The following is a 123962-nucleotide window of genomic DNA, read 5'->3' as shown; positions in this document are numbered from 1 at the left end:
CAGCCCTTTAGGTCCATAGCCATAAGATTTATAGTATCCCTATAGGATCCTCCTAGATCTGTAGGGTAAGATTAGATTTGCAAAATAGGTTGCGAGGATGGCACGGTTGTACATTCTTTTGAGAAATAAAGATGGTAAAGATGGTTGTGTGGTGTCTCATTTCAAATAAAGATGTTTGTGTGGTGTCTTCTTTCAATAAAGATAGAGGTGGTGTTTCGTTGCCTTTATTGCAGTAGCTGCTGCCCTAAAGGGATAGGGCCAAAGGGCTAGAGCTCAGGGCCAAAGGGCTTGGTCTAAAGGGCCCAACGGCTGAAGGGCTCGGGTTAAAAAGCTAGGATTCAAGGGCTAGTCTTAAAGGGCTGGGATTCAAGGGTTTATGGCTGCAGGTCTAGGGCTAAAGAGGTTTGGGCTAAAGTGCTAGTGTTGAGGATTAAAGGGCAACAGTTAAAGGGCCAAGGGCTAAAGGGCTTAAAGGGGTAGAGCTGGATGGCTAGGGCTTCGGGTTAGAGGGCTAGTGATAGCAAGCTGTAGGGCTAAAGGGCAAAGATTAAAGGGCTAGGACTAAAGGGCAGAGGCTAAAGGGAAAAGGCTAAATGCTCCAGGTATAAAAAGCTAGGGCTTAGAGCTAAATGGTTAGGACTAAATGCCTAAAAAGCTATAGGGTTAGACTTAAAAGGGTAGCATTCAATGCTAGCTTTAAATGGCTAGGATTAAAGGGCTAGCACTTGGGACTAAAGGGGTTTAGGGCTAAGGGGCTTAGGGCCAGCGCTAAAGGGCTAGGACTCAGGGTTAAAGGGCTAGGCTTAAAGGGCTAAGGGAGTTAGCACTAAAGGCCTTAGGGCTAAAGTGCGAGGGGTAAAGGGCTTAGGACTAAAGAGCTTATGGTTACGGGGAAAAGGGCTTAGGGCTAAAGGCCTTAGGGCTACAGGGGTAGTGCTTAGGGAGAAAGACCTAGTGGTAAAGGGCTGTAGGGAATGGCTAACAAGATCTTACGGCCAAAGGCCCAGGGCTAAAGGGCTTAGGGCACTAGATCTGTGGCTAAAAGTCCAGGGCAAAAAGGCTGGTGGTAAAAAGCTCTAGTACTAGGGCTAAAGGGCTAGGGCTTAGGCCTAAAGGGCTAGGACAGGACTGAAGGGCAAAAAGGTGGGTATAGCAATATATAGATTAAAGGTTGTTATGGCCAAGGATGAAAACAATTATCTGCTTGCTTGGTGGATAAAGGATTTTCTGAGGCCAATAATTATGGGAATAGCTAGGAGGAAAGGTTAATAAGGATCACCTGGTGGAGGTAAAGAGATGTGGGGATATACAGGTCACCTGTAGAAGAGTAGGGAGTGCCCTTCTCTGGGATTGGTCACTGGGTTATTGGCACCCCAGGTAAGAAGGTTGTATAAATACCCAAACCCTGAAGTTAGAATGGGCTGTTGAGCTGTTCCTGCTCCTCTGTGATTTCCCATGGGATAGAATGGGAGAAGCAGTGGGAAAGGGCTAGGATGAAAGGGCTAGGGCTACAGCTTGGGGCTAAAGAGATAGGAAGAAAGAGTTAGAAATTTAGGCTAAAGGGATAAGACTAAAGGCTCAGGATACAGCCCTAGGGCTTTAGGGCCAAAGGGCCTTGGAATGACGAGCTTACTTGTACTTCCCCATGTTGAATGTCATTTTCTAATCAGAGTGAGGACACTGTGCATAGATGCACAGCACTCCTGTTTGGTGTTAGCTGGGGGTGATGGGAGCCAGTGCTGCTCCGTTTTCTTTCCTTTGCCGGGTGTGTGTGTCTTGTTTTGCTTGGATTTCACTATCCCAGTATTCATAGACAGTCCCAATGCTGTTCCTGCCATATGTCATGTGGCCTCAGCTACCTCCAGCAAACTCTCTTTTTTTTTTCCTTCTCTTCCCTTTCTGGGTCGTCCCTTATGTTTTCTAAATAAAACAACTGGTGTTCTCAAGTTACGCTCTCGTGTTTGTTCCTTCTTGTGGCTATCGGATACAAAAAATCCCTTTTGCTCCTCTGTGTCGAATGAGTGCAGAAAAAGAGCAAAGGGAAGATAGGTGGCCCTGCAAACCTTGACTCACTTTAATCCTGCCAGATCAGTAACCACAGCCATAACCCTAGTGAGTAACTGATGGAGTGATGAGAGCAGTGGGAACATTTCTGGAGCATTTCGAGAAAGGCCCAAGGGTAATTCAATGGCATCTTCCTGCCTCTTGAGTCCTGTGTTAGGGAGAGCACAGCTAAAGGGCATGTGCTTTCTTGTGCTTCAATCCTCCTCTCCTTCCCCTGCACACATTGAGGCATGAGGGTGGCTTTAAGACAGATGCAGTCCCTGTTTTCCTTCCAGCACGTTTTATAGCTAGGGCAGCTTCTCTCTAGCTGAAAGCCAGGTAGGTTTCATACAGAATTGTTTTAAGTCAATGAAATATGGAAGCACTGAAGCTAAAGGTTAAGCTACCCTTAGACAAGTCCCTTAGACATGGTCAGGCGTAACTTTCAGTCCTGCAGTGGGGAGCTGGACTGGCCTTTTGAAACAAAACACAGCAGAGAGCTGTTGTTGCGGAATTGACAGAGGTGCCTTTGGTGGCAAAGCACTTGCTATGGCCGGGAGCAGCCTCCATCCTACTGGAGAGGCCGTTGCTCAGGGATGGCACGTCGCAAAGGCACCACACCGATGGCTCTGTGTTTGTGACATCCAAGGCTCAAAGGGCTGCTTGGCCCCTGCAGCTGGTTGCCAGCGGCTCTGGGGGAATGTTTGCTCTGGAACCTGCAGTCTCCCTGGACAGCGCTTGTGCTTCGACATCGTTTCCTCCCTAAGCTGGAGCATCGCTACTTTGCCCTGCCTTCTTTAAAGGACAACTGCTCCTTTTCCCTCCCATCTCAATTCAGCAAGAGCCTTCCAAGGGACAGGCAGCCTGGCTAAAGCAAGGGCTGAGCAAACGGAGCGCAGCGGCCGAGGTGCAGCAGGCGCCAGCATGCGTGCCTGCCCTGGAGAGCAGGAGCAGGAGCCGGGCGAGAGCTCCTCTGCTCCTCCGCTGACAGCCAGCCAGGCAGCCAGCGGCACCTCCACGCAAGAGCTGCAGCCAGCACCCGCGCCTGCACCTCTCTGTGCTGCCCATGAGGGGCAGCAGCCCAGCTGCAGCTCCACCACAAGGGCTGACCACTGCCTCCAGGTGCCAGCTCCGCAAGAGCCCTGGCATCTGGCGCCCACAGCTAGGCCAGAAGCACCGGGCTCTGCCAAGCACACACATGGCACATTGCCTCCCGAGACGCATCCCAATCCCACAGGCAATGACCCCATGAATATTGTCTTCAACCGCATTGAGGATTTGGAGGAAATTTCTGAAGAAGTAGTAGAAGAGCCCTGGGGTCTGACACCCCCATCTCTTTCAGAAGCACCGGGCTCTCCCAAGCATACAGATGGCACATCGGCTCACGAGACCAATCCCTTTCCAACAGGCATCAAGCCACTGAACATCCCTTCCTACTGCAATGAGGATTTGGAAGACATCTCCAAGGAAGAATTCAAAGACCCCTTGGAAAAGGAGGAGTTTGTGCAAATCTGCTTTACAGATTTGATGCTTGCAACCTCCACCAAGAAGAGACCAAGGCAGATGTATGTCAAGGTGTGTCATGACAAAGAAAGGGCCGCAGAGGTGAAAAACAGCACTCCGCTCCCACCAGAGCACTGCCACCATGTTGAGGCCACGGGTGCAATGGGAGCTGCTGGCATGTCCAAGGCAGAGGCTTTTCACAGGACATTTCCTCCCTCACCACACACTCAGGACAGCGCCTGCAGCACACCCAGTACTGCTGCTCAGCCACACAATGTGCTATGGACCGTGGCCAGCAAAGACACCAGCCACCCTCAGCCTGAGCTGGGAGCAGCAGCAGGCAGCAGCCACAAGCAGAATCCAAGAGGGAATCGCAAGAGGAGCCTCGCTTCCCCCTCCTCCCCTCTCACTCCTACAGAGCAGTCTCCAGAGGAAAGGTGTCCTGAACAGCTCCCGCCGAAGAAGCGCTATCGCTCCTGCTGCCAGGAGGGAAGCAAGGGTTTCCCTCTGCTACGGCCAGCTGCCGCTCTCTTGCAACGTGCCAGCCCCTGAGCATCTGCACCCAGCCTGCCCTTCCCAGCACTGCTGCCTCAGCCGCCTCCAGAAAAGTCTCGTTGTTTTTTTCCCCCTCCCTTTCTAAGTAGTCCGTTATGTTTTCTAAATAAAATGACCGGTGTTGTTCTCAAGTTACACTCTCGTGTGTGTTCCTTCTCTGCTATTGGATACATAAAAACTGCTCCTAAGCAAGCTCTTGGGGGAAGGAGCAGGAGGGTGCAGGGACGTTCTACCACACCTAGAAGAACGGTATTCCAGCTGAATAATTAAGCCATTCTTTACACTATGCTCAAATGACTCTGAGGATTGGAGCAAATAATACAAGAGCATGAATGAGAAGAGAATGCCGTGAAAAGCATTGCACAAAATATTAGTTACTAGTGGAGTGGCTCTTCATTCAACGCAAGTCCATCTCCAGCTCTGCCAAGGACAAAAATGTACTCTTTGTAGAAGAGGTGGAACTGTAATATCAGAATTGTTTTCCAAATGTCAAGATTAAATTAATTAGAATTATATTAATTTTCAAAATTAAGGTTAGAATGATTAAATAACAGCCTTTTTAGATGAAAATAATGCTGTGCAATGATGCTTGGGTGTAGGTAGGATTTATACAAGCTGATGTCAAAAGAGGATCTGAGGATGTTGAAAGAGGATCTGAGTCCCAAAAGGGCCTCATAGAGCTGCCATGAGTCAAGGCACTGGGAATACCATCCAAATGAGAGCTCTAAAATGGTGAAAGGACCTAAATGAGAGGCCTCTCCATTCTGCAGCCTCGCAGCTTTACTGCAGGAAGCCAAGCTTGCGCAGGTCGGGTCTCCTCTTCCTCGTCCCCCTGCCACCACCCACTTCTCTGCTGAGAGCAGGAAAGCTGCCTCCAGCACAGCACGGAGACGGCACCAAGAAAGGCACCGTTCTGCCCTCCCGCGCCTAAATCTCTCACTCCCATGGGCAGCACAAGGACAGCATGCTCTCTATCTGCTTTCCTTTGGTCTGCTCTGCTTTGGACAAAGGTTTTGCAGAAGGTCAAGGTTATTGCCAGCAGGAGGGGCACACAAAGTGATTTTGGCCATGCAGCACGGCTGCCACAGTCAGTGGCAGAGGTTTCTCCCCTTCCTACACTTTGCCAAAACGGCTCTGCCAAAATAGGTCATGATGGGCTGGAGGCTCTTCAAGGCTCTGAACCCAAGGCATAACTGCAGCCCTCCATGTCCCTTGGTATTCCCATATCTTCCACCCCCAATTCACAATACTGATGCAATTAACTCATCCTCTATATTCCCATATTAGTTGGCCTCAGAAAAACCTTTATCCATCAAGCAATCAGGCCACTGTTTTCATCCCTGCCTACAGCTGCCTTTCTTCCTACATATTCCTATACTTGATGGTCCGTATAGATCTGCCCACAGAACTTCCTCAGGCTGCCAAGAGAAGCTGCAGAGGCTCTCAGAACCAGAGCACTGCAGAGGCTCTCAGCTCAGGAGTGCTACATGCCAAGCAACTGCCCTTACCCTCTTTCTTTACAATTTCCTATCTCACAACACAAAGTAAAGCCTAGGAGTGTTCCATGTCCTCAGCAGTGCACCACCTCCCAAGGTAGGAAGGAGAAAAATATGCAGAAACGAGAGCCATTCCATAGCTGTCATGGTCCCCTCATGTTTGTTCTTCTTTTTCACTCCTCAGCCCCAGTGACTGGTGCTATTTCCTGCATTTATAGAGCTCAACGGGACTTCAGCAGCAGCCTCTCCAGTGTTTTTCTTCATGCAGCATCACTGCCATAGCAGTGTTTCTTGCAAGAGAAAGTCTTTTCACATGCAGAGTGGAACTAAGTGCCTCCCACACACACTACAGAAGTCTACAGAAAAGTCCCTCCCAATTCTTGCAAACCCAAGCTGCCCCATATCCAGAGGGACTGCTAGTGAAAGAGGCAAGCACAAGGCAGAAGAAACGCTGGTAGTGCCTGACCCCATTGAAGGCAGAGGAAAGGCTCAAAGGGCTTTTACACCTGCTTGGACTAAGAAGAACAAGTAGATTGAGGCTTGCCAAGGAAGGGCTTTCATGGCCAAAATACAGCATTCCTGTGGTAGCCAGCCATAGGCTTTGCCCTCACCACTTCTTTGGCTTCTCTTCTGTTTTTTCTCTTTCAGACATCTCACCTACCTTTCTTCTCAGAGTGCCTAGGCACTCCACACACACTATACACACCAACAGATACAGAAATCAAAAGCTTATTTGTGGCCAAGGGACATCTGCATCCTATTCCAAGTGCAATGGAAAGAGGTTGCTTTGATGGAGATGCTCCTCTGTCTTTACTGCTCCTTTCACTTTACTCTTTTGACTTTACTCAATAATTTAGAAAGCTTAGACTGGGAAAAAAAAAATCCAAGGGAGAATGTTCCCTTTAGCCCCGCTTCCTGCTAATGGCCCCTAAGGCCTGGAGTTCCTCCCTTAGCCCAGATTCTCTAACACTCCTCTCAGGTACCCCAGTGACCTCCCAATTTTTTGTTGCCACAGACTGGGCGTTCCAGTGAGCAACACCAAGGCCCTTCAGCTGGAAAGCTCTCTAACCCATCTCTCACGCAAGCAGGAAACACTTCAATGGAAAAGGACAGAGGAGAACATGCTGTTTCTTTCAAAATTCTTCTATTTTATATTGCTCTGCGCCTCTCCTGCCATCTCCTTCTTTCTTCCCTTTCCTGCCTTTTTATATCTTCGGCCACTGAAGCCCAGAAGATCTTTTTCTCCTCCTTCAGGCAGTGGGCGCACATTTCCTGCAGGCCACAGGCAAAGGCAAATATCATAGAATATGAGTCTCACCTTTTTCTTTCTTCTCTTTTTTTTCTCTTTTTTTCTTTTCAGAGGAGTAGATTGTGTTCTTCTGTGCCTTCTCTTTGTCCCTTTCTGTCAGCAGCGTTTTGCTTACAAGGCACAGTGCAGAGCCCCATTCCGCATTGAATAGAGATCTAAACAATCACTGGAAATCTACAATCTACAAGGAAACTGCATATTTTCAATCACAGCAAAGTTCACAGTATCACTAGAAGAAAACATTGACCAAAGAAAAAGCTCTGAAGATGTTTCTGAGAATATTTGTAGGAAGAATATGCTCCAAAATTTGGAGCAACTAGCAGGTTAGAAATTCAGAGCCAGAAGAAGCTACTGCATGTTCCAGCGGCCTCATAGCAAGGGCTCACTCCTCAGCAGCCATTCAAGTGTGTTCACAGAGCTGTCTCCAGGCTGACACAAGAATCCCACCACTCCATTCAACCAACCTACCTGTCCTGTGGTTGGACATCCTTCGCAAACAGGCGTTGCTGCCTGGCCTTGTGCTGCAGGGCTTGTCTGCCCTTGGGAGTTGCTAGGACAGGGTGGCAATCTGAAAGCACACGAGGAGGGGAGGACATAAGCGTGTGGGATGAGTTTCTTCCCCTCCTTGCACTCACGGGCTGAACAGCTGCTTCTGCAGCAGGAGGTGCTTCTGCACAAGTGTTTTCCTGAGCAAGAGAAGCCAAAAAGGGAAAGGCAAATGCCCGAGATGTCACACTCAGCTGTGCCCCAACACTGCCCACCTACAGTGCAGGTAGTGTAGGCCTGGGTGCCCTTTTGAACAGACAGGAGAATAAGAGGAGCAGAGTCAGTGCTCAGATACCTGCCCTGTCAAGAAGTTACCAAAAGAACCTTTTGACTTCCTCGCTTGTCATGAGCTGCTTCTAGACCCAGCACGCAGGACAGGTGCTCAAGCCATTCCGGAGCTCATATGGCCTCTAAATGCTGAGGAAGCCTCTCCCTCACACAACAGAAAAGACACAATCTCCCAAAATTGTTTCTCTGGGGGGGTGTTCTCACCTGGAAGAAGGCACTGCTGTCTTGGCCACCTCCCTTGCTTCCTCCTGGATGGTGGGCAGCACAGGAACTTGTGCCCGCTTTTGAGCACAGAGCCTCCTCTGGCTAATAAGGCACCTTGCAGGACTCCCTGAAAGGATGGATCAGGAGAAAGTGCCATTACAGAGCTGAAGACAGTCGCACAGTGCTCCCTGCACCACCAAGGCCCTCTCCTCTGGAGACTGAACAAACCCACACCTCCCAGCTTCTCCTTGAACAGCACATGTGCCTGTCCCCTAGGGACCTTTGTGGCAATGCTCCCTTTTCTGGCAGCTTACTACCTTGCGCTGCTGCAGCGTGGAGGAGGCCAGATTTGGAGCCTGCTCTTTTCAGTGCCCTCTCATCCTCACACCTGCAAAGGGGAGGCATATAAGGATGCATGAGACAGGAGAGTCCCCTGGAAAGCTGCTCTGCACTTGTCTGCCCGCAACCAGGAAAAGCCAGGTCACGGTGACAAGGGGGCAATAATCTTCCAGAGCACAGGGAGACTTTGTGTCCTGGGGAAACATCTCTGCGCCCGTACAAGCACAGCATTGTCCAAGGCTCTCACCTCTCAGGAGACTCTTCTCTATAAGCACTCTTCCCCATTTCGGCAGACACCACCCTCGCTCGCTCTGCCAGTTCCTCAGGCGTAATCCTCTTTCGAGCGAGGAGTCGCTTGCAGGCACGGGTTAGAGGAAGGCTCTCTGACAGGGTGAAAGAAGAACACTCTTCAGAAAGCCAGGCCAGCTTGGACCATGCTTCATGTGCTGCCAAGAGTGCTGTGCCACCAAGGACAGCCATTCCATTGCCTCTCCTGGCAACCCCTTCTAAGGGCTGAAGGATGCCCCCATGAATTTCCTTCCTTTGTGTGCTGCTCCTCCTGAAATCTCTCTCTGTTGCCCCTTCCCCCACCCCAGGGTACACCTGAGAAATCTCTGCCTCCCCTATAATAAACAACACGGTGTGAGGATGTGGTGTGATTGGGCGCCACAGGAAGCATTAAAGCCAGCCTCCCCGGCATTCCCGGCTCCACATGCTACTAACCTAGTAGCTTAAGTGTCTCCCAATAAGTTAGGCGCTTCTCCGTGCCAAGCTTGGTGGCTGCATCCTCCCTTTCTGCTGCCCTTTTCTCATTGGAGGCATTTCTGGGAAGAGTAGAACTTTTCCTGGATAGTCTTGTGGGTGCCATCCAGAGACTCGTCCTGGAAACAAGGAGACAAAAATGAGAACGACATAGCAGTCTCACAAGATACTTTAGATGTTTGCCATGCAGCAAGAAAGCAGAGGGCATGGTGGCAGCAGGTAATAACATTTGCGAGTCAAGAAGGGCTTTACACCCCAGCCACACAAGGATCAGAGAACAGCAGCAACCCTCTTGCCTTCTCAAAGGCTCTCACCTCCTGGGAGATGTGCTCTTCTCTCTCCCTTCTGCTGTCACTGTGAGCCTGCTATGTCTCTGGGAAGAATGGCTCTGATGGGAAAAGATGGTCTTCCCAGAAAGATTCCCTAAAAGGGCATAGGAGACAAAACATCAGCCATACTCTACCATTTCAGTCCTGGCTTGAATACCCTGCTAAGAAGACTAAAAAATCTTGTCAGGTGTTATATTCCCTTTGCTGGAACTGTCCTTACCAGCCTCTACTTCCACCTTCCTTTGGGTGCTAGGAATAACAGGAGCACGGGCCACTGCTGTTACTGCTGCTGGAGGTCGTGGGAAGGGCTTGCATTTGGACCTGGAAGCCAGAAGAGAGAAAGCAGCCTAAGAGGAGAGGCCCGCTGTTTCTGGGTAGATGCTCGTCCTGCAGCAAGCACAGGGCATGGTGGGAGGGGGTAATCAACCTTCTTAACTCAGAAGGACAATGTGTGCAGGAAACACATCCCCGTGCCACAAGTACAAGTGCACAGTATTAGGCCAAGGGCCCTCTCCCAGGTTCTCACCTCACAGGAGCCTTGATCTTCCCCTCTCCTTTGGCTGGTGCTGTGACCCCGCTCAGACTTCCTGAAGAGTAGCTCTGCTGGGGAAGCAGGCTCTTCCCAAGAGGAGAGCTTCCTGAAAGTGGGGATACGAGAGAGCTGAACACCTGTGCTACTCCATGCATGCCTTAGTGCCTTGACTAGAATTTCCCAGCAAGAAGAACAAACCTCTGAACAAGTTCCTACCGGGTCCTACATTACCTTTGCTGATGTTGTCATCGCCAGCCTCTTCTTGCCCACTCTTCTTTGGGCCTGGTCTTCCATGTGAATTGACCGCTCTCAGTGGCGGAGGTCTTGGCAAGAGCTTGGGTGCACCCCTGGAATGAAGAAGAAGAGAGAGAGATGATCCTGACACTGCTACCTGCTGGTTGTGCAGCAAGAAAGCCCAGCGTGGGGTGGGACAGGGCAACCACTCCGAGAGACGCATCTGCCTTCCACAAGTAGCAGAGCACAGGATTTGCTCCATTGCCTCCTCCCAGGCTCTCACCTCGCAGGAGGATTGCTCTTGTCCACTCCTTCTGCTGGCGCTGTGGCCCCCTTTATGCCACATGAAGAACCGCTCGGCTTGGGGACGAGGCACTTGCCAGGAAGCTCTCCTGAAATGGATGATGAGAGGAGAGCTCCTTAGAACTGGAGCTCTGGCAGAGGGAGCTTTCCAGGAGATGACATTTTCTCTTTTTGGGGCCCTACACGTGAGGGGAGCTCATTTTGGCACGTTTCTACAACTCTCACAGACTTTTTTGCAGCATATTCAGTCCTAGCCCCCTCTTCTCATGAAAGGAATATTTGGCACAAGGGCTCCACCCCTTCCACAGCTCTACCACTAAAGGCAGAATTTGTCCCCCAGAAGGCTGATGGGCTCTGCCTACAATTTTCCTCTTTTCTACTACAAACCAGAGGGCAGTTTGCAATGTTTGTGGCTGTGAAGGAAGCCAGGCCCACGCAAAGCATCCTTCAGCCCTGCCAACTGCACTTTGGAGTGCCGGGCATCCTCTGAGCTTGATTTGTATTGCATTTCTTAGATTTGTCACAACATTAGGTGCAGGTGCCGCAGGTGCGTAATCTCGTAAGCCACGCATTTACAAGGTGTCTCAAACGCCATAGCAGGAAGGCCAAGATGGACGTGTCCTAAGCTTGCTTGTGGGTCTGCTCTTACGTTACCTGCTTTTTTATTGTCAGCATCCTCTTCTGCTGCCCGTAGAGCGCTGGGCTTTATGGACACCGTGGCCAGTTTTGTGCCTCTTCTCTTTGGAGGCAGCTCAAGCTCAAACCTGTAACAAGTGGACAGCATGAGTTACATCACAGGGTATTTCATGTCTGTTGGGAAGTCCACAGCAGTCCAAAGCACAATATGCAATCTCTTCGGGGCCTTGTTTGGAAGCTGAGTTGCCCAATACAGAACTCCAGTGCCGGGAGAGGTAGAAACATTATTGTCCCCAAGCTGGAGCGCTTTGGTGGCCTTACTGCAAGAAAGCATACGATAACACCAGAGAGTGCTTTCTTGTGCTTTTAGCCCAGGACTCCCATGTTGTTGCTAAATTCTGGGGAGAACAAGCTCTTCTTGTTCCGTTAGCCCTGCTGAAACTGAAATCTTGCTTCCTGTTTCTGTCACAAGCATGGACTGACGGCTTACATGTGCTGCTACCATTCAGGAGCTGAGAAGCTGCTAGCTTGGGCAGCCACCGACTGCACAAGGCAGCATACTCACTTTGGAAACACGAAGACACCAAGCGAACACATCTGAAACACAGTGGCTTCGGTGCTTCGTATCACAGAATCCTTCGTCCATGGAGTCTGCAATAGAGATGGAGACAGCTTTTCATTAACACAGAGGGTCTCAAAGCCATCGCTTCCCAAAGGTGTGTGTGGGGAAGTGAAAGGCAGAGCTACTTGCATCTTTGCTCTGACCCAAGACACCTCTTCTACCTTGCAAAGACCACAAAATGCTGCAGAGGAAAGCTGCAGTGAGCTTACATTACTGCAGATCATGACAAGCCCCTGTGCCTCACTGGGTTCTGGCTGCCCAATGGCAAACAGATGAATGGAACATTGGCTGGGTTTCAAAGGCAAGGAGCACTGTGGAAATGACCAACTTACAGAGAGCAGGTATTCCAGAAGGTATCCTGTCCTATCCATGGCACGAAGAAACTCCTCATAAAACCTCATTTTTGCTCTTTTTTCTCTGACAACCAGAATGCCGATGTTTTTGAAAACAAAGTCAGCATCCTTCCCGTCGGCTAAGACCCGAGAGAAGAAGCACAGGGTCTCCCGGATACAGGCTTCCACTATATGCCGAGGGTACCGGGTGTCCAAGGTTATCAGAGCCGAGTTCAGAGGAACGGTTCGCAGAAAACCTAGAAAAAAAGCAGCAGAAGGTTGAAGGGAGAGCAGGGAGAGTTCCTTGTACAGAGTGTGGAGGGCCTTAAAGAGCACCAGTTTCCTCTGAATTCACTGCCAGTTGCTAAAGCTGTTCCAAGACAGACAGTCTAACACTGGTGTTTGCACAGAGAGTGAAAACTCTACGTAGGGTGAAAGGCAAAGCAAAGGCTTGAATCTGACTGCTTACCAGGAGTGTCCTCACAGGCAGGTGTGAGGCCTAATGGCCGTGCAAAAGAGGTAGAAAGTAAAAAGAAAGGCCGCCGAACAGCCACAGGAGCACGGTCCTTCATATAGATGTCATCGTTCAGGAGGCAGAATGTCCCTATTTCCATTCGGACAGCCTGAGGACAGAAGAGAAGGGCAGGGAGAAAACAGATTTGTTTAGGCAGGCAAGTTGGCTAATGGCTTGTCAGAATGTGGCCATGGTGCTTGGTGTCCTGCCCACGCCAGGGGTGCAAGGAGGCTCCCTTGATTGGGAGAGCTTAGGAGAAGATCTGCAGCCCGGCCCTCTCTCACCTCTTCCCGCTCCAGCCAACAGCTGGAGTGGCAGAAGCAGAGCAACTGCCCTATGCTAGGTCAGCTGGTCACCTCAAAGGGACATCCCACAAGTGGGGCAGAGCCTGACAAGGGTCCAAGACTGTCTGGGCTTGGTCCTTCCACTCTGTTAGTGGGGTCTGGAGAAGGCCCTGGAAGTGTGCAGCACTTTCTTCTAGTAAAGCTGGCCTTTTTTCTTGCTCTCAACTGGCAGAGAAACTGCTCTGCGCCACACTGGACAAGTGCAGGGAACTGCCAGGAGCTCTTTCCCACTTCAAGGGAGGGGAAGCATGATGGCAGTTGAGGGCACAGGGCTGTGTCAGAGCTACCCGCAGCATCAGAATTTGAGGGGAGAAAGTGGATACCTTGTCTAGAATCAGCTCTCGGAAAATGTAATTCGACACACCACCCCAGATAGCAACGATATCTGGAAAGCAAACGAGAGAAGTATGTGCTCTAAGTCAGCAAGCTCACGATGGTCCTGGCCTCTCCTAAGCAAGGAGACAGGAGACGCAAGGGGAATCAGGCAGCCCCTCACCCTGCCATGCCCTTCCAAAGATCAAAAGCACATGAGACAAGGGCTGAGCAGCCTTGTGTCAGCCTTTCTGGCAGCCTCCCTAGAGTCCGCTCAGAGCCGCAACACATTCAGCCTTCTGGCCAGGAGACACCTTTCCCTCTAGCACATCTCTCCAAGCGCACAGCAAGCCAGCATGAGCCAAGGCCTAGGAAAATTCACCCATGGACTTCCAGCCTGGCACGACATGCAGCTATGCCCACAGGAGCCTCAGAGGCTCCAGGAATGGCCAGGCTTGACCCCGGCAGGGGCGAGGTTTGCCCACATTTGACTCCTATTCATGCACACTCGGCACTCCTGATGTGGCAGCTCCAATCCTTCTCCCAGTAGGGAGCTCGGAGTGTCCACGACTTTCTTCAAGGCAACAGAGCCCAGATTTCAGGCTGTCATCTTAGCTCCCAAGCCAGTGAGGGGCAACACAGACCTCCTGCACGCGCACCAGAGTCTACATAGCAGTTCTCACACACACTCCTCTTCACATACTCATAGGAAATCGCTGCTGAAAGCCTTACCATCAGTGGTGAGGTCGCGGAGAGTTGGGAACATGTTAGGCTTCATGCCTTCCATATTTCCACACGCTCCCTCTAGGTGAGGACTGCACGAAGAGGGCGGAAAGGGAACTTCCTCCTCTCCAACCGTCTCTCACCTACACTTCACCAAACGGCCTTGCGCTGGTAGCCCACTGCCTCCCTTTGCCTTCCCCAACTCTTGGGAAAGCAGCTCCTGAGAAGGGAAAAGCAGCTCAGAGAGCAGCAGCCAGCGACTGGAATCTCACAGGCCTCGCAGTGAAGTGTGCGCCGGGGCCAGGGTCACCGTGATATCAGGGACCTTGCGGCTATGACACGTGAGGGCCCCACTGTGACCCCACACCTTGTCACACACAGAGGGCTACAGGGCCCTGACCACCCTCAGTGACACTCACCCACATCAGAGCCTGCAGCGGACAGGGAGGTGGCACCGCTCTTGTAGGGAGCTGCCCTCCTCCTCCTCTGCCTGTGCCTGGGTCAGGGAATGAAGAAGGAACCTGTGCTCCTTGGGCCATGAGCCAGCAAATGGCACTGGCTGCCCAAGGAGCACAGCCATTTCCTCTCTCTGCCCCTGGAGAAGACTTGCTTCTTTCACCACAGGAATGGTCAAAGACCTTGAAGAAAGTCTTACTATGAACACCTCTTAAACATCTGAAACAGGACTTGGACAGTTGCTTCCTTTCCCTCTGCACAAGCCTTCCCCTGTATGAGGAGCAATGAGAAGGCTTAGGGTGGCAGGGCTTTTTTGGGTAGGCCTTATTACTTTTTGTCTTAAGCGGTCACAAAAACACATGCAGAAGTCCAAGGAAAGCTTGGCCACAGACTGAGACAGTTATGGGGGGCTGAACACCAACTTCTGCTGCTGGGTGCTCCTTTTGTGCAAGCAGGACACGACACTCACTTGCAACCTCCAAGACACCTGTCCCCTGGAGGGCTTTTGGACCCACTCCTAACCCAGACTATGGCAACACAGCACAAGAGACCCAAATGATGCATGGAAAAAAACCTACATGTGTCACATCATCTGATGATGTACAGCTCTCTCTGTGTATCTCTCGGTCACACAGGAGTCTTTGAAAAGTACCAGGTCTCTAGGCCCGGCTGCAGTAAGCAGTTTCCCGCTTGCACACCTCTGCAATGGTCGCATCTCTGGCAGGGAGAAGAAGGGGGAAGTATGAAGAGAAAAGATCGCGTTCTCAGAAGTGTTCAGTTATGTGAACACAAGCATAAGTTTTGCTGACCGTAACTGCAATGACAAGAGCCTGGAGGAGACCAGTTTCCCAGCTGGTGTTTAGCCTTCTCTTTGAATTCTGGTGCCTTAGAAGACAGCGCTGTTGGTTGGTACTTAAGAGAATGGTCCCCCTGACAGCAGTCATGGAAGGTGTTTGAAATAAGAGGAAAAGAACTGTTTATTGCAGTCACCTCCCTCTCAGGCACAAGAAGGAGCTTCCACGCTCAGTGCAGCAATCATGGTCATGAGGTGGGTCAACACCTCCCAGAGATCCAGGTGGTTTTGGAGCTGGACAGGGTGTATCTGCCCACAGCAAGGAAGTGGCTTCAGCACTGGGAAAACCATCTGCTATTCGTACAGAGAAGCCCGAAATCAGGCTGCCCACCTTGGCTGGAAATCTGATTTCCTTCCTAAACTGGCAGCCACTCTTTGCAAAATACGTGTAAGCATAAGCAGATCCCCCACACTGTGTGTGAATAGCTGACACACAAGCTATGTGCTCATTCCACATGCTGGGAAGGAAGTACTAGGTGATCTTGATGTCTCTGTAGGCTCTTTTGGTCCCACTTTCACTGCTGGAACATCCCAGAGGGGCAGTTATCGCCATGGGAACATGGATGCTTCCCAGGGCTCCACCCCACTCTGCCCTCGGGGCTGGCCAGGCAGCAGCAAGGCCACGTGTGGAGCAGGGCCACACAGCACCAGGGACCACCAGTGCAGTGGTGGTGACTCCCAGAGCCTTGAAGGCTCCCCAGAGGCATCCGGCACCCAAGCTCTGGCCAACGCCGCTCTTGTCTGCAGCTGCTGCTGCCGGGAGCCACAAGTGCCTGAGCAGCCGTACAGGGCCAGGGGCAGCTGAGGCAGGTGAGGGAGGGCAGCCCTTGCATCACGCACACACAGCAGCCCTGCTCACTTGTCCCGGGCAGGCACCATCCTTGTGCACCGCTCGCGCAGCCCAATCTGCTGTCTGGGCACACACAAGGGCTCACACTTGCTGCTGGCTGCAGAGCAAGTCCACAGCATGTGCCTATCACTGGGAACACCCAAAGAAGAGCCCTGCTCTCAGGTGTCTGATCATGCAAACATGTATCGTGGTGATGGCCTCCCTCATCTTTTCCCTCACCAGCTTCTCAGAAAGAATGAACAGATGGAGGTTCGCCAGGCATGAGAAGATCACATCAGCCCTCCCTCCGTGCCAGCGGGACCACAAGGCCCAAAGCTCTGGCCGGCCTCTCCAAGGGCTCCAGGCGCTCGGCACCTCCTCTCAGGCAGCCGCAGCGCTGCTGTCTCTGGCTTGTCAGGGCTGCAGCAGGGCAGCCCTTCCTCACGCACTGCTGGTCCCTCGGCCAGCCTTCCTGTGGCCCCTGCACGCGTCCCCCTTGCAGCCGCCTTGCTCTGAGCCTCAACAGCTCTCAGCCTCCTCTGGGGGCCTGGGCTCCACAGTGCCACCTCCTTGCCCTACAGGGCCCCTCACAGCTTGCCCAGCAAGAGGGAAGCAGCCTGAGATGAGCCTGTTCAACAGGCCCCGCAGCGTTTCTCACCGCTTGCCTTCCTCTCTTTTCCCAGGGCCACAGGAAGCCTCTGTGGAGGCCGTCAGGTTTCCAAGGCTCTCCTGAGCTGCACGTGTCGTGCAGTCCCTGCCCAGGGGAAGGCAGGAGGCACGGGGACCTGCCCAGGAACAGCAGCTTGGAGGGAAGCAGCTGGAGCAGCCTCCGAGTTACCGACTGCCCGTGCACGGCCCAGTCAAGCGGCTGGGGGCCTGCAGAGCCCTGCGAGGGCCAGCACCTCCTTTTGCCTTGCAAGCCAAGGCTCTCTTCACGCTGGAGGCTGCAAGGAAGGCCCAGTTCATCAGGGCTCTCAGCACTTACCTACTCTTTGTGCTGTTGTTATTGTTGATATTAGTGTTGCTGTTGCTTTTATTGTTGATATTGTTGATATTACTGTCTTTATTGTTGTTTTCATTGTTGATGTTGCTGTTTAAGTACATATTCCTGTGCCATTCTTTGGGTGTTGTGTGTTGTTTCCCAGGGAGCTCAGGCACAAAAGCATCCCCGCTGCAGCTATGTCTGTGCAGAGCCGTCTTCTCAGGCTCCAGGTACAGGGGAGCACCAGCAAAAAGCTCCCTCTAGGATTTCCCTTGGAAGATGGCTCAGGGGATGCCCAAAGGGGAAGGGGCCACAGCCCTAGTGTGGGGCAGCCCTGACGCTCTCAGAGGCCTGAGACAACAAGTCCCCTCAGTGCCCAGGCCATGGGCAAAGGGCAGCTCTTGGGTGTCCGGGACACGAGGCTGTGAGATGCAGAGCTGAGTGCCCCAGCCCCTGGGTGAGCACAGGGCCCATCAGGGCTGGGACACACTCAGGGATGGCAGGAAGAGGGTGTGTGCAGTCTCCCCTCAGGAGCTGCTGCAGAAATTGCCTCCTGCCAGGAACAGCCCTGTGCTGGGGACCATCATGGAGGCTGCTCTGTCCCTCTGCAGCCCCACGGACAGGGACCACATCACCAAGGCAGGTCCTCCTGCTCCGTGGGCACTCTGGGCTTTCCTGTGCAGGGCCCGTTTGCTCTGCTGCATTTGTGTGACGCCCAAGTCCTCGGGCTGCCAACAGCCTTTCCCAGCCTTTCCCTATCCTGGGCTGCCCGCCATTCCCTCTGCCAGGAGCTCGAGGCAGAGCTCAGCGCTGTGTGTGAGCACTGGGCCAGAGGAGCTGGGCTGGCCAAGGGGCCGCCCCTGTGCGCAGGGTCCAGAGCGCAGCAGAGCAAGCTGCGAGCTCCCTGCCGTGGGGAGAAGGCAGGAGCTGCCCAGAGCAGGGCCCGGCACTGGCCACAGCTGGGAGAGCAGGTGCCACAGCTGCTCTCTGCAATGCACCACTTTGCAGAGGCACCTTTGGCACCAGGGTGCAGCGGGGCCCTGCGTGCAGCAGCCAGGGAGGTGTCCCCATGCTGGGGGAAGGTGTCCTGCCCTCACCACCACAGGGAAGAGCTTGGCCACATCCTCTTTACATTCTCCCTCAGCTATTTGGGCCTGTTGATAAAACTTCCTATCAATCTCTTCTCCACCCTAAAGAGGCCCGGCCTGTTTAGTCTTTCCTCATAACAGGGATATATGTGTCCCTCAATCACAAATGCTCACCATCAAGATGGAAGTTGTCGCTCTGTGCTGCTGGCTCTGGAGAGCCTAGGAGGGGTGAAACGGCCTCTCCTTAAGCAGAACGAGGGCCCCAGGCCCTTGGTGCCTCCTAGGACAGAAGGAGAGAAGCTGATGTTAGGTACGGTTTTCGAATTGACAGAGAAAGAGGCAAACACCATCGATATATTGTGCTTTTTAATAATAGGAGAAAGATAATAAGTATTACCAGCTAGCTGGGGTCTGGGCTTTCCCACGCAGGGGTCACACCACGGACCCCGACTACTTCGGTCTTCCCTCTTTTATACCGTTTTCACCCCAAAAATGTTCCCCCCTGCGGTTCCCTGTTCTACTTTCATGTTAATGTTATCTATATTTTATTGCTAACTAGGACATCTGGACAGGCAACCCCTCCATGTGGAACCTCCTTACTTGCCATTTTTCAGGAGTCGTCCTTGTAGATAGGCAACCCTTCCATGCAGAGCCATCTGCCATGCCATTTATCAAGAGTCCTTGCATTTTGAGACTAAGTATTGACTAGCTTATTAGTACACTCTACATTAACTATTTAATCCCCATTAGTACACTCTACATTAACTATTTAATCCCTACACTGGGTGCAGTATCTTTGGGCTGGAGAGCATTCCCCAGGGCAGCAGGACCTCAGCTCTGCTGCACACCGAGGCGCTCCCGGCTGAATGCCTGCGCTCAGGCAGTGCAAGAGAGGACAAGCTGATCCTCAGGAGAGCACACACTGCTCTCTGCATGGGAAGGGAGCTCCCAAGGCCCTGCCTGAAAAGCAACAACGTCACCAGGGTTTCCTTTGTAGCCAAGTGGATCCATCGCACAGAGGGGCAGTAGAAGGACTCGCTGGGGTCGGGATATGGGAGGGAGCGGGTGCTGCAGGGCAAAAGGGCACAAGCAAGGCAGGAGACCGGGAGGCTGCGGGTAGATGAGCTCTAAGGCAGCACTGCCAGCCCAGCGGCACGTGGCACACAGGGAGCAACTGCGTGCGCGGAGCAGCCTGCGTCACTGCGGGCAACGCTGCAGCGACCACCCCTCGGGAACCAGCTGGCCCCATTCTTGCTGGACTCGTTCAGCCCTCTCTTCAGCTTCCCACAACGAAGCTGCCGTGGTTCTTCGGCCTCTGTGCATGTATCTTGCTTATGGATTCAGGCCCAGAGCGCAGCCTGACATCCTCCAAGAGCCACATTGTCCTGATGAGGGGCAGGATGTTCTCTCCTTCCAGCAGCCTGGAACACAAAAATAAGGAGGTGGGGAAAGGAGACAGAGGAGAGGAGGAGGGCAGCTTTGGCCCAAAGCGCGCTCTCTTGAGATACCCCAGGGCAAGGAAAGGACCCTACGCTCTGCAAAGCTCCAGCCCCAGCTGTGCTTCAGCTGTGAGCGCATTTTGTGCACACTGAGGCCTTGTGCTACTTTGCCCATGAGCCAGGCCACAAAATGTGCTGTGGGAAAGAGGATGGGCTCTGCCCCCATCGCCTGCAGCCCCTGCCCTGGCCTGCTGGCTCCAGGCTCCCTGCTCTTGCAGGCCTGGGCTCCAACCTGGGGTTCTATTTCCTTCCCGGTTAAGAGCTTCCCATCCACAAAGCCATTGTGTGGCACCAGCCCACACAGCATAGGAGCCTACATAGACAACACTTGCTCCATTTTGTGTAGCTAAAACTACTGCTCTTAACTCTCCTGCTTGTGCACTGTCTTCAGCTTCTTCTATTACTTCTTCACCAGTGGTAATATTTAATGCAACAGCCTTTTATAGCTGTTTACCATTTAACCTTTTTGCTGAAGCATCTCTAAATCACATGTTTTCTGTTGGTGTTCCATCAATGACAGATGGTACATTCAGAATTGATGAAGGTTTAAGAGCTTGTCCCAGTGCTAATGGATCTGTTTTTACAGGCATCTGTGATTTGGGAACCTTAGTATGCCCTTCAGTTAGCTGCATATTTTCTGCTACTCCTGTTAGGTAGGCATATCGTTTTGTGGTAGTGGGGTTTGGTTCAATTCCTTCTGGGGGAGCAGTCCCCTTTAGGATTGCTTCTAGTGAATTAAACGGTCCTTTAGTTTGCAAAGGTTGTCCTTGATGTATTTTCTCAACCTGTTTAACTGCTCAGACTAAGGATAAAAGTCTTTTTTCTCCCATTCAGAATATTGTAGTTACCTTTCTTAAATGCAGTCAAGCTAAACAATAAAGAATAAACCATATACTTTTGTTCCATAAGGGACAGCCTGTAAGCAAGTTACACTAAGTAACAGTAAGTTACTGTAACAACAAGTTACAGTAAGTTCATAGCAGTAAGTTACTTGTTGTAACTTACAGTAAGTAGCATGATCAGCAAAACCCCATTCAGCTGTAAGAGTGTCGTGGGGGTGTTCTGGTCCCAGTGACTGAAATGTTTCTAATTCTCCAGTCAGAGTTTTGGCTGACTCTTTGTGTTCTAATTCCCGCTTCCAAGGTTTGCTTTTCCTTAAGAGCAAATATAAAGGAGGGGCAGTGATAGAAAATCCAGGTAGGTATTTTCTCCAATATCCTGAAGTTCCCATCAATTGTTGTAATTCTTTCCTTGATCGGGGCATTTGCAGCTCTTCAATTTTTCTTAAGGTATCTGCAGGAATCCCTGCATTGCCAGCTATCCACCAAGTCCCTAGGAATTTTACCTCTTTGCTTGGTCCCTGGCATTCCTCAGGTGGTACCTCAATGTCAGCTTCAAGTAGGATTTGCCATACTGCTGTGGCTACTTTCCCAACCTTCTTGGGAAAATCACCCCCAATTAAGGATGTCATCTATGTACTCGCATATGCATTGGCATATGTATATGCATTATAAATGTAAATTGTCACATACTACTCTACCAAAACCAATAACTGAAGGAAATATTACGGCAGACAAATTGATGATGGCAGCAGTACTGCCGTGCAGTTTTGAACAAGCCCGATTATCTCACCACTTCTTTCATCAAAATGCCTCTTCCTTACGTAAACAACTTGCTCTGCCCTGAGAACAAGCCACAGAAATTGTCCCTGCATGCCCTGATTGTCAATGTATTACACCAATATCATCATACACAGGAGTGAATCCTCGAGGTTTACGAACTAACGAATTTTGGCAGAGTGATGTCACACATATATCAACATGTGGCCAACTGCGTTACGTGCATGTTAATGTGGATACCTTCCCAGGGTTTCTGGTAGCCACTGCACATATCGCAGAAAAGGCACGGAATGTGAAACACCTCTGCTTAAGATGTTTTGCCACTATGAGCATTCTGAAAGCAATTAAAACTGATACTGGTCCTGCTTATGTTTCACAAACAATTTCTGTCTTCCTACAAGACTGGGGTATACAACACGTTACAGGTATACCGCATTCCCCCACTGGACAAGCCATTACTGAACGTGTCCATGGGACTCTCAAGGCTATGTTAAATAAAAAGAAAAAGAGGAAATCCTATGGACAGTGTTACCCCATAGGAACAGTCAGACAAAGCATTATATGTGCTTAATCTTTTGAATCCTTCTGATCCTCAGGTATTTACACCAGCAGCTGACTGACAATTCAAGATGGTCCTTGCAGTTGTGCCTCCACCAAAGGGATGGTATAAAGAATTTGGAGAACCACCAGGGAGAGGCTCCATAGAACTAATAACATGGGGAAGGGGATATGTGTGTGTTCTCCTTCCCACAGGTGCTCGGTGGTTACCAGCAAAAGATGTAAAGTCTCATTGACAACAGAGCAGTCACAGCCACAGGACAATTTCAGCCAAGTCCAAGAGACAAAAACCATTGAGACGTCGGAATGAATCATGAATCATTTATAAACATTTGGTGCAGCAGGGAACAGAAGTAGTGATGTTTGCAATTCTATGCTTTTATGTATATTGATCTTAACCTATATAATTAAGAGTTTATGTTTCTATGTACTTTGATCTTCACCTATATTCTCCTTATATATAACCTATATATATTCAATTTATTCCTCAATGACCTGGATGAAGGCACAGAGTGCTCCCTCAGGAAGTCTGCTGATGATACCAAACTGGGAAGAGTAGCTGATACCCACAAGGACTGCACTGCCATCCAGAAGGACCTGAACAGACTGGACAACTGGGAGGTGAAAAACCTCATGAAATTCAACAAGTCCAAGTGCAAGGTCCTGCACCTGGGGAGGAATAACCCCATGCATCAGGACAGACTGGGGACTGACCTTCTGGAGAACAGCCCTGCAGAGAGGAACCTGGGCGTCGTGGTAGACGAAAAGTTGACCACAAAGCAGGAGTGTGCCCTTGTGGCCAAGAAGGCCAATGGGATGCTGGGGCGCATTAAGAAGAGCGTCTCCAGCAGGTCGAGGGAGGTGATCCTGCCCCTCTACTCAGCCCTAGTGAGGCAGCATCTAGAGTATTATGTCCTGTTCTGAGCCTCACAGTACAAGAGGAATGTGGAGCTGCTGGAGAGAGTCCAGCGCAGGGCTAGAAGGATGATCAGGGGCCTGGAACATCTTCCCTGTGAGGAGAGGCTGAGGGAGCTGCGCCTGTTCAGCCTGGAGAAGAGAAGGCTGAGAAGGGATCTAACCAGTGTCTATAAGTACCTCAAGGGAGGCAGTGAGGCGGATGCTGCTGGCCTCTTTTCCCTGGTGGCCACCGATAGAGCTAGAGGTAATGGCCAGAAACTGAAATGCCAAAAGTTCCACAGGAACTTAAGGAAAAAATTGTTGACAGTGAGGGTGACAGAGCCCTGGAACAGGCTGCCCAGAGAGGTTGTGGAGCCTCCTTCTCTGGAGATCTTCAAAACCTGCATGGACGCAGTCCTGTGCCACGTGCTCTAGATGACCCTGCGTGTGCAGGGGTTGGACTAGATGACCTCTAGAGGTCCCTTCCAACCTTAAGCATTCTATGATTCTATGTAAGGGTAAAGCTGGGGGGTGGGAGAGGCTTTGCTGACTGCTGCGAGGGGTGGCAAGGGGTCAGGTTATTGGCTGCAGCCTGCTGCAGGGAGCGCGTACCCAACTCCTCTAAGAGGGGGACCCCAATCCCTTCACAACCTGCGTTTTCTACTGCTGGGTTTGCCAAAGAAAAGACACGACACACGGTGAAGAGACAGGATTGTTTCTTTAATGAGGCCTGTGCGCAGAGCAGCCTGGCATCAGGATGTGGCCGAGCGCCAGCAGCAAAGACTGACACCTTGCAGAGGGCAGTGCCGCCTCTCCCACGCTCTCCTTAGGCGGTTGCACAGGCCTTCCTGGGTGCCTGTGGATGCAGCCCCCTTCCCTGCAGCTCTCAGGATCAGCATGGTTTGGGTGGCCAGGGAAGAGATGGATGGGCTGCTGTCCTCCTGCAGGCCTTTCAGGGCTGAGGGGGGAAGCACGAGCTCAGATGAAGCCCCCATATCCCCGCAGGCCCCAGGCCTCTCCTCCTAACACCACCAGTCCCACCCAGCTCTTGCCACAGCCAGGATGGACCCAGGGGCTCTACTGGATCAGCTGGCAGCTGCTGCCCAGGAATGTGCCCAAGGTGCCTGAAATCTCTCTCTACTCTCCCCACACCACCCCTGCTCTGCTCCTCTCGGACAGCAGAGCCCTCCTCACCTACACAGGGATGGGAGCTCCTTGGACAGGATCTCTCTTTGTCCCCCCAGCCCGTGTGACCCCCCGCTTGCCCTCACTCACTCTCACAGATGACCTCCACCGTCTCCTTGCTCTGCTCCCTGGTGTGCTGCCCAGCATGCCCTAGGCACACACACAGCGCCCCATAAATCCTGCTCCTCAAAGCTGTTTCCCCCAGTCCTGCCCACCTGGCCAGGCACCCACCTCCCCTTGGGCAGGGCTCACCCCAGTCCCCTTTCCCCAGTGTAACCTGCAGGGCTCCTGCTGCGAGGGACTCCCACCGGCCCCACCGCTGCGGGCAGAGATGGCTGAGGGTGACACGGAGCCTCCAGGCGCCCAGGCGCTGCCTCAGGCACGCGGGGCTGCAGCAGTCACAGGGCTGCTTTTGCTGCCAGCGCAGCAGCCGGGGCTGAGGCCGAGCTGTCCCAGAACAGAGATGGAGCCCAGGGCTCAGGGCTCACCCAGAAACCTCACGGCCGCCTCGCGCAGGGACTCCTGGCTGCTCTCCAGGTAGGACAGGCTCTGGCGCAGGTATTCGTCCGCCCTCCTCCTGCCCCTCCTCCCGGCCAGCTGGGGAGAGCACAAGGCTCAGCACACAACATCCTCTCGCCATCCTTCCCCCAGGAGCAGCCGGCCTCCCCCTGCCACCACACTCAGGACCCCCCGCAGACGCTGGGCAGCGCCGAGCCAGCGTTGGAGGCAGTAGAGGGATGGCTGCTGCCCCGCGCGCTGAGGGACCCTCCTGCTGCAAGGCCCAGCTGTGCCAGGGGCAGCTTCAGCATCCCAGGGCTCAGCAAAGGCAGAGGAGCCTGCAGAAGAGCCCGCGAGTGCTGCTCCTGCACCCGGAGCCGTCAGCCACACACACTGGGCATGGAGGAGGAAAGAGCTGCTCCGGGCTGTGCTGCAGCCTGGAGACTGTCCTTACCAGGCACTTGCTGATCAGCCAAGTCTGCTGGCTCTGAGCCAAGCGCCTCAGCTCCTTGCACTTGAGGAGCTTGGCGGCACCAAGGAGGGCTTCCTGAGCAGCCTGCACATGGAAAAAATGGGGAGATGCCACCGCAGCCCATGGGACAAGAGCCTGTGTCCCCCCACCACCCTCCTCTTGACAAGACTCAGGGCATTTGCTGGCCCTTCATGGCAAGGGGCAGCAGCAGGGCACTGAATCTGCTTTGGGGTCCTTGGCCCCCCTCGCTGAGCAGAAACATGGAGCAAGCACCACCTGAGCCACTCTGTCCGGAACAGGCAGCACAGCAGAGACTCCCGAGAGCTGCTGAGCTGCAGCCAAGGCCAGCAGGAGGCTGAAGGGCTGCAGCCCCAGGCAGGACTCAGCCAGGACTACCTCCCACGGCTATTCCCAACGTGGCTACTCGGTTCCCCAGCATGTCCCATTGCTCAGCCATACCTCGACCACACTGGGGCTCTCATCCTGAAGATGGAAGAGCAGCGGCAGCATGCTCGTGTGCACATGCTGCTTCATCTGCTCCTTTGCGGTGCCCGCTGCTGTCTCCACGAGCTTGCTGAAGAGCTGCATGGAGAGTTTTCGTGTGTGCTCGCGCTCCTGGTGGCAAGGAAGAGAGAACTGCTCAGCCCTGGCACCGCACGTGGCAGCTTCCTTCACAGGCTGCATTGGTGCAACGCAGCCCTGCAGCCCAGGACAGCATGGGCAGCACAGGACAGTATCCCAAGGGCCCTGGGCAGAAAGGCTCCTGGCAGCCTCCCACACACCAGCCAGCCCCACGGCTCGGCCCCCCGCCTTACATCCTCAAAGAGTGGCAGGAGTTTCTCAGCCAGCTCTGGAGCCATGTCTGTGAGCGTTGGTCTCTCCAGGACACGGACCACATGGCTGAGCACAAGAAGGGCCTGGCTGCTCATGTCCCTGTCCTCGTCCTGCAAGTGTCTCATGACCAGAGGCATCAGGACATGCATTTTTCTGACCTGTATGTGGGAAATACAAGTTCAGTTAAAAAAAAAAAAAAGAAAAGAAAAAAAGAAAAAAAAAGACTATCCTGGCACCTTATTAGACAGCAGCTTCCCTCAGTCTCACACCCTATCAAACATAGCTTGCTAGGTGCTGGGCTGAGATCTGCAGCCCCCTCAGCTCCCGAGGCCCAGCAAAGTCCAAGCTAGTCTGTTCCCTAGCACCCAGCGCCCAGCTCACACAGCTTCCCCCCAGTGATGCCCTGCTCACCATCTCCTGTCTGCTGCACAGCACGAGGAGGCTTCTGAGTCCCAGCTTATGCATTACCCTGCTGTGACTCTTCAGGGACACCACAGAGATTCCCAGGAAGACATCTTCATCCGCCTGAAGGTCACTGCAGGCCAGCAGCTGCAATGCACAGCACAAAGAAGGTGGCAATGGCCGCAGCACTGCCTGTGTCGGACACCACTGGATCCCAGATGTAGCTCAGGGCAAGGGCAGCGGGCTCAGAGGAAGGCTGGCCCAAAGGCAGCAGTGACTGCAGGGAGCCCCTGGGACCTCCCTCCCTGCCTGGGGCCTCAGGGCACAGCGCAGGGCACAGCTTTGGCCTGCTCCTCCCCTCCCTGCACCAGCCTCCTGTCCTCATGCTTTGGAGGAGCCCTTCAACAGAGACGCGACACAAAAGAGACATCAAATACACGTGGGGACAAGAAGGAGCCCACTGCAGAGGGCTGAAGGCTGAGGGGACTCATGGCAGAACACCCACTGCCCCACTTGTGCTCGTTGCCCTCCATCCCGCAGCTGGGGCTTGCAGAGAGCACTGGAGCTAGAAGCACCCCAGAAGGGCAGTGCCCACATGAGGCTCACCTCCACCAGGAAAGCCATGGCAGGGATCTCTGTGCAGGGCTCCTCGCCCAAGAGCAGCACTGCCAGCTGTTGGAACAGCAGAAGGCGCAGCGCTCTTGGGCTCTTCCTCATCTCTCTGGCGGAGGGAAGAAGGCACTGTGAGGCCTGAGCAACCCAGGCAAAGCTCTCCTGAGACTGCACCCTCACTTCCTCCCATCACATCCCTTGGGCCACCATGCACAGAACAAAGCCACCTTTGCGTGGAGAACTGGGCACCCCTGTGGGTTCTGAGAGTCACCCTGTGCGCAGGGGTGAAATGCTGCAGCAGAGCGGGGAGACAGGGGCTCTCACCTGGCCAGCAAACCCACTCCCTGGTGATGGGTCTCAGCGTGCAGGAGCATGTCCCAGCTGCCCTTCCTTGCCATTGCCAGCACCACGTTCTCGTAGCCGGCACGGCACAGCAGTGCTTTCATGGTCTGCACTGCAAGCCTGTGTGCAGAGAAAACACTCGCTCACACTCGCACCCCTGGCCCTGCCTGCAGCCCTGCGTGCCAGGGACAGCGAGGATGTGATGGAGCACCTCACGGGACTGCTGTACGTGGACTCCTCCCTTCTGCATCTCCCCCACAGCGCGTCCGACTGCTCCTGCTCCAGCGCTGCCAGGAAAGAGCTCTGGAAGAGCAGCGCTAGCAGCAGCTGGGGGAAGAATGCCCCTAGCACGTGCAGGCAGTGGGGCTGGTGGAGGATCTCCTGGAGCACACGCGTTGCCTGCAGAAAAAGCCCAGAGACAGCCCTTGCTGCTGACATGTCCCTCCTGTGCTGCTGGAGCTCGGGGGTGAGGCTCCTAGCAGCGCCCTGCGCGTTGGCAGAAGCAGGAGGGGCTGCCTGGCCTGAGCAGAGCCATGGCAGCTCCTGGGGCTCGGCGCCTGGGTGCCACAAAGCCACCACAAGCCTTCCTGGGCAGTGAGGACATCCCCCTGGAGGGCCACATGTAGCCTGGAAGCTACCCTGGTTCCCCTGACTTGGCCCTGATGATGTTTCTGCTGCCTGGAACCCTAACGTGGCCCTGGCCCCTAGTCCTGTCCCCAGAGCAGGTTGAGCACATGCTGCACGAGGCAGGGCCATGCAGAGGCAGAGGGAGACAGCCAGCCGCTCAGGCCAGCTCCATGTGTCTGGGTGTGCAGAGGGCCCAAAGCAGGCCCAGCAGCCCAGCAAGCTGGCGCTGGCCAGGGCCCTGCCAGCTGTAGCCCCCCCTCCCGTGCTGGGCCTGTGCGTCCCGGGGAGCCCCAGCTTGGGGCTGCATGGAGAAGGGCAGCAGGAGCCCTGCCTCTCGCTCGCAGGGGCAAGGGCAGCCCGAGGGGAGAGCGGGGCTTCCTCCACAAACTTACAGCCAGGGAAGAGACAGGCGAGGCTGTTTCCTCGGGCAGCTGCCAGTCCTGCAGCGCAATGAGCAGCTCCGGCAGCACCCGCTCCGCGGCGCCAGGCCTGGACACCAGCACCTTCCACATGGCCCTGGCGGCGCTGCAGGCCCAGAGCGCTTTGTCAGCAGCTGCCGCGGCTGCAGCCCCGTGGCCTGCGAGGCCGCAGCCCTGTCCCTGCCCACTGCCCCTGGCCAGCACAGACCTGTCACATGAGGGGCAGCAGCTCAGCAGGCTGGCAACCACCTTGTCTGGGCATGTGCTGCTCAGCAGGAGAAGAGCTCTGTCCAGGCTGAGCCGTGCAGATGCATCTCGCACGGCCAGGATGTTTTCCCACATGTTCTTCACGAGCCTTGGTGCCTGCAGCCCACATGGCAGAGTGTGAGGCTGCTGCCACACTGCAGCCCTTTGCCCAGCTCCCGCGGAGAAGGTCTGCCCTTGCCACCACTCTGGGCTGGCCACAGAGGCAGTTGGGTGCCTGGTACACGAGCACTCAGGGGAAAAACAAGCCCCCAAAGGGCCTGAACCCCGGCCGTGCCACCCGCAGTCTACTCACATGCTCCAAAAGGCACGCGTCGTCCATGACAAGCTCGTCCAGCATGTGAGCAGCCGCCTGCGTGTCGTAGCTGCTGCAGGCTCTCATGCCCCTGATGGCTACGAGGATGGCCTCTGCCTTCTCATCTGGCTGGAGGTGTTTCCCAAAAATCTAGGGCACAAAAGAAGGCAGCCCTGAGAGAGATGTCACAGCCAGGCTCCCAACTGTGTTGCCTGGCTGAGCAGCGCGTGGCCCTGAAGAGCGACATCGGGCAGCGAGTCCCTCCAAGCCAGGAGCTGGGGCTCTGCTGGCTTGGGTGATGGTGCTGGGATGGGCCTGGGTGCTTGGGGTTAAGGTCCCCACCCACTGCTCCTGCAGGGAAGCAGGGCTTGCAGGATGCAGGAAGGAAGCCCCTGGCTAGTCCTGGCCTAAGGAAAGTGCCAGCCCTCTCTTCAGCCCCACCTGGCAGCCACCTCTTTCTGCGTCCACGTTGCAGGCTGACCCCACAGCTGGAAGTCCCAGGCAGGGAGGTGCTCCTTACCCTGCTCATTTCCCTGGTGTCCCTGGACCGGGAAAGCCTCAAGGTGCCTGCAGTTTCCCACTCCTCTCGGAGCTCTTGCTGCCAGGCACTCTCCTGTGACGGCTCCCTGCCTGCACAGGAAGGGAAACACAGGGCATTCGGCATGAAGGTTGCACAGCTGGACACGGCCCACGGAAGGCATCAGGGACAAATATCCCCTGGCAGGCAAAAAGGCCCTAGAAGGAAAGAGTGCGCAGCAGGACGCCCAGGGAGGCGCTGGGCCTATTGCAAGGGGTGGGCAAGGGGAATTGCTTGCAACCACACAGAAATTCTTACTCTCTCCCTGCAGGAGGAACTCATAGAGGTGCCACAGGGCCTCCGCGGCCTCGTCACTGCTCCCCTCATCCTTGCAGGCACCGCACAGGGTGAGATGTCCCACCAGCTGCCCCAGGACTGGCACGCTCTTCTCCAAGAAGCTGCCACAGCTGGCACCGCCTACTTGGAAGCATTCGCGCACCTGGGGGAGGGAGGCAGTGCTGACACGAGGCCAGAGGGGCAGCGCTCAGGATCAAAGCCCTGGGCCCACGCTCCTAGCAGGCTTGGATCCGACTGAGCCAGAGCCTTGGTGGCTTCCCTTGGAGGCAGCCTGGAGCTACAGGACATGGCTGCATGCTGACAAGGGACAGGCAGTGGCTGCAGCTTGCCTGCACCATAGGCTCCTTACCGACACCAAAGAAGAGCTGGTCAGGAGATCCCCCAGCTTCACAAGGCGTCCCACAGCCCTCTCGTGCACAGCTGCTTGCCGGCACTCAGTGTAGGGCAGTAGGAGCTGCAAAGAGAAAAGCTGCTGCTCTGTCCTGTGTCCCAGAAAATGCCTGGCAGGTTTGTGCCTTGGAGCACCGGCAGAGCCCGGAGAGGGGATCTTGCATCCACAGTCCTTTGTGACTGTGGGGCAAATGTCCCAGACGAGCCTGATGTGACAGCAGGAGCCCATGGGGGTTGTAATGAGTGCAGGAGCGGGTTGAGGAGGAGGGGATGTTGGCTGTAGCCAAGGGACACTGGGCTCACACAGGAGAACTGTGGGGATCCCCAGTCCCATGAGGGAGCTTGTCCCCTCTCAGCACTGGGCTCTCTCCAGCGGCTGCTGGACAACTCCCCCCTGTCCCACCACAGGGCCCTGGAGCTGACAACTCTGCTCCTGGCAAATAGCAGACCTGCAGGATGGTCTTCATGTCCACCACGCTGGAGGAAGGGCTGCCAAGCATCAAGGCCTTCAGCATGCCGTCCATGGCATCCAGCAGCTGCAAGGGGGACAGAGGGTTGAGGCACTTCTTCCTCAGTGCCCCACAGCTGTCAGAGAGGGCTTGGAATTCCTCCTGTGCCAGGGGGACATGTAGAGTAGTGCTGAGGGCAGGAGAGCCCTCAGGACAGGGGAGCTTCTGCTGCTGCTGCACAGGGCGCAGCTTGGTGACACTGCCCATGGCCCTGTCCAGGGCAAGGGGCAGAGGGCATGGGCGAGGGAGAGGCAAGCTGGGAGCCTGCCCTGAGCCTCACTTAAGCAGCCAGCACCCACCTGGGAGTAAAGAGCAGCATCCAGGTGCTCCCGTGGAGGCAGGGAGAAGACGCTGGAGAAGCAGGCTTCCAGCAGGCTCTCCAGCTCGCTCTCCAGAAGCAGCCCAGCTTTGCTGCAAGCACAGAGAGGGGCCTTTCAGTCTCTGGGGCTGAAGCAGCCAGCAACACCCTTCTGTCCTGGGAAGGTGGATGCACCCAGGGCTTGGGAGGCCCGTGAGCGATAGCCACGCCAGGTGGGTGGGGAGCCCCATAGAGAGTCACCTCTTCTCACCAGCATGCTGTCCAGGGACAGAGGACACAGCTGGCAGGTGGGGCCCAATGATCTCCCCACCTCCCGCCTCACCCCTGGGGAAAGGCCCGCACCCACGGGAGAGCTCCAGGGCCCTCTCTGCTCTCCAGGCTCCAACCCTCTCTGTCCCACCAGATGCCAATGGGAGACTCCCTCAGGAGGAGGGAAGGCTCCCTGCCAGGACTGGGGCCCTCTGGGATATCTGCTGGGGAGGCTGTGGCCAAGCCAGGCTCTGGGGCAGCTACCTCATGGCACTGATGCTGAGCATGACTTGCTGCCGCACTGCCGTGCCCAGGTGGTTCCTGGGCTCCTCTTGCAGCAGCACCTGGAGAGCACAAGCGAGAAGGCTCGCAGGGAGCTGCCAGGGCCCCACAAGTGGCTGTGCCCACCAGCCAGCACCCCACACCTCCCTGCACTCTTCTGCCTGCAGAGCTGGGCCGGTGCCCTCTCGAGCAGGCCTCTGGGAGTCCCGCGCGCCCTCACCTCCAGCGCCTCTGCCAGTTGGGATTTGCACTGCCACAGCTCCTGGCGCAGCAGCAGAGCAGGCAGGCTAGGCGAGCAGGACGCTGTGCAGAGGGTGCAGATGCAGGCCAGAAACTGCAGCTTCTCGGCCTCTTCCTGCTGCCAGGAGCAGAAGGACAAAGAGAGAGTCTAAGAGGGGCAGGCACACGGCCAGCAGCACCAGCACACGGCAGGGGCTGCAGCGACACATGGGCACCTGGGAGGGAGCAGCCCCCAGCACCAGCGGCCACGTGGGGCCATCTGAGCGTGAAGCGCCCCGAGGGAGACGGCATGAGATGCCGGTGCAGCCCCGAGCGGGATGGCGACACTCACCTTCCCTCCACGCCTGAGAAAGGCGCGCACGTGCTCCAGGGCTTCCTCTGCCTCCTCTCCAGGCAGATCCACACCGGGAGCTGACAGGGAAAGAGAGCGGGCAGAGCTGCAGGGCTGGCGCGGAGAGGGCAGGAGGCAGCGGAGCGCTCTCCCCCAGCGCACGCTGCTGCCAGCCGCACAGCGAGAGCTCGTGGCCCCCGGCGCGGCCCAGCGCTGCCCCCGCACTCACCCGACAGCACCTCCTCGGGCGCGCGGCTCGAGTGGGGCTCCAGGTCGCACACGCTCGCTGCAACCGCCCCATCCTCCTCCTCCTCAGCAGCCACCGAGCGGTGGCTGGGGAGTCGCTCCGCCATCCTGGCCGCGTGGCCAAACTCTGCGGAGCTGCCCGGGGGCAACGGGGAAATTCCTGGGTGCACTCAGGGGGCTTTTCAGCCAGCACCTTCGCTCCCGTCTTCTCCCGTTGCTGTCGTCCCGAACACTGCGGGCCGAGCCCGCCGGGCCAGGATGTCACAGCAGCGCAGTCACAAAGGGCCCCGCTGTCACCTGAGGCCACCTGTGACCAGCGGGTGTCCCTTCAGGGGCGCACACCTGAGGGGTGGCTGCAGCAGGCTGGAGACCTTCTTGCCCGGGCACATGCTGCTCGGCAGCAGAAAGGTCCGTGCTCGGCCACGCAGACGTGTCCATTGGACGTTTCTGCACCCGCGCTGCACCAGCCTTGGCACCTGCAGCCAGGATGGGCTGCTGAGTGTGGGGCTGCCACCAGGCTGCAGCCATTTGCACAGCTCCCACCGCCAACGGCAGCCCTTGCCACCCCTCTGGGCTGGCCCCGGAGGCTGCTGGGGGCCTGATATTCTGGGCTCCAGCTTGAATGTCAAAGTTTCTGAACAGACAGGTCAAAAAAAAAAAAAAAAAAAAAAAAAAGTAGGGGTGGATTTTCAACCCTGGCAAAATAATCCAAGAAACTGAACACCCACCAGCTGACTCTTCCATGCATGAGTTGACAATGGTATAGAATCACAGAATCATAGAATGCTTAAGGTTGGAAGGGACCTCTAGAGGTCATCTAGTCCAACCCCCCTGCACACACAGGGTCACCTACAGCATGTGGCACAGGGCTGCGTCCAAGCAGGTTTTGAAGATCTCCAGAGAAGGAGACTCCACAACCTCTCTGGGCAGCCTGTTCCAGTGCTCTGTCACCCTCTCTGTTAAGAATTTTTTCTTTAAGTTCCTGTGGAACTTTTGGTGTTTCAGTTTGTGGCCATTATCTCTAGTTCTGTCAGTGGCCACCACTGAAAAGAGGCCAACACCATCCTCCTCACTGTCTCCCTTGAGGTACTTATAGACACTGGTTAGATCCCCTCTCAGCCTTCTCCTCTCCAGGCTGAACAGGCCCAGCTCCCCCAGCCTCTCCTCACAGGGCAGATGTTCCAGGCCCCTGACCATCCTTGTAGCCCTGCGCTGGACTCTCTCCAGCAGCTCCACATCCCTCTTGTACTGTGTGGCCCAGAACTGGACACAATACTCCAGATGTGGCCTCAGCAGGGCTGAGTAGAGGGGCAGGATCACCTCCCTCGACCGGCTGGAGATGCTCTTCTTAAGGCACCCCAGGATCCCATTGGCATTCTTGGCCACGAGGGCACACTGCTGCCTCATGGTCAACTTGTCGTCCACCATGATGTCCAGGTTCCTCTCTGCAGGGCTGCTCTCCAGAAGGTCATTCCCCAGCCTGTACTGGTGTCTGCGGTTATTCCTCCCCAGGTGCAGGACCTTGCACTTGGCCTTGTTGAATTGCATGAGGTTTTTCACTGCCCAGTTGTCCAGTCTGTTCAGGTGCCTCTGGATGGCAGCACAGCCCTCGGGGGTATCACTTACTCCTCCCAGTTTGTTATCATCAGCAAACTTGCTGAGGGAGCATTCTGTGCCTTCATCCAGGTCATTGAGGAATAAATTGAACAGGACTGGACCGAGGACTGACCCCTGGGGGACACCGCTAGCTACAGGCCTCCAACTAGACTCTGCACTGCTGATCACCACCCTCTGAGCTCTGCCATCCAGGCAGTTCCTAATCCACCTCACTGTGCACTCATCTATCGCGCACTGTCGGAGCTTGCCCAGGAGGATGTTGTGAGGGACAGTGTTAAAAGCCTTGGTGAACTCGAGATAGACGACATCCACCGCTCTACCCTCATCTGTCCAGCCTGTCATTCCACCATAGAAGTCTATCAGGTTAGTCAAGCAAGATTTCCCCTTACTGAATCCATGCTGACTACTCTTGAGCACCTTCTTGTCCTCCATGTGCCTGGAGACAACGGCCAGTATGAGCTGTTCCATCACTTTTCTGGGGACGGAGGTGAGGCTCACTGGCCTGTAGCTGCCTGGGTCCTCCTTCTATCCTTTTTTGAAGACTGGTTTGACATTGGCCTTCTTCCAGTCCTCCAGCACCTCCCCTGTTCTCCAGGATCTTTCAAAGATGATGGAGAGTGGCTTAGCTATGACATCCGCCAGCTCCCACAGAACTCTGGGGTGCATCCCATCAGGGCCCATGGATTTGTGGGTATTGAGTTTCCTTAGGTGCTCTCTGACCCCATCTTCCTCTAACCAAGGCAAGACTTCCTCTCTCCAGGCTTCTTGTCTTGTCCCTAGGGCCTGGGACTCTAAAGGGCTGCCCTTGGTAAACACCAAAGCAAAGAACGCATTTGGCAACTCTGCTTTTTCTGTGTTATTTGTAACCAGGGTGCCCATCCCCTTCACCATCGGACCCACCTTTTCCCTAATCTTCTTTTTGCTGTTAATATATTCGAGGAAGTTTTTCTTATTATTTTTAACGTCCCTTGCCAGATTGTGTTCCAAATGTGCCTTAGCTTTCATTGTCACATCTCTGCATTCCCTGACTGCGTTCCGGTATTTCTCCCAGGGCGTCTGACCTTTTTTCCACATTCTGTATACCACCTTCTTCTGCTTGAGCATTGCCACAAGCTCCCTGCTCATCCACAGAGGTCTCCTGCCCCCTCTGCCTGACTTCTTACACACAGGGATGCACTGTTGCTGGGCATGGAGGAAGTGCCGCTTGAAAACCAACCAGCTCTCTTGGGCCCCTCTTCCTTCTAGCTTCCTTAGCTCTAGCCCATGGGATTCTTCCGAGGAGGTCTCTGAAGAGACTTAAGTTGACCCTCCTGAAGTCCATTGTTGCAAGGCTACTTACAGCCCTGCCTCCTCCTCATTGGATCCTTAACTCCACTACCTCATAGTCACTGCAGCTGAGGCTACCCCCCACCTTCACATCTCCTATAAGTCCCTAATGTCAAAATGTCAGTGATGGAGAAGAGCACTGTGGTCTCGACAAGGTTCTGCCTGGAGAAGGTATGAGAAAGGGCTCCTGAGGGCAGGCCCCAGTGCTGACCCCTCAGCAGCGACGGCTTCCCTTGCTGCGGCCAAGCCCAGGAGGGAGCAGGCTGCTGTGGTGCTCTGGCTACAGCAGCCAAGCCAGCTCCCATGCTGAGAAACTTTCCTGCAGCAGGAGGCAAGGCTGTGCCCCTTGCTCTCCCCTGCAGTCTCCCCTCCTGCACTGCGAGAGCAGGAGCCGCTGGGCTCTCCTTTGCACACCAAGGGCTGCGAGTGCCTGTGGCTCAGCACCACAGAACTTGCCCAGAATTTGCAGGCACTTGTGCATCACAGCCTAGAGCTCTGTCCGGGCACTGGAGGCTCCAGTGTCTCCACGGAGGAAACTCTTCACTGCCACTGCCTGCAGAAGCCAAATGTACCAGCAGGAAGATATTGGAGTCCCTCCTTTGCAGTATTTGCCCAGAGATTTGACACCTTTCAGATGAGGTTTTGGCACCTGGTGATTTCTCTCCTACAAGGCCCTTCTTCTTCAAGGCTACACTGTGGTCTCTCCCCACCCCACAGGGCATGACTGATCAGCCAGAATTCAAGCAGGAATCCTTACGTGGCCATGCCTAAAGGAGATCGTGTCACCCCATCCAGGAGGCATCAGGCCTCCAGGACCCTTTTACAGCCAGTGCTTCTCAGTACATCCGTGTCACAGGGAGGAGGCCTCATTGTACCCAAGGGGTCAATGTGAAGGGCTCAGCAGACAGATGTTCAAAGTTCTTCTTGCAGAGAAGTAGATAACATTCTCAACTCATGCACGAAAGAGTCAGGTGGTGGGTCTTCAGTTTCTTGGATTATTTTGCCAGGGTTGAAAATCCACTCCTATCCTTTTATTTATTTATTTACTTATTTTGACCTGTCTCTTCAGAAACTTTGACATTCAAGCTGGTGCCCAGAATATCAGGCCCCCAGCAGCCTCTGAGGCCAGCCCAGAGGGGTGGCAAGGGCTGCCGCTGGCGGTGGGAGCTGTGCAAATGGCTGCAGCCTGGTGGCAGCCCCACACTCAGCAGCCTGGCTGCAGGTGCCAAGGCTGGTGCAGCGTGTGGAGAAACGTCCGCGCTGCCACAGACATGTCTGCGTGGCTGGGCACAGACCTTTCTGCTGCTGAGCAGCATGTGCCCGGGCAAGAAGGTCTCCAGCCTGCTGTAGCCACCCCACAGGTAGCTATTTCCACCTGCAAATATTGAAACATTTTTTTAAAAAAAGATTAAATTCTCAGGGTTCTTTAAAATCACTATAGACTACAAAATAGATGGTATACCAGATTAAGTACATATTGTTTAATGTCGTGTATCCTATTTAAATACTGAGATCATAGTGGATTCTTCTAGCTAAGAATGCTATCAGCTTCTTTATATGCACTAATTACTAGCCCCCCCCCTTTTTTTTTTTTGAATTCTGCATATAAACGAGGACTTTATTTCACCCAAGGACTTTATTTCACCCAAATGTCAAGTTAAACAGTTTTTAATTATTTATTTTAATCATGGGACACAGGAGACTAAAAATCCACTAAAATGGCCAGGCAGACTCTCCCTTTAAATAAATTATCTCTATGTCTTAAGCAAATGATTTCTACTCCTCACAATTAAATAGTCTAAGGTTTTTGGAGGGGGGTTCTGGCTTCAAATCCAAAGCTGAAGAATTTCAGTGGCTGAATGTCAGCCAATATCTTCATGGTCATCTCGGCACTAATCCCTGACTATTGCTCTGTAAACAACTAGTGGCTAACAAAGTTTTCTTAACGCCCTCAGACTATCACAGGAATAGTCATGATTATTCTCTAATTCTCACCCATCTGAAAACTCTTTAAAGCACCATTTAGTGACATGACTAATCAGCAATCAAGTGAAGGACAGATCCCAAGAGAGGTCGGAAAAGAGGTAGGATTTTTATACGAGCAGATGACCTTCTCTGGAAAAGTCACCCCACTTCTAGGGTGCTGACATTAAGGTTAATGTAATCACGGTTCCTTTGTAGCATTTCACCTGCAGATTTAACATAGCACCATTCACTGTATATACTATTACACTTCCTTTTTAAAGGTATTAAATGACTAGACATAGGAAACATAGGAATATATTACCTGGTAAAGTTAAATTCCATCTCAAAGGAAAAGGGTGGAAGCATGTCTGAGGACAACGAGGTATCTGAAAGAGGTGGAATCATTTCTTCCACTGATGATGAAGCATTTTCATTGAGATATTGTCTTAATGAAGGTTCCTAAGAAAAGAAGGACATTCAAATATATTTATCTGAATCATGTAGCTGAGAAGGAATTTCTGCCTGACTGAGGCACTTTGGTTCTAAAATTCTCCTGACTGGTAGAGGGGCAACTAATAGCTGGTAAATGCTGATCCACTTCTGCACCTACAAGCAGCTTTCGGAAAAAACAACACATTAAAAAAAATCTTTCAAAGTTAGTGTTTCCCCCTCAGCTTTTCTTGTAGATGAGGGAAGCATGAAAACCTGTTCAGCTTCAATACAGAGACAGGGAAAAAACTTCTGCACCTCCATAGGGCACCCAGGTTCAAACACGCCTGACAAACTTTCAAACGAGGAGCGACATTTAAAGGAGGGGTTTGTTTATCAGCACACAACCAATGTAAGCAACTAAAACCCCTCTAGTTCTGCTGTGTGGAAACAGGGCTGCACAACAAGCAGGGCTCCAGGGCAGGGCTCCCCGGAAGAGCAGAGTTTGGGTCTGTATCCGATGGGCCCTCCCTCACCCCGGCAGTGTGGAACATCCCGTTGGGAAGAGCCCTGCCTGGGAGGAACGCGGCGGGGTGGCAGATTTTGAAAGATGCATTAAAATCAACGAGATTTTCCACCTGAAATTGTTCACTTAGGAGTGGTAACAGCACTGGGATGTAGACAGCACAGACAGAATTGCGCAAACTGGTGATTCCCAAGGTTTTGCCCTTAGGTTGTTTAAAAAATAATAATAACAAAAAATCTTTAAACATTTTGGGCTATGCAAACGGCTGACGTAATTAAGTACAAAATAATCATGATTTCGAAGCACTGCTTTGCTCTAAAAGCCCCCCAATGGTAACTCTACAATTTTCCCTGGAGCGTGTGTCACACCTAACTCCCATTGCCCACTGGAAAGCAGTTACAGATAAAACACTCCATGTCAAACATTATTTTTGATGTACATAAGCCATTAAAATGATACAAACTCTCCCTGTAAGTGTCACCTTGGTTATCTTAAAAGGTTTCTAAGGTCTTTTCAGGATGATTACTTTTTTTTATTATTTTTTTTCCCCCCCGAGGAATGAAGCTAACCAAAGCAAGCTGTGATCAGGAAGCAAATTACACTGAATTATGGTACTCAGACCCGCTTTGAAGCATTTCCTGCTGCTGCAGGCAGCTCAGGGACTGCCTATCAGCAGGGATCAGTTCAGGCTGCCTGGAGCTGCCCTCCTTGCGCAGCAAAAATGCATCAGTTTGGGTGATGCTGATGCCCCCTGCACCAGGCGGATGCAGAGCAGGGGCTTTTCTAGCTGCAGCCGCTCGAGCCCTGTGGAAACTTCCTTTAAAGCCTTTGCTTTCCCTCACAGGCAGCCCTGCCCCGGGGTACCACAGCCAGAGGGGGCGGGCGAGGGGCTGCCCTGGGGCCGCCACGGCCCCTCTGCGTGCTCTGGGCTGCCCTCCTGCAGCCGCCCGCGCCCTCTGCCGCACTCACCCCCTGCTCCTCCGCTCTCGGCGCCAGCTCCTCCGTGGCACCATCCAAGGCGGCGGCAGCAGCGGGCCCGGGTGGGCCCAGGTGTGAGGGCCGCCGTGCGGCGGGGGGAACTCATGGTTGGCCTCCTCGCCGCGGTCGCCAGGCAGGGGGTCCCCGCGCGGCGCCGTGTCATGTCCAGTGTATGGTGGGACCACAGCACCGCCCCGGACCCGAGCCAGAACCGACACCAGCGTGACCCGAAGCGACAAACCAGGCTGCTTAGCTCCTATGGGGAAAAAGAAATCAAGCTTCAATATGTTAAGGTTTATGTAGCAAAGAACTTTTAACTCTGGGGACTCATCAGGAGGCTTCTCCTGGGACTGCAGGAGCACTGCCATGGGCCTTGTACCCAGACCAAGCACAATGAGCCCCTGCAGCTTGCTTCTTTGAGGCTTTTAATGTGGCGGCCTCTCCTTGAAGGCCAGCACTGTCCCATGCCAGGGGCTGGCACAGCAAATGCTCAACATAGAAGCACACAAAGAGATTGGTCACAAAATACTCGTCCTGTCAGGCAATACTAAATGACTACAGCATGAACCTGTGCGTCCTGAGTGCTCCCTGAGAGTCACTTCTGGATTCATAGGTGAGAGGGACACAAGCATGTCCTGATGTCTCTCCACAAGGAAAACATATCCTTTTTGCCCAAGGCAACATATGGCACCGCACACCTAAAAAGTCACAGAAAGTCCAAAAAAGAGCTGCAGCCCCAACCACTCACAACTCACTCCTTGCCTCCAGAGGCTAAAGCTTTGCAAGTGAGAGCTGGCAACCAGGCACCCATGAGGAAGAGTTTGTTCCACACCCCATTGGCATTACCACTATCTGTGGCTTCAGGTGATGGGTCCTGAGACAGATGCTTGCCCAAGGATTTCCCATTGACTTCACGCTCTGCACCGAGGGCAAGAAGAGCTTGCCCTTTCTAGAGCTGAAAGGCCATTTTTTTTCTCCAGCAAGAGATGCTCCTACAAGAGGGAAGAAGAGCAGTGAGGAGTTTACCACAAGGTTTCCTTTGCCCACAGATGCTCCCTCCAGCATCCTGCACACAGCTCACATGCACTCTTTTCTCTCTACAAGAGAAAGGGCTGCTCCAAGCTTCAACACATTTCCTAGCATGGCGCGGTCCTTTTGTTTTGGGACCAATCCTTGTGGAGCAGGAGTGCAATGAAGAACAAACAGGCGAAGAACAGAACTGCCAGGCAGCAAGACACACAGTCGAAGTCCCCCTTGTAAGTACATTACTCCTATGTTGCTTGGCAGAGGATTTGTTATTGAAGGCTGGAGAGGTTTCTTCTTGTCTGCATGAGATTGCTGTATGACACAGCAATCTGGCCATTTCCTGGCCAAGCAAGGAAATGCTGTATTTTCTGCTTTACTGCTTTGCGCGTGTCCACCAAGCTCATGTGTCCTCCAAGCTCATATGGAGAGGCCCCTTCACCTCTCCTCTCAAGCTGCACTCCCGTCCACAGCAAGAACAGACCAAGTGGCGTGTGAAAGGAGGCAACCTGTTCCTTTGGAGAGCACCTAGGAAATGCCCTGCTCCACCCCAAACACAAGAGACACAACATTCTTTCTTTTCTCCTTTTCTTTCTTTTATTCTTTTGAAGAAAAGCCAGCAGCATTAGTGCTGTGATGCTCTTTTTCCATGCACCTGCACTCGATAGATACAGGTGTAGTCTGGATTTCCCCAGTTGCTCTCCACCTGGATTTTTATGTACTGAAATGCTTTGTGATGATGACTCTGCAACAAGAAAGTAAGCAAAAGAAACAGCATTACTGGGACATAAATAGCAACAAGAGCAAGTAGCATAGATCCTTTTTAAGCCACACTTGTGCTCAGGAAATGACACCAACGCTCTCAAGAGAGGGAGCTTCCTACTCCCTCTTGGCCCTCCTTTCCTCGGGCTCGCAAAGACTCCGCTGCAGCTCAAAAGCAAATTCCTGCTCTCAGGAAGGTGGCAAGAGCACCTGTGGAAACCTGAGGCTCAGTGATGCTGCGCACTGTGTTTGCCTGTCAGGCACCCATGTTTCTGGACAAAGCACAGGCTCCCTGCGGGTGAAGCACCACGGACACCACTGGCTCTGCCAAAAGCGATGGGTGCAGCTGGGGACCTCCGGGGATATCGGTGCCCATGCCTTGGCCCTGTTTGCCATCTGCTTTTACTTATCCTTAACACAGCCGGCCTCTGCTCAGCCTTTGCAGTGGCACGTGTCCCTCTCGTCTGGGACTCAGCATGCTCTGCCCCTACAACCACCCAGTGTGGGCCCTCGCTCTGCCACAGACTTGCCCACACAGCCGCCTTCCTCCCCGGTGTTGTGTGCACACCCTTGCCGTACCATCAGTGGGAAAAGCTGCAGGACCTCCCTTTCAATGTCGTAGACGAAGGTGCCGAGCAGAGTGGCGTGTCCTTCGTCGTCCAGTCCCTGCGAGACAAGCACAAGGGCAGCAGGTGAGGCGCGACGCCAGCAAGGGCAAAGGCGCAGCACGCTCAGGGCCCGGGATGCCCCATCCCTGCCCTCACCCTCGCTTGCAGCAGCAGCCTGCCCATGGGCTGTGATGCAGCTGCCCCTCCCGAGGGCCTTTTCGGCTGCAGCCCTCCCTTCAGAGGCTTGTCCGCAAAGCGCTGCACCCATCCTGAGAGCCCAAAGGCAGGCCAGGGCTTGAAAGGTGCCCTTAGGACAGTGCCAGGCTCAGCAGGGTGCAGTGCGTAGCCTCTCCTAGCAGGGGGGCAGGGACAAGACAGCCCCTGCTCAGCCCTTTCCCCACAGCCAGCTGGTAGGCGGCTCTGCACGACAGGCCCTTACCGAGACAGCGATGTCTTTGGGGGCACTGCTGACACTCCCAGAGGGCGAATGTGCTTTTGCAATGTGCTGCACAGCCAGAGCAGTGGGCCAGACTGGTGCAGGCAGCCTAATGACCACGTGGCCCTGAGAGCCTTGGAAGGGCCAGCACTGTCCTGGAGTGAGGTCCGTCTGAAAGCAGAAGGCAACAGCAATGAATGGTGAAGGAGTGCCGGCAACAGCACCTGCTCCTGCTCCTGCAGGCAGGAAGACGGCAGCCCTTTGTCGCTGGCTCGTATTGCTGCCCCTCAGTGAAGGCGTGGGTGGGAGGCAAGGGGCAGAAGCAGCAGGCCTTTTTCCCCACCTGCTTAAGTGCACTCTCAGTGTTGCTTACAAAAGGAAGCCGGCTAGGGCATGTAAGAGGGGCTAGTGCACAGCTGACTCCAGGCCCGGGCACAGAAACGTCCTCCAAGGCACTGTCAGAGAGCAGGTAGGCAAGTGGGCAATGTAGGGAGAAACGGCTTCCCCCAGCTGCAAGCCAGGGCCACGAGGCTTGTGGGCACGCTGCGGCCACACAGATGAGTTCATGTGAGTCCTGCCACAGAGGGGAGCGCTGCTTTCCAGCAAGTCAGCCTTGAGGTGCCAGGAGCACGAGCAATGGCAGGGAGTCGAGCGAGAGTGCTGTACGGAGGGCCAATGCCCTGGGCCTTGCTCTTCTGCCACTTCAGAGGAAGCAACTCGGGCAGCAAGGATGTGGTTTTTCTGCTACAGTACCTTTAGAATAGTCTCGGGAGGGTTGGTGGTGCAGAGGAGCCAAAATACACTGCAGAGCCAATTCTCTGCCAGCGCGGCATTGCTGGAGGTTCTCTGCACATCAATTGTGGCACCTGAAAGGAGACCCATGTGCTCACCGTGGGGCAGCGCACGCCTGGTGCTCAAGGAGTCTTTGTGAGCCTGCGTGCCAGCTGTGCCTGTCACTGTTGCATGCAGTTACATCCCTTGTGAGGGGCTCTGCTGCCTAGGAGAAGGGAGATTCCTTGAAAGCAGCCTCGGCTTCTCTCCCACAGAGGCAGGAAAAGAGAGCTCTGCAGGTGGGGGCAGACAGCGAGGGCTCACCCCAGTGAGAAGGAGAGCAGAGCAAAGCGCAGGGCCTGCTGTGTGGGCAGCAGAGGACAGGGCAGCCCTTCCCACTTGATCCTCAGGGCAATGCTGTGCAAACCAGGAGAGCCTCTGTCAGCACAGAAATGTGGCAGGGCGGTGCCAGAGGCAGCAGCAAAGGACGCGAAGGTGGCACAGGGCGGCAGTCCGAGAGCCCGTCGTGACCGCCTGTCTCTTGAGCCCCTTACCATGGCTCACGGCATCGGGGTGGTGCTGCTGAGCAGGGCCTGCAGCACAGCGCCCTTTGGCAAGTGCCATACACGAGCACAGCCCCGGCACCCTTGCCTTCGTGGCGCCATACCTGAGGATTGCAGGGCCCAGTCTGCCATCGGCAAGCCATGTCCTGCGGGCTCCACAACCATGGCCTCCCTCATTTGCTGCACTTGCTGACAAAGACACAAGGGAACACAGAAAAGGACCACGTCAGCAGGCAGTGCTGCACGACTCCTGAGTCCTACCACAGATGTGAGGGGAGAGCCTGTGCCCACAAGGCCAATGCAGACCTTGTGGCTAGAGCCCAAAGGCCCAGGGCTTCCTGAGGAGACGCACGAGCTCTCGGCAAACATGTGCCTGTCTGCAAGCCTTGTGCCCCATAAGCCAGGTCCCCCAGCCGTCTCTCCAGCCTCCTCCAAGCTCAGGCTGCAGATGGACTTAGGCCCTGCCAGGGCCAACTGGGCACACAAGTGTCTCCCCACTGCTCCCGGGGCCAGGCCAGAGCTACAAGCTACGAGCGGCCCATTCTTAAAGCAAGCAACAGAGGCAAGGCTGCTTCTGAACAAGGCCACACAGCAGAGCAAAAGGCAAGAGCAGGTGCCGCTGCAGAAAACTTTGCAGCAGCAGGAGGGCCAGGCATAGGTGCAGGAAAGGCAGGCAGGAAATGCTTCTAGAGCACCCCCATGCATTCAGGTAACTTTCAGAGACTAGGTTTCCTTACATTAAACAGAGTCAGCCCAAGCAAGAAGGCGACAAAGTCTGCCCATGCAAGGCTTCAGGCACAAAATGGAACATCACCTGCTTCATATGTCCGAGCTGCCTGGTGAGGAGAGACAGCTCCTCCCTGAGAAGCTGCATCTCCCTGTCTTGCTCCTGCAGCCTATTCAGCAAGTCCCTGCAGACAGGAGCAGCAGCTGTTAGCGAGCTTTCACCCCTGCCAGGAGCACATGCGAGCTCGGAGAAGAGGAGAGGGGCCCGTGCATGGTGCCTTTTGTTTTGTGCCCTTTTGATGTTGTGGTGCTCCCCTCCCTTCTCCCTCCAGCCTAAACAAAAGCCAGAGGCAAGGAAAAGAGAGACGGCCTGGGAGGGCAAGCGGCGCACGCTCCGCTGACACTAGTGCGTGCCACGAGTCCTGCGCCAGCAAGTGTCTCACCCGTTGGCCTTTGTGTCCGGTGCCGGTGTAAACAATTTCAGCATCTCCTGGAAGGCAAAAGGTCTCCATGAACAGAAATCCTGGGAGAGCTGTGGGGCTTCACAGGGAGCCTTCAGGAGGAAGGCCCAGCAGAAGCTGTTGCATGCCTTTGGCAGAAGGAAGCTTGCAGAGCTTCACTCTGCAAGTCTCCGGAGCGCTTGGGCCTTGAGTGGTCTTTGCAGGAGGTGCCTGTCCCGCACTGACTGACCTGCGGCTTGTCTTGTGCCCACGTCGTCCAGTCGTGGAGACTCTCAGGACTCACGGGCCAATAAAGAGCAACTGCAATTCGGAGCACCAAAAAATGGTAATGACCTTGGTCATTATCATTAATGGTAATGGTCTTGGTAATGACCACTAGAGTAATGGTAATGGATTGCTAGAGGCCTGGTGCTTTCTGCCAACCATGGGTGCCAAGAGCTTTGCGGTAGGGAGGCGGTAGGGAAATGCTGCTGTAGAGAGAGGCACAGTGGCACATGGGAGACGTGGCTGCAGCCCTGAAGGGTTGGCACAGTCCCCCCGTGTTGCCTAGCTTTGATTTGGACATTCTGAGGCAGGCGTTGGGCCACGGGAGGTTGCACATGCCAACCAAAGAGGGAAGCTGCACAGGAGGAAGGAGCTCTGTGCCCAAGGGGCTGGCGCTTCCTAATGCCGAGAGCATCTGGAGCACGGCCTAGCGCAAGGGTGAACCCCTGGCCTGTGGACAGCATGCCTGGAGCTCCCTGGAGTGCAGAACAGCAAAGCTGACAGCTCTTTGCTCACAAAGACTCACCAAGAGCCACAGGGATCAGTGCCATGAGGATTCCAAAGAGCTTCCTCTTCTTGCAGATGGAATTTTGCCTAGAAAAGGGGGAGTTGTGTGGGTTAGGCAAGTTTCAAGCTGTGGGCAAGGGCCCACTCCAGCACACCCCTGCTTTCCGTGAGCTGCCTCCATCAGCACAGGCAGAGCTTGCTGGCAGCAAGGGCTCCAGGGAAAGCGTGGAGAGACATGGACAAGCAGATGGATAGCAGACCAGCTTGCCCTTGAAATCAAAGCAGAGGGCTCTTCTGTGCTCCAGAGGCGCAGAAGAGATGATACTCACATGGCCGAAAGACACGCGACAAGCCAGCTCCATAAAACCGTCAGCAGCACGGCCAGGCGCTCTGGAAGGCGGAACATCCTCCCTGAGGCAGCAAAGCAGAGGGAAGTGAGGTCTGGTTGCTACGGTGCCAGGAGCTGGGTCTCCACGTGAAGCCCTGTGCCCTTGGGAGGAATGTCCTGAGCCCCACTCCGGAGCAGCACTTTGGCTGTGCCACCAGACCGCACAAGGACATGCCATTTGTAGGTAGCATATGTGGTGTCTCCAGAATTCCCACTCTGAACATGACTGCATTGTTATTTGAGGGCCGCTTGGCCTGGGCAAGGTGGGATGGGTTGGACAGACGTGGAGCCTCCCAGAGGGGACCCAAAGCAGCGGCGTAGCCAACTTAGCACTGAGGCAGAGTCAAGCCAAAGGGCTCTGTGGCGCACACTTACCAGCGACACTGCTGGTTTGGTGGCTCCTGGTGGCGGGCAGCTCACCCACCGCACTGGCAACAGCCCTGGTCACCTGGGCCCCCAGCAGCAGCGGAGAGTCCCGCTCAGCTGCGGCTGCCCGTGACTTGGAACGGCATGCTCGCCGCGGGGCAGCCCTTCTTGGGCCCATTGCTGGGCACAAATCGGTAGCTGCCAATCACTTGCTCCTTGCTAGGCAGGGCCTCTTTGCCAATTGGGCAAAAAGACAGCACCCAGAATGCAGAGGAGCACGTCCGCTAGGGCCAGCGAGCCGTGAGGCCACAGCCAGGTCCCTGCAGCGGACTGAGGGCGGCTGTGGCCGTGTGGGCTGATAAAGGGCATCTGGCTGTGAGCTCACAGAAGCCCATGAGGTGGCATCAGTCCTGGTGAGATGACAAACTGGGACATACTCACCCCACGCTGCTGCCCGCGGCCCCACGTCCACCACCATGCAAGACGGCCCCTGAAAGCGCATCACTCCTCTGTTGCTTGGCAGAGGACTTGTTATTGAAGGCTGGGGAGGCTTCTTCTTGTCTGCATGAGATTGCTGCATGAGATTGATTATCTCCTGGTCGAGCAAGGAAACGCTGTATTTTCTGCTTTCCTGCTTTGCGTGTGCCCCCCCTTTCCAAGCTCATACGGAGAGGCCCCTTCACCACTTCTTCCTTTATGCTTGCCCTGCTCAAGCCGCGCTCCCGTCTGCAGCTCCTCCCACTCTAGCAAAGTTTTTTAAAGCCCTGTGGGCAAGACGAACTTGGATCTACCAAGTGAAAAGAGTCTCGGAGATGTGCTTGCTTTCCCTTTCACTAGGAAAGCTGACTTGTTCCCCCTTGAAATCAAATATTTTGGCTTTTCTGGACAAGAAGGGAGAACAAGTACTCACAGGGCAGAGATGCTGCTTGTGAAAAAGCTCTAGAACAATATAAAAATGTGTAAAGGGAGCCGCCCGCACCCTCCCCCCACGCTCACCCGCTGCTCCTTGCTCTTGGCGCCGGCTCCTCCGTGGCGCCATCCGAGGCGGCGGCAGCGGCGGGCCCGGGTGGGCCCAGGCGTGAGGGCCGCCGTGCGGCGGGGGGAACTCATGGTTGGCCTCCTCGCCGTGGTCGCCGCGTCGCGTCCAGCGCGCGATGGGACCACAGCACCGCCCGGCCCTGAGCCAGAACCGACACCAGCGCGACCCGAAGCGACAGACCAGGCTGCTTACCTCCTATGGGGAAAAAGAAATCAAGCTTCAATATGTTAAGGTTTACGTAGCAAAGAACTTTTAACTCTGGGGGCTCATCAGGAGGCTTCTGCTGGGACTGCAAGAGCACTGCCATGGGCTTGTACCCAGACCAAGCACAATGAGCCCCTGCAGCTTGCTTCTTTGAGGCTTTTAATGTGGCGGACTCTCCTTGAAGGCCAGCACTGTCCCATGCCAGGGGCTGGCACAGCAAATGTTCAACATAGAAGCACACAAAGAGATTGGTCACAAAATGCTCGTCCTGTCAGGCAATACTGAATGACTACAGCATGAACCTGTACGTCCTGAGTGCTCCCCGAGAGTCACTTCTGGATTCATAGGTGAGAGGGACACGAGCATGTCCTGATGTCCCTCCACAAGGAAAACATATCCTTTTTGCCCAAGGCAACATATGGCACCGCACACCTAAAAAGTCACAGAAAGTCCAAAAAAGAGCTGCAGCCCCAACCACTCACAACTCACTCCTTGCCTCCAGAGGCTAAAGCTTTGCAAGTGAGAGCTGGCAACCAGGCACCTATAGAGGAATGGTTAGAGAGTTGGGGCCATGCTCTCCTGGAGGGCCTGCACAACCCAGGCGTTCAGGTGGAGACTTGCCCCTGATCTTTCCTTGAGGCGGTAACAAGAGGGAGCTAGACTGCCTAGAGAAGTAAACTGAATGCCTAGGCAACTGCAAATTGGGAGGAGCCCTGTTGTAATCCAAAGCACGGAAACATAACGCCAGCCAATCATATGTATACACAAACGTGGGCTGTAGCCAATAGGGAGCTGTTTGAGGCGGGTGCACACCACGTGGGCAAGCTTAAACTGTATAAAAGTGCTGTTATTGCATTAAATAAACGAGCAAGATTCTTAACTTCCATTGAGTGTACATCTTGACTCCGGCTGACTTCCAACATCTGGCGCCCGAGCAGGGACACTGGAACTACGCTTTAATGCAGCTTGCCTAAGCACTGAGAACCCTTGAATCTGCATCCCGAGGACACCGGTCAAGGAGACAGACGAAGGGTCGGAAGTCAGAGGCAGAAGGTCGGCCCAGATAGAGCACGCAAGAGGCAGAGACCTACTGCGGTAAGACTGCTGAGAAAGGAAAAGAGAAGGGCGAGACAATGGACTGAGAGGTGGCACTCACTTTGCTGGGGCAAATTCTTGCTAAGCGAGAGGCCAGCATGAGTATGAAGAAGCTTTATGAGCTGTGCAAATGGGCACAAGACAAGGGACACTTGCAAAGCCCCAAGCTCCTCCAACATATTCTCTCTAAGAGATGAATTAAGCATGATGAACAGATCCTCTGCAAGCTTTCAATCTGGTGCAGAGAGAATGGGTTCAAAGCCAAGCCCCACCTAGTATTCGATGTGGAAACATGGGAAGACGTGGGGCGGCAGCTTTGGGATCGCATCACCAGCGAGGATAAAAATGTGAGAGACCTGACGACTACATGGAAGTTGGTCTTGTCTATCCTATCGAGCACTTCAGGCACAGGGCCACCGTGGCATTGGAAGATGCTGGTGTTTTGAGGAGCAACTTGCGCCTGCTCCATCCGCGCCTCCATTGCCGGACCCTCCACCCGAGAATGAAGAACGGCCTGGCTGGGCCAAAGGCTTACTGGATCATCTTGAGACGCTTAAAAAGGGGACTGAGAGCGGAGGGGAAGCGGATATGGTAAAAGAAACTTGCTTTGATATGGGAGAAACAAGTGAGTGGGGAGTCATACATGTCATTCCTTGATCGCTTAAAGGAAGCCTTAGTGTGTGTCTCCCTGACACCTCAGGCAAGGGAGGCTATATTGATGTAATGAATATGTCATGCTCTTAAAGCAGATTGTTAGTTATACCCAAGTTAAGAGTTGTTGGCTTTGTGGAACAGGAGACCAATGTGACAACTTGTTAAGTGGATGGGGAATTTCAGGATGGTTCCAATTGTTAATCCGAAGTGCAGGGATGGTGGTGTTGATATTGTGTTTTGTTGATGTTGTGTTAATTGTATCTTGCTTGTTGAAATGTATGTCTAATACGATTGAAAAGGCCTTAGGGAAGGGTTGGCTGGCTGAAGAACAAAAAGGGGACAGGGTTACTGTAGGTCATGAGCTGCAGAAAAGAGGAAGCAGCAAGGAACGAAACTGAAAGCAAGTTTGGGGAGGTGTGGCTTATGTACAGGCCAATCAAATAAACGCGTGAGCGGCTAGCAACAACCAATCCCGTGCGTCACATTGCGCAAAGACAGCTGTGTGTAACCAATCACAAGCGGCGGAGCGGCAGGGAGCAGCCTGTGGCCCGTGTCTGCTGGGCCAGGCCAAGGGCTGGGCCTGTGGTCTAGCGGGGATGGCAGAGCAGAGCGGGGGCACTGTGGTGGGGGGAATGGGGCCTTGCTGCCCTTTGGGCTGTGCTCCCAGGGGTCGGGGGCTTGCCTGTGCTGCAGGCCAGGCAGCCGTTGGCCCTGGAGGCTGCAGTGGGTTGGGCTCCTAAGCATGTCGATGTGCGCTCTCTCTCTGTGGCAGTCATCGGCCAGAAGGTGAACTTGGCAGCCCGGCTGATGGAGTGCTATCCTGGGGTAGTGTCGTGCGACACAGCGACCTACGCTGCCTCTCAGCTGCCCCATAGCTGCTTCAAGGAGCTGCCCGAGGTGAAGATGAAGGGCGTTGTTGATCCTGGCCCCATCCATCAATATCTGGGCATCTCGGAGGAGCTGTGAGTGTCCTTGTTGAGCAGGCTGCTTGGGGGCACGTGGAGTCATGGGTCAACTCTTGGTCAGCACAGAGCAGCTGTGCAGAAAGAGAGCAAGCTGGGCCCTGCCTGGGCCTCCGTCCCTGGGGTTGAGAACATGGAAAGCCAGGGCAAGGCTCTGCTTTTGGCCTGCCTACCCATGGGTCTCCTGCTCTTAGGAGACTAGGAGTGATGCCGTAGGGATGGAGAAGGCTGGTGGGTGTCTGTAGGCACACAGGGCCTTGCAGCCCCTCTCCAGGTAGCAGGTGCTTTCCGCCTGTTGTGCTTGCTGCATTTGAATGTTATCCTGGCTTGAACAGATAGTTTTTTTTCTTGTTCGTCTTCACCTTTGCAGCATCTGCTGTAAGGCCCTGCTTCTCCAAGTTGCTCCTTGTGAGCAGAGTCCAGGGAAGCAGTTGGCAGGAACAACTGCAAAGAAGAGTGGGCACCCAAGGGCACACCCACAGCTCCATGCGTGACACTACACCCTCCAGCTTCTGCCTACTGAATTGACTTTATTTTTTCTCTTTCTCCTGCTAGCATGTTTGGCATGGAGCTCAAAAAGGAGAGGCCCAAGAATTCCCCCTTGCTCAGTAGGTAGAGAACACCTTGGTCTCCTGAACGCCCATCTCCTGTCCTTGAGACCAGCTAGTCCCACAGAGGAAATGGGGAGGCAGGGAGGGAGGGCATGTGCCATGGTGGCAAGAGGGAAGGGTGCCAACAGTTCTTTGCTTTTGAGCTTGCTGCAACTGCCTGCTCTCTTGCTTGCCTTTGCAGGCCGGGAGGAGATTGCCCTCTTTCGAAGCTATGTGCAAGGCTACGTGGCTAGGAAGGAAAGCTGAATCCTGGCACTTGAGGGCATGAAAGGCTCTGGAAAGAGCCATTTACTCGCTGACCTTGCCAATTTAAGTCGGGCTGCTGGGCACAGGTGAGTGCTGTTGAGCAGTGTGGGTGCATTGCCTCCCCTGCCTTCCTACTGATACTCACAGGATCCTCAAGGTCCCCTGCCAGTGTGCCTGGCCCTTGGGCTCTAGCAGCCCTCATAAGGCAACGTCTCCATGCGCCTGGGAGCAGAGCAGCCGCGTGCTCCCCTCCTAGGTCTTGAGGCCTTCTGCAGCCCCTGCTGTTGAGCTTTGGGCCAGGCACAAAGCGAAGTAGAGCCTGAGCCCATGGCATTTCCTGCAGCTGCAGATTGAAGGGAAGAAGCCCAAGTGGCCTGCCTGACAAATGCTGCAAGCACTGAGGGGCTGGCCTGGGGCTGTATGTCCAGAGTGCCCTTGTTCTCAGCCCCACATTGTGCCTCTCCCTAAGAGTGTTGCTTTAGAGGTCTGGGACTCTTGGGGGCCTGTCTGAATCTCGGTGCCTTTTGCTTTTGCACGGCAGGGTAGTGGCTGTGGAGCTGACGGAGCTCAGCCTGAAGCAGGACTACTCCGTCGTACGAGTGATGCTGGCCATGGCAATGGGTCTGCAGGCCTGCAAATCCTGCAGCGCCAGGCAACTCGTACTGCAGGAGAACGTGGAAGAGTGGCTGGCTGATCAGGGACATCTTGGGATACACAACCCGTGCCTTGTCAAGTAATGTACAGGGGGGTGGCAATGACCTGTGCTTGACCAAGGTGAAATAAGGAAGCTGCTGTTTCTAAGCAAGCAACTTGCTGAAACTTGCCCGTACCGGTTAAGGAAGGAGGCTTGTGATTGCGCCATGCAAATGCAGCCTAGCAATCTGCTAAGCAACAGCCAACAGCCAATCCTGTGAGCTTGGGAAAGCCCCTGGATACCTGTAGGGTATAAATGTTCACATACCTGGGTTAATAAACGGAGCAAGATGGAAAACTCACACTGAGTCTGTATCTTGTAATCCGGGTCGATCTCCTTCAGGAGAAGCTCAAAGGAGTCCTGGAAGAGAGCAGCTACTGCCTCCTCAATGCCCCTTTCCTGGTGAAGGTGAGAGCGAGAGCCCTCTCTGGCCAGGGCCAAGGTCTGCTTGTGAGACGTCCCACGGCAGTGGTAATTTGGCTGCTCTCCTAGGCAGTGGCCTTAGCTTCTGGTGGAAGAGCCGGGGGATAGCACACAGCTGGTGTAGTCCCAGCGTGCAGCTCCCTGTTTGGAGTGAGTTCAAGTGCCAGGCTGCTGCTGGCAGTTCAGCGGCCTGGAAAGGCCATTGCAGAGAGGTTCTGAGATGGGGCTTATGAGCTACTGCTGAGCTCGCCACTGCCTGAGCGCTCTACCCCATCCCAGAATACCCACTGTGAGGAAACAAGCTCTTCTCCTCTTGCCACCCTCTGCCTTCCTCCCTCACCTCCAACACACTGGCTAGAAGCCCTCTGCCAGAGAGCCTCAGCAGGAGCTCTTCTCTAGGCTCAAGCTGGCGTCCACACTGTCTCCTCCCTATTGTGTGGAGGAGAGCTAAGAGGCTGAGGGCAGCACCGTTTTGTTCGGTTGGGCTTGCGTGCTGGGTTGTCTTGCTGAAATGCCCTGAAAGGCTGTTTCTCTGTGCCTGTGCTTTTTGGCCAGTTCCCCGTCTCAGAGAAGGTTTCACAGATGAGCGGCGCTCAAAGGGCAGTAGAAGAGGAGCTGGCTTTTAAGAAAGTACTGCAGAAGGTGAGCAATTCTCTCCCTCATGGACCAGAGAAGGAAAGCAAGCCAACAGGTTGAGGGTTCTGCAGCAGAGTGCTGGGAGGTGGCAGGAGGATGATGTACTGGAGTCATTGCCCATCAGAGGCTAAACGTCCCGTGCCAACCCCCGGGTAACTTTCCTCCTGTCAAGACAGAGGACTCGTAGTCAGGAGGAGGAATGGAGTCTTTCTGCATCCCCTTGTCCGAGAGACCTTCAAATCCCAGAGAAAGAAAGAGTTGGGGAGATACTGAACTGCTAAGTAGCTAGGGAGAGGAAAGAGGCTGCAGAGCGTTCTCTGTCTGGAGAGGGGCTGGCCAAAGTCCCTCACAGTGAAGATGCATGAGAATTGCTCAGAATCCAGCTCAAATAACCTGTTTGTTTCAGACTTTTGAAGACAACATCCTCTTTCTTGTTGACAACGCACACCACATCGACTCTTCCTCCTGGGCTGTTACGTCACAAGTGCTCAGAGACGTCCCAAGCTTTATGGTCATGGGCTTTGCTCCTGGTCCCTGCAGAGGACAGAGGCTCTGCAAAGCTGCAGCAGACGTCATGAAGTTGCAGCAAACAACCTATATTCATCTGGAGGAGCTGAACCCTGCAGCAGTCGTGCAGAAAGCCTGCCAGTACCTCGGAGTGGTCAGTGTGCCCCATGACCTAGAGATGTAAGTGGCAGGCAGGGCTGCTGAGCTCTGTTTTTCTGTGGCTTTCAGCAAGCGCTGTGTCTTCAGGACAGCTCACGTGCCAAAGGCAGGGGGAGTCGCGGCTGGTGAAGAGGCTGCTCTGAGGAGGGTCCTGCCTTCCTTTGCCTGTGTCACTCCCGGCTGCATCTGCTCCTTTCCAGGTTCCTGATGCAGAGAAGCAGTGGGATGCCCTACTACGGTGAGGAACTGCTGCGCTACCTCCACGAGCACAACATGCTCTTGCTCCATCCACTACGGAAGGATGATGGAACAGAGGCCAAGTGGGAGACCCTCTTCAATAAGCACCTTTGTGGCTGACTGCCTAGTTGGTGTGGTCCATCTTCCACCACCCCTTCTTGTCATTGTGTTCCCCTGTGAGTTTGGCGTGGCCAGATGGAGCAGCAGTCCAGAGCCTGATCTCCATCAGGTGTGGATTCCTGTGTGCCTTGCTGCTGCAATAGGCCAAGCACATGCTGGGGACTGGGGTGGCTTTGTGAGGGCCAGCAGCAATGCAGATTTGGAAGAAAATGACAAACAGGGAGAAGAGGTGCTCCCTGGCACTAAGCTAAGCCCTGCTGTGGTCAGGAATGAGTATGAGCTGAGGTGGTTCATACCTGGAGCAGTGCTGCGAGTCCCGTGGCTGCAGTTTCCCTTGTCTGCAGCCCTGCAGCCAAACATGGCAGGATTCATCCTGCTGCCGTGAGGCCCCAGCTGCTCTAAGCCCTGCTGGGGGTGAATGCGAAAGAGAGGAGGATGGAGGGAGGGAAGATCAGTAATGCTCTCAAGCTCAGGCTGTGGGACGAAGGATCTCCCTAGTGGTAACCGCGTTATCCTGCTGTTTTGCTCTGCTCAGCTTCTGTGATGGAGCCTCCTTGTGTCGGCCCATCCAGAAGGTCCAGCATGCGCCAGGACTGCAGGGTGTGCACCGTCAAAGCTGATGTGAACCTGCAGCACACCGTGCTTCCGCCCACCCTGAAAGGTGAGGGGCTGAGCCCTGCTGTACCTGCAGCATTCGCTCGGGGGTTTCTGCTTTCCCCAGACCCTGCTCCGTGTGATTGCACGGGAGCTGCGCCATGTTCAAGATGTGTGCCCTGCATTGCCCTTGCCCAATGGGTTCGGTCCCAAGGAAGCAAGGCTAAATGCCAGCGCTTCCTGCGTTAAAGAGAATGAGGCCTCGCTGGCCTCAGCCTGGGGAGAGGGCAAGAGACAGATGTGTGTCCTGTTTTTGTCAGGGATTGCACTGACTGAGCTGGACAGCATGAATTTCTCGGAACGGATGGTTCTGAAGTGTGCAGCCATCATTGGGTCGATGTTCACCACAGAGCTGCTGTTCCACATCCTTCCCAAGTGGACCAGGGCCAACATGAACTAGATACTGACCATCTTGGTGAAAAGCAACATCTTGAGGTGGCAGAATGCCAAAACGGTGGCAGAAGACAGCAGTGTTTCCCTCAAGTGGTCTGCCAGAACTCAGGAGGAAGAGAAAGGCAAGTGGTGTTAAGAGGAGCCCGGGAGCACCATGGGCTTCTGCTGCTCTTGGAACTGCTCCTGCTGGTGCTCCCCAGGGCCCTGTGCACTGCCCCTGTGGCCGTGTGTTATGGCCAGGGCAGCCTCACCGTTGGGGGTGGGCTGGGATGGGGAGTGTAGTAGGTAGGGACTGCCCTTCAGAGACTGCAAAGCAGGAGCTGGCTGTGGCTTCCTTGTGCTGCCGGTTGCAGTGCCTCTGACTGCTCTCTTGTTAGGAGGCAGAGCAGAGCAGTCATGCTAGTCTCAGTGAGCCAAGCGGGCCCTTTTGCTCAAGTGCGATGAGGCTCTGAGTGCAGGAGCGCTGCTTTCCTGCCAAGGATCCCCGCCGAGGGCTCCCCATCCTTCATGCTGTGGGATGGCCCTGAGCTGTGATGGCCCCGGCTGTGATGGCTGTGATGGCCCTGAGCTGTGGCCCCAGCTCTGGCTGTTGAAGCGCCCCGTTGCCTTTCAGAGGAGCAGCAGAGCGAGGAGCTGCAGGCCGATGTCCTGGCCTTCCGCGCGCCGCTGCTGCGGGAGGCCGCCTACGAGCTGTGGCCCAAGGCGCAGAGGGCGGCCATGCACCGCAAGTGCGCAGCCTTCCTGGAGGAGCAGGCGCACAAGTGCCAGTGCTGCGGCGGAGGGGACTTTGTGGCCTTCCACCGCTTGGCCGTCAGCAGCACCCAGGAGGGAGAGAGCTGGGACAACGATGCTGGCAAAGGCTGCTCTGCCAGCTGGACAAACACGGAGACCGTGGGGGATGAGCTCCCTGCCACTACGGGTATGCTGCCTGCGTGCTCTGCAGCCTGGGCCTTCCCACGGTGCTTGCACTATTCCTGGGGGTGCTCCTCTGTCTCCAGGCCTGTCTTCAGAAGCAATTCTCTGAAACCCAGGAGCGCTTTCAGTGCAGTGCAGATGCTTTCCCAAGAGAAGCTGAGTCCTCCCCCGAGCACAGCTGCACAGCTTGAGGCATGCTGTGCACAGAGCAGAGAGCATCTGTCCCCTTGAGCACCTTCCTGCCTTTCCCTGGAATCACCAGAGAGAAGCCCCTCTCCCGGCAGTGATGAGAGCCATGGAGTGCACCCTGCAGCCCAGCAGGTCAAGGTGCATTTCCTGGTGGGTGCGCTACCCTTGCCCAAAACATAACACACATGCAGAGAAGGGAGATCTTGGGGAAAAACGGCCAGGAAAAGAGGTGCCGTCCATGCCGTGGCTCTCCTTTCTTGCTGACAGAATATGCAAGATGCAACTTGTGCCCCTTGAGAACTGAGGGGATATTTAACTCATGTGTGGTCGGTTCTATAGATATAGCAATATGGCTTCGTGCTTGACACAAGCTGACTTGGCCTGACTTAGGCTTAGGGCCTGGCGCTCGGAAGATCTCGTGATGTTACGGAAAGCAAAGGGTTAACAGAAATTAAGGCGAGTCAGCTGTCTTACTTTGAAGAATCAGTACCTAGCCATGTGGGGTGGCATTGTTGCTGATTGGTGGCAGAGCAAGCTTCCGCATTCGAAAGGAGTATAAATGTAGCGAGCAGTAAACAATAAATGGCACTCCACTTTAACCATATTGGTGTTACGGGGTTTGTCCCCTAGCGAGGTAGGATGGCCCTGGAGAGCCCGACCTCTGGGTGAACACATTTTGTTGCTGGAGCCCGGAGACAGCGGCCGGCAACACTCATGCTTTGTTTGCAGATCCTGCAGGAGCCCAGCAGAATAAAATGAGCTTCTGGGATGAGACCTCACGGTGAGGAGAGCAGCATTTGATTATTAGTGGAAGTCAGCGGGCTCAGAGTCTCTGGGGGGGCAAGTGGAGTTCCCAGGTTTGCCTACTGGCTGTGACCCCAGCCGAGGAAAGGGCCAGCCTGCTGGGTGGGAGCTGGGATGCGATGGCTTGAGGAAGCCAGGGGGATCACAGTGAGGACTGTCCCGTTGTGGTGCAGCAGCCCTGGCATGCTAGGGCTTTCTGGCTGTAAGAGAGCCCTGCTGCAAACTGGGCATTGCAGTGCTAGAATGCGAGTGCCAGGTGCGCTAGGACGTGCTCTTCCTCAAGGCAGGCAGAGCAGGGCAGGTGATGTTAGCGTGTCTCCTCTTTCTCTGTGATCTTGTCTCCAAACAGAGCCATGGAACAGTTCATGGCCAAGACAGAGAAGACGGTGCCCAACAAGACCAAAGGGATGCCCGGTCCCGCCTGCTCCTGTGAATGCAAGGCCACTGTGGAGTTGGTGCTCGTGCCCTTGGCTCACCACCATCTGGAAATGGGCAATGATGCCAGGGCAATATATTATCTGCTGGAAAGTGCAGCTGGCTACTTGCACGTCTCCAACAACTACCTGGTGAGCCGGCCTGCTTGCCAGAGCCCCCTGCACATGGAGTCCTCCCAGTTGCCTTGCCCTGGGCAAGCCCATTTCCCCCTTGAGAAAGGATAGGCCTCTGTGGCACCTGGGCATGAACAACTGTGCTCAGACCCAGGCTCTTCCTCCTGCTTGCCTCTCCTGTGGCAAGAGAAGCAGAACATTGGCACGAGGTGCACCTGCAAGGAGTGCTGTGCTGTGTGTGAGGGTGGGCGTTGCCGTGGTAGAGGTGACCCATCCTCAGAGAGATGTGGGAGGCAAGCGGGTGGCAGTGGTGGGGCTTCGTGCAGGATCCGCACCGACGCTCACCTGCTCTCCGTGTGCTTGTCCAAAGGCCTTCACCAGCCTGAAGAAAGCCGAGGCCCTGAGGAGCTCCTTGAGTAAGGAAGGCAAGGGGCTGGCCAGCGTTGAAGAAGCCGCCTTCCTCAGCCTGAAAGGGGAGGTAAAGTGACAGGGAGGACCTGAGGGCTCTGCTGGCGGGAGAACTTGCACAGCCTCCTGGGGGCCCTGGGGCGGCTGTGGGGACATTCCTGGCATTTGGAGACACAGGCGGCTGCTCTGCACAGTGTCTTCTGTGAGCCCTTCGCCCTCCAGCCAAAGGCAGTCAAGGCCGTTGGCCCTGAATCAGCCACAGCCTTGAAAGTTGGTGTGTCCTCAGTGGGAGCCCCTTGGGACTGTCCTTACAGCCCTTCTCCCATGCAGGTCTGCTACAATATGGGGTGCATGGACTTGGCAGAGAAGACCATCAGAAAGGCACTGAGCCTGCTGAAGAGGAAATTCCCAGTCACCTCGGCGGGTGTCTTCTTCAAGTCTCTGCTGGAGAAGTCGCCCCATGGCTCTTATAGGAAGAGCAGAGACTCCTCCACCCCTCAAGAAGCAGGGTAAGACCCTGACGGGAAAGGGAAGGCAAGAACAAGCCATTTCCGTGCTGGCCTGAGGCCCTTGACCCACAACTGCCTCAGCTTCACTGCAGAGCGTAGCTCTTAGCATGGGGAAAGGTGCAGAAGGCCCTGGAGGCTGATGGATGGTGGGGTGGCCTGTGCTGGGTGTTCGGGATGGTGTGGGTGAGAGCAGGGAGCTGTTAGCCGGGGTAGAGGCTGCAAAGGCAGCAGCCAGTGACCAGGCTGCCATGCAGCAGCCCTTTTGCTCCCTGCACCGTGGTGCCAGCACGTCCTTGTGAGCAGTCATCTTTCCCCGGTGCTGCTTCTTGCCCCGTCCCACAAGCCCTGCCTGCCTGAGCAGCCTCCTGCGCTCCCCGGCTGTCTCCGGCCCCCTCACTCAGCCCTGTGTGGCTCGTGGCTGGGCCCAGCAGCTTCTCTTGTGCGGCAGGAGGGAGAGGCTCCCCTGGCTGTTCCGGCAGAGCCGCTGCCTTGCCCTCCTGCGGCAGCTCTTCAGCCAGCGGAACACGTCCAGCGGGCAGAGGCTCTCGCGCCTGGCAGCGCGCATGAAGCTCCGCACGGACGTGGAGTCGGAGCACACGAGTCACGTAAGTGCCTGCTCTCTGCAGCAGCAGCAGATGTGTTTCTGACAGAGCTCCTTTGCCCTGCTGGCAAGAAGAGGCCAAATGCCATGGGGATGGCTACATGGTTGAGCTTTTTTTTTGCAAGCCTCTAGGAGGCATGGGTGTTGTTGGTTTGGGTTGCTCCTCCCATGGGACTGGTTTCCTAATTGTAACCAGTTTCTGTACTGTGGGATTTCCTTGTGACCATTTATATAAACCTCTTCTGTTGCAGTTCAAATGGCTGCAGCGACCTGGTTCAGGGACGGCACGGCGACCACCCCCAAACCACTCGGGCTATCAGCTAGTTGACACAAATGTGGTGGACGGCAAATGGCCCCTAATGATGGGAAACAAGGTGTTATATATCTAGGTTTACAACGTCACATCCGTCTGCTTACACCATAGACTAAACACTATTGGCTACTAGGGGCCCTATCTTTCCGTACAGCACGATATCTTCCGGCCGCCGTTCCCTAACTATCTGCAACAACTTCCCCCCTCCCTATGCATAACAAAACTAGCTAAAATACAACTATCTTATTCTTATTACTATCTTATTCTATTCTTATAGTTATACCAATCTTAAAATTACATATCATAAACTTGACATAAAACATAAGGCACAAAGAAGAAGGCGCGTAGAAGGTAGGGGATGACAGGTAATACCAGGGTGTAGGAATAGGGTGTACCTTGGGATAACTTGGGGGTAATACTGAGTGGATATATTCTTAAAGCAGTTGTTGGTGTTCTACTAACATGATGTTAACCTTCTCTAGCTGATTCTTGACAAACGGCATGAGCTTATTCAATATACAGGGTCCAAAGATTAGCGTCATCATGATCATTGTGATCAGCCCTATCAGGGTGGATATCAGGGTGGTTAACCACGGCGAACCGGTGAACAAATTTTTGTACCGGCTGCGTTTGGAACAGGGTTCAATGGGTGCTAGTTGGCAAGGCATGGCACTGAAAACTGGTGGCCCTGTAGTTATTTTTGTACTAATTGCTTGAGATTGTTCGATCTGTTCAAGTACCCCATTTAAAGGGCTGGTGTGACTCTACCTGTCCTATAGTGACAAGCTGCAAAATTAAGATAACGCAAAGGCATCGCGGCGCCCTCTTGCGGAGGCTGTTTTGTTGTTTTCTGGATTCAGTCAGCGTGGAACTCGCAGGCTCGGGCGGGACGCTTGTCACCGGGGTGTACGGGTTACGGGGGTGTCCGATGATCCAGTCCTGTGAACAGAAACTCACAATTTTCATTAGTTTTATTTTGAAGGTAACAGCCACCTGAATTGGGGTCAGATGCTCTTCCTTTGCAACATGCTTAATCATGAATGCTCCCGCCGGTTTTTCTTTAATTCGGATGTTTACCTTCTTTTTCTCCTTCCTTAAGTTTGAATCGGTTGTGAGCTACTCGTCCTGACTAGTGTCTGATCCGTAGTCGGAACTCGACTGACTGGTCACTTCCGGGCTCCGGTCACTCCCATTGGTTTCCGGCGCCTCACTCGCACCGGGGGCACCCTCGCCCCGCCGTTCCCCTTGTGGCTCGGCGCCATTTTTAGGGGCATAGGGTGGTGGCCTGGCCCAGACGTCATTATGCTCTGACCCCTCCCTCGGGTCTTCTCTCCATCCCTCACTCGGACTTGCTCTCGACCCCTCCCTCGGGTCTTCTCTTCGTCCCTCACTCGGACTTGCTCTTTCCAGCGCCTCACTCGCACCGGGGGCACCCTCGCCCCGCCCTTCCGCTTGTGGCTCGGCGCCATTTTGAGGGGCATAGGGTGGTGGCCTGGCCCAGACGTCATTATGCTCTGACCCCTCCCTCGGGTCTTCTCTCCGTCCCTCACTCGGACTTGCTCTCGACCCCTCCCTCGGGTCTTCTCTCCGTCCCTCACTCGGACTTGCTCTCGACCCCTCCCTCGGGTCTTCTCTTCGTCCCTCACTCGGACTTGCTCTTTCCGGCGCCTCACTCGCACCGGGGGCACCCTCGCCCCGCCCTTCCCCTTGTGGCTCGGCGCCATTTTGAGGGGCAGAGGGTGGTGGCCTGGCCCAGACGTCATTATGCTCTGACTTCTTTTCAATGTTCCTAGCTTCCTCGGCTACCTCGCTCCAAACAGATTTCGGCTGTTTCTGCTCCTCTGTAAGCGGGGCGGGGCTCGGGGATGGAGGGGATGTTTCATCCTCTTGCTGACCTTTAGGCTCAGCAGAATTGCCATCATCTGGGGGGTCCAAAGTCTGCGCAGTTGTCCCGATTCCCACTTTGAACGTGGCCAATAAACAGTCTTTTACTGCTACCCAAGTCTCCTGCTCTTTCATAGCTTTCTGTAAGGCTTGTACAACTTTTCCCCAAGCCTTAAGGTTTTTCCCACAACCTGAGAACATTGTCTCCTCAGCTAATGCCTTAGTACATTTGTCCCACAGTTCAGGGTGGAGAATATTCACCGGCTGGTCTATAGCCTTAATTTTCAAAAGCCTTGTAACTGCAAGAGTAAAATCTTTTGGCTTACAATCAATCCCCCAGTACTTATGTAATTGCGATACGACCTTTATGAGGGCTTCCATCCTCCTTGTTGATTCAGTAGTGTCCCCTTCGCCGGGGTGGTCCACTTGCTCTGGCTGCTGCTCACGCTGCTCGCTCATCCAGGCGATGACGTTCCCGGGTTTCGGCACCACTTGTTGCAGTTCAAATGGCTGCAGCGACCTGGTTCAGGGACGGCACGGCGACCACCCCCAAACCACTCGGGCTATCAGCTAGTTGACACAAATGTGGTGGACGGCAAATGGCCCCTAATGATGGGAAACAAGGTGTTATATATCTAGGTTTACAACGTCACATCCGTCTGCTTACACCATAGACTAAACACTATTGGCTACTAGGGGCCCTATCTTTCCGTACAGCACGATATCTTCCGGCCGCCGTTCCCTAACTATCTGCAACACTCTTCTTTAGAAGCGCCCTGTGGCCCTTGTCGTGACATGGCCACAATCAGAAGAGCATAAGAAGAGTTGGTCATCTGAGACCAACTCTTGGGTGAGAGGCTTGCCAGTAAAAGAGAAGAGGGAAAGTGCCCATTGGGTTCATGGCCTGTGTTCCCTAGGCCAGAGAATCCCCTTGGGGAGATTTAGTGTTTTGCACACTCGCCCCTTTGGACCATTTCAGATCCTGCAGTCCTACATGGAGCATGCGCAGCACTGCCAGGAGCTGGGCAGCCTGGATGAGTGGCTGCAGTTCGGGTGGCGGCCGTGCGGCTCAGCGCTGACGTGGAGCCTTTTGAAGGAGGGGTGCTCAGTGCTGCGGAAAGGGCCCAGGCCCTGTCCCATCTGAACCTCAGCCTGGGAAATCTGCTCCTCTCTGTCACCGTCGGTAGGTAGTGCCCGCACTCCCTGTGAGAAGAGCTCTCTGCAGAGAGAGCCTGTGCGAGTCTGCTTCTGTCTTGCCAGGCTATTGCGCCATGAGCCTGAGCATGGAGCTGGAGAAGCCCGACCTGGACTCCAAGGTCCTCAACCCGCTCTTCACCGCGCTCTTTCTGCAGATGAGGTAATCCTGCTGCTGCACACCCTGCCCTTGCGCGGTGTCAGGGTGTCACTGCAAAGGCCAATGGAGTTCGCAGAAAGAGCAAAGGAGGGAAAGGGCAGGAAGATGGGAAGGGGAGTGGGAAGCATTTGGAGGTGCTGTCTTGGATGCCACACCAAGGAGGTGCTCCATGGAGTCTCGTTGTGTTCCTCCGCAGGTACCCAGAGTGTGCAGAAGTGCTCTCCAGGCTAGAGAAGCAGGTGGCTGGAGAGCACAGGATCGCTGGGCAGGCCTGCTTCTTCTCCTGCTGCCTCGACCTCCTGCTTTATGCTGGTAAGTGCTCAGTGAGGAGGTCTGCAGAGAGGCAGGAGGCTTGCAGAAATGGCTTTTCTCCTGATACAACACTGAGCCCAGAGGCTCCAAGCAATCCTTTGGCTCCTTCAGCAGCGTGCTTGCCCATTTGTCTCTGTGGGTGTCTCTCTCTCCTTCCCTCTCCTGCCTCCTCTCTCTTTTTCTGCATTGTCTACAGGTGATCTCAGAATAAGCTCAAAATGCTTGCAATTCCCATCTTTGCTTGGTGTGTTTCGGGAGGTTCCCCCTTCTGAAAGCTCATCTCAGGCTCCCTCTGCTCTGGCTCCTGGGGAAGCGGGCACAGTTGTGCTGATGTGTGCCTGACCAGGAGGTCCCTTGGAGCCCATGCACTGCAGTCACTCTCGTTTGCTGATCAATGGCAGCAGCTCTTGGTTGGTGCTAGCAAGCTGCTCCTTAAACGGACACTGATGTGAAGATTGAATAGCCCTGAGGAGCTGGGGGAGAGCTCCAGGCCTTGCATCGCTCCTCTTTTAGTTTTTGCTTGCCCTCTGAGTGCTTCCCAGTCCTAAAATGGGCCAGCTGTGCTTGAGCTTTCTCTTGCTGTGAATGCCTGAGGAAAAGCAAGACAGCAGAGGGCAGTGCTGCTTCTCACACAGGCTGGGAGTACAAGTCCTTTGAGGAGTGCTGGAGATTCATAGAGGAGAATGAAGGCAACTGCACCCTCAAGTCTCAGAATAGCATCCTGCTGCGGCTGTACTCGTCCCTGGCTCTTTGGTACATTACACACTTGCTCTGAGTGGAGTGGCAAGAGGCCCCCAGCAGTGAGTGATTCTCGTGGGGGAGGTGGGAGCTGTGGGTTTTTCATGGCCCTTGTCCTGTGTCCAACAAGGCGGCTGTCCCTGGAGATGAAAAGGACTAGTGGGGAGAGGCTGTGCACTGGGAGCAAGATGGCCGGGAGAGAGCCCAGAAGAGAGCCCAATTCCTGCTTGTCTCTACACAATGTGTGCCTGTTTCTCTGTAGGTTTGCGAGGCTTGGGCAGTGGGACAGCTTCCAGCAGCCCTTTGAAAAGGCCAAGCGGCTGCTGAAGAGAGCCGACAGCTCCTTTTTGGCTACCCAAGCCCGCACGCGGATGCTGGAGTGCTACACCCTGGTGCTGAAGAATGACCTGGAGCACAGCTTGTCGAGGGCCCGTGAGAGCAGCCGAGGGGCTCTAAGGGTGAGGGACAAGGAGGAAGGGCATGTGCTGTGAGGGGGTGCAGGGAAAGCTGCCGTGGCCTAACAAGGCCGGGTGGAAGCAGCTGTGATGGGATGGAGCCAGGGCAGAGGCAGAGTGTAGTGGCCTAGAGAAGACCATGGCAAAAGCCTCCTGCTGTCACGCCTGCTCCAAAGAAGGGCTTGTGGCTCCGCAGAGCTTTGTGCACTTTGCCAGCCTTGTCAGCTGTGCACTCCTGGTTGCTTTGTGGCTGCTTTTCTCCTTGGGGAACAGGTGCTGCAGTGGAGCTCGTTGCCTTATCCTGACGTGCTTCTCCCTTGTTCTCTTGGTAGCTTGCAGAAGAGGTTCTCTGTCGCTGCTTTGCATGTCCCATCTTCTACCCCAGAGTCCAACACCTGAGAGCCTACCTTTTCCATGTGCTGGGGAACAAAGCAGAGAGCCTTGCATGCCTCAACCAGGCCCTCCAAGCCTCTAAGGTGCATGGCAACCTTCTGGAGAAGACATGGCTGGAGATGAGCACCGTAAGTTGATGTTCCTTGCCTTTGAGTTGCTTCCTGGGCAGAGGAGCAGCATGCCCTAGGAGAATGTGGCACCAAGAGCACTGCAGCAGGTGGATGTAGGGCCGGCCCCCAGAGAGCCTCAAGAGCAGGCTCTGACAGCCCTTGGGGAGCCCCTCAGCAGGAGGGCAGCGGCAGCTGCGCTGTGTCTCACGCAGGCAGGGCCGGAAGGGCACCTGAGGAAGCAGCAGGCACTGCAGCTGCTCCTCTGCAGCATCTCTGCTGCGCTGAGGAGAGGTGAAGCTGAATCTTTGCCTCTCCCTTAAGGCAGCTGTGGGAGCCCAGCAGTCTTCATTTGCTTTCCCTCTCCTTGTCCTCCCTCTTGGGCTTTTGCAGTATGGCAAGAGGGTTGGGGGATGGAACAAGCTCCCGCGAGAGGCTGTGCTTCCTTTTCCAGACAGCAATTAGAGCTCCGGGGTTCTCCTCGGCTATCACTTTTTTTATTTTTCCTTAGGAGTTGTGGTTCAGTGAACAGGGCCCCGTGGAAGATCTGTGGCTGAAGACAGCACCCCATTTTCCGCATCTACTTGAAGCAGAGCCAGAAGAGTGCAGCTGCAGGTACCTGCTGAAGCTGCCCACACTGCAGCATGAGGATGCGTTCTGAAAAAATAAATAATTAAACCATGCCGTTGTCTCTGTGGTCTGTGGCTCCAGGCAGAACACTGAAAGAGGACACTGAAGGTGTGCAAGGAGCGTCTGGGGCCTGGGTGGTTTATGGAGAAAGCTAGGTGGTGGGGAAGCCATCACTGAAACTTGGAGTCTTTAAGAGAACCAAGAACGGCTGTAAAGCAGTTCAAAGTATTTTCCCCCCCCGTCACTGCCTCTGTCCAAATGAGCATTGGGAAAAAGGCACCACAAAGCGGGTGGGCTCTGAGGGCTGCCTGCCTGTGTGGTGTGGATGCTCACACATCAAAGACATCCATACATCATTGCACGGAAGGCCCCCATGGAAGGCTCCAAATAGCCTGCAGCCGTGGGGTTTTGTACTCTAAGCATGAGGCTACTGCCTGGGATGGTGGACTTCAAGGTGACACCCTGGAGAGCTGGCTTTTTCAGACTTTCTTTTGGGCAAGAAATCTCTAATAAACTGCTCCCAAGTAGAGGAATGCTGCTCCAAGAAGAAACAGGGAAGCCTTCCGAGTGTGGGCACAATCCTATGTGTTGTACTCCACGTAACCTAGCTGTGAAGTGGAGAAGCCGCTGGCTTTCTATGCTAAAGAAGGATGGCCAAGAAGCAGGAAAAAAGGGCACAGTCCTGCAGCAAATGATGTGCATGGTGTTGCAGATAGGGTCCGGCGGCCGGAAGATATCGTGCTGTACAGAAAGATAGGGCCCCTAATAGCCAATAGCATTTAGTTTATGATGTAAGCAGACGGATGTGACGTTGTAAACCTTAGCTACGTAACACCTTGTTACCCATCAATAAACGCCATTTGCCGTCCACCACATTGGTGTTAGTGAGCTGATGGTCAGAGCGGCCTGGGGGTGGTCGCCGTGCTGTTCCTGAACCAGGTCGCCACGCCGTTTGAACGGCAACAAGTGGTGCAAAAACCCCGGAAGTCATCGCCTGGACGGGTGAACGGCGGCCGGAGCGGCTGGACCAGCCCGGTGGAGAGGAGGCTACCAGAGCAACAAGGAGGATGGAGGCCCTCATGAAGGTCGTATCGCAATTACATAAGCATTGGGGTATTGATTGTAAGCCAAAAGATTTTACTCTCGCTGTTGCGAGGCTTTTAAAAATTAAGGTTATAGACCGGCCGGTGGATATTCTGAAGTCCCTGAAGTGTGTCCCTAAAGTGTGGGACAAATGTACTAAGGCGTTAGCAGAGGAGATGATGTCTTTGGGTTGTGGGAAAAACCTTAAGGCTTGGGGAAAAGTTGTACAGGCTTTGCAGAAAGCTATAAAAGAGCAGGAGACCTGGGTGGCAGTGAGGGACTGTTTGTTGGCCACCCCAAAACTGGGAGTCGGGGCAGCCGCACAGACTTTGCACCCCCCAGATGATGGCAATTCTGCTGAGCCCAAAGGTCTGCAAGAGGGTGATACATCCCCTCCATCCCCGAACCCCGTCCCGCTTACAGAGGAGCAGAAACAGCCGAAATCTGTTTGGGAAGAGCTAGCCAAGGAAGCTAGGAACATCGAAAAGAAGTCAGAGCATGGTGACTTCTGGGCCAGGCCACCACCCTATGCCCCTCAAAATGGCGACCAGCCGCAAGGGGAAGGGCGGGGCAAGGGTGCCCCCGGCGCGAGCGAGGCGCCGAGAACCAATGGGAGTGACCGGACAGGTGAGGGAGGCCCGAGTGAGGGGTCAAGAACCAATCAGAGAAGCCCGAGTGAGGGGCCGAGAACCAATCAGAGAAGCCCGAGTGAGGGGCCGAGAGGAAGCCCGAGTGAGGGGCCAAGGACCGGTCAGAGCGGCCATTTCACAAAAGGCGCCTCTGCGGGTAGAAGGCGGGGCGAGCCAAGAGGGGGGGAACAGCCTGCCCGCAACGGAAGAAGGCGGGACGGAAGTAGGCGGGGCCGGAGCCCAACGGAAAAGGGCCGGAGCCCGGAAGTAACTGGTCAGTCGAGTTCCGACTCCGGATCAGACACTAGCCAGGACGAGTGGGTCACAACTGATTCAAACTTAAGGAAGGGGAAAAAGAAGGTAAACAGAACTAAGAGCCAAAATATTCCCATCCGAATAAACAGATTGAGAAAATGCATCAGGGACAACCTGTGCATCCTAGAGGACTGTTTCATTTACTAGAAGCAATCCTAAAGGGGACTGCTCCCCCAGAAAGAATTGCACCAAACCACACTACCACAAAATGCTATGCCTTCCTAACAGGTGTTGCAAAAAATATGCAGTTAACTGAAGGGTATACTAAGGTTTCCAAACTGCAGATGCCTGTAAAAACAGACCCATTAGCATTGGGACAACCTCTTAAACCTTCAGCAATTCTGAACATACCACTCCTCTTCAATGGAACCCCAACAGAAACATGTGGTTTAGAGATGCTTTAGCAGAAAGGCTAAATGGTAAATAGCTATAAAAGGGTGTTGCATTAAATATTACCACTGGTGAAGAAGTAACAGAAGAAGGTGAAGGCAATGCACAAGCAGGAGAGTTAAGAGCAGTAGTTTTAGCTACACAAAATGGAGCAAGGGTTGTCTATGTAGGCTCCTCTGCTGTGTGGGCTGGTGCCACACAATGGCTTTGTGGATGGGAAGCTCTTAACTGGGAAGTAGTTCTCTCCAGTTTGGAGAGAACAGGATTGGCAGCTATTGCTAGTTATAGCAAGAAAAACACCATTTAAATGGGATGGGCAAAAGCTCCTGTTAAGGATAATCAACCAGCCACAACGTGGAATCAAAAGGTAATGAGTTGACTAAAATGAGAAAAATCACCCTAGATCCAGAGTGGTATCCGTTGGGAGAATGGTTACATCAAAACCCAGGTCACACGCATAAGGAAGTGCTTCATTTGCTGCACAGACTAGGGGATGAGCCCTAAACGGGAAAACTTGTGCAACTATTCTCATAGAATGTCCCCAGTGCACATTAAGGTTGCAAGCAGATCATCCTGCTAAAGTTCCAGCTCTGCATATCAAAGAGGGGAAAACTCTGTGGTCTACATGGCAGATTGGTTATATGGGGCCATTCAGATCCTCTGCAGGATATCAGTACATCCTCACAGGAGCGGAAGGGGTCTCTGCCTTGCTTGGGACAACTAAGTGTAGGAAAGCCAAGGGGCGAAGTGTAGTGCAAGGACTGTTGTTTTGGTTCTCACATCTACCTACTCCTGTTATTATCCAGAATGATAACGGCTCACATTTCTCATGTAAAAAAGTGCAAGACTGGGCAAAGAAAGAAGGAATCCAGTGGGTATTCCACATCCCATACTATCCCAAATCAAATGAGGAATGGGATGATGAAAGAGCTATTCGCTTGTTAAAAAAGAGCTCAACCCACACAAGGGTCAATGGGACAGACAACTTCCCAAAGTACTCCCTCAATTAAATAATAGTTATGGGCCTACTGAAAGGCCTGTAAGCCCAGCATTCTTTGTGAAAGCTGAGCTTAATGCTCAACCTACAGGTAAAAAAGGATGTCCAACAACATTACAGCTGGACAGCCTGTGGTGGTCAATTTACCATCCATCGGCACTGTGTCTAAGACTCTAAGTAAAGCTCATGGCCCAGTTGCCTGGGAAGCTACTGATAGCAGTGGTGCAAAACACAGAGAATTAGGGCACGATGGATTTTTCTTCATTTTAAATGGGTTAACCTGTTCCGCCTCACCCCACCGAAACAAGTTTATTTTCTCTTGCAGCAGCGTGCAGGACGACTGATGGAAATGCTGTATTCATTTTACTAACTCTAGTGCTATTAGGTTTATTACTTATAATCTATAAGCTGTATTACATATATTTTGTATATAAAAGTGCGGGATATGACAAAACAAATAACCCTAATTCAACCACCCAAAAGGTACAAATTTGTACATAATAGCAATACTTTGTTAAAAATGTTTACTTGCCATGGACCTGTAAGTGCAAAAATTATCAATACTCTATTTATGGCACGGAGCCAAGAGGTGACTGTAGCACCACTCTGTGACTATAAGATGACTTGACTATAGTCATGGGGCAGAGAGCAACCAGTGTGCTCCTTCCCCAGCTCAACCTGACTGTTCACATGTAGCCCTATTCAGGTGTTAACCACCAGTGACATACCTGATCCTGGTGGGTAGCTCCCTGATTTCTTCCCCCACTCAGGTATTAACCATTAATAAGAGTCCTGATGGCTGCATTCTCAGGGGGAGGTAAGGCTGACTGTGCATACACCAGCCAGAAGTGCTCTGAAATGAAAGAATGACTCTCAGTCAACCATCTTCCTTGGCCAACATATGGCAGTCTCGTTGTCTGCCATGGGCACGGGAGCTTGCTTGGCCCACAGCAGCCCCACAAGCAGATTTTTCAAAGCCCTGCGGTTGCATCTGGGGGCTGGTGGAGACTGGCCCTCAAGCCCTGCCTGCCTCAGTGAGCAGCAGCCATTCTGCGGGGGAGAAGGCAAGAAGAACAGTCAGGCCTGTCTCATAGAAGCACCATGGCCACCCCACCAAGGTCAGGAGTGGGCAATGGCCTGGCATGGGCCAGTCATTGCTACAACCAATCGGTGGAGAATGGGAAAGAAGTTAACCTGCAGGGCTTTATATATACAGCGGAATTTCCATTGGGAATTTCCCTTTGAGGAGGCCCCCACCTAGAGCTGGAATACTGAGAAGATCATCTTATACAGAAGCACATTATATCTTTGGGATAAAGCAGAAAGCTGGAGGTGAACCCTGTTAAGGAAAATGACATGAAGATTTTTCCTAACACCTTCCAGCTTTTCCTTCAGCCTACTTTCTCTGGCTTGTCACTCTTGGAGTGGTCTCCCTTGCTTGAGCAGTGCTCTTTGCAAGAGTGTTGAGAGTCATCACACATGCGGAGCACAAAAACAGTTCGGAATGGCAGATGGTGCGAGACAGGCAGCCTTGAGCTCCTGTGGCAAAGGGCTGATTCCTGGGCATTTTCTTTTCAGCAGAGCTGCCTCAGTGGATGCCCCAAGCTCTTGCTCTTGCCTCCCTTCATCTTGGCTGCTACTCCCAATGGTTGCTGTGTGCAGTGCCCTGCAGTTCATGTGGCAGGATAAGGATGAATCACCTTCTTTAAAAGTAAGTAAAACACAAGTCCCCTGCATCTTGGTAGTACAGGAGGAAACATCATTAGACCAAGCAGAACAGACCATGATCATTCTTTATCCTTGAACTGCTCAGTACAGTATTTTTATATATATCTACTTTGCATACATGGCAAGAAAACTCAAGGTTTATGCTGACTTATGTAGAGCGCCTTCCTTTTAATCCTTTGAGTTGAATGTGGCAGGGGTTGTCAGGGACAGCCAGAAGGGCTCCTGTCTGGAAGGGGGCGCTGTACACAGGAACTGCTGCGGGCTCCATCCTGGCATCTCCCATAGCTTTCCTCTTCTGGCAGGCATTTATTGTTGTGCAGCCATGGACGGGCACCTTCTTGAGTGCAAGCTCAAGGTACTGGGTCCTGGCCCGAGGCATGAAGAAGCGCCTGCACCAGGGCAACCTGGGAGTTGACCTGCTGCTGGAGAGAAGCTCTGCAGAGAAGGGTCTGGGAGTCCTGCAGGACAACAAGGTAAGTATGGGCCATCAGTGATGCGGCAGCCATCAGTGTGGCCCTACACAACCCGGGGGAGGCAACTTCTGGAGCAGTGTGCCCAGTTCTGAGACCTCCCCAGTACAAGAGAGACACTGCACTGCTGCAGGGAGACCAGTGGAGAGTCCTGGAGCATCTCTCTTACAAGGAAAGGCTGGGAGAATTGGGCCTCCTTAGCCAAGGGCAGGTGTCAAGAGGATGGGGACAGACTGTTCTTCACTGGTGTCCAACCACAGCACACGGGGCAGTAGGCACAAAATAAAACACAGGAAGTTCATTTGCGTAAGGAAAAAAGCTTGTTAACTGTGTGCAAATGGGTGTGCACACAATCGTGTGCAACCTGCTCTAGGGGACTACGCTTGTATGGTGTGCGTGTGCACGTGTGTGTGTGGAATAGCTGATCCTTGGAGGTCCCTACCACCCTGACTCTTTTGGTGAAGGGAACCACGCAAAGACTCTACCAATAAAGAGAGAAGCAATGTGCGATTTTAAATAACACAGGAAATATTTTTTTTTTTTTCCCTTTTAAAAGTGTGATCCTAACTTGTCTCTTATCTTTTTCTTCCTTGGTCAGTCCCCCATGCTGGGGACAGCAAATGTCCAACAACAGCTCCCTGAATGAGTTCCTCCTCCTGCCATTCGCAGTCACGCGGGAGCTGCAGCTCTTGCACTTCTTGCTCTTCCTGGGCATCTACCTGGCTGACCCCCGGACAGCGGCCTCCTCATCACAGCCTCATATCACACTATTCTCTTTCTCATACAGTAATGGGTAGGTCATTACCTTGCTTATTTTGTCTGTTGCTAAAACCAAGTGTGTAGCAAGGTTAATGTTTTGTTAAATGTACCATTTCATTTCTGTATTGTCTTAATATTAACAGTGAAATAAGACCATTCTTTCCATTGATGCCTGGTTCTGTCCGTTGGCTCCTGCCCCGTCAATTGGCAGAACATGTCTGGCAATTGCATGCAAAGCCTGGCAAACCGAGGGAAAAGCAATGCTGCAAACAGAAATTCCTCCTTGTCAAAGACACTGCAGTCTTTTTCCCCTTCCTTCTTGCTGTGACAGGTCCCACAGCAAGTCTTTTCCCCTCTGAGTCCCTGAGGTGAGATGCTGCGTGTTGTGCAGCCCTGCTTTTCCTTCTGCTTGCCAGGCTTTGCATGCAATTGGCAGTCACTGGCTTGGCAGCTTGTGACCTGATGCCATCAGGTTCTGGGTGCTAGCGAGGCTTCCCAGGCAGCCGAATGACCTGGACTTGTGTGAGCAGAGGCCTGAGCAGCTCCTGGGTTCTTTCTGCTAGAGCGATTGCCCCTGTGCAATGGCAAGGGACAGTCACCACTCAGAAGGGCTGGGGGCCAAGGAGCAACTGTGAGTGCTGGAGCCTGGGGCAGTGCCATGTTTAGGGAACAGGAGGCCCCAGTGTCTGTCACTCCATCCCTACCCATGCCCACGTTGCCAGCAGCCCTCTGTGAGGCGTCACAGCGGTCCCCACAGGTCACAATGGCCCCCGCGGGTGACCTATCCCTCCCGGCACTGCTGCTGCGTCAGTGGCTTGTGATTCCCGTGGGAGGAGGTGCTGCTGGAGCAGTGCATCCGCAGAGGGAGTCGTGCCGCGATGGGGGTGCTGCGAGCGCTCCGAGGTGGGGGCGTCCCCGCTCTCAGTGTCTCACGGGGGCGACGGAACCTGCCAGCGCCCACGTTCCAGGCTTGGGCAGAGCGTGCCTGAGCCCTTGGGGCCGGCCCCGAGCTGCCGCAGCCTCCTCTTCCCCAGCCTGAGCAGGGCTGGCGCCAGCAGCCTCTCCTGTCGCCCCGTGCTCCAGCTGTGCAGGCTCTTGCCCTGAGCTGGGCTCTGTCCCTACGGCTGCTGGAGTGACACAAAGCCGGTGCTGCTTTCCTTCCAGGTTGCTTCACTTGTGCAGGTGCCCGGTCGAGACCTGCACGCGGTGAGGATGGCGGGAGTGTGGCCGGCTCTGTTCCTGTGGCCATTACTACCTTTGCCGCCATCGTGACCTCGCTGTTGGACCGCCTGCAAGACGCCGAGGTGAGCAGGGGTGTCTTGATGGGCTCTGTGGGGTTCGAGGGCTCCCTGCAGCACCCTGACTTCCCTGGGTGCCGCAGACTGATCTCCTGCAATGCTGCCTCTCCCCTCGGGCTGCACCTCGTTCCAAAACGTGGATGCTGTGTGGACAATCCCTCGCGCCCTCCTTGATGGCAGGAGGTGGCAGCATCTCTGGGCTTGGGTGTCCACATTAGGATTTGGGTTCGCACGAGGAGGTCACAGAGCAGGGCTTCTCTCCCGCTGCCGACGGCTGTGCTGAGCAGTGCCAGCAGCTGCTCCCTGGCATCGGCGTGGCTGAGCTGCTGTGTGTGGGGCAGCACATCCCATGGCTGCTGTGTCCCTGTGCCCCCAGGATGGCAGAGCGGAGGAGACCTACCGCGAGCTGGAGGGCGTCTTATGGGGCGAGGAGAGCCACCTGCAGAGCTCTGTTGTGGACAGAGCCATAGCGGTGGCATTGAAGGACCTGCGAGCGGCGCAGGTGAGCTCGTTCTCTCTGAGGGTGACCTCAGGTGCTGGTCCCTGTCCCGGCTGTCCCGTGCAGGAGCTTCGCGACGCGTTCTGGTGTGGGGTCAGGGAATGTGCAAAGAGGAGCTGTGGGGCTGTGTGTGCGCAAGGCATAGCGGGAGCCCCACTAGCGCCTGTGTGTCCTGCCTGGAGACCGAGCCCTGGCAGAGGGTCAGTCCCGCTCCTGCCACATGCAAAATGCTTCTTCCAGGATGCGCCACTTGCTGTGAGGACGGCCGCTAGCGACGTCCTGGTGGCGCTGGCCCGCAGCCATCTGCGAGATGTGGTGTCGGCGCTGCAGGGCCACCTGCAAACCCTGCAGGAGATGTCGGAGGAGTTCGTCCTCATCACGCTGCGCAACGTGGCTGCCCACTATGGTAGGGCCCCCTAGCTGGGTGCCAGCGGGTGCCAAGCAGGAGAACGGACTCCTAGCCCTGCCCCAAAGACCTGGGGCTGCACCAGAGGGAAACCAGCAAAGAGCCAACACACCAGGCTGTGCCCCACGCTGTCCTCCCCAGTTTAGGGCTTCCCCACTCCCGTGCCCCTCAGGGAAGGTGGTTGGCACACAAGTGGGCTGGCAGGAGCCTCCCTGCAGCGGGCTCTCCCCCTGGCCCAGCGCTGTCCTGGCAGCGGTGCCGGGAGATGGAGCCCGTTGGCCGCCGCGGCTCTGGGTGGCCGGGCTGCCCACACGCTGCTCTCTCTGCAGCCCTGCAGTGCGTGCCCTTTGCGGGGAGCACGCTGTCGGCCCTGCAGCACGTGCTGAGCGCGGCGGGGAGCGGCCGCACGCTGCGTCTCGTCTGCGACGGTGAGTGTCGGTGCTGCGGCGCTGCCGCCAGCGGCTCTGCGGCCGGAGCCGACGGTACTGGGTGCCGCTGGCCGGAGGAGCTCCTGGCTCCCTGCCCGGCCTCTGCTGCCACGTGTGCCTCCCGGTTCAGCTGCCTTTGGCCAAGCTCTGCCCAGCCTGGGCTCCCCCGTTCCCTTCCCTTCCCTTTCATTGAGCACAGCCTGCTTTGCTGTTTGTGGGCTTAAAGGCAGAGCCCGGGAAAGAAGGGCCAAAACCACGAAGGTTGTGCTGAGGGGCAAACGCTCGGGGCAGGAAGAGGCCGGGGCTGCAGCGGGCAGTGTTGGAGGGGAGCTAAGCCTTGGGGAGGAGAAGGTGTGCGGGGGTGGAAGAAGGGAGAAGCAAGGCAGCGTTTCCACCCGGCCGTCTCGTGCCATGGCATGGGGTGTCTCTGAAGCCAGATCTCCATGCCACCCTTGCAAGGCCACAGTGGGCGGAAGGAGGCCTGGGGGCCACTGCAATGTGTGGTGCTGGTCAGGGGTTTTGAGGCGATCCTGTTTCCCTCCCTGTGCTGCAGTTCTGGAGCAGTGGTGCAGCGGGATAGCCGGGTACCTGAACGAGTGGGACAAACAGGTCTTCCCTCGCCTGGAGGCCACCCAGCTCTGTGCCCCGGTTTACCTGCTCTTCTGCTACGTGGGCAGACACTGGCAGCGGTGCAAGGATGAAGAGGTGAGTCTTGCTGCCCTCGCAGCCATGGGCAGCCACGGGGACGTCCGCAGGGGCCAGCGGGGCTGTGCACGGGGCCGAGTGAGGGCTTGGAGGGAGCAGGCTGGTTGGAAAGCATCCCGAGCCGGGAGCCTTCAGGGAGTGCCGACGTGAGTGGTGCTGACAGGCAGGAGGGGACATCCGTGCAGCAGCCCTGGGCCAAGCGCTTGGGGCAGGCAAGAGGCGAATGCTGGGGCCTTCTGGCAGGGCAGCTGGGGTGGTGGGAGGAAACGCTCCCTGTGCCGGCGAGCGAGGCCTTCTTGCCGGGACTGAGAGGAAAAGGAGAGCCCTGTGCGGGAAGTGCAGGCTGGGTGTCTCGCGGGGAGGCGGGTGCTGGAGAGAGCCTCATCCCTGCATGTGGCGGCGTCTTGCTTTCCCTCGGCAGGCCAAGCAGGCCGTGCTCAGGGCAGTGGGTGCCATGATGGCCGTCCTGCTGCACGCGGAGCAGTACTGCCAGCGCGTCTGGGAGCAGCTGCTCTGGCTGCTGCACCAATACCGAGAGGTCCGAGAGCCCCTTGGTGTGACCATGGTGAGGCACTGTGCGGGGCACGGCGCGGCCGGGGCCTGCGGGGGAGCAATGAGGTGTCGGGGGTTTGCAGGGCGCCAACAGGAGCTGAGTCCCTTGGAGATGGGAAGAGGGAACGGGGCCCTGCGGCTCCCCGGGCTCCTGCTGGCAGAAAGCAGCAGGGCAGAAGGGCTGGGAGGGCGCGTTGAGTGGCTGGGGCACATGGCTCTGCAGGGGACCCTGCAGTACCTCCCAGGGCCGCGGGTGTGTGAAGAGCTCTGTGAGTGCGTTCAGGCCGTGGTTTTCCCAGCGATGCCTGTTTCTGCCTTCCTGGGGGCTCGTGGTAACTGCTGCCCTCTCCCTGCCGCGCTCCCTTGCAGAACCTGGGCCATTTCCTGGCAGCTGTGGCTGCCATTCAGAGCCGCGGGCCACGGGCCCACCTGCAGGCCGTCAGGGCTGCTGTGCACGAGCAGGTAAGGCCTGGCGGCGCCTCCCTGGCCTGGGGCTCCTGGGCAGCCTCGGCTGCTGCCCAGCCCTGCGTGTGCCCAGGGCGCTGCGCTTGGCGCGCTGCTCCGCACCCAGAGATGCCCGCGAGAGGTTTCCTTTCTGTCCCCCTCTCTACCAATGCAACCTGCTCTGAAAGACACTTTGTTCACACAGCTCTGTGACGAGATCGATCCGCCCCAGCCCGAGCACAGGGCAGAGCTGTGCCGCTGCATGGTGCTGCAGGGTAAGGAGAGGAGAGCCGGGGCCGCATTGCAGCATCACCGCAGCTCTCGCAAAGCTGCACACGTGGGAAGACGCTGGGCTCTCCTGACCAGCAGGATTTCTTTCTTCCCCACAGCCCAAATCTGCCCCGAGGAGACAATCGTCTTCCTTTATTTCAAACTGAGGAACGGGAGCAAGGCCGATCGTGTAGCAGCTGTGGGAGTGCTGCAAGCTCTGGTCTGCTCTGATGGTCAGTAGGCCAGGCAACAAAAAGATCAGCATCCCCCCGGGAATGTGCTGCTTCCTTTGAGGCACAGGCTGGCACCCCTTTTCTGCCCTGCTTGTGCGTGGGAAGCCATGGAGCTGTGTGAAATCCCTGCGGAAACGGGGGCTTGGCTTCAGCACCGCCTCTCTGTGTCTCTTGCAGTGCCTGCCGTGCGGGAGAACTTGGCCCTGTTTGCCAAACTCGCGGAGTCCGTGTGCCACGACCCCATGTGCCAGGTGAGCTGGTCTGGACAGAGCCATTGCAGGGCAGAGCAGGGCTGTTCCAAGGCAGAGCCTGGCCAGGCCTTTGCCATAGGCGGAGGCAGGCTCTGGGGCAGGAGGCTGGCGGCAGCAGCAGCAGCAGAGCAAGGGCTGCTGTTGTTGCCTCCTTGTCCCGGCCTGGGCAGAGGGGCTGCAGCACAGCGCAGGCAGCTCCCCTGGGGCTTGGGGCCGGCTCGTGACGGCAGCCTGCCCTGCCTGCAGGTGAGGATGGCCGTCCTGCACTTCATCGGGGAGCTGCTGCGCTCCAGCGGCCTGGGCTGCTCATCGTGGGACGTGGTGGGGCATCTCTTCAGTGAGTTCTGCCGTGCCTCAGACAGGCTGGTAAGGTAGAGCGCAGCGCCACGGCTGCACCTCGTGGCTGTGCCGCACTGTCATGGGTCTCCCTGAAGGAGCGGAGCCCAGCGCAGCCGGGCTGCCAGTACTGGTGCTGTGGTGGGGGGCATCCCCATTGCCAGGCACCGTGGGGCCTGGGAAGGGGCAGTGACAAATATTTGCTACCCTGTCCCGCAGGCTACAGGGAATCTTTGTGCTGTGGAAGCACATGAAGAACGGGCCATTCGGCGCCTGTGCTGGCACATGGTCAGCACGCTGGATGTCTCCAACGGAGCGGTAGCCCAAGTGAGTTGTTCTCGCCATGTGCACCGGGACGCCCACCTTAGGCATGAAAGCAATCAGGGAGAGCTGGGTGTGAGCTCTGTGTGGCCAGACTCGCTCATCCTGTGCGTGCTGCAGTGCATGAGCGCCGCTGGGCACGCGCCTTGGCTGTGTCCCGTAGCCCATAGAGATCTTGGGAGGGGCTGGCAAGGCCGAGTGGCTTCCACATCCCTTTGCCACAGGGAAGGGAGCTGCCCCGGGGGCAGAGGTGTGCCAGCCGCTCTCAGCAGGCAGCCAGAGCGAGGGAGAGGGAAAGGGGTGCGAAGCGCGGCAGGGAGAGGAGCAGGAGGGGGAGGAGGAGGGCAGAGCAGGAGCAGAGCTCCTGAGCTCGTGAAGGAGCGAGGCCAAGGGCCCAGGCCAGGGCTGGAGACATGGAAATGATGCAGGGACTGGGACGGAGAGGCAGGAATGCCCTCGTGCCAAATGGCCTGGTTCTTGTCCGCAGCTCCTGTGGCCGAAGCTGCTGCGCTACGTGGTGCCAGTGCAGTACACGGGCTTGCTTGTGCCACTGTGCCGCTGCCTGCGCGCCCTGGCCGAGAAGCACCCGGAGACTGAGCGCGGGGAGCCCAAGGCCCTGGAGCCTGAGGAGCAAGGTGGGGAGCAGCAGGTGCCGGGCAGCAGTGCCGGGCTGGTGGCGCGGGACAGCGCGTGTCCCTGCAGCCCTGCCAGGCCCTTGCGGGAGGCGCGGGGCTGCAGAGGACAGAGCAGTGTCCGCTGCCAGGCGTGAGGGCTCTTTCCATGTGTCCCTTCCCGGCGGAGGCGCTGGGCACTGCTGCTCGCAGCTCTCCTGGGGCCCTGGGGCTGGTTCCTGCCATACCAGGGCTGTCCTTGTCCCTGTGTGCACAGCGCCAGGAACCCAGCAGTGCCGCTGTGCAGGCGCTGTGGCCGGGGTGCCCTTTAGTCCTGCGTGGCAGCATGGGAAGCGGCACGGGCAGGGCGCAGAGGGGCTGGGAATCTCACGCTGCCTTCCTTTGTGCCCATAGCGGCTCTGCCGGCTCCCCAGGCACTGCTGGCTCGCCTGCTGGTGAGTACGAGGAGCGGGGAAGGAGCTTTCGTGGCCGGGCAGAGGGCAGAGGGTGGGAGAGATGGTGCCGAGGCCGGTGCAGGCACCTCGGGAGGAGGCAGGAGTGTGCGAGAGGCGCCTGGGGCTCCCTGCCTGCCTGCCTGGCTGCCTGCGGCGCAGCCGCGGCTTCCGAGGCGGGTGCGAGCCCCCCGTCTCTCTCGCGCTCTGCTAGGTGACGGCGGCGGTGGCTCCGCATGCGGGCGGTGGCCGTGGCGCTGCGGCCCTGCAGCTGCTGCAGGTGCTCCCTGGCATGATCCACAGAGCCGTGGGAATGAGCTGGGCTGTAGAGATCCCCCTGCTACTGCAGCACCTGGCAGGTAAAGTGTCGCTGCCAGGGACAGGCTGGCGGCAGAGGACGCAGCAAAACGCCGTCAGCTCCCAGCTTGGCACTGGGAAATGGTGCCAGGTTTAGGGATGCTTGTCAGCCCCCTGGGCTGAGCCTTTGGGCTGCTGGATTGCAAAGGAGACCCTGGGGCTCTGCTGGGGGCTCAGGGGGCTGAGAGCACAGGGTCTGCCTCCTTGGGCTTTGCAGGAACAACCGCCAATTCCCTGGATGTGGCCGAGTGGGAGAGCCTTGTGCTGAAGGTACAGCATGTGTGTGGGGGCCACAGCTGGATCGGGCGCCCAGGGTGTGGAAGAGTGTTGCGAGGAACCTGGGGGCTCCCTTTTTGGACACTGAGCAGCACAAGCTCCTGCCAATTCCCCAGGCTCAAGCATCGTGTTGGGGGAGAGCCAGAGGCAGATTTTAGAGGGCCGGTTAGGGAGCTCTGCCCATTAGATGTGCAAAAGGGCCCAGGCAAGGGCAGGGAGTCTTTGCTTCATGTCCCCCTCTGCCCTAGTTCCTGAAAACATCGCTGGAAGCCATCGCGAGCGACGCCTGGATCGTGGGCCTGAGCCAGGAGCTGAGCCAGCAGCTGGGCAGCTCTCCCCGCCTGTCCTGGGAGAAGGTTTGTTCCCTGCGCGGTGTCGCTGCCGCTTCTGGGGCGCCCTGAGGGCTGCGGCACCAGCAGAGCCCTGGGAGGCCGGGGCCCACGCACGGGCTGGCGGCGCTGCTCTGCCCGGCGGGCTCCTGTCCCTGCTGCTCTCGCTGCCCAGGAAGGCGCTTGCTCTCCCCTCCGCGCTGGGCTGGTGGCTGTGCCGGGCTGGCCAGCGCGTGCAGTTGGGGCTGCTGCCGCAGGCGCCTGGGCGGCTCTCGGCACGGTGGCATCGCTGCGGCCTGGCCCTGTCCCGCCGGGCAGGGCTGTCCCTGCAGCTGGGGCCTGGCCTCTCCTCTTGCAGCGCTTCCTGTACAAGGCTCTCGGCACGGCCCTGGCAGCTTGCGGGTGTCTGCGCCACGTGCGAGAGCAGACCCTGAAGCACCTGCAAGCAGCCAACTTCCTGGAGCTGTGGGAGGCACAGGTGAGGGTTCCTCGCACTGCCTGCTGTGCGGCAGGGTGTCTCCTGCGTGTGCCTGGGGCGCAGGGGCTCTGTGCGGCCCTGCTCCGGCACAGCTGGTGTCCTGTTTGTGGCCCTTTCCCTGGGGAAGGGTCCTGCCTGACCACTGGAGCTGGTCACGGCTGGGCGCTGGGCTGGGAGCGACTCCCTGCTTCTGCTGCCTTGCAGGGAATGGTCTCAGTTGTGTCGCGCTGTGCCGAGAGCCACTTCTCGCTTGCCTTGGCCTGCGTGAAGGAGTTCCTGGCAACTTTGAAAACCCAGAAGGTAAAGGGCCCAGGGTGCCCCTGCCGGGAGGTGCCGCTGTTGGGGCAGGGGCAGCTCCTGCCTTAGGAGCACACGGAGTCTCGGGGCAGAGCAGGGCAGCGGGCTGATGTCTCAGTGTTTCTCTGGTGATCCCCCGGCAGGGCGACACGGTGAGGACACGCGCTGCTCGCGCCACGCTCATGGTCACCTACGGGCGGATGTCGCTGCGCGCCCCCAGGGAGCAGCTGCTGGCCCACGTTGAGAGAGACGTCGTGGGCAACGTGCTGGGGCTCTACAGAGAGGGCTGCCAGGTGGGAGCTCGCGGCGTGGGGCAGAGGCGTGTGGGTGCTGCCAGCTGCAGCCCCTCCTGCTCCTCCCGTCACGCATCTCTGCTGCTGCAGCCAGGCGAGCGCTGCTCAGCCTGCTGCCCGTGTCCGCGATGCACGGGGTCTTCCCAGGCAGCACCTGGAGCAGCAGCTTCCCCTCCCATGGGAGGCTCCTTGCCAGCAAGGGAGAGGGAGGGGACGTTTCCGTGTTGGGGGGCAGGTACCCAGGGTGCCGCAGGGCCCCCAGAGGGCACCATGTCCTCCCTGCGCTGCTCTTAGAGGCAGATTAGCCCCAGCCCCGCTGCCCTTCCCACCCTGGGGCCCTGGCTGAAAGCCTCTTTGTCTCCTGTGGCATCAGGACGCGCAGCTGAGGCTCTCCCTGGTGCAGAGCATCACGGAGATCAGCCTTGCCCTGCAGGCTGCAGGCGGCAGCCCCAGGTTTGAGCTCTGCCGCAAGCGGGAGCTGCTGCAGACCCTGGTGGTGAGTGCAGTGCAGGGGAGCCAAGGGCTGTGCCATGGGGTGGGTTTGCACAGGGGTGTGATGCTCTTGCAGGGTGATATGCAAGCTCCTGACGGCCACGAGCTGCATCCCCAGCTGGCAGGGCGCGTGGGGGCTGGCGCTGGGGCTGCAGCAGGGGAGCAGAGTGCGTCCCGGCGCTGCAGAGCTGCTGCCTTTTCCTGTAGAGCCTCTGTGGGAGTTGTGAGGCGGTGACAGGGCTGGTGTCTGTGGGCTCGGGCAGCTCAGCCCGTGGCTCGGCCTGGCAGGAGCTCCCTCCCGCTCTCCTGCCCCCTGCCCACCCTGTGCCTGTCTGTCTGTGCCTTGCAGGAGGTGATTCAGGAGGAGCCGCGGGAGTCCCCAGTGCAGCCCCGGGCCCTCGTGGCCATGGAGCAGTTGAGGTAGGGTCTGTTCCTGGCACTGTGTCCCAGCACAGCTGGCTGGTCTGGCTGGGGCTGCGGGCGCTGGGTTTGGGGTTGTGGATTGGGCCAAAGGCAGTTGTCCTCTGCCTCACTCTAGTGCGCTAGTAAGCACCCTCTCTGTGTTCTCTGCCCTTTTCTCCTTTCAGCAAGCTGAAACCCTGTCTGAGCAGGGGGGAAAAGTGCAGGCTCCTGGCTCAATGCTGCCAGGCCATCCTGTGCCATCATTATCCAGAGCAGCTGCACATGAGAGGGGAGACCGTGGCGGCTGCTTCACACATAGTGGTAGGTGCTGGCCTGCTGGGTCACCCCTGAGCAGGGAGCCAGCACCAGGCACCCCAAACAAGCAATGGGAATCCCACTGGCAGCTGTGGCATCTTTGTGGGGTACATGGCCTCTCCCCTGCTTTCTGGTGACAGGCCCCATCCCTGCGAGCCCTGGGACAGCTCATGGCAGCCCTCCAGCAGGCAGAGCCGGTCCCCATCTGCTTGGGGGACGTGGTGCAGGTGAGTGCCCTGGGGCAGCGGGGAAGGTGTTGCTGCTGCCAGAACACGGCAGAGCTGCGGGAATCACACCTGCGGGCCTGGTCTGTGGAGGGGAGCTCTTCTCTAACTTGATGCCATCTGTGCACATCAGTGGGAAGTGAAATGGTCCTAGCTTCAGGCCCCCTCACCCTAGGCTTGCATCCACGCTTTTCCCATCTGCAGCAATGTTCTTGCAGGCAGCTTGCAGTGTCCTGCAGCCCCCTAGATGAGCAGAGCTTCTCCCACTTGTGCAGCTGTGAGCAAGGGCTGATGCACAAATGAAGGCTGCCCGTGGCGAGAACCTGGAGTGGGAAGGTGGCCACAGCAAGGGCTCCTCACGCGGGGCTGCAGTGCCCAGGGAAAGCAGGGTCACAAAAGCAGCAGGACCCCTGGGGAGGGCTGAAGGGCGAAATTCAGGCCATGGTGAGACAGGCGCTGTTGTGGCAGGTCCTGCGGCGCTGGCTCACCTCGGCCCACCTGTGTGAGCGTGATGGAGCGCTGCAAGTGTGTGTCCAGGTGCTGAGCACCTGCAAAGAGAGACACGAGCAGAGGGTGAGCGGGGACCCTGTGCCGGGAGCCCTGCGTGGGCGGGCGGCGGCTTCTGGGTGTCCCAGGGCTGCAGGGTGGCCCCTTGTTCCCGCCCGGCTCCGCCAGTGCTCGGGGCGCTGCAGTCGGGAGAGGGCCAGCGGCCGTGGCGATGTCGGTGACCTTCGTGCCTGTGTCTTGCTCCCGCAGCGAGGCGGTGCCTGCCAAGAGTTTGGCTCCTTGGTGGGACTGCTGGGGCCTCTGACATGCGAGGAGACAGCCGCATCCCGTCGGCGGGCAGCGACCTGCCTCTGCCTCCTTCTCCAGAGAGTTGGTGAGAGGAATAGAGAGGGCTGCCCCTGCTGCTCCCTGCGGGAAGGAGCCCAGCACCAGGCCCCATCCCCCTGCGCCGTAGCACCTTGTCCAGCTTGCAAAGCCACTGTGTTGCCTCGGGGGACCCTGGCTTTGTGCAGCCTTTGCTGGCCTCCCCCATGTCCTTGCTCAGTGCCCAGGGATCTGGAGGTTGGCTCCCCATGAACATCACTGCCCTTTCTGATAGCTCCCCATCAACGTCACTCCCCTTTCTGATAGTTCCAGATGAAAATATGGAAGTGGCGCCGTGGACCCAGGTCTCGTCTCTGTCCGAGAGGCTCAGTGCCGTCACCTTTGGGTCTGTGCTGGCAGCTTCCACCAACATTGCCAAGGTACCTGGCCCTCGAAAAGCCCAAGGGGGCCATGACATGTTTGTGTGCTCGTGTGTGTGGGAGCGCTGCTCTCAGGACACGTGTTTTGCATCTGAGCAACTCCTGTGACACGCTCGCTTGTGTTTCTGATTTCTCCCCAGCTTGTCTGCAAATATTTTCCCCGAGGCCAGAGCACAGGCTTCATGAGCAGCATCACGGAGAGCCTGCTGTGCTCCAGGCCCATGTGCATGTGGGCTGCGGGTCAGTGGACACTGACCTTCCTAGGGGATTGTGTTGGCAGCATATTCCAGGAGGAGGTGAGGGAGGCATTTTTTAGGATGCCTTTGGCTGTTTTCTGCAGTAGTGTGTTGGCCCCGAGGCACAATGGGGAAAGGACACACCGAGCCTTTCTTTCTCGCCCACCTCCTTTCAGGTGCCCGAGCTGGTGTCCATCCTGTGCACATGCCTGCGGAGCACCCAGCTGAGCACTCCCCGGCGCGTGGTGCTGCGGGCCATGGTCCAGCTGTGCCGCTCTCACCAAGAGCCGGTGCTGGGCAGCCTCCTGCAGACACCGCTGCCCATGGACAGGTCTGTGCAGCTGCCCTTCCCACTGCCGTCAGAGCCAGCCGCGGGGCTCGCCTGCATGGGCGGCCCTCTCGGCAGCCAGTGCTTTTGCCCCGCGCAAGGCTGAGCGCTGCAGCTCGTGTCCCTGCCGGGACCTGGGCACCGGCAGTCCCATGGGCACAAGGAGGGTGTATGGCTTCTCCTGGGGTACCTTGGGTAGCCGGGGATGGCAGCTCACGTGCTGGCGTGTGTTCCTTTGCAGCAACACAGCAGAGGTGTGGAGGAGCCTCGGAAGAAGCGTCATGGGCTCCCCAGTCCTCATCAACTTAACAGAGAAGCTGGGGGCAGCCGGAAAGAGCAGAGGGACCAACTGCTGTGCTGCGGAGCTGGGCAGCAGTCAGGCAGCCCTGGAGCCTCGCATGGTACGGCCAGCAGCCCCGGCGGCCGTGCCGCTTTGCACGTGCTTTCCAAGCGGTGCTTGAGTGCGAGCGGGATTCCTGCCCTTTGTGAGGGCCCGTGGAGCCTTTTGGCGTGCTGAGCTGGTGTGGTAGCAGTGTGGGGACCTGGGACATCTTGCAGCTGCCAGGCTGAAAGGCTCTCCCTGCAGTGAGAACTAGAGAGAGTAAAAGCCCCGGGGCTGTCAGGGGGATGTGGTCTGTGGGCAATGGCCTTGTTTTACCAGGTGGTTCTTGGTTGAATTTCCCTGTAGATCACTCGCACCCTCCGGGAGGTGGTGTCAACACTGAGGAGTCACACCCTGGTTCGGCGCCTGCTTCCCTGGCTGCTTCCAAGCCTCCTGGAGCAGCTCAGCGAGACACTGGGGGAGGACATGGACCTGCCCCTTGGAGAGCTTAGGAGGAGTGACCCACCGGGCAGGTGAGGAGCAGCAGGGGCAGGGGCAGGATCCGTGTGTGCGGCCCATGGCTTTGCAGGAGCCACCTGCCTGTTACCCTGGTGCTGGGCTGCCTCCGTGGTAGCTGGGACTGGGCTCTCTAGGGCAGGGCATGGGGCATTGGGCCGTTTCTGCACCTCAGCTGGGTGTTGCTGCTGGGATCCATCGTGGGGCTGTGCTAAAGAGCAGCTTTCCACAAAAGTGCTGTGCCTGGAGCTTTCTTTGGCTTCTCTCTGCAGCCTGTTTGTGGAGGTCCTGGAGCTGGTGCTGTCCAAGAGCCTGGAGCACCAGTGGCTGCGGCTGCTGTGGGAGCAGGGAGTGTGGGCATCCTTGGCAGCACCCCAGACTCACACGGCCGGCGTGTGTCTCCTGGCGAGGTGAGAGCCCCTGGCAGGGGCCCTGCTGGAGGAAGGGCTGCCGGGAGCTGGGGCCTGCCCCGAGCTCTGCTCCAGTGCGAGCGGCGTCTGCACCGGGGTGGGCGCAGCTGGGAGCAGTGCCGGGGGGCCGTGCTGTGTGAGCACGTGCTACAAGGCTGTTGTGCTCTGTGTGCAGTGTGCTGCTGCGCGCGGAGCAGGTCCCGCAGCGCTTGGTGCAGCGGCTCTTCCGCTGGCTGCATTCCCGCTCGGCGAACCTGCGGCTCACAGCCACCGCGTTCTGTGCCGAGGTGAGGCAGCCGCGGGGCGAGGGGGCTCGCAGGGCTTCCTGCGTCTCACCCAGGTGAGGGGTGCTCCATGCTAGTGCTCATGTGTCTCGATTGCAGCTCATGAAGGACCGGCTGGTGGGGGAGAGGAACATCGTGACACCCCTCCTAGAGGCGCTGGCAGAGAGGTCGCGCGACCCTGTCAGCAGCGTAAGACAAATGGCCATGAGGGGCCTGGGGAACGTGGCCACAGGAGCACCCACAAAGGTGAGGCAGCCTCTGGTGGGCTTTGAGCACAAGCTGAGCTGGGGAGGAGCGTGGAGGTGCTCGAGGAGCCGAGGCAGGTGCAGGGCTGCACGGAGGCAATGCCCTGGCATCGGGGCTCTCCCCTGGGCTTGCTCTGGAAAGCACTGCCACTGGTGCCGCTGTGGGGAGCAGCACTGAGAGGCAAGAACTCATGTGCGTGTCGCTCTGCAGCTGCGGAGGCACTGGGCCACAGCGGTGAGAGCGCTGCTCGGGGGCCTGGAGGACGTGGGCAGCCCCGAGGTGGCTGCGGAGAGCCTGGCGGCTCTGACCAAGGTGCTGGGATGGCTGGAGGCGAGGGCCATGGGCTCTACCTTTGAAGAGGTGGCCAGGAGCTGCCGGGCACTCTGGGGGGCGGTAAGTGGAGCCGCTGTCTCTCCGTGGGCAGGCGGGAGCCCACGCGGGTTGCCGTCCCCTGCGGGCTGCTGTTGGCAGGGGGCAGCTGTCGCCGGTCGCCAGCCCTGTGGGCAGCGCCGCGCGGTGCCGAGCAGTGTGTGCTAGCAGCCTGCCCGACGGTCTTTCTCGTCACAGGAGGAAGAGGAAGTGCGCTGCTCGGCCTTCGGCCTCTATGGCACCCTGGCCTCCTCTGCGTCGGGGAGGAGGTCGTTTTTCAGCAGGGAGGTGGAGAAGGCCTTTCCCAGCCTGGTGCTGCACCTTCGGGACCCATCCCCAGCAGTGTGCAATGTAAGAGCCCCAGGCGCCCCCACAGAAAGCCCCGTGGAGCTGGCTGAGCCATGGGGGCACTCACTCCCTTCCGCATGGGGCTGCAGGAGTCTCCACGGGCCCTGGGTGATGCTGCCCTGCCGGCAAGGTTCCTTCCTCAGTGCCCGGGCAGGTGCAGAGCATCCCCATGACAGGGCCCGGGGCTCTTTTGCAGGCCTGCAAGGTGACCCTGCACCTGTGTGCCCCATTTCTGGGGTCAAAGAGGCTGCGGAGGCGCCTCAACATGAGCATTGGGCTGAGTGCAGAGGAGACACAGGACGAGGTCTGCAGACACCTGGTGAGTGAGCTGTGCACTGGGGCTGTGTCCCTGTGCTGGCTGCCCATCCCGTGACTCCCTCGTCATGGGGTCGCCCCCGTACTGGCCATGGGTGGTCAGGCGATTGGGCAGAGGGGAGCAAAGGGGGCTGTTGGAGATGGGGATGAGCTCCCACTGCCTGCACTGTGTGTTGTCACAGGCCCAAGACTGCCCCGCGCTGTTCGAGCGGCTCCTGAGTGCATCTTGGAGCTGCTGCGTGGGAAGCCACCAGGCACCGCAGGCGGCAGCCGTCCACGTCCTGGGTGAGCAGCAGTGGGGGCTGAGGCGCTGCTCCTGGCCGAGGGCCCAGGTTGGGTTCAAGGTCGGGCTCTGGGGCAGGTCGGGGCTGTGGCCATGCCCGTGCCCTGGTGGCCATGTCCCCGTGCCAGGCCTGCTCCAGGCACCAGCCACGTGGCTACAGCAGTGGGGCCTGGCTAGTGAGGCGCCCAGAGGTTCTGTGGGTGCCAAAAGCCAGGGGGCTTGGGGATGCGTGGCCCTAGGGGTGCATCAGGGAAGACACCCCAGCCGGGCACCATGGGGCATCAGGGGCCTTGTGCCCATGCTGCTCCCCTCAACATCGGTGTCTTTGCAGCTCACCTTAGGCCGGAGCACGTCGAGGAGCCCCGTGCTCGACGGGCGGTAGCTGCAGAGCTCTGCACCGGGGGAGGCCAGCAGCACACAGCAGGAGGGAAATAAAGCCATGTCCCTGTGGAGAGGCACTGTCCGTGTGGGGCTGTGTGCGGTGCGGCAACGGCCCTGGCCCTGCCGCCCTGGGGATGTGGGCCCTGCGTGGAGCTGCTGGGGACAGTGGAGAGCAGAGGGACTGGAGGGAGGGGGTTTGCAGGCACTGAGCTTAGGGGGCCACTGCCAGGTGCTTTGGGGCACCAGGGTCACTGGGAGCACTGGGAAGAACCTGGGGACCCTAGTGAAGGATCCCAAAGCAAAGCCAGCTCCGCTCTCCATCGGCAGCAGCCCGTGGCAGCGGATGAGCAGATCTGCTGCCCCGCAGCCCTGCTCTGCTGCACTGCTGGCCTGGCACAGCTGCAGGCGCCAGGGAGAACCCCCTGCCGCACGGTTTGTTGGTGCCAGCAGCGCGCGGGCAGAGCTGCACAGCCCCTCTGCGGCACCAGGAGGCTCCATCCTCACCAGAAATGGGAACAAACCCACCCAGCCTGCCCCAGCTTCCCCCAAAGCACCCGCCAAGGACATTCTCTGCCAGCAGTTCCCTCCAGCCCCTTTCCCTCTCAGCGCCCAGCAGCTCCCACAACCCACGGTGGGGCTGGAAGGCCCAGCAGCCACCAGCTGTTGTTGCTCATGTGCCATTACACAGCAGTCAGAGGTGGCCCATCCACAGGCAGGCCCATCACTCCAGAGCACAGGGTGAAATAAAGCCCCCAGGCCACCAGCAGGCACTTCCAAACGCTGCTTTTAAACTTGCATCGACAAGTCCCCTGCTTGGGAATGGGAGGCTGCCACAGAAGCGCTTCCAAAAGGAAACTGCTCAGGTGCTTCCTCTTTCTCATTTGTGTTTTGGGGAAACAGGCACTGCCACAGCAAAATATGTGTCTTTTAAAAGTAAGAGAGTCTAGTGCAGCTTTCCTCTTCCTTGCCCCGCTTGCTTGCAGACGACAGGCAGAGCAGGCAGAGCCCTGGCAAGAGCCCTGCAGCCGCGCTGCCCTGTTCCTGTGCCCGGGACACAGCGTTGCCGAGAGCAGCCCAGCCCAGTGTGGAGGGGCTGCAGAGTTTCCCCGTCACAGGGCTGCTGGGAACTGAGCCACACATCTGCTGTCCCCCATGCACAGAGCTTTGGACATGCTTCTCTTTGGCACTCACTTCTTTTGCATCCTCCTGTCTGCTGGAAAGTTGAGAAGAAGATGATGGAGAAATTCAAAGAGGAGCAGAAAAGAGAATAAAGCAAAAGCCGTCACAAGGTAGAACCTGATCGACTCCAGAGTATTTCTGTGTCTCAAAGTAGCTTTTCCCATGCAGAGCAGATCAGACAGCTATGGGTAGAGAAGTTTGCTCTGAATCAAGAGCTTCTCCTTTGAGCTGCTCTTCAGCTCAGCTGCAAGAAGGTGTGGAAACATCATCAGGAATGATGTTCCTTTTTCAAGAAGATGGAGCACAAAAGCACTGTTGGGGATCCTTCCAGTGCAGCTGGTACCTTCTCACTGGCCTTGAGGAGAGAGCAGTAAGGACGGGCAATGATAGAATATCCAGGTAGGCGCTTCTCCAATATCCTAAAGTTCCCATCAATCCTTGTAATTCTTTCCTAGATGGGGGCATTTGTAGCTCTTCATTTTTTCTTAAGGTATCTGCAGGAATCCCTGCACTGCCAGCTATCCACCAAGGAAGGACAAGCTGCTGTGCTCTTAAGAGATGTGAAGCCAGAACTGTTCCCCCATTCTCCATTTACCTATACTGAACATGAACACACTTTCAACCCCTCACTGAGATTTATAAATGACATTTTAGGAATGACACTTAATCAGTTAATCTCTTATATCTAGCCCTTAGCAAAGCCATATCAGCATTGAAGTATAGGAGAATAGAGCTTACATCTTCAAAATACAGGCCAGGCTTTTTTTTAAAAAAAAAAAAAAAAACGAAATATTTACCCTTCCAGCAGGTTTTTCTACTATATGATGGAGGAGTGATCTCCAACACAAGACATTTTTAAAGTGCCAGATTGAATTCCTCAAGAAGAGTGTGTTTGGAAAGAAATGTGTCATCTGCTAAGCCTGCAGAAGGAGGTCTGTCGTGCTGCTCAAGAGTTTCTTATACAAGTGCTGGAGACTTCTGACCAAGCTGATTTGTTACTGAAAATATTAGGTACGTGGAAAACTCGGTAAGAGAGATAAAAGAGAATGGATGGGGAATGTAAGAGGAGCAGTGAGAACAGTTGTAGGGAAAAGGATTCTAAAGTGAATATACTGCTGTGAACAGAATAACTGCCCTAAATGCCTGCAGTTTGTCTGTGTGAAGGGGTCTCTGCAAAGTCAAACTGAATTATCTAGCATAGGGAAGAAAAACAAGTAAACCTCTGTTATGCACCCACCTGAGGACCAAAAGAAACCCAAGTTTAGTATCAAGGAATCTCTTCTAGTTTTGTAGCTTTTTAGTTCATTTTACTTAAGTTGCCTAAGTGTCCTTGTATAAGAGCTAAAAGGTAATTGGGATAGGTTCACAGAAGCTAATTTAAATTGTCCTGGCTTCCTCATCTTCAGTGGAAAGAACTAAGATCATTTTCTTTGCCTGGTATTTGGGACCTCTGCCAGCCATGTGCTGTTACTTTTGATAGCAGTTGATTGGTAATTATTTTGTGCGTAGTGGTAAACAAAATACTTTGGGCACAGAAGACATGCCTTATTTGTCATCATGGTCAATTAGTTTTACACTGTGCAGGGCAAGCAGTCTGATATCAAAAGCACTTTTCATTGTTTAAGACCTTGACCTTTTCCAGGCAAAATCTGTAAATTATTTCACACTCTTTGCCTGTAGTTCGATTAGACTGCTCTTATTAGCAGTGAAATTTAAGTAATAAAAGTGGAGCGCCTTTGAAATTATAGGTCAGAGTCAAGCCTGAATTTCACATGTGAGTATAGAAAATGATTTCTTCTAATTGTCTTACATGAGCTGCAATAAGGAGCCCAGCTGCTCTCTTTATTCAGGTGCAGTTTCCTTGACTTCTGGGGTCTCTGTTAGAAAAATCTGCAATTTTTTTGCTTCACAGGATGTTTTCCTCCAGACATCCTGATGTGTTTCCATGGGCTCACCCTGCAAGTCAGGCACACTTATCTCCCAGTACCTTATCAGGCCATTCCATGTATTTGGTTCTTGTTAACTAGAGAATAATTTACAGACTGTTATTATATGCAGAGAGAGAGATGTTGGAGTGAAGTGAAAACAGACTTCAAACTAACCAAGTATGAACTAGTTGTTTATATAAGGACATTTTCATAGATGTGGAGCTTTCTGAAGCTGTATCATTGCCCATGCTAGCTATGGTTTCCTTGTAGCATTCTCAAAACTTGTTCTAGACAGGGCAGGCTAGATCTCAAACACGAACCTGCTCAGCTGGGTGAGCTGCAAGCTGAAGTTTTGCCTTGCATTCACTCTTACCTGTCCTCCAATGCCAGCAGTTGCCAGTCGGCATTTTATGATATTACGCCTGGAAATGCTATTGCGTGACTGCTGCCCTGGTAATATTCTTGCTGACAAGAAATTTCAGTTAACGTAGCTGAGGATATGATTTCAGATTCAATTTCTTGTCCAAATATAGTCAGCTAGTATTAACTAATCTGGGCATCTTCAGGGCTTTTCCAAAGACATTGTATGAACAAACATGTAGTGGGAGAAAAAAAAATGTTTTCTATGCTTTGTTGAATATTAGGTTTCACTCTGGCACAGGAATGACATGATTCTCTTATAGCATCCAAAGTTCATAACACTTTTAATTAAGTGGCACTAGCTTTGAATTCCAGATCTGAACAGGAGTATAAAATTAGAAGCAAACATTGGTCTGCCCTGATACCAGAAGATTCTGCTCTGAGGAGTGACAATCTCCGGAGGAACTTTCAGATAAGATACTTTGGCTTTTAACTTTCTTGAGATAGTCTTGATCCATGGTTCTGTGTGTGTAAAATTTGAGACAAGATTCCCTTTTCTCTCTGCTTTTACTAGATCCGTGTCTAAGTGCCTGAGATCAATCTCAGTGTCCGGCCAAAATTGCCTGGATCTAAATCTTTGTGCTGATCTCTGCACTCAAATAACGTCGGAGGTTGCTAATGGCTGCTTGCCATTGGAAGTACATTACAACATCCTCATGTTGTAATTGTGTTTAAATTCAGGTTACTTGCATAAGGTGTGGAAGACTGAAAAATCATGAAGTTTCTCTGGAAGCAGAACACTTCGTATTCTTCCCCTAGAGAGTTTGTGGAGGGTGGAATATGGAGGGAATATGCCTTGAAATGCTGGTCAGCAAATCTAGGTATTTAAAGTAACAGTGTTTAATAAGGAACCAGAATGACTTTGTGAAGACAGGACGAGAAAGCATGTTGTTGTTTTCTCAAGAGTTTCCAACATCAGGCTTCAGGCTAAGCTTTGATTTATTTTTTTCACTTGTGTCACTCTATGATATAAATATATTAGCATACTGCCTTCAGGTCTTCAGTAGGCATGTTCAGGAAAAGATATTTGTTAAAGAGCCCAATATTTGACAGGGAGCACTTGCCACCTGCAGATCCTCACCCTGCTAAGAGCAAAAGCAGCTCCACCAGTGAAACACTGTCTGGGCTGATTTCTCTGCCATCTCCAGGCTCTCCTGTCCTGTGGAAATGGAGCACTGATGAGCCAAGTCCATTCTTTCCTTCTTGATAGCTACGGGGAAATGATTGATTTTAAAGTGCTTTCTTCCAGCAGGGTTATTCATAGACATATGAAAATTTCTGAACAAACAGGGTATAAAAAAGGGGCTATTAAAAAAACCAAAACATTATTTTAGGTGAGGGCAGAGAGTTGACACTAAAAAATCTGCTTTGTCCCTGAAGTCATCTTTGGTGCACAGAACTGCAGTAGAAATTCTGTGTTGTTTCTTTCTTTTGGCTATTGAAGTGTCATAAAAGAAGCACAGACCATGTCAGAAAATGATAGCAAAACAAGAAATGCCCTGTCAGAGCAACAACTCTATCTAGGTGGAATTACTGATTTGAGCAAAAGTCGCTGTATCCACAGCCCTGGGGCTATAATTTCCTCTCTGCAGTATATTGTTGCCATGGTAGATGAAGCCCAAACCTCATTTTTCAGTTCTCCAAAGTCAGTGTTAGTGGCCCCTGTGAGGTAAAAGCGCACAATAAAATCTGGGGTTTGGTTCCACAAACGTGCATATCCTAATTGCCCACCCAAGGAACAAAATAGAGTTCCAGTGGGATGGATCATATGTGTCAAACTATCCATCTGTACAGATTCATATGTGCAGGTATCCATATGTTCAGATTCAGGGCTGTATGCTGTTGCAGTAGACAGGAAACCACTTCAGAGAAGAATAAAATGGTTGCTGAAAGCACAAATAAAATACATATTTGTTTAAATTAATAGGGAGACATTTTTTTAATAAACCATTGGGAAAACTTTCAGTTTTCTTAGGAATATCAAAACATTGCTAAAGTATTAGCAAATCTTGTAACATTCCTGGTATGTAGGTAAACATATTTATCCATTTCACAAAAGTCTCATTTATGGGATGGAATGGACAAGCAATTTTTCAAGAGTACAGGGTCACAAATCAGTGTCGTAGGTGGAGGCCTGATTCACCAGATCATACTCCTATGGGAATATATTTCCATGTTCAAAAGAACAGAGAGATTGGGGTGGGAGGGGAAACTCTTGCACATTTATATTCCTTTCCAATAACCATTTCTGATCACAGAGAGGCTTTGTGCTCAGCAGCACACAATTCAAGCCTGCTCTTTTGAATCTCCTAACTAATACAGTACAAAATCATAGCTCTACTATTTTGTGATGCTGAAGTGATGCATATACCATTTCCATGCATATACCATTTCCATGCACCATATCTTTATTGATGCGGTACCCCTTCATCGTCACCTTTTGCACTGTTTTCATTTCTGCTCTTGTACTAGTTTCTGATACTTTATTAGGAGAACAGTATTTTACAGTAGTGTTACACTCAGCTGAGGTGAATATTTAAACCCTTTACAAATATAGCTATTATCTGTGTGTGTCCGCATAGTTATATCCATTCCTTCAAAACTATGTGAATGATATAACTATAGGTCTCCTTTTTTCTTTTTTTCTTTTCTTTTCTTTTCTTTTCTTTTCTTTTCTTTTCTTTTCTTTTCTTTTCTTTTCTTTTCTTTTCTTTTCTTTTCTTTTCTTTTCTTTTCTTTTCTTTTCTTTTCTTTTCTTTTCTTTTCTGAAAAAAAACCAGTGTAGCAGTGTATACATGTAGCAAATACTACTCTTTTGGCTTTCATCATTTGTATGGTTTTACTGCCACATAATGTTGGTGGTATTTGTGTAGTGTGTGGGCTTAAAGTGCAGAATTTGGGTTGAGTTGATTCATCACAGAGTACATTTGCACAGTGCTTTACTGAAATGCTGCACAAGCTCAGCGTGAGGATCTGTGTGTGCACAAAGAGTCAGTCGAAGAGGTGGCACTGCCCTGGTCTAGCAGGGACAGACATGTAGCTTCAGGGGTAGGGAAGAGCAGCAGCAACTTATACTTGCCATTTTGCTTGTCTGTCAGAGATGTGAATGTGGTCTGGAAGAGATCCTCTAGGCACTAGAAAGCAGGGAGCTGGCTCTTTGTTCAAGGCTTTGAAAGATTTTGATCTTTTTATTTGTTTTAGGCTGACAGGACACGTCCTTGGTTCTAGGTGTAGATTCATCTGTTTAATGTCCTCCAGGATGAAAGTGGTGGTTATCAGGTAAAACAGGGAATAAGGCAAGGGGTACTTCAAGGAGACAGGAGTGTGTCCTTGAAGACTTTCTGCCTTCCACAGAACTCTTGTTAACCTTTGCTTTGGAGGGATGGGAAGCTGCTATTTTTTTTTAGCAGTGCTTTACTAGTGTCTCTACAGTCATACAAAGGAATTTCTACATTTCTGTAAAGTACCTTATTCTGATATTGTACATTCATGAGTAACAGCTTAGGTTTCAGCTTCTGTTGCGTAGAAGTGCTGAATGTTTGGTGCAAACTCCATATGTTTGTGTGTGTTTCAGATTCTAAAAGTCTGCAAGTCTCAGAAGTCTTAGTCTTTGACATGATATTCCCTCTTTTTCATAAGACACTCTGAGGAAAGTATATCTAGACTGTATGGACACTTAAATTTCATCTTCCTCATGAAGTATCGCTCCCATCACTACAGGAGCTTTCATGGCATTGAGTCAAGTCACTTGGAAAGTCCTTTTTCAGCATAATTATGTTTTGGTTGCTGCTGTAGCAGATGCCAACAGCCATGCTTCTCGTGTTGGCCTGCCTAACAGCATGATTCCAATTAATTTGGCACATTCAGTCTGATGCTTTTTTCTGTACTGCAGCCCTGGACTTGCAGTCTTGGAGATGGAGTTTTGGGAGGCTCCTGCTGGGAGAACCGCTCTTACCTGCCTCCCCACCCACAGAGTGGAAGCCCCTAAATCCATCATTGATCTGATTGGAGCTGCTCCTTCCTGTTCTGATTCTCGTCTGTGGATTGTTGCCTCCAAGTTCAGCTCAGCTCTGGAAGGAAGCAGGGTAGAAGTGGACTAGGAAATATCAGGCCCTCTGCTAGATGGGAAAGGGGAGATAGTGACAAAGGACTTGGGAAGGGACAAGATGCTTAGTGCCTTTTTTGCCTCTGTATTCCCTGGCAAGACTGGCCTTCAGCAATCTCACCTTCAAATCTCCAGCCAGTCTTTCTTTGCTAGTATAAAGCCCAGCAGAACACCAGTGCCTCTCCTCTGCCCACAAAATCTCTTGCCTCCAGCTAAACTTTGTGCCCCCGAGTACAACCCTTAGCTCTGCCTTCTGCCAAGTAAAGGAGATAGTGTCCAAAGTGCTGCAGAAGACGAGGTAGACCACATGCTCTGCCCTCCCCTCCTCTGCCCAGACATCATGCAGGGCTCTCAATAGTGGTTAAGCATGGTTTCCCCTTGCGGATGCGTGTCACTACTCTGAGCTCCTTCTTCCCAGGCTGGAGCTGGCATGCCCACGGAGCTGCCGGGTGCCCCGGGGCTTCTGCGGGGCTGCAGGTGAGGCTGCTGGACCTGCTGTTGCCAATGGCGGTGCCTTGCCTGGCAGGAGCTGGTCCCGCAGCCAGAGCATCTGCACAGGCAGTGCGGGGCAGAGTGCTCAGGGAGGCATCACTGCTGCCATGAGCAGGGCCAGGAGCAGGGGGCCTTCCTGCCGCTCCATCCCAGTGTCCCCTGTCTGTGCGACTATTGAGATCAAGGGGCGGGTGAGATTGGGGAAGAAGAATCTCTCGACTCCTGCTATACAGCACACAAGTGTTTATTGCACATTTACTGCACTGAGCCCCAGTGAGAGGGACACCGGGCTCAGCACGGGGCTGGTTAGCGGTGTCTCTGACCCGTGTTGAGCTCTCCGGTGTCCCGCAGCGGCTCCTCCTGGCCTGGCAGCTCCATCAACTTCAACAGGACCAAGGCCAGGAGGAGCCGGGGAGGCCCCCACGAGCTCCGGGCCTCCCCCAAGTCTCTGTGTCCTGAGCTCAATTCTGAGCTCGGCTGTTCAGCCACTTCTCAGGCCATCTTCTGGCTGCTCGTCTCGCCCGCGCTTCCTGAGGTGGCCGAGGATCCTTGTTATGGGAGACCGTGTGCAGGGAGGGGTCACTGTTGGCAGGGCCAGGAGCAGGGGGGCTTCCTGTGGCTCTGTGCTGGTGCTCCCTGCCTGGCTGTCTGGCGAAGGCGAGAAGTTTTGTGGGCAGAGGAGAGGCCCCGGGAGAGGCACTGGTGTCCTGGGCCTCTCCCTGATGACGAGGGCCTCGTGTTCTCCATCGCGGTGCACAGATGTTTTTTGCACCGCCCAAGGGGACAGGGCACCAGGAGGCCCAGGGAGAGGCACTGATGGGCTGCGCCTCTCCCAGATGACAAGGGCCTCGGGTACCCTGTTGCGGGGCACAGATGTTTTTTGCACCGCCCAAGGGGACAGGGCACCAGGAGGCCCAGGGAGAGGCACTGATGGACTGCGCCTCTCCCAGATGACAAGGGCCTCGGGTACCCTGTTGCGGGGCACAGATGTTTTTTGCACCGCCCAAGGGGACAGGGCACCAGGAGGCCCAGGGAGAGGCACTGATGGGCTGCGCCTCTCCCAGATGACACGGGCCTCAGGTACCCTGTTGCGGGGCACAGATGTTCACCCCAGGGGAACAGGGACGCCGGGCCGGTGGGCGCTGCTCAGCACAGCCTCTGTACAGGGGCTGTGCTTCACAGCGTCCCACTGGTGTCATGGGCGGCCCGGCGGTCCCTGTGCCCTCTCCTCCTCCTCAGGGCGGCGACGCGGCGGCGGAGCCCCCTGCCCAGCGCCCGCCAGCCCCCGCAGGAGCAGCCGGGGCAGAGCAGGGAGCGAAGCGCCGCTCGCCAGCCGGAGCCGGCTGCAGGAGGGGAGGGAGCCTCCGTGTCCCCGGAGTCCACCGTTTCCCAGCGCTGCGGCGCTGGGACAGTGGAGGGCTCCTCGCTCTTGGAGCTGCTGGAAGGCTCGGGCTGGGGTGGAGACCCAGATGGGCTGGTCTCCACCACCAGGATGGGTGCCCAGAGGCGCTGCAGGATGGATTTGCGCGCCGCAGTTGGGGGCCAATCCAGGTGGGGGTCCCTGGGGATGAAGCCAAGGAGTTCCTTGCCCGGCCCCAGGAACACCACCTGGATGGCCCCCAACTGCACACGGCGGCGAGGTGGGGAAGGGCCATGAGGCTCCCCGGTCACCCCGCCGCCCGTGCCTGGGCACCTGGGAGGGAGAAGGCAGGTCAGGAGGGGGCCGGGGCTGCCCAGTGTCCCCAGCAGGAGGCCCTGGCACTGGCGGGTGCAAGGGAACCTGGCCCAACTCTTGGCCTCCTGGTCCACCCTGCTCCTGCTCGTGGGACCAAGCCAGCGCCTCAGGGCAGCCCCGGCAGGGCTGGGCTCCACTTACCCTTCCAGCCCCCTCCCAGCAGGCTCCTCCGGGAGCTCAAAGGGGAACACGGAGACTGTGGGAGAGAAGGCAAGAGGCTGTCAGTGCCGTGGGGCAGCCCCTGTGCAACCCCAGCCAGCAGAGGGGTGGGCGCTGGCAGCCGGGGTGCTGGCCAGGAGCCACTACCGTGGCTACGCTCAGGACAGGGCCGCTCACCTCCAGGGATGAACATCACGGCCATCCAAAAAGACGCCAGGACGCGGCAGGCCGAGGGGATGCCCAGGATGGTAAGGAGCACGAGGCTCAGGGCCACAAGCTGGCACGCGGCTCGCACGCGAGAGTCCATGTCACCGAGGTGACAGGGCCTCGCGTGTGGCCGGCGCCAAGCTCTTCACCCAAGGCCTGTTTGCAGAGGAAAACACGGCCCAGCTCATGTTAGTGGCCCCAGCAGTGACCCGCAAGCCCAGCCCCAGGTTGGGCAGCGGCACCACAGCCCTGCCCAGCAGCTGCCTTCCCACCCACTGCACCCGCTCCTGGCCACAGCCCCTCTGCTCTGGACTCACCCTCGCGCCTGGCGTCTGCAGCAGAATAAAATCCAATAATAAAATCAGCTCAAGGCCGACGAGAGGATATCTGGGAAGAGAAGGGCACCCTGTACTCACTCCATGTGCCCTCCCTGGCACCAGGCAGCAGCTGGGGGCCCTTGGGAGGTCACTGAGCAAAGGGAGGCTGGAGAGGGGGCCCTGGAGTGGCTCTTACCTCGCAGCCTCACTCCTTGACCACAAGGTCCAGTCTTTGCCTGTTCGCAAACGGGCAAAGTGACCCAAGGCCACCCCAGCACCACTTTTATAACGGGCCTGGGATTGTGATGCAATAGTGGTGTCACAGCAACAGCCCTGGGCCACACGGCAGGGGTTCTGATGCCACGCTGACGTCATGGCAACATCCCTGACTCTGGTGACACCCAAGGGCTTGGAATGTTGTGTGATGCCGACGTCCCAGCAACATCCCTGGGCCTAGTGATGCCCCTGTGCTGTGCTGACACTGTCATCACCCAAACACCAACACTGCCCAGCACTGCAAGGAGAAGCCCAAGGCAGCTCTGGCAGCAGATCCCCAGCAGCACCTAAGATCCATCATGGCCAAGCCCATGTGCAGGTTGCGGCCCTTGCCTGGCAATGATGGACTCTGGTGTCCTGGTCTTGCAGGGAAAGGCAGCACGGATGTGTCTCCAAATGCTTTGCTTCCCAAAAAGACCTTATGCCCATCAGCGCTGTCTCTTCTTACAGACTCCCATCTAAGGAATGACTTTCAGGCAGGAAAATGATGCACTCTATACCCACCTCCCAGTCCTCCCTGGCCCAGTAGTTACTGTGAGTGCCCATGATCACAGATTCACTGAATTAAGTGGAGAGCAGGGGAAGCGTGTGTGTGATGCAGAGGATTACCCTGGGGTAAAGGAGGTGTGAAAAGTCAAAACGCAAGCACAAAGTTAGTTGGGTCTTTCTGTACTTTCCTTGCATATTATTTCCTCTTCTACAACTCAATATATGTGCCTTGAATATTGCCTTAGAGTACAATAAGAGCGGTTATGTAGACCGTTACTTTTGCAGCATAAAATAATCTTTTAAAAACTGCAAAACCAAGCAGCCGCAGGTGACTTCCTGCCACTGAATCCGCACGCCGGCCTCCGCAGCCCCCAAGCACCTGCCGGGACTGGGCTGAAACCAGCGCCTTGTGCTTGACCTGCCCCCGCCAGGGGCGCCTCTTGGCTACAAACCGCGCCGCCGCTGCCCTGTCCTCCTCTTCCTCCTCCTCCTCCTCCTCCTCCTCCTCCTCCTCCTCCTCCTCCTCCTCCTCCTCCTCCCCCTCCTCCTCCTTCACGATGCGCAGCAGGCGAGAGGCGCGGGCATCTCCTCTGCCGGGCAAGCTCAGTCGGCAGCCTCTGGACTGCGAGGTCCAGCCAACTCGGGCGAATCGCCAGAGCCCCGGGGCAGCAAAGTCAAGAGCAACTGTGTAAGGTCATCTTGACCCTTTGCTACATCTCAATAATCTCAGGCCATACCACAACCACCCAGCGCTTCCATCTGTGCTTCCTACAATCTCCAGACTTTCAAACAGCACGAAAGGTGCCAGCACAACAGCACATGCCATACATCCTGAGGTTGTACGCAGTGATAGCAAATAGATTCACACTGATCAAACCACCTTTCCCTGGATGGCCAGTCACTTACCCATTGGCAAGCATATCCAGTGCAGATACATGCAGCTTCTCCCGCTTAGTCACTGCCTGTGATTTTGCCTGCCTCATCATCTTTCTCACTGCACTGTCCAGCTCTTTGTGGAGCCGTGCTCAACTTGCAGTGCCAAGCAGCTCCAAACCATTAGCCATGGCATGTAGGTGAAAGGAGTCCCAGGCTTTAAGGCATCATCCAGTAGAATCACGCTGAAGAAGTAGAGGTTACACTCACTAAAACTTGGATCTGCTGCTTTTAACTTGGAGAGACATCCCTCCATAAATCCTAGTCTCCTTATTGGTCCAGGTTGCATACTGTAACAGAGAAAGACAATTGCTAGAAAGCAGATGATGCTGAACTTCTTGTCATTCGCACAAGCAAGTCAAGCTCAAAAGTAAGCAAGCCAAAAGAGGAAAAGAGAAACTCTATTTTAAGGTAAAAGTTAGCTTAGTAGGATGATGGAGATCCTGGCTTCTTTAAGGCAAGCCGGCAAGTGGAAGAACTTACATTCTAGGGGTTATGCAGTTTATGTCTGGTGGTAGATTTTCCAGTGTTGAGTAGAAAGAGCTGACTCACTGGAGGTTTGCCCTGCAGCTGGAGTATTTAGCATAACTCTCTGAAAGAGAGATTTATAATTATTATTATTATTTATTTGCTCTCTATTATTGGCTGGCATTAGTAGCCATGTGGCAGATGGCTTCTGAGGTTTCCCCTTCTCTTCTCAAACAGCCACTTTAACTCACAAGCCTTGCATGAAGGTCACATCTGGGAGTCCACAAGCTTCTGGTTACATTTGGATGAAATTGCTTAAAAGACTCACATATTGCTGGAAGAAGAAGGGACACCTGTGCATGCACGCATGCACAGGCCTTGCTGAAGCCTTCTTTCCTGAAAAATATGTAAAAATGTAAAAATAGCTTTTTTTCTAATCTTTTGGTTGATAAGAAATTTAAAGAATGTATGCAGCTGTTCATACACAAGGCCCTTCACTTCACGAGCTGTCACTTTTTTCTCATTTTTTACCTTTAGGTGTGCTTCCACCGTGGTTAAAAAAAGGAGCAAGAAAAAGCTGGGAGGAAAATGTGAAGAGCCATCTAAAACCCTTATGGAGTAACAATCATACAGGAGAATCAATTAAATAGAGTTAGCAGTGGTGGAAGAGGAGACACACTTTAGAAGGTAGAAGATTTCCCCAGGTTATGAACCTTGTAAGCCCAGAACCATCCTGAATGCAATACAATGCAATGTTGGCCTAGTCACCTCTTCACAAGTAGTGACACAGCAAAAGAAAAGCATGCTTTGCTTCTGATGAAATCAAGACCACAGGTAGCACACAGGCCCCATAATCTCACACATAAATCCACCAAGCGCCTGCATTTAAGCCAGCTACTAACTGCCCCCCGGACCGGTGCACAGTCCTTATGTAAAGGAAGAACATGCACATCCCATCAAGATAAAATGCAATATAGCATCAGGCCGACGTACCTTCTTAACAAGATACAAAACACTAATTGAGATGTCAGACTCTCTACTGTTCTCAAACTGCTCCAATATTAAAAGCAGACATTTGACCATGTGGGTGCTAGATGGACTCTTCACCCAACACTGCAATTAGCGGTGGCAAAGGAATTCCAGGAAGTCTTTAAGAGCGCTCTCAGCAGTATCTCAGGAAACAGGAAAAATCCAAAGACTATTCCCTAATGTTTCACTTACTCATAGGACTGCCTAGACCTCAAAGCCTTTTCAGCATTAAAAGCCTGCACATTTTCTAACACAGGTGGCAGCACATCCAGAAGGACTCTCCTTTCACAACCTACCTAACTTTTTATTCAAAAGGACATTCTTTGCCATGAACCCAAATGCACAGCTCAGCAGAATTGACTATTTTTGGATTAAGCTTGCAGCAAACCTCAGAGATGGTCACCTGTGGTTCTCAGTTTTTGCTCACACTGGCACCGGCACCTTCAGCAGGCTCCAAAGATTATCATGCGCTTTGGCCACACTGCTCCTAGAGCTGCTTGTCAACTTTATATTTTTCAGTGTTGACAAAAGGGAAGAATCCCCAGCACCCACAAGCTTTTGCAGATCAATAACATTAGCAGCTGAAAGGGCTTTCATCACCATTCCCCTACACATGCTCATAACTGCCTCATTTCTCACAGCGCTCCAGTCGTGCGAGCTATCCCACCACGTCTCTCATCGGAATCACAGAGACGTGGTGGGATAGCTCGCACGACTGGAGCGCTGCCATGGAAGGCTATGTGCTCTTTAGGAAGGACAGGCTGGGAAGGCGAGGTGGTGGAGTTGCTCTTTATGTGAGAGAGCAACTGGAATGCATGGAGCTCAACCTGGGAGTCGAGGATGAGCGAGTTGAGAGCTTGTGGGTAAGGATTAGAGGGCAGGCTAATGTGGGAGACACTGTGGTGGGTGTCTGCTACAGGCCACCTGACCAAGACGAGGAGGTTGATGAGGCCTTCTATAGGCAGCTGGATGTTGCCTCACGGTCACAGGCCCTGGTTCTCATGGGGGACTTCAACTACCCCGACATCAACTGGGAGGACAACACAGCCAGGCATAAGCAGTCCTGGAGGTTCCTGCAGAGCGTCGACGATAACTTTTTGACGCAGGTTGTGGAGGAGCCGACGAGGAGAGGTGGGCTACTGGACCTCGTGCTATCAAATAGGGAGGGCCTAGTAGGAGATGTTAAGGTGGGGGGTAGCCTCGGCTGCAGTGACCATGAGTTGGTGGAGTTCACGATTCAGCGAGGAGGAGGCAGGGCTGTAAGTAGCCTTGTGACGATGGACTTCAGGAGGGCCAACTTTAGCCTCTTCAGAGACCTCCTCGGTAGAATCCCATGGGCTAGTGCTCTAGAAGGAAGGGGGGCCCAAGAGAGCTGGTTAGTTTTCAAGCGGCACTTCCTCCATGCCCAGCAACAGTGCATCCCTGTGTGTAGGAAGGGAGGCAGAGGGGGCAGGCGACCTGCGTGGATGAGCCGGGAGCTTGTGGCAATGCTCAAGCAGAAGGCAGCGGTATACAGAATGTGGAAAAAAGGACAGGTCCCCTGGGAGAAATACAGGAACGTAGTCAGGGAGTGCAGAGATGCGACAAGGAAAGCTAAGGCACGTCTGGAAGGCAATCTGGCAAGGGACGTTAAAAATAACAAAACAAATTTCTTCAAATACATTAACAGCAAAAGGAAGATCAGGGAAAACGTGGGTCCACTGGAGGACGGGATGGGCACCTTGGTTACAAATAACACAGAAAAAGCAGAGTTGCTCAATGCCTTCTTTGCTTCGGTGTTTACCAAGGGCAGCCCTTTAGAGCCCCAGGCCCTAGAGACAAGAGAAGAAGCTGGTGGAGAGGAAGACTTGCCCTGGGTAGAGGAAGATTGGGTCAGAGAGCACCTAAGGAACCTCGATACCCACAAATCCATGGGCCCTGATGGGATGCACCCCAGAGTGCTGCGGGAGCTGGCAGATGCCATAGCTAAGCCGCTCTCCATCATCTTTGAAAGATCCTGGAGAACGGGGGAGGTGCCGGAAGACTGGAAGAAGGCCAATATCACGCCAGTCTTCAAAAAAGGCAAGAAGGAGGACCCAGGCAGCTACAGGCCAGTGAGCCCCACCTCCGTCCCCAGAAAAGTGATGGAACGGCTCATACTGGCTGTTGTCTCCAGGCACATGGAGGACAAGAAGGTGCTCAAGAGTAGTCAGCATGGATTCACAAAGGGGAAATCTTGCCTGACTAACCTGATAGGCTTCTATGATGAAATGACCGGCTGGATAGACGAGGGGAGAGCGGTGGATGTCGTCTATCTCGACTTCACCAAGGCTTTTGACACCGTCCCTCACAACATCCTCCTGGGCAAGCTCCGGAAGTGTGGGATAGATGAGTGGACAGTGAGATGGATTAGGAACTGGCTGGATGGCAGGGCCCAGAGAGTGGTGATCAGCGGTGCAGAGTCTACTTGGAGGCCTGTGGCTAGTGGGGTCCCCCAGGGGTCAGTCCTTGGTCCAGTCCTGTTCAATTTATTCATCAATGACCTGGATGAAGGCACAGAGTGCTCCCTCAGCAAGTTTGCTGATGACACGAAACTGGGAGGAGTAGCTGATACCCCAGAGGGCTGTGCTGCCATCCAGAGGGACCTGGACAGACTGGACAACTGGGCAGTGAAAAACCTCATGCAATTCAACAAGGCCAAGTGCAAGGTCCTGCACCTGGGGAGGAATAACCCCAGACACCAGTACAGGCTGGGGACCGACCTTGTGGAGAGCAGCTCTTCAGAGAAAGACCTGGGTGTCATGGTGGATGATAAGTTGACCATGAGGCAGCAGTGTGCCCTCGTGGCCAAGAAGGCCAATGGAATCCTGGGCTGCATTAAGAAGAGCGTCTCTAGCAGGTCGAGGGAGGTGATCCTGCCCCTCTACTCAGCCCTGGTGAGGCCGCATCTGGAGTATTGTGTCCAGTTCTGGGCTCCACAGTACAAGAGGGATGTGGAGCTGCTGGAGAGAGTCCAGCGCAGGGCTACAAGGATGATCAGGGGCCTGGAACATCTGCCCTATGAGGAGAGGCTGAGGGAGCTGGGCCTGTTCAGCCTGGAGAAGAGAAGGCTGAGAGGGGATCTAATCAGTGTATATAAATACCTCAAGGGAGGGAGTGCAGAGGACGGGGATGGTCTCTTTTCAGTGGTGGCCACTGATAGGACTAGAGGAAATGGCCTAGAGGACTAGAGGAATGTTGAAACATCAAAAATTCCATAGGAACTTAAGGAAAAATTTCTTAACAGTGAGGGTGACAGAGCACTGGAACAGGCTGCCCAGAGAGGTTGTAGAGTCTCCTTCTCTGGAGATCTTCAAAACCCGCTTGGATGCAGTCCTGTGCCACGTGCTCTAGGTGTCCCTGCGTATGCAGGGGGGTTGGACTAGATGATCTCTAAAGGTCCCTTCCAACCCTAAGCATTCTATGATTCTATGATTCTATGATTTAAGTATCAGCAGGAGGAACCTCTCAAGACACCAGAAGGGGACAACTTGCAGAGGCAGAAGAAAATACAAAGCACTGTCCCCCTGCTCTATCGCAAGCCATCGCACTCAGTTTTATGCCGGAGATGTGCCTCCTTCTCCTGGACATTCATTATTGTTGTCATGGGGCTATCATCATTTTTCATCGTCTTCTATGGCCTTTCTTACGGCTATGAGACCTCACGCCAGTGGCTTTTTACATCTGCTGTCACCTTTCTGAAGAATGCCTTACTTTTCCAACCCCTAAAAATCCTGTTTTTCTCAGCCCTCAGTGCAATTCTGCCAAAATATTGTCAAAGCATTGAGTGGCCAACCCAGGAAAATTATTCTGGAATTACGACAGAGATAGAAGGTGAAATGGGAGAGATGCACTGTAAGCTTGTGAAAATTTTTCCCTTCACTTATATCACAGACAAACTTCACAGCATATGCCAAGAAAAGAAAGACTAGTTCCAGTATCTCAGCTTAGGGTTGGAGTCACTATTGTTGCTTTTTGTTTTTTCAAAGATCACAAGGTTGAAGATGGGAGCAGCTATTGGGAAATTTTACTTATTTCATCCCATCCATTTCAGGCTCAGAGGAGACATCACCGACATTTGGGGCTCAAAAACAGAATAATGGGAAAAAAATATAGTTTATCTTGTTAGATGAGCAAGGTGGGATATTGTATCTAGCACTTATTTTACTCTGTGCTATGTACTTTTCAAATAAATGCTCCTCCGTGTTTAACTTGATTAGTCGTTCCTGCCTAAATTGGGTAGTAAGTTTTAAGGACTTCTTAACACTCAGGCACTTGTTTTGGATTATGTTCCAGTTTTCTCCTGAATTTTGGTCTTGTACCCACCTCAGTGGTACTTTCCCATCGTGGCAGCTGATACCTCTTTTACATAGACAATGACTAGAGAATAAGACTATGAGGGGTAATTTGCCTCTGCCAAAGAGGGTATGAGCAGATCTACACTAATCTATACTGAGAGAGGACTAAAGGTGAGTGCTCTGAAAATGCTCATAAAGCTTTTGCTCCTCAAAGCATTAGGCATAAAAGACAAGAGGATCATTTATTGTGCTTTGGTCTGGCACAGTGAAAATAGGACTTGTTAACACTGCATTTACATTTCTATGTGTGTGAAACTACCTCAAGGGAGGCAGTGAGGAGGATGGTGGTGGCCTCTTTTCAGTAGTGGCCACTGACAGAACTAGAGGAAACGGCCACAAAGTAAAGCATCAAACATTCCACAGGAACTTAAGGAAAATTTTCTTAACAGTGAGGGTGACAGAGCACTGGAACAGGCTGCCCAGAGAGGCTGTGGAGTCTCCGTCTCTGGAGATCTCCAAGGGCCGCCTGGACGCAGCCCTGTGCCACGTGCTCTAGTGACCCTGTGTGTGCAGGGAGGTTGGACTAGATGATCCCTGGAGGTCCCTTCCAACCTTAAGGATTCTTTGATTCTATGATCTCCTTGAAAACCAATGACCATTTGCTTTCTTTTATTGCACGTGCATCTTTCTGATAACGAGCAGCTTAGAATAAGAAGCTGTAACCTGTGTACATTTAGTACATAATGTAGCAGAGATGACTTACATCCTAATGCTTGCTTCAAATGGGAGATGTGTTTTCTTAACATTCAACTTCCTTAAATACGCCCTTCTGTAATGGCAATCTATGACTACTGCTTTTTTTCTCCTCGCAACCCTGGGCTTTTCACTCCTACTGCTTTTTTATCTTGGTTCCTATTTTTTATGGAGGAGAAAGTAGAAGCCAAGTATTTCTCAGTGAACAAATAACACGGAACTGCAGAGAAAGACTGGATGCCCCTTGTGGGATAGCTGATGGATAGCCATGTGCCAGACAAACAGAAATCATGATCTAAGAAAGTGTTTTCATTCCAGAAACTTACATGCGTTGTGAGAGTCCAGCGGGATGTTCTCAGGCAGAACAGCAGCAACGGATGAACAGGGAGAAAGCCGTGGGAATTCCTAAAGAGCCAGATGCCCCAGTTGTGAGGGATTACAGCAAGCTTGTGGTATGTCTGTTTTCAGTGTTCTTTAGAACAAAGTGGGGAACTCTCTCCCCTCGCTGCTGTGAGGGAAGCAGAGGTTGATGGGCAGTTGTGGGCACTATTTCCACTTGCCTGGTTGCTGTCGGTGGGTCCGACAGCCTCACTCCACGCACAGCTCCTGAACAGTGTTGGCAGTCAGTGGTGCTGTGATGTGATTGTTTAGCTCCTGAAGACTTGAAAAGCTTTTCCAGAAGGTCTCATGCTATTTTAAACTTGTGTTGTCTCCATTTTGTTTTCGGCATCTGCTGGATGGTGTCACTAAGCTAACAAGGAACTTCAACATCTTTTACCTGGAAAAAATATATGCTCTCTTCAGCCAGTGCATTTACCAGCACTGGAACAATTATGACAAAACTAAACTCTTTATGGTCAATTTTATATATATTTTCTAATGCTTATATACAGTGTTCTATCACTGTTACACAGTCTGCATGCACTCTGGATATCATGCTTATTTCATATTAATTGCTTTAGTGCTTAGTTGTCATAAGACTTAGTCATTTTCGTATGGAAGACATTTATCCATATTGCAAAACCATTGTTAAATTTGGCATCATGATTTGCAGTTTCAGCAGGAGAAAAAAAAGATTGGACTTGAAGACAATGGTTCCACCCGCACAACTCCTTCAAAGCAATTAACCTTGGAGGCTGTGGAAAGCTTTTCTTGCTCTTTTTTCTCTCTCTCTCTCTCTTTCTCTCTCTCTTTCTCTCTTTAGGGATGGGGGGGATCATGAAAGGAGGGTGCTCTTCTCAGTCTCTTACTTACTCTTTCTCCCCCTACAAGTAGGCAAACATGGGAATACTTAAGTCCTTCCTTTCCTCAACAGCTTTAAAATAATTATAAAGCATAAGAAGAGTTGGAGATTTTTCTTTAGTTTCCCAATCATCTCTTCTGAACTTCGAAGTTCAAGTGTCTCCAATTTGATATAAAGGGAGGTTTCTGCCTGGGCAGGTTTTACAGGAATTATTCAGGTTCTCTGTCCTTTCCCTGTAAAAGAGGATTTAGGAGTTGTCAGCAGTCAGCAAATGTCTTCAGGAGGCACCCACCACCCAAACCAGGCAATCCCAGTGTTGATTTGGTTTAGGTATGCTGGAAATCGAGTTCTCAGATCCAAAGAGCCATGAGGCCACTCGTCCCCGAGGCGCTTGTGTGTGAGAACAGATACAATTCTTGGTCCCTCTGCAGTTCACCTTGAAAAGAGGGAGCCTCTTTCCTTAGGCACTGGTATCTCAATCTCTTCTTTCACATCAGATTAAGAGTTAGAATGGACGCTCTGTTCTCACTGTGCAGGAATAAGGATATTCTGGATTCAGGGAGGTCATGCCTGAAAAACGTTCCCTTCTCATCTCCTGTAATGCCACATACTAGCTTGAGAAAGGAAAATATTTATGTTATCCAGGACTTGTGGGCTTCTGCAACTTAATATTGGAATGCTCAAATTAAACATGCCTGGATTTCTTTGCTTTCTCCCTTTTCCTTTAGCTTTAAGTACAGTTCTCTCTTCTTCTGAGTGCTCTGGGCAAGTAGCAAAGGTAAATTAACTATTGTGCAGTCACAAAGTAACTTTCTCAGCTTTTAGTTGTGGTTTCTCAGGGAGGATCTCTTCCTACCTGCTGAAACAACTGTTGCTCCAGGCTCTGTATCCTCTACTCTTCTGGACACATAGGGATGTCTCTGAAACTGCAGAGAATATAGAAGCATTGTGATGCTTTTAGCACATGTTCTTGCTAAATATCACCAACATTTGGATGTATTTACAGATTCTTTAACTTTGTGTGAAGAAATAAACTATCAGGTTCTTAAACTTCTATTTGTGCTTATGATAATTTGTTTTTTTCTTATCAGGAAATGAAAAAAATAATTAGAAACCTCTACAGTGCTTCATAATGCGCTCTTCAGAACACTTCATTTCTACTTGATTAAAAATAATATTTTGATTGCATTCTCTTCTGTTAGCTGTGTATAGTTCAATGAAGAGTACTTCTAAACATATATATGATATATATATGGATATATTTTATAACCATATATATATTTTATATACATCCATATAGAAAAAAGATTGATATGCTTATTTTATATGTATAGATATATATAAAGCATATACATACTTTATATTGTTTGAATATGTTCTAACAAAAAGTAAAACATCATTTGAGCTTGTCCGTTTTAATTGCAGAATAATTTGAGCATTAAAAATCTTTCTTCTTACTGGTATATTAAGCACCTCATGTGACAGTTTACCCCCTTCTTGGTTTATCAGTTACATAACTAAGGCAAACAAGAAAAATGTACAGTGAACAATACAGGAAGCTCTCACCTTGCCTTGGCGGCTTCATCTCCAACTTAGCTGGTTGTTGCCATAGATTGATGAGACTGGTCTGTCTGCATCTTAGACAAAAAAAAAAAAAAAAACACAAAAGGAGCCTATTACCAAGACTATATCTCAGTTGCTTTCTTGGACGTGTTACAGATGCAAGTTTTGTCCAGGCTTCACTTAAACGTGGAAAATAAAACGTCCAGATTTCTAAAGTAGATGCCTGTAAGTTAAGGGAACACAATTCTTGTTTTGGTGTGAAAGCCCCATCCCGGACCTGCTTGCACCAGTGGGCACCAGGAAATTTTTCTTGCACCTCCAGGGAGAGGAGAGGGAAAAAATTACTGAAGTAAAAACGCATTGCTTACCCCTTGAAGATGATGTTGAAATCCTGACATCTTAAATGCACCTTTCACCAGGTAGTTGCTGTTGGCTCATTCTGTGGTAACAGGGAAACTTCTCACACCGAAAAAGAAGGGATGGAGTGGGAAAGGCAGACCCAGAAACAATCTTCTGATAAAACTCTGGCTCTTTGGTTCTACTTTTTTTGTGCTGCCACTCTCAGCATGAGACTGTAACTATGGTGTTTTAAAAGTGTATGTGTATAAGTGAGTAAATATCAGTGGTCTTCCCTTATGTAATGCTACTGGGGAGTGACACTTCCTACAAGTTACCTTTTTTTTTTTTTTTTTTCCTGCCTCTGGGAACAGTAGCAGAGTTGGGTGCCTGACTTCAAAATCCCATAATCCTGCTAAAAACAGCGAGTAGAAACACAGCACTGCAGGAAGAACGCAGGGTAGGAGCTAAAACTAAACCCTAAGCTAAATCCTAAAACTGACCCTGTGAGTGCGTATTAACTGAAGAGGTCCTCTCAGCTCTCAGTAGGTGTAATCAGAGATGTCTTTTGGATTTGTAGGGTTTTCTTCCCTCCTAAATCTTTAATTCTGGGCCAGTTTGTTAAAGGCCAGGGGTGGTGGGTCTGGGCCCTCCCGAACTGCCCTCCGCACTGACAGATGTGGGGGAACTGCTGCAATCTCGGACTCGTGGGGACGGGACAGCGATGCTACCCCTAACCATTACACACACACACACACAACATATACATATATATATATATATACACCAGACTCACCTTCCTTTCACCTGCAGCTGGCCTGTGCTGCGGTTCCCCGGCCCCTCTGGCCTCTCCCTGTCCCGAGGCGATGCCGTCACCTGCGCCCAGGGCTCCTGGCATGGAGATGTGGAGATGGACACCTCTTCAATCCAGAAGTCCAAAAAACAAACAAACAAACAAACAAAATTTAACAGAGATATTCTTAAAAACAACTGAGAATAAGATACACATTCTGCATTTTTTGAAAATGGAACAACATTAAAACCAATAAAGAACGTGTATCATGCTGCTATTGTGCATGGCATGAGACATAGCACCTAGTGATGCTGCACGTCCAACTGTGCAATCTCTGTATGCCAGTTTCAGCTGTCATGTCATCTTTATCTTTAAGGTATGTCCAAGCATTTGTGTACCATGCAGAATATCTGCATCTTCTCTCTGTAGCTTCTATATGCATTGTTTGAATATGTTTTGCTAAACAGTAAAACATCATTTGAGTTTGCATGTTTAAACTGTAGAATAATTTGAGCATTAAAAGTCTTTCTTGGCAGTCTTATAGACTCCTACTGGTATATTACTGGTACAGTCAACTGGCGAACAATTTACCCCATTCTTGGTTTTTCACTTATATGACCAAGGCAAATAAGAAAAAAAAGATAGTGAAGGAAACAGGCAGCTCTCACCCTGCCTTGGCTTGATCTCTAGCTTAGCTCGCTGCCACCATAGATTGACAAGATTGGTCTATAGGGATCTTCGAAAATAGGATGGCTTTAAATAAATAAATAAATAAACCCTGTGCAAAAGGTGTGAAGCTGAGAAATTACAGGAATGATGCCTGAAAGTAGCTTCTGAGAAGCCTGAGAGAGCACATACTGAAAATGTCCATTTTTGCTCCCCTCCTTCTTTGCTTTTTCCCTGCCCTCGTGTTTCTCCTCTAGCTGGGCTCTGCAGGTTACGTTTTTGGGATTTTGACTCTCACACCAGGGCAAGCGAGTGTTGGCTCAGCTTCCCAGGCTGATCTGAGGTCAAGACTGCCCATTAAGAAAAGGGAAGAGTCCTGCATTACAGCAAATCTAGGCCTAATCTAGGAAATCTGGGGAAGCAGAGCGTTAACTCCAGCCTGCCGGCACCGCTGCAGGCCACGCTGGGCACTAAGTGCTGAGCTCAGCTCGCCCACGCACACAGAATTCCCCGAGGCCGGACGCCTCGGCTAGGCAGGGAAATTAAGCCCCCTCACCAAATACACTAACAGGAGCTCTTCCCAAAGCATGCACCCATTTTACACCTTACCTTAACAGGAAAACAGAGATGACTTTCACCAAGAGATTCTCCAAAATTCACACATCCCAGTCTTTGGCCCACTCTCAGGGGAGCCCCTGCCTCCCATGCCCACTGCAGCCCTGGAAGAACCACCTCCCCGTGGGCTGGGGCCTGACCCCCACCGAGCCGGGCCCGGCTCTCACCTGCTCTCCACTGCTCTTTGCTTCACCGGCCCTGCTGAGCTGGCGGCGCTCCACCTGCACCACTGCTTTTGGCATCAGCAGAAGCAGCTCAGACTGGGACATGCGAAAATGAAAACGCCGCTAGCGAAGGACCCAGCTGCGTCCTGGCACTGAGCAGGCCACAACGGCGCATTCCTCCCGTTCCCAAAGCCGTCTGCCCTCATCCCTTCTGTAGGAAATCTCCCCGACGGATCCTCCCAGCAGGATTTACTGGTGGCTACAGGAGCTCTGTAAAGGAAAACAAAGTGACTCAAGGCACTAAGATTACTAACACCCTCAACATGGCTATTTAAATGTTGCAGCTTGAGCCAGCTTTGCAAGAGGAACGATTGCTATTTTTTCTACTTTTTCTTTCAAAGTTAACATCTGGACCCACTAAAGGAAACACTTAAAGAACACTGAAGGATAGCCAAACTTAAAAGGTCTTCATTACCTTTTTCTTCATTAGAATTTCTGAGAGACGGGATTTAGTAATTCAAGGACAAGGACAGGGAACTTCTTCCACTAACTCCACAGGTTGAAAATATTATCTACTTGCTCCCCAGAGCAATGCTGCCCCCCAGCCCTCATTTTAGCAGGTCACACATTTGGGTCTCCTCCTTAATGTCACTGCCTGGACACTCATTCCAACAATTCCACTCATTTCAGCAAGAACATAACGCTACCTTACTACTGCAAGAAAGAACCATGAGAAAGCTTTTATTTTTATTTGGGCCACAGGAAGAACAGCAGTAAATGGCTTCTCTTTGACAACAGTGATAGCAAAGGGAAAAAAAAATCCCAACTTCAGATATTTGCCTAGTACACACCAATAACTTTTAAGAAGAGTTATATATTTCTCCAAAGTTATTTTGCTACATTCATTTAAGTGGAGCCTGCTTTAGATGTTGCAAATATGAAACAAAGCCAAAAAAACCCCACTATCTCTAAAAGAATATGTTTGCTTCAAAATATTATTTACAGAGCCTATATTATTTATCTTCCCCCAACTTATCCAACTAGAAAGTTATTCTTTCCCAATAACTTCCCCCCATAAAATAATTATCTCTCAACATCTCCCAAGAAAATTTCCCCCAAAACATTTTCCTATTCCCAGCTCAAAAATTCCCTCAAAAAATATTCCTTCTAAAAAGAGGAATGTTTACCCCCAAATGTTTCCTTCTGATTTTTTCCCTCCAAATCTTTTTAGCTTCTGAAAAAGTCACCCATCCACCCTTATTTTTTTTCCTCTGCCAAAATCATTTCCATTCCAAAGAATTTTTCCCCTCCAAAAGTCTTACACCACCAAAGTGGTTACTGCTCTTTCCAGTTTGTACCAGGAAAAAACAGACCACGGAGCTGCTGCTCGGATCTGTGTCAGCCCGTTCTCTGCTGGAGCAAACTTACTTTGGTGGCCACTTTTGTGGCCCCACGGCCGAGCTCACTCCGCTCCACTGGGGCTGCCCACAGGTCGGCCCTGAGCCCGCACTGAGCCCAGGGCAACGGCAACGGCAGAAACGCTCCCACCCGCTGCACACAGGACATCCTCTTCGGACACGCTTCCGTCCTCTGCACTTGGGGATCACAAATGAACATGAACACGTCCACGAAAGACATTTAACAGCTAATACATTGCTCCGTTTCCAATGTCTGCTCAATCAACACCTCTACAAAGGCAGCAGCTCCCAGATCCCGACACCAGCAGCAGCAGCAACGGCATCGCGACGCCCCGGCCGCTTCTCTGCAGCGCGGCCCCCTCCGCGGAGCTGCCCTGCAAACCCACCCCAACGAGGGCTCGGGTTCCTGTCACCAGCCCCCAGCGCTCTGCAGCGGCAGGAGCCGCCCGGCCCAAGGACGCCGAGCGCCGGGGCCACGTCCTCCCCCGCCGCCGCCCCCCCTCTCGCTGCTCCCCGGCCTCCCCCCGCCCCGGCCCCGCGCGCAGCCCTCCCGGGACACCCCGCACACGGGCAGGCCGGCCCCGCGCCCCGGCCCCCCGGCCCCGCCGCCGCCTCCGCGCGGCGCTGCCCCCGCCGGCAGGACGCGGCCGCGGCCGCCCCACGGGCCGCGAGCGCCGCCCCCCCGCGCCCTTCCCGCGCGCTCCCGCCGCCGCCGCGCACCTGCCGCCCGCCGCGCATGCGCCGCGCGCCACAAGGGGCCGCCGACCGCACTGCGCACGCGCACGCGCCCCGCTCCTGCAGCGCCTCCGCCCCGACACGCGGGGGCAGCAGCGAGCAAGGCAGAGCGCACTGCGCATGCGCGAACCCCCCCCCCCGGCACGTGGCGGCGCCGCTCCTGGGGCGCGGGGGGCGGCGGGGGGAGGGGGCGGCCTCTGCCCAGCGGTGGCACCGACAGAGCGAGAGGAAACGGCCGCAACCTGAAACAGCGAAAGTTCCGCAGGAACTTAAGGAAAAACGTATTAGCAGTGAGGGTGATGGAGCACGGGAACAGGCTGCCCGGAGAGGCTGTGGAGTCTCCGTCTGTGGAGATCTCCAGGGGCCGCCTGGACGCAGCCCTGTGCCACGTGCTCTGGGTGACCCTGCGTGTGCAGGGCTTGGACTAGATGATCCCTGGAGGTCCCGTCCAACCTTAATGATTCTATGATTCTGTGAAGGAAAGAGTTAACAGCTGGAAGTGCCCCCTGGCACCAGCTGTGCCTGTGCGGAAACGCTGGGGGCTGCTCCCAAGGCCGAGACGGGGAAGCGGGAGGTCTTGCGGGGAGGGCCGGTCTCGCTGCGCTGGAATTGGCAGCGGTGCCCGGCTGGCCAGAGAGCCGATAGCCCCTGCGGAGGGATCCCAGAGCCGTGTCGCTGGCGCTGCCGGGAGCAGACACCCTCCTGGGAGTCGTCCGCAGCGTGAACCTGGCCTGAGCCTGTCCTGGGGCCGGGTCCCGGCCCTCCTGGGGACGCTGCCTGCGGCCCCTCGTCCCCCGCCGCCCTGGGCCTTTTCCGTGCGCGCGGCGGGCGCGGGAGGCAGGGCCGTGGCCGTGGCTGGGGCGCAGGCAGCTGCCCTTGTGTCAACTTTTCTCTGCCTTTATTCCTGGAGAGTTCAAGGCTCCAATGAGCATCCTTCTTGTATCTTCAAGTGTCCGAAAACGATTCTATGTTACAAGGAGAGCTGCCTCTGAGCTCTTCCTGTCTGTTATGTAGCATCTTTTAAGATCTTGGAAGTAGATGATTATCATGCTGGATTGGGTAGGGCAGGGCAATCTGAGGTGGATTTGAGAGAACTCTGAGCATTAGAAGAAATCTTGGCTGGGGGTAGGAAGAAATGGTGTTTTTGTTGGGGATAAATTTTTTTTGTTGTTGGTGGGGGCTTTGTTTTTTGGGTTTGTTCTGTATCTTTTTAGGTTTGGGGTATTTTGTTTGTTTTGTTTCCGTTTCCCTGAGCTGAAATTGCAGCAGCAGTTTCCCAGGCCAAGTCTGAAGGGGCCCCTTCCATGGGCAGCTCACACAGACGTCCCCTTCCCCCAGAGCAGGGTTCGATTGGCTGCATTTCAACACGGGCTGCTTTTTTGTGCTCCGGTTCGTAGTCTCCGCCGAGACCCGCATCCGTTGTGATTGCATCCGTTTGCTCTTATGCAGCAAATGCTGGAAGCAGATGGTTCTGATAGCAGGAGCGATGCTCGGCTTTGGTGGGCAGTTGCACTTTGGCTGCTTTTGGTACTGAACGTGTCTGCACGGAGCTGGGTCCTGGAGCTGGGTTTCCTAGGCAGGGCGGTTTTCGGAGGTGCTCGGTCAGCCCATTCCCGGGTGCTCTCTGCAAATGTGGTGGTGTCTGCCTGTTAGAGCAGGAAGAGAGAGTGTGTGCTGGTGACTGTGATACTGTGGGGATGGGTGGGTGTTGCAGGTTGTTTTGTCTAACTTTGTGTGTAATTATTTTTTTCCAGGTTGTAGATAGCATTTAGAATTCTTTAAACATTTAAAAAATAAGGTAAGAATGAGGTTTTTTTTTTTTTTTTTTTTTAACCTCCGTCTGGGTTTTTCCCTCTGTCCCGGCTGCTCTGCGAGGAGTCGATCGTTGCCAGCGCCTGCAGGGAGCTGGGTCCTGGAGCTGGGGTTTTCTAAGCAGGGCGGTTTTCAGAGGCGCTCGGTAACCCCATTCCCGGGGCTAAGGGCTAAAGCCCTAGGAGTACTGGGCTAGGACTAAAGGGTTAGGGCTGAGGTCTGAAGGGCTGTGGCCAAAGGGCTAGGACAACAAGGCTTAGGGCTAAAGGGCTTAGGCTTAATTCGTAGGCAGTAAAGATCTTGACAGCTAGGGCTAAAGCACCAGGGTTCTGGGCAAAAGTGGTAGGGCTAAAAGGTAAAAGCCTAGAGGGCTAGGATGAAAAGGGTAGGATTAAAGGATGAGTGTTAAAGGGCTAGCATTAAAGTCTTAGGGCTTAAGGCTAAGGGTCTTGATCTAAAAGGATAAAAAGCTAAATGGCTGGGCTTAAAAGGTTAACATTAAAGTGCTAGGATTAATGGGCTGGGGCTATGGTTTAGGACTAAAGGGCCTGGGTTTGAATGCCTTAGGGTTAAAGGCTTTAGAACTAACAGGCTTGTGGTTAAATGGTAAAGAGATCAGGACTGTGGGGGTTAGCACTTAAGGGCTTAGGCCTAAAGGGCTAGAACAAGACTAAAGGGAAAAAAAAAAAAAAAAAGGCTGGTATGGGAATATATAGATGAAAGGTTATTATGGCCAAGGATGAAAACAATTATCTGATCACTTGATGGATAAAGGATTTTCTGAGGCCAATAATTATGGGAGTAGTTAGGAGGAAAAGATCACCTGGTGAAGATAAAGACATGTGGGGATATAGATGTCACCCGTAGAAGATTAGGGAGTGCCTTTCTCTGGGATCGGTCACTGGGTTATTGGCACCCCTGGTGGGAAGGCTGTGAAAATACCCAAGGCCTGGGCTTAGAAGGGTCTTCTGGGCTGTTCCTGCTCCTCTGTGATTCCGCACAGGCTAAGATAAAAGCAGCAGTGGGAAAGGGTAGGATGAAAGGCTAGGGCTACAGCTTGGGGCTAAAAGGATAAGAATAAAGAGGTACGATTTTGGGCTAAAGGGGTTTAAGGCTAGGATTAAAGGCTCAGAATAAATCCCTAGGGCTTTAGGGCCGAAAGGCTTTGGAACGACAAGCTTGCTTGTACTTCCCCATGTTCGCTGCCATTCTCTAATCAGAGTGATGACACTGTGCAAAGATGCACGACACTCCTGTTTGGTGGTAGTTGGGGGTGATGGGAGTCAGGGCTCCTCTGTTTTCTTTCCTTGTGTGTGTGCGTGTGTTGTTTTGTTTGGCTTTGATTATCACAGTATCAATATACAGTAGCAATGCTGATCCTGCTGTTATGTCATGCTGCCTCAGCGACCTCCAGCAAACTCCCTTTCTAAGTAGTTCCTTATCTTTTCTAAATAAAATGACTGGTGGTGTTCTTAAGTCACACTCTCGTGTGTGTTCCTTCTCGGCTATCGGATCCAAAAAAACCCTTTTGCTCCTCTGTGTCGAATGAGTGCAGAAAAAGAGCAAAGGGAAGATAGGTGGCCCTGCAAACCTTGACTCACTTTAATCGTGCCAGATCAGTAACCACAGCCATAACACTCATGAGTAACTGATGGAGTGATCAGACCAGCGGGAACATTTCTGGAGCATTTCTAGAAAGGCCCAAGGGTAATTCAATGGCATCTTCCTGCCTCTTGAGTCCTGTGTTAGGGAGAGCACAGCTAAAGGGCATGTGCTTTCTTGTGCTTCAATGCTCTCTTTCCCCTGCACACACTGAGGGATGAGGGTGGCTTTAAGGCAGACGCACTCCCTGTTTTCCTTCCAGCACGTTTTATAGCTAGGGCAGCTTCTCTCTAGCTGGAAGCTAGATAGGTTTCATACAGAATTGTTTTAAGTCAATGAAATATGGAAGCACTGAAGCTAAAGGTTAAGCTACCCTTAGACAAGTCCCTTAGACATGGTCAGGCATAACTTTCAGTCCTGCAGTGGGGAGCTGGACTGGCCTTTTGAAACAAAACACAGCAGAGAGCTGTTGTTAGAGAATTGACAGAGGTGCCTTTGGTGGCAAAGCACTTGCTATGGCCGGGAGCAGCCTCCATCCTACTGGAGAGGCCGTTGCTCAGGGATGGCACGTCGCAAAGGCACCACACCGATGGCTCTGTGTTTGTGATATCCAAGGCTCAAAGGGCTGCTTGGCCCCCGCAGCTGGTTGCCAGCGGCTCTGGCGGAATGTTTGCTCTGGAACCTGCAGTCTCCCTGGACAGCGCTTGTGCTTCGACACCGTTTCCTCCCTAAGCTGGAGCATCGCTACCTTGCCCTGCCTTCTTTAAAGGACAACTGCTCCTTTTTCCTCCCATCTCAAGCCAGCAAGAGCCTTCCAAGGGACAAGCGGCCTGGCTAAAGCAAGGGCTGAGCAAACGGAGCGCAGTGGCCGAGGTGCAGCAGGCGCCAGCATGCGTGCCTGCCCTGGAGAGCAGGAGCAGGAGCCCGGCGAGAGCTCCTCTGCTCCTCCGCTGACAGCCAGCCAGGCAGCCAGCAGCACCTCCACGCAAGAGCTGCAGCCAGCACCCGCGCCTGCACCTCTCTGTGCTGCCCATGAGGGGCAGCAGCCCAGCTGCAGCTCCACCACAAGGGCTGACCACTGCCTCCAGGTGCCAGCTCCACAACAGCCCTGGCATCTGGCGCCCACAGCTTTGCCAGAAGCACCGGGCTCTGCCAAGCACACACATGGCACATTGCCTCCCGAGACGCATCCCGGTCCCACAGGCAATGACCCCATGAATATTGTCTTCAACTGCATTGAGGATTTGGAGGAAATTTCTGAAGAAGAAGTAGAAGAGCCCTGGGATCTGACACCCCCATCTCCTTCAGAAGCACCGGGCTCTCCCAAGCATACAGATGGCACATCGGCTCACGAGACCAATCCCTTTCCAACAGGCAACAAGCCACTCAACATCCCTTCCTACTGCAATGAGGATTTGGAAGACATCTCCAAAGATCCCTTGGAAAAGGAGGAGTTTGTGCAAATCTGCTTTACAGATTTGATGCTTGCAACCTCCACCAAGAAGAGACCAAGGCAGATGTATGTCAAGGTGCGTCATGACAAAGAAAGGGCCACAGAGGTGAAAAATAGCACTCCGCTCCCACCAGAGGACTGCTGTCGTGTTGAGGCCATGGGTGCAATGGGAGCTGCTGGCATGTCCAAGGCAGAGGCCTTTCACGGGACATTTCCTCCCTCACCACACACTCAGGACGGCGCCTGCAGCACACCCAGTACTGCTGCTCAGCCACACAATGTGCTATGGACCGTGGCCAGCAAAGACACCAACCACCCTCAGCCTGAGCTGGGAGCAGCATCAGGCAGCAGCCACAAGCAGAATCCAAGAGGGAATCACAAGAGGAGCCTCGCTTCCCCCTCCTCCCCTCCCACTCCTACAGAGCAGTCTCCAGAAGAAAGGTGTCCTGAACAGCTCCCACCGAAGAAGCGCTATCGCTCCTGCTGCCAGGAGGGAAGCAAGGGTTTCCCTCTGCTACGGCCAGCTGCCGCTCTCTTGCAGCGTGCCAGCCCCTGAGCATCTGCACCCAGCCTGCCCTTCCCAGCACTGCTGCCTCAGCCGCCTCCAGAAAAGTCTCATTGTTTTTTTCCCCCTCCCTTTCTAAGTAGTCCGTTATGTTTTCTAAATAAAATGACGGGTGTTGTTCTCAAGTTACACTCTTGTGTGTGTTCCTTCTCTGCTATTGGATACATAAAAACTGCTCCTAAGCAAGCTCTTGGGGGAAGGAGCAGGAGGGTACAGGGACATTCTACCACACCTAGAAGAATGGTATTCCAGCTGAATAATTAAGCCATTCTTTACACTATGCTCAGATGACTCTGAGGATTGGAGCGAATAATACAAGAGCATGAATGAGAAGAGAATGCCGTGAAAAGCATTGCACAAAATACTAGTTACTAGTGGAGTGGCTCTTCATTCAACGCAAGTCCATCTCCAGCTCTGCCAAGGACAAAAATGTACTCTTTGTAGAAGAGGTGGAACTGTAATATCAGAATTGTTTTCCAAATGTCAAGATTAAATTAATTAGAATTATATTAATTTTCAAAATTAAGGTTAGAATGATTAAATAACAGCCTTTATAGATGAAAATAATGCTGTGCAATGATGCTTGGGTGTAGGTAGGATTTATACAAGCTGATGTCAAAAGAGGATCTGAGGATGTTGAAAGAGGATCTGAGTCCCAAAAGGGACCCATAGAACTGCCATGAGTCAAGGCACTGGGAATACCATCCAAATGAGAGCTCTAAAATGGTGAAAGGACCTAAATGAGAGGCCTCTCCATTCTGCAGCCTCGCAGCGTTATTGCAGGAAGCCAAGCTTGCGCAGGTCGGGTCGCCTCTTCCTCGTCCCCCTGCCACCACCCACTTCTCTGCTGCGAGCAGGAAAGCTGCCTCCAGCACAGCACGGAGACGGCACCAAGAGAGGCACCGTTCTGCCCTCCCGCGCCTAAATCTCTCACTCCCATGGGCAGCACAGGGGCAGCGTGCTCTCTATCTGCTTCCCTTTGCTCTGCTCTGCTCTGGACAAAGGTTTTGCAGACAAGTCAAGGTTATTGCCAGCAGGAGGGGCACACAAAGTGATTTTGGCCATGCAGCATGGCTGCCACAGTCAGCAGCAGAGGTTTCTCCCCTTCCTACGCTTTGCCAAAGAACCTCTGCCAAAATAGGTCACGATGGGCTGGAGGCTCTTCAAGGCTCTGAACCCAGGGCACAACTGGAGCCCTCCATGTCCCATGGTATTCCCATATCTTCCACCCCCAATTCACAATACTGATGCAATTAACTCATCCTCTATATTCCCATATTAGTTGGCCTCAGAAAAACCTTTATCCATCAAGCAATCAGGCCACTGTTTTCATCCCTGGCTACACCTGCCTTTCTTCCTACATATTCCTATACTTGATGGTCCGTATAGATCTGCCCACAGAACTTCCTCAGGCTGCCAAGAGAAGCTGCAGAGGCTCTCAGAACCAGAGCACTGCAGAGGCTCTCAGCTCAGGAGTGCTGCATGCCAAGCAACTGCCCTTACCCTCTTTCTTTACAATTTCCTATCTCACAACACAAAGTAAAGCCTAGGAGTGTTCCACGTCCTCAGCAGTGCACCACCTCCCAAGGTAGGAAGGAGAAAAATATGCAGAAACGAGAGCCATTCCATAGCTGTCATGTTCCCCTCATGTTTGTTCTTCTTTTTCACTCCTCAGCCCCAGTTATTGGTGCTATTTCCTGCATTTATAGAGCTCAATGGGACTTCAGCAGCAGCCTCTCCAGTGTTTTTCTTCATGCAGCATCACTGCCATAGCAGTGTTTCTTGCAAGAGAAAGTCTTTTCACATGCAGAGTGGAACTAAGTGCCCCCCACACACACTACAGAAGCCTACAGAAAAGTCCCTCCCAATTCTTGCAGTCCCAAACTGCCCCACATCCAGAGGGACTGCTAGTGAAAGAGGCAAGCACAAGGCAGAAGAAACGCTGGTAGTGCCTGACCCCATTGAAGGCAGAGGAAAGGCTCAAAGGGCTTTTACACCTGCTTGGACTAAGAAGAGCAAGTAGATTGAGGCTTGCCAAGGAAGGGCTTTCATGGCCAAAATACAGCATTCCTGTGGTAGCCAGCCATAGGCTTTGCCCTCACCACTTCTTTGGCTTCTCTTCTGTTTTTTCTCTTTCAGACATCTCACCTACCTTTCTTCTCAGAGTGCCTAGGCACTCCACACACACTATACACACCAACAGATACAGAAATCAAAAGCTTATTTGTGGCCAAGGGACATCTGCATCCTATTCCAAGTGCAATGGAAAGAGGTTGCTTTGATGGAGATGCTCCTCTGTCTTTACTGCTCCTTTCACTTTACTCTTTTGACTTTACTCAATAATTTAGAAAGCTTAGACTGGGAAAAAAAAAATCCAAGGGAGAATGTTCCCTTTAGCCCCGCTTCATGCTAATGGCCCCTAAGGCCTGGAGTTCCTCCCTTAGCCCAGATTCTCCAACACTCCTCCCAGGTACCCCAGTGACCTCCCAATTTTTTGTTGCCACAGACTGGGCGTTCCAGTGAGCAGCACCAAGGCCCTTCAGCTGGAAAGCTCTCTAACCCATCTCTCGCACAAGCAGGAAACACTTCAATGGAAAAGGACAGAGGAGAACATGCTGTTTCTTTCAAAATTCTTCTATTTTATATTGCTCTGCGCCTCTCCTGCCATCTCCTTCTTTCTTCCCTTTCCTTCCTTTTTATATCTTCGGCCACTGAAGCCCAGAAGATCTTTTTCTCCTCCTTCAGGCAGTGGGCGCACATTTCCTGCAGGCCACAGAAAGGCAATATCATAGAATATTAGTCTCACCTTTTTCTTTCTTCTTTTTTTTTTTCTCTTTTTTCTTTTCAGAGGAGTAGATTGTGTTCTTCTGTGCTTTCTCTTTGTCCCTTTCTGTCAGCAGCGTTTTGCTTACAAGGCACAGTGCAGAGCCCCATTCCGCATTGAATAAAGATCTAAACAATCACTGGATATCTACAATCTACAAGGAAACTGCATATTTTCAATTACAGAAAAGTTCACAGTATCACTAGAAGAAAACATTGACCAAACAAAAAGCTCTGAAGATGTTTCTGAGAATATTTGTAGGAAGAATATGCTGACAAAATTTGGAGCAACTAGCAGGTTAGAAATTCAGAGCCAGAAGAAGCTACTGCATGTTCCAGTGGCCTCATAGCAAGGGCTCGCTCCTCAGCAGCCATTCAAGTGTGTTCACAGAGCTGTCTCCAGGCTGACACAAGAATCCCACCACTCCATTCAACCAACCTACCTGTCCTGTGGTTGGACATCCTTCGCAAACAGGCGTTGCTGCCTGGCCTTGTGCTGCAGGGCTTGTCTGCCCTTGGGAGTTGCTAGGACAGGGTGGCAATCTGAAAGCACACGAGGAGGGGAGGACATGAGCGTGTGGGATGAGTTTCCTCCCCTCCTTGCACTCACGGGCTGAACAGCTGCTTCTGCAGCAGGAGGTGCTTCTGCACAAGTGTTTTCCTGAGCAAGAGAAGCCAAAAAGGGAAAGGCAAATGCCCGAGATGTCACACTCAGCTGTGCCCCAACACTGCCCACCTACAGTGCAGGTAGTGTAGGCCTGGGTGCCCTTTTGAACAGACAGGAGAATAAGAGGAGCAGGGTCAGTACTCAGATACCTGCCCTGTCAAGAAGTTACCAAAAGAACCTTTTGACTTCCTCGCTTGTCATGAGCTGCTTCTAGACCCAGCACTCAGGACAGGTGCTCAAGCCATTCCGGAGCTCATATGGCCTCTAAATGCTGAGGTAGCCTCTCCCTCACACAACAGAAAAGACACAATCTCCCAAAATTGTTTCTCTGGGGGGATGTTCTCACCTGGAAGAAGGCACTGCTGTCTTGGCCACCTCCCTTGCTTCCTCCTGGATGGTGGGCAGCACAGGAACTTGTGCCCGCTTTTGAGCACAGAGCCTCCTCTGGCTAATAAGGCACCTTGCAGGACTCCCTGAAAGGATGGATCAGGAGAAAGTGCCATTACGGAGCTGAAGACAGTCGCACAGTGCTCCCTGCACCACCAAGGCCCTCTCCTCTGGAGACTGAACAAACCCACACCTCCCAGCTTCTCCTTGAACAGCACATGTGCCTGTCCCCTAGGGACCTTTGTGGCAATGCTCCCTTTTCTGGCAACTTACTACCTTGCGCTGCTGCAGCGTGGAGGAGGCCAGATTTGGAGCCTGCTCTTTTCAGTGCCCTCTCATCCTCACACCTGCAAAGGGGAGGCATATAAGGATGCATGAGACAGGAGAGTCCCCTGGAAAGCTGCTCTGCACTTGTCGGCCCGGAACCAGGAAAAGCCAGGTCACGGTGACAAGGGGGCAATAACCTTCCAGAGCACAGGGAGACTTTGTGTCCTGGGGAAACATCTCTGCGCCCGTACAAGCACAGCATTGTCCAAGGCTCTCACCTCTCAGGAGACTCTTCTCTATAAGCACTCTTCCCCATTTCGGCAGACACCACCCTCGCTCGCTCTGCCAGTTCCTCAGGCGTAATCCTCTTTCGAGCGAGGAGTCGCTTGCAGGCACGGGTTAGAGGAAGGCTCTCTGACAGGGTGAAAGAAGAACACTCTTCAGAAAGCCAGGCCAGCTTGGACCATGCTTCATGTGCTGCCAAGAGTGCTGTGCCACCAAGGACAGCCATTCCATTGCCTCTCCTGGCAACCCCTTCTAAGGGCTGAAGGATGCCCCCATGAATTTCCTTCCTTTGTGTGCTGCTCCTCCTGAAACCTCTCTCTGTTGCCCCTTCACCCACCCCAGGGTACACCTGAGAAATCTCTGCCTCCTCTATAATAAACAACACGGTGTGAGGATGTGGTGTGATTGGGCGCCACAGGAAGCATTAAAGCCAGCCTCCCCGGCATTCCCGGCTCCACATGCTACTAACCTAGTAGCTTAAGTGTCTCCCAATAAGTTAGGCGCTTCTCCGTGCCAAGCTTGGTGGCTGCATCCTCCCTTTCTGCTGCCCTTTTCTCATTGGAGGCGTTTCTGGGAAGAGTAGAATTTTTCCTGGATAGTCTTGTGGGTGCCATGCAGAGACTCGTCCTGGAAACAAGGAGACAAAAATGAGAACGACATAGCAGTCTCACAAGATACTTTAGATGTTTGCCATGCAGCAAGAAAGCAGAGGGCATGGTGGCAGCAGGTAATAACATTTGCGAGTCAAGAAGGGCTTTGCACCCCAGCCACACAAGGATCAGAGAACAGCAGCAGCCCTCTTGCCTTCTCAAAGGCTCTCACCTCCTGGGAGATGTGCTCTTCTCTCTCCCTTCTGCTGTCACTGTGAGCCTGCTATGTCTCTGGGAAGAATGGCTCTGATGGGAAAAGATGGTCTTCCCAGAAAGATTCCCTAAAAGGGCATAGGAGAGAGAACATCAGCCATACTCTACCATTTCAGTCCTGGCTTGAATACCCTGCTAAGAAGACTAAAAAATCTTGTCAGGTGTTATATTCCCTTTGCTGGAACTGTCCTTACCAGCCTCTACTTCCACCTTCCTTTGGGTGCTAGGAATAACAGGAGCACGGGCCACTGCTGCTACTGCTGCTGGAGGTCTTGGGAAGAGCTTGCATTTGGACCTGGAAGCCAGAAGAGAGAAAGCAGCCTAAGAGGAGAGGCCCGCTGTTTCTGGGTAGGTGCTCGTCCTG

At 54.0% G+C, this 123962-nt stretch overlaps 3 protein-coding genes and 2 pseudogenes across 3 annotated transcripts; 3 read left to right on the top strand and 2 right to left on the bottom strand.

Annotated features, from left to right (window-relative positions):
* Window positions 1-23599: 23599 nt before the first annotated feature.
* Window positions 23600-27156, bottom strand: LOC148596100 (maestro heat-like repeat-containing protein family member 7; annotated as a pseudogene).
* A 13430-nt stretch (window positions 27157-40586) lies between these two features.
* Window positions 40587-45465, bottom strand: LOC148596099 (SUN domain-containing protein 3-like). The gene is made up of 8 exons (XM_088530814.1): window positions 45389-45465; window positions 45079-45146; window positions 44518-44588; window positions 43206-43290; window positions 42521-42633; window positions 41771-41938; window positions 41290-41389; window positions 40587-40690 (listed from the first exon to the last, which is right to left on the bottom strand). Exons 1-8 carry the CDS (start codon window positions 45463-45465, stop codon window positions 40587-40589), a joined length of 786 nt encoding a protein of 261 aa, XP_088386940.1.
* A 5165-nt stretch (window positions 45466-50630) lies between these two features.
* Window positions 50631-64638, top strand: LOC148596098 (adenylate cyclase type 10-like; annotated as a pseudogene).
* Window positions 64639-70126: 5488 nt separating this feature from the next.
* LOC148596097 (maestro heat-like repeat-containing protein family member 2B) lies at window positions 70127-84653 on the top strand. The gene is made up of 28 exons (XM_088530795.1): window positions 70127-70222; window positions 72653-72778; window positions 73016-73181; window positions 73511-73609; window positions 74163-74314; window positions 74736-74879; window positions 75236-75328; window positions 75516-75585; window positions 75700-75813; window positions 75991-76064; window positions 76311-76430; window positions 76620-76727; window positions 77209-77356; window positions 77747-77787; window positions 77999-78143; window positions 78359-78411; window positions 78666-78773; window positions 79105-79224; window positions 79429-79554; window positions 79665-79814; window positions 80188-80310; window positions 81164-81250; window positions 81716-81749; window positions 82385-82497; window positions 82910-83064; window positions 83303-83462; window positions 83750-83916; window positions 84485-84653. Exons 1-28 carry the CDS (start codon window positions 70127-70129, stop codon window positions 84651-84653), a joined length of 3261 nt encoding a protein of 1086 aa, XP_088386921.1.
* Window positions 84654-84791: 138 nt separating this feature from the next.
* LOC148596096 (protein maestro-like) lies at window positions 84792-118297 on the top strand. Its single transcript, XM_088530787.1, has 7 exons — window positions 84792-84839; window positions 85050-85232; window positions 85407-85559; window positions 85753-85875; window positions 86054-86156; window positions 117663-117817; window positions 118283-118297. The coding sequence occupies exons 1-7, from the start codon at window positions 84792-84794 to the stop codon at window positions 118295-118297; spliced, it is 780 nt and encodes a 259-aa protein (XP_088386913.1).
* Window positions 118298-123962: the final 5665 nt, after the last annotated feature.

The sequence above is a fragment of the Tinamus guttatus genome, unplaced genomic scaffold (genome assembly GCF_059628265.1).
Source record: "Tinamus guttatus ecotype Peru unplaced genomic scaffold, ASM5962826v1 Tinamus_guttatus_pri_ptg000031l, whole genome shotgun sequence".
NCBI lineage: Eukaryota > Metazoa > Chordata > Aves > Tinamiformes > Tinamidae > Tinamus > Tinamus guttatus.
This window is presented reverse-complemented; position numbering and strand designations above follow the sequence as displayed.

Bases quoted from the DNA above. Each gene is read 5' to 3' on its own strand.
- LOC148596096 (XM_088530787.1), top strand. From the start codon at position 84,792: ATGGCCATGAGGGGCCTGGGGAACGTGGCCACAGGAGCACCCACAAAG. The intron at 85,560-85,752 runs GTAAGAGCCCCA...GCTCTTTTGCAG, and splicing joins CATCCCCAGCAGTGTGCAAT to GCCTGCAAGGTGACCCTGCA. The intron at 86,157-117,662 runs GTGAGCAGCAGT...CCTTTCCAACAG, and splicing joins GGCAGCCGTCCACGTCCTGG to GCAACAAGCCACTCAACATC.
- LOC148596097 (XM_088530795.1), top strand. From the start codon at position 70,127: ATGAAGAAGCGCCTGCACCAGGGCAACCTGGGAGTTGACCTGCTGCTG. The intron at 73,182-73,510 runs GTAGGGCCCCCT...CTCTCTCTGCAG, and splicing joins CAACGTGGCTGCCCACTATG to CCCTGCAGTGCGTGCCCTTT. The intron at 79,555-79,664 runs GTGCCGCTGTTG...ATCCCCCGGCAG, and splicing joins CAGGGTGCCCCTGCCGGGAG to GGCGACACGGTGAGGACACG.
- LOC148596099 (XM_088530814.1), bottom strand. From the start codon at position 45,465: ATGTTCCGCCTTCCAGAGCGCCTGGCCGTGCTGCTGACGGTTTTATGG. The intron at 43,291-44,517 runs GTCAGTCAGTGC...TGTCTTTGTCAG, and splicing joins GGGCACAAGACAAGCCGCAG to CAAGTGCAGCAAATGAGGGA. The intron at 41,939-42,520 runs GTACTGTAGCAG...TTCTGCTTTCAG, and splicing joins CTCCCGAGACTATTCTAAAG to ACGGACCTCACTCCAGGACA.